Source organism: Cibotium barometz, chromosome 10, assembly GCF_041138505.1.
Source record: "Cibotium barometz isolate CiBa-2024 chromosome 10, ASM4113850v1, whole genome shotgun sequence".
Classification (NCBI taxonomy): domain Eukaryota; kingdom Viridiplantae; phylum Streptophyta; class Polypodiopsida; order Cyatheales; family Cibotiaceae; genus Cibotium; species Cibotium barometz.
The window spans coordinates 11,719,824-11,864,002 of NC_141055.1; the positions used below are offsets into that span (position 1 = coordinate 11,719,824).

Below are 144,179 nucleotides of genomic sequence, written 5' to 3' on the forward strand. Positions count from 1 at the left end.
CATAACTTTGAAAAGTAAAAGCTTTACGTCTAATCTTACTACCCTTCATGGAATCATGAGCATGTAATATGGCCTCAACAGTTCTACGGGTCTAGAGTCTTTTGAAATTGATGAATATGTGCCTCCATTGCTCTTTATTTGGGTTAATCTATCTTCGAGCTCCCTCTTCAACTCCCTCTCAATACCTATTTTTTATAATGTAAGATATTAAGTTGAATAGATAGAAGTTGTGGAATTTCCCCTATGATAGAGAAAATTTTAAGAAAAAATTGAAGATAAATTATATTTTTTACATAGAGAAATAAAGAAAATAAATGGTTTATCTTTCACTCAAATGATAGAAGAAAGAGTTATCGCCCCACCTTGAGTTAATTTACTCGCAAAGAGTTTAGTTTCGCTATTCGTGAAGGTAAGATGGGTGTTGATAACTCTATGTAATTTGATCCGAGTGATAGAAAAGGTCGGAAAAAATTTCAAGGTGCTTACAAAAATATAAGTAATCAGTCTTCAAACTGCCGTAGGCCGAGATGATTTGATAAATTTTCAAAGATGTTTTTTTTCTTATTTGTTGTCAAGACTGCAAAAAATAGCCGCTTGTAGTTTGATCCCAATTTTAAAAGGACACCAACTTTTGGGTTACAAAGTTAATGTAGAAAGACTATTTTTTAATGCCTTCAGAGCTAATAAAATAGTTTAATCACCAATTTATGATTAAGAAAAATGTAATCTCGTCGAGAAAAGCTCATGAACTTGATGCCTTTTTTATCAGGAGATGAAATCTTGATCTCTGCACACAAGGCAGCCATGTTTTTTGCAGATTTGAGACCTCCAAGACATCGTTTAACACCTTGTGTAATCAAATCTTGAAGAGACGCCTTGAAGCAAATTGCATTATGATGAATGATAGGCATCGTTTTCTCATCTTCTTTAAGCCTTTTCAACTACACAGGCCTTTGTATTAAGGTTTCAAGTACTTAGTTTGCCCAAAGGCCCTTGCTTTTCCTTCCTTGTTTGTTCCAAGGCCCTCCGTAAGCCCTCTCCTTTGTTTGTCCAAAGCTCCTCCGTAAGCCCTTCTTTTGGACTTTAGTCTCCTCTTTGCAAGCTTTTTTGAATTTTCTCCTTGATTAATACCTTAAGCCTAATACCTCGTTTTCCCAAAGGCCCTTGTTATTCCTTCCTTTTGTGTTACAAGGCCCTCCGTAAGCCCTCCTTTTCTTTGTCCAAGGCTCCTCCGTAAGCCCTTCTTTTGGACTTTAGTCTCCTATTATCAAGCTTTTTTTAATTTTCTCCTTGATTAATATCTTGTGCCTAACACTATTTGCGCGATCTTGGTACAAGGAGAACTCTCTCCCTGCTCATTTTCCTTTCAAACTAGAATTGAATGATCAGCAAATAAATCAATCATGGCAAAAGCATATAAATGTATGAGAAATGTATGAGAAAAATTAAAACAAGACAAGCATTGGCTCCACTACTCCCCCTCTCGGTGACGTGAGTAGCTCCACTTTTCACACGGGTATTTTTTATATTTCCAAAATAGCCCAAGGAGATTTCCTTACAAAATTAGGCTTGTCTTTTACAAAAATAACCATAAGTCTTGCAACTACTAAGATTACAACCATAAATAAGTACACACGTGTAGAAAATATGCCAAATGCCACCAACGATACAAAATGGATGGCGGACATAATAACAAATATCGGCCTGTGGCCAAATAAATGAAGTAACTCCGCATGATACTACAAATGATAAGTATGCACTGTAGACAACCTTACACCCACGCGCTGTCCTAGTCATCATGCTCACCACCTATTACTCAACAACGTCAATCATTTTAGTTACATATGATCAATTGGACTCCTTACAATTAATCCCAACATGACATCGTATCATAAGACACAAACATAAACACCAATAACACAAGCTCAATATATAATACGGGATCACCTGCAATACCAATAACACTAGCACATATATAACATAAGATCACCCGTGATACCACCAACACTAGCCCGTTAGTAATTAATGATGGAATCACCCATGATACCAACTGATACCATCATTTCAGGCGTCCCCAATCTATTAATATAAGTCTCTAACTAATATTTAGAGACTTGTTTTTTTTAATTCTCTTTTAGTAAATTACTTCAAAGAAATTTCTACCAGTGAAATGCTCTCAACACAAAATACTGATTGAAAAAAAAAAACAAGTGACATAAAAGTTTAAAAAACAGTCTTACATAGGCATCAATTAGACAATATTTAGAGACTTGTTTTTTTTAATTGTCTTTAAGTAAATTACTTCACATAAATTTCTACTAGTCAACACAAGATACTAATTGAGAAAAAAATTCAAGTGACAAAGATTTTAAAAGCATAGTCTCATACAGGCATCAATGTTAGTAAAAGAAAAAAAACTGAAGTATTATTTTTTACATGAAAAATACCTTAAATAATTTCTGAATCATACAACAAATATACATTCAAGCCATTCGCGTGCATATTCTATCAACTAAATAAAGATACACTTTTTTATACACATCATTTTAAATATACCGTTAATATAATATTTTAATGCTTTTTAATCGTTGACAACCAAGCATTCTCAACCATAGAAATTTAAGTTGGTTTTCCTTTCCTTTTTTTAAAAAAATCTTAATCAACTTTAATACAAAACTAGTGTTACTGTTTAAAACCACAGGTATTATATAATAAATACTAAAAGTAAAGCACTTTATGTAATGTTCTTTACCTACCTACTTTGAAAGAAATCTCAAAGACTTCTTAATAATACTAATAATACTTGATATAGGGTACACATCCGTATAAAATATAGGGTTGAAAACCCCTTTTTAAAATAATTTAAACAAGAACAGATCCTAAATGATTTCTCCTAAAGTGGTTGAAAATTGTACATAGAGTGGTCAAGGATTACACTGCATAAAAGGTACTGATACAAGGGGGTGCATTTTCTTCAATAAATAACTCACACAACATGGACATAATTTGCATGAGTCGTAATTTTGCAGATATTTTGATTATGTTTATAAAAAAAAAAATTGATGATACAAATGAATAAATTGATGATACAAATTGCATGAGCCATAAAAAAATTTGATGCATTCATGCTTAAAACTGATCTGGTAGCAAAAATGATCCCCTTCAGATGGTGAGAGACACTAGAACAGGCCACCACGCATGTTAGATTGCTGTCAGGTGAAGGGCATCATCTTAAGGATCCAGATGATTCAATCTCAATGGGCTAGCATTCCCACTTGAATCCACTCTCTGAGTTTGAGGCTTCTGCCTGGCTTTCCTGCCATGTGGATGATGCTTTCGTTGCAATCTGGCTGTGATACCTACAGTCACCTGAAAGGTTTTGTTTGCCATGGCTCTTTTCAACCATGTCGGGTCTTTATCCTTTTGCTGATGGGAGAACTCCTGTATTATTTGATCATCTATGGGGCAGAATGTGTTTTCGAAGGATTTATAGACAAAAGATGGAACCAGGGCTGCCAGAGTGACTAGGAGGACAGTGAGCCAATATAGAGGTGCTGGTGCACAGGCCTCAATGAACACTCTGTATGCTGTTGTTGAGATTGTAGGACGAATATAGCCATATACCACCAGAAATAAGTACCAAAGAAGAATGCTGCCCCAAATGCAGACATGCTGAACCCATGTGAAGTACTTGGTGAAAAGAGCAAGCTGGCAGTTGACAGTCCACACAACACATGTGTATAATGTAGCTCCTAATATTTCGGCACCTGAGACTTGGCCACCCTTTCGGAATGCCTGTCGCTTCAGGATGTTTATAGTAAAAAAGAAGACCACAATGGAGCTAGCCACTCCATTTGCCATCCATCCAAGAATCCGAACCCACCCAAAGTGCAAGTTCTTTATTCCTTGCTGATATATGTGTGGAAACTGCAGTTTTAAAAATTAAAATTAATTTTTTTTTTTTTAAAGACCCACACTCACACACTTCCAATACCTTTCAAAAACTGCACAGCAACAACAACAAGAGAGCTAGTAATACTTACCTGTAGCTTGAACCGTGAAGCAATGTCCTGCTCAAGCACACCAAATGATATTACTGGAAGGGATGTGAAGAACACGTTGAACAGGGACATGTACCAGTCATTGTATGCTGCTTGCCCTGAAAAAGCTGCATAGGCTTCATAGTAAAAGAGAGTGAAGCCAAAGTGTATGTTTTTGTAGAAGAAATAACAGATCTGACGAAAAACAAGCCTGTGTAAGTGACAGTATAATGGAAAGACAAGGACTCAGTCCACCAAGTCATAGATTATGATAATTGGAAAGGCTTAGCTAGCTGCGAAGTGTGGTGTTGTACCATGTTTGCAATACGTTTGTAGCACCAGCTGCCATGTACAAGCAGTAAGCGCTCCAAGTAGCAAAACTGTGCTATAGAAAAATCACTTGCCATTGTTGCCTGGGACGTATGAAAGCAAAGAGGAGAACCCAACCAAAGTAAGTGTCTAAGAGCATCTTGGATAACAAGGCGAGCAAATACAGCATCTGATAAATCAAGCTTAGTTGCTAAAAAACTTTCATGCCGAAAAGACAAACTTAACTACAGCTATGGAAGGAAGCACAACATGTTAACCATGACAGAGAACAGTTTGAGCAAACCTGCATGCCCTCAACTCCACTAATGCCAACACCAACATGAGCTTCTTGTATCATACCCACATCATTTGCACCATCCCCAATACCCAGTGTAATGGCTCCTGTACTTTTCTTCACCAGCTTGGTTATCTGCAACAAGTCCATGCCATAAGCTGCGTAGAAAATATGGCTCCCAACATTAAGTACATACAACACATTTTACTAGTGCGTTCTTGAACAAGTAAAGACTTGTCAATTGTTTAGAGTGTACGGTGTCAGTGATAGGGACTAAGTTTATAAGTGACTTTTGAAGGCTTGTTTTTGAGAAGTTGGAAGCAACAGTTCCTCATATCATCCTCAATCTGATGGCCATACTGAAAGGGTGAATCAGACTTTGGAGGACATGCTTCATCCATGTCTCCAAAAGACAAAGTTCATGGGAGGATTATCTTCCTAGTTAGAATTTGCATACAACAATACAAGGTTTAGTCCTTTTATGCTTATGTACGGGTTTCAACCTAGATCACCCATTACCGTGGGATTTTTCAAGACTTCAACATGATGCAGCATGTACTTTTCTGCAAGACATGCAAGAAATGTTACAAGTTGCGAAGGAACCTATTAGAAGCGCTCAAGACAGAGAGAGATTTTATTCTAATAGACATCGTTCACCGAGAGAGTTCTTTGAAGGAACAATGGTATACTTGCGAGCTCCAAAATATTCCAAGACTCTACGGACGGGCCGATCTCCGAAATTATCCCCTAGATACTGCGGACCATTTCAGGTTAACCGTTGGATTGGTTCAGTTGCATATGAATTGGACTTGTCTTCTCATGTGAAAGTTCATCTCGTATTTCATGTCAGTACACTTCAGGAAGTACTAGGTAAAGCAGACCAGCGAGTTACCTCTCCAGAAATCATAGATGTCAAGGACATGACATTTGTGCCACACGAACCGGAAAAGGTTCTTGGATTTCGTGAAAGACGATTGCGGCATACGCTACTCATGGAATACAAGATCAAGTGGAAGGATTGTGTTCAGGAGGACGTTACATGGGAGACATTGCCTACCCCTTCAGAGGGATTACCCTGAGTTTTTACTGAGCTTAGGAGTGAGCTCTTAGAGGAAGGGGAGTATGTCATGTGCACATGTGACATGTAAGAGGTCTTCGACCGTCGTAAACACAACCTTAGTCTAACTAAACTGCACTTAATGATGTTTAAGAGATAGACAAATATGTGTCAATGCAATGCAGCTATATTAGATGATGAATGCGGGTACAATGAGATCCAAATAGATCTATGCTGCTGAATATGCGGATATGCTGAAAATACTGTTGTCCCACTATCTTTCCCTTGTCTCCTGGGAAGGAAACGCTGAAGGGATGCTTTGGAACAGATGCGATGCTAATCTGATGATGAAACGCAGATGCTCTCCTGTTACCTGGGAAGGAAACGCTGAGGAGATAGATGCGTTTGCTGAATATGATGGACTGAATGCTGATGCGTTGCTGAATATGCTGCTCCCAAGGCTTCCTGGAGGAGAAACGCTGGAGAACACCTTGCTGAATGCTGCTGAACTGAGATGCGATGATCTATGTGCTGAGATGAGAGGCTGAAAACGCTGCAGTCAGATGATATATCCACTGAATACTGATGCGCCTCTATTTATATGAGTGAGGGCTGCTGGTCGGCCAGATGCAAAAAGCCCACGAATGAATATCTAATGCCAAAAAGGCTGGTCGGCTGATGTAACCATGCTGTCGGCTGATGTAAGCATCCTGTCGGCTACCTCCACAAGCCCCAAATGCTAGTCTATATGCCTAATGTGATGCTACCATGCTGAATCCAACTCATACCATGTGGTACATGCTGAAAACATTCATTTAAATGCCTGAATAATGCCTGATAAATCCTGATGATGCTTATGATGCTAAAATGATGCCATGTCATTGTACACCTGAATGGTGTGCACGTGACATTCCCCGCTGCTAAACTGTTGCTAGGTGGTATACCTGGCAACCTTCGACTCCTCTGGGGATCCTTCTCCTCCGAACCACTGCCCCCTTCTATCTTCTACTGCCGGGACTGAGGTCGTCTGCAGGAGTGAAACCCTTTGAACCAAGACTCTATGTACTGCGGGAACTGAATGGCAAATGCTGCTAAAACTGCTTGGAAATACCTGAGTCACCCCTGACCTGCCTGTGGAAACCTTTCACCTACCATCTCCGTCGTTCCTGAAGCTCTGAACCTCCTGAGGCGATGTTGGAGCAAACTTCCGTATTCTGTGGAAGAGAAACCCCCTGCTGCTGCCAGTTGAAGCCCAAAACTTATGTCCTCCTTTGATGATGGATGTCATTCTTTCCCAGAGAGTTCATGGGTAAACATGTATGCCTTGCAGATGCAAGACTGACTGCTAAGATGTCTGCTATGCAAGCCATGTGCAACCCTATATGCTGTGCAAGAATGCAGATGGATGGGTTACTAATGCATACCTAAGGGAAAATCCCTAAGGGTGGCTTGCAAGATTTTGAGAACTGGGTTTAACTGTGCGGAAGCGATTATCATGATGTCTGACTGAATGATTGATGGAATGAACATGCTCTAAGGCTGGTTACCCTGTAACGCTTTGATACCAATGTGACATGTAAGAGGTCTTCGACCGTCGTAAACACAACCTTAGTCTAACTAAACTGCACTTAATGATGTTTAAGAGATAGACAAATATGTGTCAATGCAATGCAGCTATATTAGATGATGAATGCGGGTACAATGAGATCCAAATAGATCTATGCTGCTGAATATGCGGATATGCTGAAAATACTGTTGTCCCACTATCTTTCCCTTGTCTCCTGGGAAGGAAACGCTGAAGGGATGCTTTGGAACAGATGCGATGCTAATCTGATGATGAAACGCAGATGCTCTCCTGTTACCTGGGAAGGAAACGCTGAGGAGATAGATGCGTTTGCTGAATATGATGGACTGAATGCTGATGCGTTGCTGAATATGCTGCTCCCAAGGCTTCCTGGAGGAGAAACGCTGGAGAACACCTTGCTGAATGCTGCTGAACTGAGATGCGATGATCTATGTGCTGAGATGAGAGGCTGAAAACGCTGCAGTCAGATGATATATCCACTGAATACTGATGCGCCTCTATTTATATGAGTGAGGGCTGCTGGTCGGCCAGATGCAAAAAGCCCACGACTGAATATCTAATGCCAAAAAGGCTGGTCGGCTGATGTAACCATGCTGTCGGCTGATGTAAGCATCCTGTCGGCTACCTCCACAAGCCCCAAATGCTGGTCTATATGGCTAATGTGATGCTACCATGCTGAATCCAACTCATACCATGTGGTACATGCTGAAAACATTCATTTAAATGCCTGAATAATGCCTGATAAATCCTGATGATGCTTATGATGCTAAAATGATGCCATGTCACTGTACACCTGAATGGTGTGCACGTGACAGTCACAGAGTGTATCTACCGTGTGCAACACCCACACAAGACTAGCTTCGAGGCTTGGGGTAGCTTGGAGCTAGGCAGGCAGATTGGCGAGCTGGGCTAGGGATGGATTGACGGGCGGCGTCCATGTGTGAATGCCCGGTGACCGGCCAAGAGCCTATAAAAGGGTGGCCCGGGTCAATCAGTTTGTCAAAGTCTCGCAAGGTTATGCGAGAGCTCTGCGGTCAAGAGCCTGGATCTAGTGTGCAGACGTGCACTTGCTTCATACAACCGAGGCCAGCAGCAGTCTCGAGGCCCGCGAGGGTAGCTCCATGGCACTATGGGACGTCATGGAGTAGAGACTCGTCAGTACGTCTAGCTAGTTAGCTCAGCTCGTGGCTCTGTGGGGACAGTCAAGTCTTATGGGTTTTGCCCACGGCTGTCATGGTTGGGTGGTGAGTCAGGCCTACACCCCCCCTTCACGGCTTAAGGCCCTGTTTTGCAGGTTTCAGGTCTTGTTTCAGGATTGCTCTACGAGGGGACCCTTGGGGATTTGACACATTGCTTGTTTCTATGGAGATGTCTAGTTGGGGTCAAGGTGGTTCCAAACGTAGTGAATGATACCTTTAGTATGTTTGGAAAACGTGCTGAAAAGATTCCAAACGTAGTAAACGTTGCCCCCGATATATATGTATACAAAATTTATAGTTTACTTATAAACTTTTGAAATATGAAGTTTGAAGATTCATCAATGAACATTAAAGCACTTACTAATACTATACAAACTTTAATTTCAATTTTGCACAACTTACAAGTCACCAAATGCAAATATCAAATAAAATAATTAAACAACGAACATAAATGAAAGTGAGATGGATCATGGATAAATCATAAATCCGAAATCATAAGACTGTAGACATATGTCATACATGATACTATAATGAATATGATCTCAATTCTGATTCCTAGAGGCTAGGCACCTGAGCCCCTCAAACTAAGAGGCTGGGCCTGACAAACAAAGCAAAGTCTAGAGAAGTCACCCAAAAAAAAAAAACTAGTAACTATAAACTATAATAGCAGCTAGCTACTCATCTAAACCAGATGATGACTCTGAAGAACATCTCCATCCGTCAACATGTTGCCATCCGAGTCATAGTCAGGCTCTTTGACCATCGGCACTGTAGGAATGGCGTCACTCGTATCTATGGGCCCCTCATCTAAGGGATCATCATCATCATCATCATGTGCAAGAGACTCGTGCTGCTGAGCTATCTGAGCACGGCCTCGCCCTCGACCTCACCCACCACGACGGCCCTAACCACCTGGACTGCTAGTAGAAGCTCCATGAGCATCAGCATCTACAATACTCATAGCTCGTAATCGAGCGCGTGTAACCCTGCGATCTATGCTCTCAAGCTCTCTGTGGAGCTCTCGGTATATCTCCTCCTGCTCGTCTCGCAACCGGTCCTCCTGAAGCTGAGCCTCCACATCACTAGTATGAGCGACGAGCCTATCGAAGATAAAGGAATCCACCTGCCACATGTGACATGGCACATAACACGTATCAAGACTCAATACTCAATGCTGACATTCATTAGGACTCAAGATTCAATGCTCATGACTCGTGAGGTTACACATATGAAGTTTAATAATAAACATTTCGAGTTGGCAAGTAATTTATCTCGTTCGCACCAGTGGCTGTCTTGAGTGTGCACAGAAGACGGAGGTTGGATCGACAAAACACCAACCTCTCTAATTGCTGAGTGCTCAAGCAATTACGGATCTTGGTGTGCACAAGAGAGTATGCACTCCAATTCCGTTCGCATGCACCAGCAGAGCAACTCTGCACATGCCACATAGCACTGGCAAATGTCAAAAGACAAGATTACACATTGGCTGCATTATACAAACTAAGAACTTTAAATTTACAAACTTGAGATAGCAATCTAAAGGCCACTTTTTGGACAGTTTTGGCCTGGTTTCCATGGATATCCCACCACGAAAGTGGTTTCGCCTGCCCTTGAACTGCTAAGGCACTCAACTTGCCAAAGGCAACTCCCACCCGATTGCGGTAGACAACCAACTCCTCATCGAAGGTCACCATGTCATCGTAGCTAAGCACTTGAGACACACAAGCATCCTTGAGCAAATTGAGTTGTGTGTCTGTTTGGAGCTCGACCTTGTTGAACATCGGATGGAGTAATGCTGCAATCCCATGAATGGGACGACGCATGAAAGTCCATCGCGATTCAACAATGGCCATCACATCGCTGCGTCTGACATTCCAAATTTCAAAATACATATCCAATAGTAAGTACATCATATAGCCATGTCCCATAGGCCACCTAGCACTAATCGGTGGCCTTGCCATCGATGATGACACGGCCATCGCGATAGAATGCTCTCTTGCCCTCTTTTCAGGCCTGTAGGACTCTCGGCATGCATGTTTTCCTGTGTTCTATCTGCATCCTTGTAAGGTCGCCATCCAAATAGATGGGATCTCCCTGTAATCCTCGTAGAATCACCCTCTTTCTCATGAAGGTGACCCTCTCCGTCTCTCCTGCAAACTGTAGGATGAGGGCTTGCTTGCGTGTTGAGTCTTTCCCGGCTCTCCATGCTTTGGTGAAGAGGAGAGGGTCCTCTTCCCTATAGCCGAGCTTCATGCATAGAAGCTGTCCATCTTTCTCGGGAGTGGAGTCGGGTGTCTCGGCTATACCTGTGACTCGAATGTTGAGGCGGCGGGCATGCCTCCTCTTCTCCTCCTCAATGGTGGTGTGAATGATTTGGTGTTCTTCCCTTTGAGTCTCCTCTCTCACTTCTTTACGAATGTTCTTCTTCACCACCTCAACCCATCCTGACTGCTTGGCTTCGAGTTTTCCCTCCATGTCCTTTGTGATCTCCTTGGAGATCTCTTCTTTGATGGCCGCCGTGAGTGTTGTCATTGATCTCCCCTTCTTCCTTCTCGATGTTCTTGACGGCTACCAGTTCCACTTTCAATGCACTCACCTCCTCCTTGAGTGCTGTGTTCTCTTGTTCAAGGTCCGTAACCCGTGCTTCGAGGGCCATGATGTGCCGGTGTAGTTTGTTCTCCACCTCATTGAGATTGGAATCGGATGTCTTCTTGTTCTCCTTAATTAGTGCCTTCATTGCCGTCTCGAGGGCCTCGAGCTTCTCTTGGAAACTCGGAGCCATTCCTCGAGCTTACTCTGCAGCACTTCCCACAGGCAGGGAGGAGAGAGAGAGAGAGAGAGAGAGTTATGATGCTGCCTTGGGGGCCTGAGGAAGGGTGGGTGGGGAAAGGGAGACGGAGGGCCTAGCAGAAATGCAGACGGGCCAGCATAGCGAGCCAGCCCAGGCGGGAGAGAGGCAGAGAGAGAGAGAGAGAGAGAGAGAGAGAGAGAGAGAGAGAGAGAGAGAGAGAGAGGCGGGCGAACAGCAAAGAGAGAGAGAGAGAGAGAGAGAGGCGAGCCAGCGAACAGAGAGAGGCAGGCGAACAGCGAAGAGAGAGAGAGAGAGAGAGAGAGAGAGAGAGAGAGAGAGAGAGAGGCGAGCCAGCCCATGCGAACAGCGAACACCGAACAGAGAAGCGACGGGCGAACAGCGAAGAGAGAGAGAGGGCGGCGAACAACGAAGCGAAGAGAGAGAGAGAGGCGGGACAAGGCAGCGCGAGCAGAGGAGCACGGGCAGGTGGATATGAACAGGGAGAGGCCACCAGCGCGTAGCGCGAGCAGGCCAGCACAACGGGCAGGGTGCACAGTGTGAGCACAGCAGAGATCCGTGCCAGGTACAGCACAGCGTGGACAGGAGAGAGAGAGAGAGAGAGAGAGAGAGAGAGAGAGAGAGAGAGAGAGAGAGAGAGAGAGAGAGAGAGAGAGAGCTGTATTAACGTCTACTAGAGGCCGAACTCGACCTATGAGACAAATCAATGTACAACTGTCAATGTCTTCTGGATGTCCAGAAAAAAAAAGGGCAAAATGAACATGAAATAAACTATGAAAGTACTGAGCTAGTGGGGGGGTGTGGTGGATGGAGCACTACTGCTAGAGGCTCAATATGCAACCTATATGCGTAGGGTATACAAGAATGCAATGCAAATCTGTCTAGATCCAACCAATACCATAATGGGGGTGTAATATGTGATACGTAGGCCATGGCGAGGCAAAAATACCTCAGAGCATGATCTCCGGGTGTGAGTGTAAGTGAGCTAGCCGCTCCTGGATATGGTGCTGATGTCAAGCCCGTATCTCTGTGATCTCCCTCTGATGTAGTCTGGGAGTTTGGTAGCCTGGTGCTCTCGGTCTCCGTCTGGCTCGGAGGTCCGCAATGCGCTGAAGTGGAACCCCCCCCCCCTGTGTCAGGGTAGGCACTACGATAGATCTCTGGAAGAAATCAGTGAGCTGGAGCTGTCGCCCACCTCTCCCTGTGGTATAATTCCGTAGCGGTGTCTCTCTGTGGCGCTGTGTCTCTAGCAAGAACTGGCCACACATGTGAGCCATGCTTTTTGCTTCAGATGCACGCATGTGAGGTAAGATTTTGTTGCTTTTTTGATCCAAATATCATCTTCTTATAAGCGCTTTTTTGTGCTTTTCTTTGGTCGTTCATGCAACACAAGAACAAAACAGCATGTTGGTGTTGCTTGTGCTTTTTCTGCTTTTCTCTATGCACAAAACCCGCATATGCATCACTGCATTAAAAGTGCAGGTTGTCTAGCCATGTACGACTTATGATCAAACATGAGGGGGCAAAGTTTGCCTACATTATAAAGTGATGGTCCGTTTGTAGTAAATATCATGGGTTGGATGCCATGGTGAGGTTTGGTCCACTTTTTGGTCCTTGATGCGATCCCAAGTAAGTGGTTGTGTAGCACATAAGCGTATTACAGCATTACAGCAAAAGTTTTGACTGGAAACCTTTATTTGCATTCCCATGACCATTTGGCGGGAAGAACTTCTAAAGGATGAGGGATTCGAGTTTTTGACATGGCATTTCCGTCATCGTACTTTCTGCCTCACGTATTAGGCCGAGCGTACTTGAAGGCATGCATAAAGCTTATTGTAGACTTCAATGATTGAGGATATGTATCTCGTAGCATTGATGGGGCAATGGATTTGAACATGCTCTCTTCTGGTGGTGTGCTTCTTCTATGCGTTATCTGGTTGTGCCCTTCGTGGCCAGTAATGAAAAGCACAAAGGAAATTTAAAGGTTGGATAGCCTCATCGCTCACGATTGGTTATTGTGCTGGTCACTAATGCTAATAGGACGTTGGCCATACATAGATACAGTGTCCTGGCTGCCCATTACCCTAGGTATTCAAGAAGATTGTCGTTTACTCAGCACGATACCAATGGGCTTGATTGGGTGGCCGTGCCCAAGGCCATGTGACTTTTATTAAGGACTTGCCTGCTTACGCCTGTTCTGAAAATTTTTATTTTTATTTTTTTTAAAAGCGACCTTCAGAGTCTAAGAAAGCAAGACATGAATTGAAAGCATGATTTCCTCCCATTTTCCACATATCCGTTCCTTGCTAGCACCATTCACATTAGGATTTGTACAATCTTTTGTCTCGCGGGAGAGGAGGTCACATGGATATTCGATTTGTTAAACATTTTGCACAGCCAATTCCCAAAGGAAAGGGATAGCCTTGTAGGAACAACCCAATTTGTTGATTGCTAGACAACACTTATGGTTGAGTGGTGGTTATTCAGCAGTAGCAAGCGTTTCCTTAGTGCTTATCCATTTATCTTTTTTTGTGTCCTTCATTGGACAAGGAGATGCAATGGATGCCCATAGAGACACTCATGTATCACTAGTCTCGGAAGGATGCCTGGTAGTTTATCGTGCTAGGAGACACCAATGGGTAGAGCATGGGCTTCTTATCCCCAAGCGTTGAGGGTTATTTTTTGAATGGGTGAAGACTAAGCAAGAGTACTTTCAGGGACTCTAGCTTGCTCGACATATGATAATGCAAAGAATGTAACATCTTTGCTCTCTCTCTCAGAGGTGATAATGGGTGATATAGTTTGAGGATCAGAGGTGCTTGGGCATATACTTGATGGAGCTCAGACGACACAGGGATGTGGTGTTGAGGCAGCATGCTGAGAGACAGCCCCGGCTCCGACAGGACCACAACGGAATCCACTGCCCACAATAGTCCCTCTACTACGACATCAGAGCCCACCACCCATACCCACGCTCCAACTCCACGCCCCAGAGGAGTTCTTAGTGAGAGAGCTCGATCCATTCTATGAGCCAGACGTTCCCGACCCACAGCATCAAGACCCTCCACCACACAGAGACAGATTCGTGAGGTTCTCCGCCGACATGTCACGCTCCCATCACAGAGGCCTGACATTCACTCCACCATCGGATCGGTTCTGGCCGAGGCGGGTGTCGTCATTAGCTGATCACAACATATCTCACTCTACACAAGATCATCTGCTGATCACATGTACTGTTAGATGTTTTCATTTTACTTTTTCTTTCAATTTTCCACGGCTCAGTATATCCATGTACCATTGTATTACTTTTGGTCTCATAGGCCCTTGGGGTCTTCCGTAGACGTTAATATAACTCTCTCTCTCTCTCTCTCTCTCTCTCTCTCTCTCTCTCTCTCTCTCTCTCTAAATTTTTTGTTTTTTAGGAGTGCGTTGCGTATCACAGTATCTCTGACATAGTCAAGAGATTTGGCAATGGCTTATCGCTTATCACATCTGCTAAGTAGTGGAACAAAGAGATCATGAGTTTAGACCTTTGACACCTTTTTTGAACCTATCCACGTCCTAGCTTTACATGCCAAAAGTGGAAGTTACTTGGCAACCACAGAAGCAAGGGTTAGTGACCCATGTTGTAAGTGCAATCATTTGTGATTTGCACATTTCCACAACCTTCTATGAGATAGCAGTCACAATTCTAGAAATTGCATGTATGCCATTGGCCACAATAGAGATCGTTTCCAATCTTTTTACTTGTTATCACTCCAAGTGATGAGTAAGAGGTCTAGTTTGAAGGAGGTAGTATGGTACATGACAAATTGACCGTAACAACTAGTGTGTATCTTGAGGCGAGCCTTATACCTTGGGTGGCTTGGGAAGGAACCCAAATGCATTAAGTCACTTATGGTGTAACACAAGGACATGTGAAAGTGACAAAATTAATGAACTACTTGTAACAAACCCACTTAATCAACAATCACAAATAATGAAACAAAGTAGGATTCAGAGATAAGAGAAATGCAACCTCACTGAGAGGGAAACACGCCCCTCCCCCTTTGCAGGAATTTTTTAATCAAACCACACGCACAAAGTGCTTGAACCTTTCCAATAGATGAGAGTTCAAAAGATGCTCACAGCCGGGTACATCTAATAAAGTGGGCTGAAATCTGAAAATTCTGATTTTTAGGGTTTGGAAACCCTAACCCTAATTTGTGCACAGTCCGGGCAGCAAGCTATCTTTTTTTTTTCCGAGAAAAGATCCTTTCATTAGTTATATAAAAACGCCCGTAGGGCTACAAAAGATCTCTCCTGCTCATAAGAGAAACAGAGCAGTGAATACAGCAAGGCAGCCCAGGAGACTCTCCCTAGGTGCCGCAAAATACAAGCATCAGTACAAAGGACTGAGAGGCTAAATCATACAATAGGGGGGGGGGAAAGCCAAACAGGTGGCCCGTAGTGCCAACGGGGGGATCCCGTGTGTAAGGTGTAGAAGGGGCCGCTGCGCCAGGTGGTGTGAAAGGCCTGGCGCCGCAAGATCGCCTCATCCGCCGAGTCGCCCCGGATGCGGTCATACTATCCTCGCAGGGTGTGGATCAACTCCTGCCAAATCCCCCGTACAGTCTTTGCTGGTGGCTCCAGTCTCCCCTCAAAGGCCGTGAAACACCGGGCCCTCCAGGTGAACCAGATGGTGGGCAACAAGCTATCTTCTCTGTCCACACCTTGGTTTCACCAAATATGGTGCAATTTGGGCAAGACAGCCACAGTAAAACGTCGTTGACAATGTGTAGCAAGTGTATTCTCTAGTAGTAAGCAGCCTTGAAATTGATGAGAAGTGCTTGAAAACAGGGAGTGCTCCAATTTATAGGCTTGAGGCGCTAATGCTCTAGAATGGAAAGAGTAAGCTCCAAATGACAAGTGGCTACTTTAATTTGTTTTCCAAGAATTGAGAAAGCACAAGCTTTATGTGAATGGCAAGAAGAGTGAGTTCTTCCTATCAGAAATTCACTATTTGTGCCATATTGTGTCCAAAGATGGGATTCGAATGGATCCAAACAAGGTCAAGGCTATTATGGAATGGCTAGAGTTGACCAGTGTGCATGAAGTTAGAAGATTTTTTGGGACTATGCTCTTATTACAATAGGTTCATCAAGTGGTTTGCAGTGATTGTTGGACCATTGCAAGATCTGACAAAGAAAGCAGTGGAGTTTAGGTGGGCCAACATGGAGAAAGAAGCTTTTGAGGCTTTGAAGTTTTAAGCCATTATAGCACCGTTATTGATTGTTCCAAATTTGTCAAAGCTGTTTATTGTAGAGTGTGATGCTTTAGGAGATTGTATTGTAATCTTAAACCCAGAAGGACATGTAGTTGCTTATGAAAGAAGAAGATTACAAAATTCGAAAAAGAATGCTCCCACCTATGAAAAGGAGTTTATGGGCGTCTTCCATGCTTTGAAGATTTGGAAGCATTACCTCTTGGGTGGTGAGTTTATCATCAAAACAGACCATCAAAGCCTCAAGTATTTTCTATCTCAGCTTAAGATCTCTGAAAAGCATCTCAGATGGGCCGACATTTGGCACAATTTCATTTTCTGATTATGCACACACTTGGGAAAGAAAATAAGGCAACTAATGCCTTGGTAAGAAGACCCCAGATTCATGCTATCTCCATAATCTATCATACAGATTTCACTGTTATGAGGGATATGTATGCTTTTGGTGAAGATTTTCAGCTTATGTGGGACAAATTGCATCATGGTGATGTAGTGACTTCTTATGCCATCAAGGATGGATTTCTGTTAATGGAGGAGAGGTTATGTGTGACAAAGGATTCCACGTCTAAAGTGATGGAGGAATGTCATGCTTCTCCTTACATGGCTCATCGTGGTATTTAAGCCATAACTCAGGCCTTGGAGATGTATTTCTTTTGGCCAAGTATGAGAAGAGATCTTGAGCAGTATAGTAGGGAATGCTTGATCTATCAAAGGGTCAAGTTTGATCAACAAAAACCAATTGGACTTCTGCAACCACTGCCAATTCCCAACCAGCCTTGGGAAAGTATTGCTATGGATTTCGTTTTTGATTTACCAAAGCCAACCAATGGAAATGATGGAATATGGACCATCATTGATAGTTTCAGCAAGCAGGCCCATTTTATTCAAGTGAAGAAAACTATCAAGGCAAAGGATATGGCTAAGCTGTTCACCTAGCAAATCTTTAAGCATCATGGATTTCCACAATCCATTGTGGGAGAGAAATTCGAGAACAGTCTTTTCTGGAGGGCTCTCTTTGATAACATGGGTACGAAGCTGAACAAAGTGAGATAGCAAATCTCACCATCTTGGATATGTTGAAGTGTTATTGCTATGAAGCCAAAGTACAATGTGAGAAGTACTTACCATTGGTAGAATATGCTTACAATAACACAATACACACTTCTACAGGTAAAGATCCATTTGAGATCATTTATGGCAAGCCACTCTTGCTACATGTACTTAGCCCAAAGAAGAAATATTCCGTGCCACTGAGTTCATGCAAGATATGGATACAGCTTTTGTTTGGGTCAGCAGAGCAATGCAAAGGTCTCAAGCCAAACAAAAGAAAGTAGGTGATAAGCATAGAAGAACTCTTACTTTTGAGGAAAGAGATTGGGTTTGGTTAAAGCTTGATAAAACTAGACTCAGGAAATCCAAAGAAAAAGAGCACCAAATTCTTAAATTAGCCGCTAGAAACTATGGACCTTTTCAAGTCAACAAAAAGATTAGTGATGTTTGTTATAGGTTGCAACTTCCAGATCATTGGAAGGTTCATAATGCCTTCCATGCTAACCTTTTAAAACCCTATGTAGGACCATCTCCAGAGGAGCTTGTTATTGGATGAATAGGAAGAGATATTGCAACCAGAACATAGTTATCTTCCACATGGTTAGGAAGAAAGAAAGGAACATCGCCAGAAAGTTCCTCTTGAAGGTCCAAAAAAATACTCAAAGCTTACGAAGAAGCTATCAGGTCAGAAGCACGTCATTCATTGTCTTGAGGCCAAGAAAGATTCAAAGGGGGAGGGATATAAGGAGCCTCCTACTTTGTTCTTCAAATCGATCATTGTCTTGCTCAAAACTGTTCCATATGTGAGTTGGTAATTACTAGATAGCTCATGGAGCATGAATTGTGATTTGTGTGTCTTTTGAGTAGCTAATTAAGCTATAATGCTCATTTCTATTTACGGGTGGCCATTGGCCAGAATGCCCAAAGTTTTCAATCGGGTGGTCATTGACTAGATGCCCAGATGATTGGATTTAGCACTTGGGTGGTCAAATTGACCAGAATGCCCAGATGAGTGATGAGTGGTTTTGAAGGCGAAACCAGATGCTCAAATCATTTGAGCAAAGCATGAATAGGTGAATCTTTACAACGAAGCCTTCTTGCACCCAAAGCATGCAACTTCTAGATTTTAGGAGAGTTGCTATTTTTGGACAACTTGAATGGATATTCAGTTCGCGTCATTACGTCCGCAAGCTAAACAAATGAGGGCACTTTTTTTTTTCAAGAAAGAGACTTCTATTGAGTACGAAAAAGGCATACAACAATCACGGCTTTAAGCTAGAAAAGAATAGAAGCACCCAAAGATGTAAGGTTATTTCAACCACTCAGGATTATCATGATGCCATGAGAGACCTGTGGGACTAGAGGAAAAGAAAATGTCATGGTCCCACTCCCTCATAAATATAACGCGCTTTGTGTGCGTAGAACGAGAGGACCCCTAAATACGAGCCCAAGTAGCCATTAGAGTATGGATGATATCACCCCATATAGTACTAATGCACTGAGACCCAAAAATATGGACACCCTCAATAGCCTCTGTTCATCTGGCTCTCTAGATCTACCATGCTGTAATACTGGCAACAATCTCCCAACTGGTGTCAATCCTCTGTCGGGGGGGTGTATAATCAGAGTGAGGGACATCCTGCAAATAAACCATGCTGGGCAATACCTCTACGAATGAAAATAGCAGAGTCTGTATCACTGCAAAAAGATGCAGACCGGATTGGGAGAGCCAAGTAACTGCCCCCCAAGTCACACATGCATGGTGCAGCCACTCAATTTGCCCATAAGTTGGGCTATAGAAACCCAAATCTGTTGTGCAATGTTGCATTCCCATAAACAATGTTGTACAGTCTCAGAATCTGCCGCACATCTAGGGCAGGTAGGTGCTACACCGAAAACCGATCCCCACTAATTGGTGGGGAGACCACCATGTAAAAATAACCAAAAGAAATGAGAGATCTGGCTCCTTCTGTAGGAAAGCCAAAGCCTATGCCAATATCTGCGTTGTATCATTGGAGAGATATCATAACTCTCCCAATGAGGCCTCAGAGTAGGGATCCTATGCATCTGTCGAGTGAGGAGAAGCCTGGCATTCCGGACCGTGAAACTGAAAAATGGAAGGCTTTTCAATGGATCGAAAGCATCAATCCACTCCCACTCTCGTGGATCCCACTGAAGACATCTGATAGGGCTACCACCATATAGCCACAAACACCAAGAGCCATGAGTCACTATCTGAGGAGAAGGGTCAATGAATCAATGCTTCCATGAACGACCAACAATCCTCAATGGACTAAGCCTAGTATCTGGGATGATCCCCTCCATGCTACATCTCCTCAATCTCCCTCCAGGTATGATAGAGTAGATGATGCAATCTGTAGCCTCCTGGCCTATGACCTTCAGAGGTATGCCTATCCTCGAAAAGACTCCCAGCCAACTCGGATGATAGTCTCCATGAAAGGTCCTAGAGAGCCACTCATGCGGAATAGCTACATCAATCTGATCAATACGTATGCGAGAGCCCCTAAGATACTGAATGGATGCAACTCTTTGATCCTCCGGAAGACTCTTAAAGGTCTTCCAAGCAAGAAGTGTGTATGCATAGCTCTCCCATCCTGACCACTGCTTGTAACGAGATGCATCAAGGGGCTGACCGGCCTCATCCTTAATGAACTCGTTCCACATAATAGTTTGTTGGTCAGCCTCATCCAAAGACCTAGGAAGCCTTTGTCTCAAAAATGGTCTCATGCTTCTCCATGCTCTGACAATGGCTGCAATAAGAGGGGAAGATGGTGCCCTAATATCAGCCTCTGTGAATAAAAACCGTGTGCCGGGCAGCCAGTCTCTCCCAACACAGGGTGTACATCTGGAAATCTAAGACAAGAAAAAATCCTTCCAAGGCTGCTTAGTGCCTGGTAGAAAACCTCTGACCACAAGTTTGCAGAGCAACGCCCTGCACTGAACATCTAGATCAATAATATTCAGTCCCCTCTCTCGTCTGGGCTGAAAAACTGTGGGCCAAGCTACCCTAGCACGAGTGTCTCTGGTGCCATCCAAACCCAACCAAAGAAAATTGCAGATCAATCTCCGCAATTGACCAATGCACGTACGAGAGAAGCACCAACAAGAGGCAATAAACCAAGCCGAGGCAAGCAAAGCTCTAGAGGCTAAATCTAATGTCTTGGAGCTCCAATGAAGAAGCGTCTTCCTGATGCTCATAAGTACCTGAGCAAACTGCTCTGTAGGAGAAATATCAACCCCAACCTGGCATCCCAAATATCTAGTAGTGCATCCTCTATTGATCCCAATAAAACCAAGCTTTGCACCCCAAGCAACTCTCAGTGAGTCACTAATCCAAAAACCAACAGATTTGTGCCAATTAATGAGTGCCCCTGTTGCCAAACAAAACTCTTCCAGTGCTACACGGAAGGAACTTAAGCATATGTGTGAGGCCTCCAAGAATATGGCTATGTCATCAACTAACTCAGAGTCAACCAGCTCCTCTTGACTACGAAGAGGCAACCTCAATCCAGAAATACAAGTAGTGGAGCGAAGGAAGATGCTCATGGCCTCTGCAACTATGATACATAATAATGGGGCTAAAGGGCAACCTTGCCGTACTGAGTGAGACATTTGAAACCGCTCTCCTTTATCACCACAAGCGAGCACACTACTGTGGGCATCACGATACATGCATGAAACTCCCTTGATCCATCTCTAAGAGAAACCCATATGGCTAAGAGTACCCTCAAGGAAGTCCCAGACACGGCCTCCCAAAATGAGAAAATGTTATCAAAGATGCTCCTTCCATGTAAGAATCCATTCTGAGTATCATGAATGACATCCTGCAAAATTGGCTGCAATCTGATGCTCATTGCCTTAGCAAGAATCTTATATGCAGTCCCAAGTAAGGTGATAGGTCTCCACTGGCCAATCAAAGTCTTATTCCCACTCTTAGGGATAAGATAGATAAGCCCCTTAGTGAGAGAAGAAGGCATAGAGCCTGTGTCCCACATCTCCTAGAGAGCCGATGTGATCTCAACCCCAATCTCATCCCAAAAAAATAGGGGAGAGGCCATCCTCCCTTGGACACTTACCATGAGGTAAGGCACGAAGAGCATGACTAAACTCCTACATAGAAAAAGGGGCATCTAGAACGGCACGCATCTCCTCAGTGATCAAATGTGGCAGTGCATTCCAAACCTTCCTATGTGCCCTGTGTCTGAAATCAGAGTGTGGCTCAGCACTGAGAAGCTGGCGATAGAAATCAGCATAGTTGTTTCTCGTACGCGTACGAACATGTTCATACGGTACGGTACGAGTGGTACGATACCGTACGATATCGTACGGTACGAAGTTTTTTTTCCAAAAAACCATTTTTCCTTGAAAAAAAATTTCCAAATGCTTTAAAAAAATATAGAAACCTTGCTTTACGAAGATCCCAAATGCTCGCAATACTTTGCAACTTTTGTGTCTACTCAGTATGGGGTTGTTGAGAGACCTAAAAAATCTGGCGAGGTAGACTGGTAGTGTACACTTGATTGGTAGGATGAGAGAATCTTGCTACATCACTTGGGGATCCCTGGTATAGGTAGGCTAGACAATTAGATTCTCAAGTTATGTACGAGGGAGAAGATTTGGACATGGCCATTTTGATCTAGAGAGGAGTCCCTAACATTATCACCCTAGATGCACTCCTCGTATTTGTGCAAGGACGGTCCCTTAGTCACAAACGCTACACTGGGAGACCTTTGGTATTGCATTACCCATCCAAGTTCTTTTTTGGAGACAATCGGGAGATCCAACCGGAAGAGACACATATCCATGTTCTGGTTCCTCAAGCACTGTAGACTCCTCCCCTCCCAACCTTCCCTCACATTCAAGCTTGAAGCTCCATAGGTTGTAAGTGTAAAAAATAAAAACTGTATTTTATCGTACGGTATCCGAAAATTTCATATCGTACCAAAAATTCCCGTACGGTATCGTATCGTACGGTATCGTATTTTCGTACCGTGACAACCATGGAAATCAGTGGCAATCTGTCTAACATAAGAGGATTTGAGTGAAGAGTGCCATGTGAATCTTGCACAACTGCTTGACACTATCTTTGGCACGAGATGCACCGTGAGTAGCAAAGAAACGTTTGTTGCATCTGTCACCCATATGGGTCCAAAGGGATTCATGGGCATGGTAACGGTACTCTACACGCTTCTAAGAGAGTGATGAAGTTATGCCCTAATAGTACATAAAGAATCTGCAACCCATTGAGCATGAGGATGTTTCTCGTGCTCCAGCCAGTCTACATCTAATAGCCCTTTCTAAATCCAAGACCTCTTGCCACTTAGACAAGGCACATGTGTGATAAAAGTCACTAATATCACAAAGAGCAGAGGCCAAGCTTTGCGAAGCCTATGAGAAATCACGAGATCTCCAAATATTAAGAATACGACGTGATGGCTCTACATTTGAAAACAAATGATCACGGATGCGTACATGGGGTGTTGATCCATGGTGACTCGGATCTCTAATGCATAAAGCCACTAGGCAATGATCCGATTTAGAGTTGTCTCTAGCAATAAAAGTATTCCGCCCTCTGTCGGCACCCAATCATCCACATAAAATCTGTCTAACCGTGCATAAATACATCCTGCATCCCTTCTCCTGTTAGACCATGAATAAAGAAGAGTGGATGGTCTCCTCAAAATGTCATCCTCATGCCAACAATCTCTGCCATGAATGGAGAGTATAAACCTCTCCCAAGACGCGCTTTCAAGAGGATGCACAGCCCTCATGTCCACCTCTTTTATCCACTAGCATCTCACCATGTTAAAATCCCCACCAATAATCCAATGGTCGGCAAGAAGCATCAACGTAGTGAGAGATTTCCAGTAGACAATCCTCTGACCTCTATGGTTATGAGCATGGAGGTTGAGAATACCAATGCATGTAGTACCCTGCATAAGGAGGATCCACTGCGCTCTCGCACGCAAAATGACACCATGTCCAATGATGCAAGGAAAGATCAAAGCTGAAACAGAGATACAGACACGACCTTTGGCACCAATAGCTGGTGACCAAAAGGTGTATCCCGAGAGAAGCTTGCCTCATCTCCCACACTGGGTAGCATCGAGTTTATGCTCTTGCAAGAGCAATACATCCATAGGTCCACCTGTAACTGCACAATGAAGCTGAGTTTGACAATTTGTTTCTGCCGACGCGAAAAAAAGCCTCCCCAAGACCCTAAATATTCCAAGAGACAATCCTCATAAGGACTCAGAATAGGAACGACCAGATCTCCTGGTCGACGAAGGACCCCCTTTAGAGACGGAAGTACGTCTCACATAGGTAAGGGAGGGAAAATCTGACGATGTAAATCTTACCTCTCGTTCCCACTCTGGGAAAAAGCTAGGGCTGGTCCTAAAAACTGGAGAGGTACCATGACAATGCTATTGCACAACATCATCCTCAAGGGTACAATCATCCTGTAACTGTACTGCAGCATTCTCCTGTGAGGGATCCAAATTCTGTGTCTGCAGAGCCTCATCCTCCAAAGAAGGATCAACATCCTGTGAGGCAAGAGCTGCATAAGGGTTGGGGTGCTCCACTAGGGGTGCGGGTGAAGGGGCAGGTACGGGGGCCCGAGGGTGCTTGCCATCCCTAACCACAACCCAACGCTGTGTGGTCTGATGTGGCATAGGATCAACTAGAGTCTGGGCAACTGCAGAAGGCATCTGATGGGTAGGACCACGCCGCCTCCTAGCATGGCCCCTCGATCTGGGACAATCTCTAGCGATGTGGCCCTGTCAAAACGACAAATCCGACATTGGTGAGGTCTGCTAGCAATCTCCATCCTTTGGGGGAAATGAGAGCCGTCAGGTCTCTGAAGCATAATATGGTCGTCAGTAATCAAAGCATCAGGAACAAGCACAAGGACCCGGGCCGGGGTACATCATTAGAAGTGGCGGTAACATCCGCAAAAGCTGAGGCGGGAGAGCCCGGAAGGGCCGATACCTCTAGAACCTGGCCAAAGGATTCCCCTATGGAAGCTAAAAGCTTCCAATAGGACCGAGGAAGAGAAAGGAACCGTAGTGAGACTGGGGTAAGGCGTTGATCCTCTGCCACTGGATCAAAGCCCACTTGGTACTGAAAAAAGGAAATCTTCCTAGGACCAAGAGGGAAGGGGTTGCAAGCCAAAACCTGAGAAGTAGTCCTATCACTTGAGATAAGTGGCATCTAGAATGGGACAAGTGGCCTTACACTTGTCAATTTAGCCATATCCAAATGCTTTTTATGCTCTTCCTGATCATTAGAATGTACTAAGATATCATCAAAGAAAGTACCTGTGCATTTTTGATGGGCTCTAAAGATTCTATCCATCCTCTTATTAAATGTGGCAAGGGCACTAGTGAGACCAAAGGGTAACGCAAGAAATTCATATAGCCCAAAGGTAGTCCTGAACGCTGTTTTGTGCACGTCCTCTGGAGCAATCATTATTTGATGATAGCCACTCTTCAAGTCTATACTGCTCAACACTTTGGATCCATCCAACTTGTCTAGGATATCATCAGTCATAGGTATGGGAAACCTATTCTTTATAGTAATCTTGTTGAGGGCTCTATAATCCACGCACATGCGCCAAGACCCATCCTTCTTCTGGACTAACAATATTGAAGAGCAAAAGGGTGAAGAACTAGGCCTAATCAAACCCTTTTCCAATAACTCATTTACCTGCTTCATAATCTCCTCCTTCTTGGCTACGCTTACGCAGTAAGTTGGCAGTTTGGGAGCGAACTCCTAGGAATGAGGTCAATCTAATGATCTTTTGGCCTCTCAGGTGCTAGTTTATTTGGTAAAGAATCTACAAAACAATCTTCATACCTCTTTAAGAAATCAATCGTCCTCCGTATCCAAACTAGAGAGGGACTCTTTAGGCTCAAACTCTTTATTTTAGAGTCTTTTACAAAAAGCAAATACGAGGAAACAGACAATTTCATTGCTTCAGAACCTTGTACATGGGAATAGAGTTTCCTTCAACTCCCACATCAAAAGATACATTCTTGCTTCGGTCCCAATCAATGGCTAGATCCACTCTCCTATGCCAAGGCATACCAAGTACAATGAATGGGAGAGTTAATTAGGGTTAGAGTTCATGTGGGAGACATACACACAGAGAAGAAGAGAGAGAGAGAGAGAGAGTTGTGGGGATAAGTCAACTCATGATATGAGTGTGTGACTCCCCTATCACACATGTATATTGCACTAGTACACATAGTGCACTTAGTACATTAAATGTACTAAGTGTACTATGTACTATAACTTATGGGCTTGTACACACTATAAGGGTGGGCATAATGGCTTTACCCCAACAACCTCCCACTTAAAGGCAAAGTGCCCTTAAATGAAGGAAAAGAAAAAATCAGCATGTACATGATAATATACAAGGCCATATCAAGGCTGAAACTGGCCTCATCCAATGCCCATCAAGTGTCTGCAACGAGCAAACCGCTCTGGAGGCAAACTCTTTGTCAACAGATCAGCCGGGTTGTCATCCGTATGAATCTTAACAAGCTGAATTTGCTTGTTCTCTATCACCTCTCTGATGAAGTGATACTTCACATCCACATGCTTCGTCTTTGCATGAAAGACAGGGTTCTTTGCCAACTGGATGGCACTCTGACTGTCACAATGCAACAATGGAATATCCCCTGTATAACCCAAATCAACCACTAACCGAGATAGCCATAATGCCTCCTTGCAAGCCTCTGTGGCTGCAATATATCGGCCTCTGTAGTAGATAAGGCAGTGCACTTCTGCATCCTGGATATCCATGACACAGCACCTCCTGTGAATGTAAACACATAACCGGTAGTAGACTTCCGGTTATCTGGATGACCGGCATAATCCGAATCCGTGTAACCATGCACTAATGCATCCTATTTGCCAAAGCATATGCACATATCCTGTGTGCCCTTAAGGTATCTCATGACACCTTTCACTGCTTCCCAATGCTTCTTGCCAGGGTTGGCCATGTATCTAGAAACCACTCCCACTGCAAATGCAATGTCCGGCCTAGTAGCAACCATGGCATACATGAGACTGCCACAAGCTGAAGCATACGGAATCTTGGCCATATCAGCCCTGCCACTATCTGACTGTGGACTATCCATAGCACTGAGTTTCACATATGGAGGCAAAGGAGTACTAGTTTTCTTCCCCCCATCCATATTGAACCTCTCCAAAACTTTGCCAATGTATTCCTTTTGAGACAAATACAACACATGCTGATTTCTGTCCCGAAGTATCCGCATACCCAAAATGTGATTTGCATCACCCAAATCCTTCATATCAAAGGTTTGATGCAGCCTCTTCTTCAAGGCATCCATCTCTTTACGAGATTTCCCGGCAATCAACATATCAATAGACTGCCATCCAAAGCTTTCTTGATGTACAAGCAGTGATCTATGTCACTTCTCCTGAAATTCTGGGATTTCATGAATGTATCAAATTTATGATACCATTCCCTTGGTGCCTGTTTGAGCCCATAAAGACTCTTTTTCAGCTTGCATACAAGCTTCTCCTTTCCACTTACTGCATAACCCTCTGGCTGTTGCATATATATCTCCTCATGGAGATCACCGTGAAGAAAAGCAGTCTTCACATCCATCTGAATCAAATCCAGATCATCATGTGCAACCAAAGCTAACACAGCTCTAGGTGTGGTCATTTTGACCACTGGAGAGAAGATCTCATCAAAGTCCACACCATATTCCTGCTTGAAGCCCTTAGCCACTAACCTGGCTTTGTATCTTGGCTTTGCATCAGGTGCACCTTTGAGCCTGTAAACCCACTTACACGGCAAAACCTTCTTGCCTGTAGGCAAATGCACCGACTTCCATGTTCCATTTTTGTGCAGAGAATCCATCTCTGACTTCATGGCACGCTCCCAAAGAGCCTTGTCTGCCCTCTGTAAAGCCTCCTTATAACATGAGGGCTCCCCACAGTCAGTGAGCATCAAGTAGTCAACCCCTGGAACAAACCTGTCAGGGGCTCTGGAGGGTCTTGTGGACCTCGGTACCCAATGACCATCATTTGCAGGTTGCTGTCCAGCCTGCATATCACCTATTGGTGGCTCCTGTTCCATGCCATAAGGCTGAAAAATCATGCCCGGTATCTCCTCTAACTGTGCCATATCCATAGGGATATCTTCTGCCATCTCTGGCTGTCCATTTGGACCATTTTCAGCACCATTTAAGGGCTGGTTTTGCTGCTGTAATGGCTGATTTACAGCCCTTGGTTGTTGTCCATGATGTCCATCATCATCAAAGATGACTCTGCCAGGCTCCTGTTGCCTTGCAGGCTCCTTATACATGCATGTTTCATCAAAAATGACATCATTGCTGCGTATAATCTTTCTATTCACTGGATCACAAAGTCTATACCCCATTTCACCTTTGTCACCATATCCTAGGAATATGCATTTGTGAGACTTAGGATCAAGTTTGGTGCGCATTTCCCTGCGTATGTGCACGTACGCAATGCAACCAAACACTCTCAAGTGCTTGTATGACGGAGGCTTCCCTGTCCATACTTCCTCTGGCACTTTCCCACCAAGCCTCGTGTTAAGTGACCTGTTTATAAGATGAACGACTGTCATAACAGCTTTAGCCCAAAAACCATGAGGTAATGCAGCATGTGACAACATAGAACGGACCTTCTCCTGAATGGTCCTATTCATCCTCTCTGCTGTCCCGTTTTGTGGAGGATCATAAGGAGTAGAGAGCTCCCTCTTGATGCCTTTAGCATCACAAAAGTCCTGAAACTGTTTGGACATATACTCTCCACCATTGTCAGAACGCAAAGCCTTCAGTGTTTTGCCAGTTTGATTCTCAACATGAGCAACAAACTTCTAAAACACTGAGAATGTATCACTCTTCAAACGAAGAGGATAAACCCACACCTTGCGTGTGGCATCATCTATAAAAGACAAAATATTTTGCCCCTCCCAAAGAAAGCTGAGGCATCTCACATACATCTGTATGCACAAGCTCTAACTGAGCATCTTTCTGTCCAAGAGCTTTCTTGTGGGGGCACTAGAGTTGCCTGCCATATATACAATGCTCACAAAACTGAAAACTTGAAAACTTTAGAGAAGGCAAGTAACCCAAACGAGACAATTGCTCCATTCCCTTGACACTCATGTGTCCCAACCGGCTATGCCACATAGAGATTTCCGGCAGCTCGGTTGCATTTACATTAGCATGGTGACAAACACCTGCATGCATGAAGTAAAGAGTGTCCACCTTAGAGCCTCTGGCAACAACCAGTGAGCCCTTACTAATTTTCCACTTTCCACGACCAAATGTGGTAACATAATCAGCATCATCAAGCTGTCCAGTAGAAAGCAGGTTCTTCTTGATCTCAAACACATGCCTGACATCATGGAGCATAAGCTGTGAGCCATCTGAAAACATAAGCCTCACATCACCTCTGCCAAGAATCTTGCATGCATGGTTGTCACCCAAATAAACTACTCCTTCATTGCCAGCAGTATACCTGACAAACAAGTCTCTGCAACCTGTGACATGAAAGGAGGCACCTGAATCAATGATCCATGAGTGCATACCATGACCATCTCCTATAAGAAGTGAATGGGCATCAAGTGAAGACGTGAATAGGACCTCATCCTCACTGTCACCTGCATGTGACACATTGATTTCTTCAATCTTGACTCCACTTTTGCCCTTTGGCTTTACATCTTTGGCTTCATCTTTGTCTTTGTCTTTGCCTTTTCCCTTTTCCTTTTGATCATTTTTCCATTTGTAGCATTGCTTTTTGATGTGTCCCTTCTTGCACAATAATGGCATTCCAAGTCCTTTTTGGAGCGGGACTTGCTCCTTCCCCATTCTTGGCTTTTACCCCTTTGCTGGGATCTCCCACGTGCATTCATTGCATTGGACTTTCCAACAGAGTTGTTTTTCCTGTTCATCTCTTCTTGAAGAAGAGCACCCTCAACATCTGCATATGACAGCATAGCATTCGAATTGCTAGTGGCTGTCCTGAATGTGTCCCAACTCTCTGGCAAAGTGCATAAGAGAAAAGTGGCTTTGAACTCATCGTCCATTGCCAGCTTTTGATTAATGACCTGGCTGACAATACCATTAAACTCATTTAGATGGGCTGCCATAGACGCCCCTTCCTTCATTTGAAGACCTATGAGTTTCTTCAACCAATACACTTTGCTTGAGGCACTTTGCTGGGCATACAAGTCCTGCAATCTCTGCCACATTCCCCAAGCTGTCTTCTCTTCACGAATGCTGAAAAGTAAAGTGTCTGACACAGACAACATGATGGTGGATCTTGCTAGCTCATCCATATCTTCCCACTCTTCAGCAGTAAGAGAAGCGGGCTTTACACCCCTTTCTTTGATAGGCTTGTGCTGCTTCTTTTGGAGCAACACATTATAGCACTGGGTTTGCCAAATATCATAATTATGTGAGCCTTCAAGCTTCTTGATGTGAAGCAATGAAGAGCTCTCACCAGTGGTTGCCATAGCAATATGCAACCTGTCAATGCCTGACTCCTTGCAAAATGTGCAAACACTGCACCAAAAGCACACAAAGTGCTCACAGTTGTTCTCCCAAAGTTTATCTCCCACTGCGGAAGCACAAATGCAACTCTACTCCCACTGTATGTGATGAAATCACCAAAATCTGGTTGCTGCAGATTTAGGACAGCACCTTAAATGTGCTCTGTTCCCCTTCCAAAGTACTGTACAACAGTACCAAATGCTCACCAATGATGTACCAAATCTGTACCGACAAGTACAGCAGCTGAAAATGAGATTTTTGCTCACTCAAATCAATGTGTAGCCATGCCAAAACTTGTACAAAGCTGTACCAAATTTGTACCAGCAAGTACAGCAACAATAAATGCTCTCCTGGCTGTCCAAATGAGTGAAATCAGACTTTTACAGTCCCCACCACTGCATACAACAGTCCCGAACAGAAATTGGGCAAAAGCCCCTTGACTGCAAGTGGATTTCTGAGGATTCAAGGCATAAAAGTCTTGCCTGCTGCTTTGCCAAGCTCAACAAGCATAAAATCTTGAAAAGCCCCTTGATTTAAGATCAATTTCTGATCATACATGGTACATTAACGCACATGAAGGCATCCAGAGTCTTCACGATGCTTCCCCCTGGCCACATATACATCCAATACATGAAAGCCCCTTGATTTACAGGCACTTTGAGTGCTTGTCAGGCATCAACACGTTGCCCAAAGCATCAAATGCAAGTGCCTGCATGCAAATCAATCCAATCGGCACAAAAGCCCTTTGATCTACACTGCAATTTGCTGCAATTTTGCCCGAATGTGCGATTTCTCACATCATACAGCATGTATGAATGCTTAATTGCACAATTACATCAAAAGCCCCAAATTTTGACATCCGATTTCTTGCAAATTGATCCTGATTGTGACCAATGTCACCCAATTTTGCTAATTTTGCTCAAAAATTGAGCAATTTGGCACCTGTACATGCTCAATTGATAATTGTACCTGCTCAATTGCAAATCCCAAAAAAAAAAATTGAAGCATGTACCTCTGAAAATTTGTTTTGCAGGAAAGGGGGGGACGTCGAATTTCCTCTGATGAGGTGCTGCTGCATACTACTGTTGTAGTCGGGCAGGTGCAGGCGTACAAGGCTTCTCCTAGCATAAGGACTCTTTCCGAATCTCCACACCAGGGCTGATGTCAACAGCCCTCCAACAACAGCTCGCACTGCTGAGACTTTTGCTGCTTGCCTGACAAGCTTCAACTGAGGTCCATAGACGGGATCAGAGTGGATGAATTCTTCAACATCGGCGTCCGGCCAACGCTTCAAGGGCTTGTCTCTGCCACCATCGGCGATGCTGGCGAGCTTGTAGAAGAGGGCGAAGCGCTCCCTCCACGCCGCCTTGTCAATCGCGCCACCATCGAAACTCCTCAGCGGGGACAGACGCACACACCGCAGAGACAACGATCTTGGGAACCGAGGGACGGAGACGTCGACTCAATGCTTGGCGATTCACTGTCTTTGACTGCAGCAAGCCTGCTCCGCCTCGTAGACGTGTTCGCTCGCTGCTGAGCGGTTTTACGCCTTCGCCTAGTAGCGCTACACGCTTTGTGGCCAGGCGTCTACACGATTCCCTACGATGTCCACCTGTCGTGCGCTGTTGTGCGCTTGGTGTTGCTTCTGCTGCTGCGGGCGCTGCTGCTGCTGCAGGCGCCTGGTTGGCAGGTACAGTAGCGCTTTAGGCTTGTACATCAGCAGAGATGCACAAAGAATGCGAGCAGAGTGTGCTGCACCGGAAAATGGCAAGCTCTAGGGCAAAGGGAGAGGATCAAGACAGCAACCTAAGCTCTGATACCAGTTGAATGGGAGAGTTAATTAGGGTTAGAGTTCATGTGGGAGACATACACACAGAGAAGAAGAGAGAGAGAGAGAGAGAGAGAGAGTTGTGGGGATAAGTCAACTCATGATATGAGTGTGTGACTCCCCTATCACACATGTATATTGCACTAGTACACACAGTGCACTTAGTACATTAAATGTACTAAGTGTACTATGTACTATAACTTATGGGCTTGTACACACTAGAAGGGTGGGCATAATGCCTTTACCCCAACAGTACAACATCACAATGGCTTACATTTCCCATAACAAAATTCTCATGAGCCACATACTCCCCTATCTCAATCTTAAGTTTCCGGAGGATTGGGGTGATATGAGATTGCATCACTTCAAAGGAAACACTTGACGTTTTCGGAGTGCCAAACCTCTCCTTAGGCAGTTTGAGAGCTTTAATGATCCGAGGACGGATATAAGTGTGAGTAGCACCAGTATCGAAGTGGATAAGAACAGGCTGATTGGCAACCTTGCCCCAAGCCATAAACAGCTTCCTCTTCTCTGAAGGAGTATCATCCAGTTGTTGCAAGAGTTCTTCAAGGAGAGCATTCACCTCATGTGATTTTTGCAACCGATTCTCCTTCTTTGGCTTGTTGGGGAGCACTGTCCAACCATATGTTCTTTTTTCTCCATAGTTGAAGGATTTTACTTCTTTGGTATACTCTGCCAGCTGGTGATACGTCAGCTTCCTTTTGGATGGCACAGATGGTTTACTTCCACTCTTGTTGCTCTGACTTCTTTTGGTCAAACACCTTGGCCTTCTTCTTTTGGGACTCGTCTTTGTAAGACTTCCCAATTGTCAAAGGCATATACAATCCTTTTGCTTCTATGGATTCATCTTGAGCTTCTTCCAAGGTGTCCAGTTTTGTCATCTTGACCGCCCGTCAAAGTGTTGGATGTAAGCCATGGATAAACTTCATCATCTCCATATTTGAGGGAATTTCATTGAGAGATGTAAATTTGAGAGAGATTGCAACAAACTTACTGATATAAGTTTCAACATTCTCCCCTTGGTTCTGCTCCCATTCCTACTGCACATCAACTTCAAATGATGAAGGTAAAAACTTCTTATTGAACGTCTCCTTGAAGTCCTTCCATCTTTTCTCTTCATGGACAATCTTGAGCCACCAATTCAGGGCAACATCATTCAAGTGCATTCTTGCCATCCTGATCTTGGGCTTTTCTGACTAATCTTCACTACCAAAAGCAACATCGAATTGCCCAGTGAAAGAAACAGCTTTTTGAGAATCTCTCTTCCCATAAAAAGCATCAAACTCGATGCTCTTTTCTCTGGGCTTGAACTCCCGCTTGGCAGCTACTTGTGAAGTTACTTCATGAACCATTACTCCTTTCGCCATAACAGTCTTTGGTGAATCAGTCACCATGGACATTTTTGGTTCTTTGGCTTTCTCCTTGTCCTTATGAGGATTTTCATGACGAGATGAGGCAACTTGGATATGGTGGGACTTTGACGTTACACCTTGACTACCTCCTCTGATGATGGTTGGTGAGGTAAATTTCATGGTCTTTGACTTTTCTGAAGTAGAGACTCCTTTCATACTGAGGTAGGCTTTCGCTGCAACACCATTCAATCGCAGCAGCCTTCTTATTAAGAAAGTCATCAGAGACTTTAGCTTTAGCTCTACCTTTAGCTCTTCTCTCCATCAAAGCTTAAATCTTTGGATCTGCCTCGGGCTCTTTATACCTTTGAATCTTCTCATAGTCTGAAAAAGACACCGTCAAAGAACGTCGAGAACCTCCACATTGTTGATGAATATTCTCCTCTCCTTCTCCTGACATGGTGAATGTAATCTGTGGGCTAGCCAAAAACTCTATCACCCAAGTTCTCACAAGAGAAGATCTAGCTCTGATACCATGTAACGCCACAGGGACACGTGAAAGTGACAAAATTGATGAACTACTTGTAACAAACCCACTTAATCAACAATTACAAATAATGAAAGAAAGCAGGATTCACAGAAAAGAGAAACGAGACCTCACTAGGAGGGAAACATGCCCCTTGCCCTTTGTAGGAATTTATTGAATCAAACCACGGGAAAAAAGTGCCTCAACCTTTACAATAGATGAGAGCTGAAAAGATGCTCACAGCCGGGTAAATCCAATAAAGTACGCTGAAATCTGAAAATTCTGATTTTTAGGGTTTGGAAACCATAACCCTAATTTCTCCACAGTCCAAGCAGTAGGCTATCTTCTCTGTCCACACCTTGGTTTCACCAAATATGGTGCAATCTTGCCAAGAAAACCGTTGTAGACCATTGTTGACAATGTGTACCAAGTGTATTCTCTAATAAGCAGCCTTGAAATTGATGAGAAGTGCTTGAAAAATGAAGAGGGAGTGCTCCAATTCATAGGTTTGAGGCTTCAATGCTCTAGAATGGAAAGAGTAAGCTCCAAATGACAAGTGGTTACTTTAAATGACAAGTGTTAGCTAAATTAACAAGTGTAAGGCCACTTGTCCCATTCTAGATGCCACTTGTCCTCATTTGAGAGGTGCTTCTTCCATAACCTTCTATGCTAAAAATATCTCGACTAGTAAAGATTTTGTCAAAGATGCTAGCAAGTGCCTCCATTCGTTCAGCTTGCGGACGTAATGACGTGAATGGAATATCCACTCAAGTTTGTCCAAAAATAGCAACTCTCCTAAAATCTAGGAGTTGCATGCTCTTTCTTCAAATGATTTGAGGATCTCGTTTCGGCTTTAAAACCACTCATCAATCATCTGGGTGTTCTGGTCAATTTGACCACTCAAGTGCTAAATCCAATCATCTGGGGATCTAATCTATGACTACCCGACTCAAAACTTTGGGCGTTTTCACCAATGGCCACCGTAAATAGAAATGAGCATTCTAGCTTAATTAACTACTCAAAAGATACACAAATCACAATTCATGCTCCATGAACTATCTAGTAATTACCAACTCACATATAGAACACTTTTGAGCAAGACAATGATCAATATGAAGAACAAAGTAGGAGGCTAGTTACATATGGAGGCCTATTGCCCTGGGTTGATATGAAAACCTATGTTTAAATATAAATATTAATAAGTGTACTTTCACTTTTTATTATCAGTCCCAAGCCTATATAAGTCAGTTATTGGCTAATAAGTACACGTCCCTCATTGGGGGATCAAGACCTTGAGCCCCAGCCACACCTCGAAGGGGTGGGGTACGGTGGTATGGGATGTTGTCGCTAGCTGATAAGCGAGGTTGTGGGGATGATATAGCATCATAGCTTGGGGTTGCTCCGTGTATGGTTGGAAGGTAAGCCACCAGTACCATCCTCGAAAACTCTCAAAAAGTGCTCTCTGTAGAAATGGAGTTTCCCACGTGCGCCTCATGTGAAGTCATGTCACGTCGAGGCATGATAATGTGGTTAATCTCTTCCATGGAGAGATCCAAAAAGGCGAGTCGAGGTTGTACTGGACGGAGGGACAAGAAAGGCGGTTCATTTGAAGGCTATGGCACTCAAACCAGCCAGCCACTCGTGAGTACCAAAATATCCCTCTCGTGCAAGCTGCATGGACACCTCAAGAGCCAATCCTAGGAGGCAATCTGCATCCAATGTATACACATGGTAGATGTAGGTGATATACTGAAAGAGTGCATCTAAAACCAGGAAGATGGTCCAAACTCAGCCGGAATGATCTTATGCGGCACAGATGGCGGCTGACTCCTAATCATGCATGAGAACATCATAACCTGCAATCTCCCTACTCCTCCAGTCATTCACTCCTAGATCTGGTCCCCCGAAAGAGGTACCGTACAACTCTGCATGTCACACCAAAGTGTCAAATAGCCAACACTTGGTGTGGGGCTCCAAGAAATGGGCCTAAAAGCATCATCTCCAGCACATTAGGGTGGCATATCATCTAAATAGGTGAGCCTCAGGTGGAAAGGACTGATTATCTCAAGCCTCACCCTCAGCATGGAGTATTAAAAGCCATAATCTTGGTTTTTCCAAGATTAACCGTGAGGTCTGTCACAAAAGGTGAGCCTCAGGTGGAAAGGACTGATTATCTCAAGCCTCACCCTCAGCATGGAGTATTAAAAGCCATAATCTTGGTTTTTCCAAGATTAACCGTGAGGTCTGTCACAAAACCCTCTATAATGCATCCAAGTGTCTCCATAGTCCCTATGCAAAATCATAGATCGAGGCTATATCACCAGTATAAAGCAATATGGGCACCACTACTTGAGCCAGATGTGAGCTTGTTTCCCTAAACCTGTCCACATGACGAATCTTATCTATATAAAGCTTGAATAATGTAGGAGAAAGAGAGCAGCCCTGTTCGACCCCAATATTGCTGATGAAATCCCCAAAGAGCCCTCTTAGTAATCGGACCCTGCCAAGCCTCATATAAGGCCATCAGCCCCCCATATTAATTGCAATGGGAACTGAAGCTCCCATAAGCAGGCTAGAAGCCAAGATCAATGTCGGAATCAAAGGCCTTCCCCGAAAATCCAAAAAACAACATACGCCTTTTGCTTCCATGCCCTCGCCTCCTCAATAATGGCTCAAAGGTTTAAAATGTGATCCACAGTAGAACAATTCCACCTGAAGCCCGCTTGGCATGTGGCTCTCTGTCCCTATCTCTCTGATGAGATATGCCATGGACATTATTGTATCACTTTGGTCTCATAGGCCCATTGGGTCTTTAGTAGACACTTAATATATCTTTCTTTCTTTTCTTTCTTTCTGCCAAGAAGCTAATCTCAGCCTCCAACACTGCCCCATATATCCTCGCCATTGTGTGGCCTATCATGATGGTCCTGTAGTTATTAGGGTTTGTGGGTCTCCTACCTTATGGATGGGAACGATGGGGTTGGTGGTCCAGGAAGGGCAGAAGCCTTCAGAAGACAAGGCTAAATTAAAGAGTTCTGCAACAAGGGGGGCCAGGACTGGAGGGCACTATGAGCCGGATGGGATTCCCCATGGAGTGGATTCGTAGAGTCTCAGGACTTTACTCAGCCTCACACAGCCAGGTTCTCATTCAGTGAGCCCATGGCGACAGATTCCCCCTCTCCCGCTCGGTTAGACAGGGCTGTCCTTTGGCACCTTACCTCTTCCTATTCGTCGCAGAGGCCATGAGTAGTTTTCTATCCGCTCACGAGACCGGACTTCAGGGATTGCGTCTTCCCCTCCGCACACAAGCGGAGCTACTCGACTCAGAGTTTCCAGATGACACAGAAGCTTTCCTTGCAGGAGATGTGGGGAATCTACAGAGATTTGTGGAGGCGATCGAGGTTTTCTACCGCGCATCAGGAGCACAGATCAACTGTGCACAAGTCGTGTGGTTTTTGGATAGGATCGGCACCCGCCCCGACTTGGCGACCAGCTGAGGATTTTCACTGGATCTCGAGGGGCACTCCAGTTTGATATCTTGGTTGCCAGGTTGGCATTGATACCTCTCCCGAGCAGCAGCTCACCCCGCTTCTTCTGAGTATTCGGAAGAAGCTTTTATATTGGAGCTCGGCGAGGCTCTCCCTAGCAGGCAAAGTGGCGGTGGCGAGCCAGGTACTTCTAGCCACCATGTGGTACATCACTTCATGCTGGGCCTTTTCTCGGGCATGCATTGGCCAGGTACAGCGATTGATCCAGAACTTCTTGTGGGCGAGAAGTGATGGGAGGCCAGCCAGGGCCAAGGTGGCATGGCGAGTGATCATTCAGCCACGTAGCAGAGGGGAGGTTGGCTTCATCGATCTTGCTATTCAGAGCCATGCCCTGCTGGGCAAGCTAATTGTCAGATGACTCCTTCCCAGTGGTGAGCCCTAGAAGGATTTCTTATTGGCCCGGATTTCAGCCCGCACTTCGAGCCTTGGGCCCGTGGCCGCAAAGTACCCAATGGATCTTCACAAAGATGCGAGCCCGTGGTTTTAGCCCAGCTTTTGAGGACAAATTTGCAGCCAGTTTGCTTCGGGCTTGGGATCATCTCAGGCTAGCCCTCAAACAGATAGTTCCAGTTGCCTCAAAGGAGCGGCTCCGGCAGCCTTTGGTCTGGAACCCCTTGATCTGTTTACCGAATGTTAGGGGCCCGACCGCATGTATCTTGGGGAGCCTTGAGCACAGGACCAGCCAGGTCTCTTGGAGATTGGATTGCACACAGGCAGTTACCCCTGGAGAGCAAGAGCGAGGCTTGACAGGGATCCGGGGTCGAGATAGGCTCAGCATCGACATTGACTCAGCTATCCCTCAGGAGTGGCTATTGCCTATTCCAGACCCGTCCCCCCAGTGTGGTTAGGAGTGTTTACCAGACACAATATCCTCGTGGCGGTCCACGGAGCAGATGAGGACAGTGGTATGCTCATTTTTTCTATTGGATCCTAGAGCAAACTAGAGAGATCAAAGCTTCCCTTGGAGGATTTCAGAGGCTACACCTTGCAGCATGTTTCGATTTGTGCTTAGTAATTCAAATATATCCCAATCACCCACCTCATACTTCCCATCCAGATTAATGGACCACCTGATCTATTGCTTATTTAATGTCTTGACCAACAACAAAATTTTTGTGTTCTCCTGACTGACAGGATGATATGCAGAGAACAGCAAGCTAGTCTTGTATCAAATGTATAAGACAATGAAGGACAAGAAGTTCAATATATACTTTCACTTACTTAGTCCTATCCCAGTTACCCAGTTATCAACATGAAGTACAATATTGGACTCCCTGGTAAAGAGTTCTTACTGTTCTACAAGAACTTAGCGTATATGTAATGACCACAGCAATCAAGGCCACTCACCATGGCCTTCTGTTTTGGAGATACCCTGCAGCATATGACAGAGCTACATTTGATGGCTAATCCCATCAGATCGCCTTCAAGATCATTCCCCAAAGCAAAATTCAGTGCCTTGCCATCAATGATCAATGCAAAATCTGCATCATTGTCTTCCTCGTCGTCAAGCTGTTGCTTCCAAAAAATGATTTGTTGTTTTGTGTTCTCTTGGGAGACCTTCACAGCCACCAAAGCATTGGTTGTTACAATTTCCCGTCCATTAACATGAGACCTAGCACAGGCATTGAAATGTCATGGTTATATGACCTTACCTTGCTGATAAGTGCCTTGTCACCAGAGGCCTCTGCCTTGTTCACCTCATCATTGTCCAATGAGATTATCATCTGGGTCATATCTTGGCGCAGTAGGCTGCATGCAAATCTGTCAGATCCAAAAGTAATCTGTTAGCATACGGTTTTGCACCTGCAACACAACCCAGATTTGCAGTTGTAAGGCCCTTCCTGGTACTTCAAGAATCAGCACAAACCCAATATTGATGGCTGTCTCCAACTTGTCCCCTGTCAAGACCCAAATTTTGATTCCAGCTTGAGCGAGCTTGTCTATACATTGTGGAACCTGTTAGAAAGTACAACGGATTGTATGGAATAGAGCTTATCACTGTATTTTAAAATTATATTTATATAGTGAATGTTAACATTTTGTTCATTATATACCCCTTTCTGCAACTTGTCTTCCACAGCTGTTGCTCCGACCAATATCAGATCCCTCTCTATCAGTTCAGATGCTTCATCTAGCTTTATATCTCTGTCTACACCCACATAAGTTTTTGCTTTCATGAATTCAATACTCCAAGACTCATACTCTGAAGCATCTAGTTTCCGGTATGCAAGAGCCAAAGTCCTAAGTCCAGCATCAGCATAATGGGCAAGATGTGCTCTTGTAGCTTCCTCATATTTCCTCCCATCCTTCCCTAGCCTTTCAAATATTACACTGAAATGATATCGAGATACTCTATTAAAAAATAAGCGGAAAATATCCATGAGAAACACACATGTATGCAAAACTAGAAGTTGACAATTGCTTGTAGAAGTTATATACCGATGGAAACTCCAGTTTATTTCCCAAACTTAACAAAAACCAAAATGCGATCTTGACTCCTGACAGTCTACTCACACAGCTTCAAGTCATCAACTCCATCATGCATAGCATAGACTACGTACTATGACATCCCCACTAACATCATCATCGCCCAAGAGTAGTGCAGGTTCGTGCATACAACAGATATGTCCATCTTAGCGGAAAAAACTATTTTCCTACTAGCAGAAAAAAAGTGCTGCTCAAGAGCAGACTACAACTCTTATGGCTGGCCACTCTCATAGGAAGGCTACATTGTGAGGATGTGGGGACGGGGGAAGAGCTACATTGGGGGCATGTAATGCCAAACTAACCCAAAGTGAGGAAGGGGCATGAGCTTAAGTGCAGAGGAAAGTAGCACTGCTACATCCTGTCCAAGTCACATATTGAATGCTCTCAACGTCCCACAAAACGTGTGTATAAATGATCTCCATCCATGCCCTATATGCCAGGCGGAAACACTGCTGGTAGCTCCCACCTTTGATCCACTCGGGTCTCTGGGGTCTAGGGAGCTGCCAGGGCCACAAAGGCAGGGATAGCAGTGATGCAAAAGTGGGTAAGCTGGAGTGTTAGACCCTCGCTGTCCTCAAAGAGGTGTGCCGGGCTATCCTCCAGGCCCAAGCAATGGTTCCCAATGTGATGCTCTACGGATGCTGAGCTCGGAGATGAACAAGCAAAGAATCCTCCACCAAACATGCTTCGCCTTTGGACAATCCCAAAGACAACAACGCCCTGGAAAAATCTTCACAGATAAACCAGCATAATGAACTTTTATCACTTCTCCGGTGGTGAAGGGTAGATTCAGCCATGACCGAGGCTAGCACTAAGGAGAACACAAACACACACACTGACTGATCAAGCAATTTCACTACTCTGGATAGAAAGAAGTAGCATAAACCAGCTCGACGCAACTTGATGAAGACTTCAAAGAAATCTGCATGTCCACTAATATGGCCAAAAAAAAAAAGTAAAAACTGACCTTTGTTAACATCAATAAAGTTCAAAAACTGAGTCCTTATCTTTCCCATTCCATGTCAATGGTCTATATGATCTAACAATAGCATGCACAGAATTTCAGATGCAAAATTGGTAATCAGGAGCTAGACGCACTTCACGAGTTCTTCTACTAGAAGTTCATAATGCATGTTTAGAGGCATCTTGCACGTGTTAGTCTCTTTGATGCTTTACTTCACATATAGCCGATAGCTTGTTCCATAGATCAAAATTTTTTTGTTAAGTTCGGGAGACTTATTTGATTGTACCAATTAAAAATGTTGTAAATCAAGACATCCCATGAGAGCCAAGAGCTATGGGGGATGGAAGGTCTCCATGGTGCGTGCAAAAAGAGAGAGAGAGAGAGAGAACAAGGCTCTTAGAGAGTATTTGCACAACTCAATGACAGCTTGATTAGATGTATTGAGCTTACACCAAGGACATGCTTTTGTAGGCTGTAAGCCTTATCTTTTGACTCAAGGGAATCACACACACACACATACTAGACAAGTGACGCATGGCGCACTTATCGTATCCACACGGAAGGGTGGGTTCACACACACTTAACCATTTTAGGGGTTGTTCACACACAAACACAAGTGGGTACACAAAGAGGGGTACACGTACACGATCGTCGATGGGTACACACACACAGGCTTTGAAATACCCAACAAACCCCCTTCGGAGCGATGGTGGAGTGACATGAGACAACCTCCAATAGCCACAATGATTTGGGCTCAATAGTGAACTCTAATGCTCCATCTAGTGGTTTAGAGGCCAGTGAGCTTGGCACAAAAGGCTCAGAGGCTCAACGAGCATGGCTCAAAGGCTTAACAAGCATGGCTCAAAGGCTTAACAAGCATGGACGCACAAAGAATCAGAGGTCTAGGGAACAAGTGCCAAAGAGCTTGACCACTCATGACTTACATTAGTCTCTCAGAAAATCAAACACCCCCCTTCCCCCCCAATCAAAACAGGGGGAGATTGGAATAGTGGAGCCTTTTATAACAAACACATAAAACTTACATACATAACGAAAACTTATTACAAATGAATTTCAGGGGACGACCCGAGCAAAGGACCCAAGACTAAACACACATAAAAAAACATAAATATAGGAAAATTTATAAATCTCCCAAGCTAGGTGATGTTCCCCGCAAAGTTGTTGCACACATGTGTGCACACTCCTACTCTTCAATGATGTTGTCGATGATGCCCTTAGTAAGAGTGCCTCGGAAAATATTGTCATTATAGTCCATGGGAACAGCTCCTTAAGACGTTTAGCCCATCGCTCTCAAAACCCAATTTGTGGGTTAAAACAGCTTCAAATTGTGAGGCAAATTATGGATTATACAAAAGCCCAAATTGTTTTGGGCAATTTAGGGGCCATAGACCGCCAGGCGACTCCACCGGCCGAGGTCATACAGGCCCTCTTGGTGGACATCATTCACACCTTGAGAGGACAATGGGGGAAACTTCAGGGCGACTCGGATCGCATGAGAGATCGCCGCAAGGCGTTCCTCCGCACTTGGCAGCCTGGCCCTTTCCTCATCGCGAGGGGCGAGGATGTCACCTGGCACTACAGGCCTCCAGCCCCCCCCAGAGAGCGGCCAGCCACGGGGGTGGAGCTCCGGTGTTCACTGTGTTTATTATCCCTCCTTGTGAGGTGAGCTTTGTAGCCTTATGGCGTTTTCTCATTAACTAATAGAAGGATCGTTTTTTCAACAAAAAAAAAATTTTGATGTTAATTGAAAAGCCCCAAAATTGAAGATGTTTGCGACTTCAATTTGATGCTAATGGTTCAATTTTACAAAAAATCCCAAATAATATAGATGTAGGCACCTTTAATTAGCCGATTTTCACCTGATTATGGAAAACCCTTGATTTTAAATCCTGGTGAGGTGGCTTCTACAGGGAACAGAGACCAAATTTCAGAGATGGCAACAGCATAGGTGGGTGGCGAAGAAACGCACCAAAGGCGAGGAGACGTTCCACCAAAGCATGGTCAATAGGTGCGAAGTCGGTGGGCGAGAGGGCAAAGGACTGGGCTGAGGTGGCGCCCAGCTGAGATAGCTGATGACGGAGCAGCTACCTGGCATCCAGCACAGTGCTGTCACTAGGCAAGAGCTGCACAAGAGATACGACACTAAGCAAAGCAAGGCCAGCGGTTGAGCGTTGGTGGGAACAGCGGCCAGCAGGAATCACAAAAGGCAGCACTGTCAAGAGTGGGCCAAGCTAGAGGCGGCGGGCTGAGGCTGAGTGAAGTGTAGGCAGTCAACGATGCTACAGCTGATACTTGTAGGTGGCTGCTGTTGACACTGGCGAAGTACTAAAGATCCCGCAGCAGTAGCGTCAATGGGTGTAGATTCGCTTAGGCGAGCAGCGCACAGAGGAGGTGAAGATGAGTCTGGGCAATGAACTGCATCACAACTCAGGATGGCTCAAGAAACCCTAGAAGGCTAATCCTAAAAACCCTAAACCAGCTCTGATACCATGTTGTAAATCAAGACATCTCAGGAGAGCCAAGAGCTATGGGGGATCAAAGATCTCCACGGTGTGTGCAAAAAGAGAAAAGAAAGAAAGAAAGAAAGAAAGATATATTAAGTGTTTACTAAAGACCCAATGGGCCTATGAGACCAAAGTGATACAAAACTGTCCATGGCATATCTCATCGTGGAACAGAAATAAAATAGAAACGAAACAAAGCTATCTCACTCGGGTCATACAAAACTATCCATGGATTCTCATCAAGGAATACCAGGAACATGGAGCATGAGAGAAGCATCACCACCCAATAGATGGTATACAACTCTCCAAAATATCAAGCATGGGGCTAGTGAGTATGGCCAAAAGGTCTCCCTCAGCTACATCACATGGAAAGGCAGCTCAACGGCGGTGGAGCATGTCCTGGATCTGGAGGATTGTGACTGATGTCCGGGGGCCCGGGACGTCCGGCACACCGGAATGCGGAGGCCCGGTCCAAGGTAACTCCTCTCAGGCGAGGTGGGTCCCGAGCAACCCAAGGTGGTGGTAATGGTTGGTGGTGAGGGAGGGGTCGGGGTGGCTGGGGCCGAAGCTCTGTCAAGAAAGTGTCGCTTTGTCTAGGGCCCAAGCAAGAAGAGCCCTACACAACGTTGGTCTAGGAAAATGATCCAAGAGAGGACCAAATCCCAACTCCTCTCCTCCTTGGGTCTGCGTATGAGCTCCCCGGCTTTGAAGACGCACTCAGCTCTACCCGTCTCCACTCTGAGGCGGTGGAATGAAGCCATATCTGGCCAATCGCAATCCGCATGGCATGAGACATGTGAACACTCAGGTAGCCTGGCTGCTGGGGATGAATCCATCCTCAATAGTGAGGGTGAGGAAGCGATCTCTGTAGAAGACTGAAGTATATCCTCGTTGAGAGCTCCGAAGGTGTGATCCATGTGCAGTGGGTGTAGAGGCCAGAAGATCTAACCGGATAACCCAATTGGTGTCCTCATGAGAGAGCTGGAGAAAAGGGGAGTCCAAGCTGTAGTAAAGGGGTGGGAGGCGGTCCATGTGGAGCCCATATGCTAAGACCAAGCAAAAACTAAGGCATGCCATACTCCAGGGTGGCCCTCAAGTGCTAGCTGTCTTGAGGACTCCAGGGCAAGCCGCACAACACAATAGCATTGGCAGGCACAAGGAGTCCCAACGACTTTTATTGCGGATTTCTGGCAAAGACTCTGGTGTAGCCGTCCCCGAAAGATCTTCTTTCTCAGGCTATTAGCCCATCGGAGCTTAGCTATGGACACGTGACTCGCAACGACCGTAGGTAAACCAACGAGCTATTGTTTGCTACGGCAGCCTTGAGGAGAGCCAAAGACATTGCTTGAGGGACTATCCCAAGGCACAACAGGTTTGGCAACACACCTTTTGCCTATTCACCTCTGATCCAAGCACTACCCGTACCATCACATGGGGGCTATAGCTTGGGTCTCACTCACATGCGCATCTTTGTATGACAGTTGTAGAGCAGCATCTCCAATATGGCCCTAGACTCCAGAGTCATGTACTAGATCGTGATGGGAGATCAGCAGCAGCATAGCAGCTTGGCACATCTGGCAAGCGATGTAGCCACACACACCCCCAATGGGTTTGTTCCTGGACCAGAGTTTCTACTCATGCCATGGACATGGCAAATTGCAGATAGTCTTGCCAAGGGCCCCTGTGGGCATGCACTAGTGGTATGGGATATACCTAGATGAATCCATGAACATGCCCACATTCACCTTATAAGAAAGTGCAATTTATAACCTCATGGTAGTCATCCACAAGACAACAAACCATCAACTCCATCATGCATAGTATGGACTAGATACTATGACATCCCCACTAGCATCATCAATGCCCAATAGTGGGTGTAGAACTTGGTATCAATATATGCTCCCACACACACACACACATAAGAGCATACATTCATACAAAGGTCTGTGTACTGAGTTTCTGTCAAAGCTCCGGTAATGCAAGGCAAACTCAGCCATAATGAAGCCTGGCACTAAGGACCATAACGAATAGAAAGAATTAACAAAAAGGTAATTGATAAGGCATATACACCACTAAAGGTAGAAAGAATTAACACAATATTAACACTAGTGATATGGGACGCCAGTGCTGACTGGCAATAGTGCTCGGACAATGCATGAATCTGCTCAACTGGGAAACAGCATACTGTATGTCCAAACGAGTAGAGCATAAGTAGATAAGGCATCCCACAGCTTGCTGATAGGTGGCAACATCAAAAGGCTCACCAGCATGCTCAAGTGACAGTTTTAGACCTGGTTCAAAAGGAGTAGAAACAGGTTTACAATCTGTCATGTGAAAACGCTCAAGGAGCTGTTCAACATATCTGCACTGAGATAACATGATACCACCCTCAAAAGGTATAAACTGTATGCCCAAATAGTAATGTAAATGCCCCATGTCTGTGACATCAAATGCATGCTGCAAATCAACTTTAAAAGCTGAAATATCACCCTCTTCAGGGCCAGTGACGAGCATGTCATCCACATAAAGAATAAGGATGAGAACATTGTTCCCAATGTGGCGTACATAAAGTGTACTCTCAGCTGAACTATTCTGAAACCCTTTGGCAATCAAGTATGTATGAATTTTGTGGTACCAAGCACGAGGGGCTTGTTTAAGACCATACAGTGCTTTATGTAAACGGCATACTTTATTTTCTGCACCTTCTTGAACAAAGCCAGGAGGTTGAGACACGTAAACTTCCTCCTGCAAATCGCCATTCAAAAAAGTAGTTTTAACATCCAACTGATGTACATGCCACTGCTTGTGGGCAGCCAATGCAATAACAGTACGTATGGTAGTCTTACGTGAAGTGGGAGCTGTGATATGCAGCGGAAGTCTTTGTATTGGAAGATCCTGTCACACAAATGCTCACACCGTCTTCTGTATCCTGAGTTTCGTGAGTTTAGCAATCCATTTCAATACTTCAAACTTTAAAGAGATGAGAGAGAGAGATATGAGAACTGTACACCAGATTGGGTCCCAAATTACCCACTGAAGGTGTGATATGCAGCGGAAGTCTTTGTATTGGTTGATCCTATCACACAATATGCTCACACCGTCTTCTGTATCCTGAGTTTCGTGAGTTTAGCAATCCATTTCATTTACTTCAAACTTTAAAGAGATGAGAGAGAGATATAAACACTGTACACCAGATTGGGTCCCGAATCACCCACTGAAGGGCCCCCTATCCCGATAACGAGATAGTATTTGCTTTATTACTTTAGAGAGAATGACTTTGGACTGTAGATAAGCCAAACGCAAGATCTCGGAGGATCGGAGAGCGGCTGATCTGTACACTGCTGTAGAAACACCTCAATGACTTGATCTTGAGCCTATGCACTCCTCCCAAGGGCATGAGGAAGGGATGCACACCTGAGGCTCAAAGAAGAAGAAGGTGGACTGTTCTACACACTGTTAGAATGCTGAAAACACATATGAATGCTGAGTTACCTTCACCAGATGACTGCTGAATGCGTTGATGATGCAGAGAATGCTGGACACTGATGCAAACAACTGTTTCAGGGCTGGAAACTGTTGTAAACTGTTGCTTCAAGGCTGGATTCTGCTGTAGACAGAAACGCATGTGTGTAGGAGTGTTGATGGACTGAAACGCAGCAGCAACAACAGATGATTGCAGGGCTGGAAACTGTACGGCTGGAGCAAACGCAGATGGACTGCTTGTACGGCTGCACCAAAACGCAGATATGCAGGCTGAATGCTGCTGGTTTTCAGGCGTGGAACTGAGCTGAAGATGTATGCTGAATCTAGGGCATGAACTGATGCTGAGGACAAGCACCTAGGGCTGGGCTGAAGCTATGGATCTCAAGGGGCTGGAGAAGAAAGCTTATGGGCACTAGGGCTGGATTAGTCTTGGGCTGAAAGCAAGAGAGAGGAGAGCTCTTAGCACAATGAAGACTGAATGAGCAAAAGAGGCTCTAGGCAAGCCTATTTATACTAACTGGAGGTTGGTCATTTAATAAAGTTAATATTTATAAATGCCCAATAATGCAAATAATGATAAATAAATACTAATAAATATGGGAAAAATACCAGATAAATCCCAGTAAATTCCCTAAGGCTTTGGGGATGTTCTAAATGATGCACAGGCATATGTATGCATATTATGCAAGATGCAGAGTGCTTTCTGATGCAAACCCTAAGGCTTCTACTGACTCTACATGCATGAATGATTCTCTCCAAGTGGGTTAAGGGACTTGACTGACTGACTGACCCACTAAGGCTGAGGAATGACCTACGTAGCTCGTGCCTGACTTATCCTGGACTGAGGATGTACAATGGGGTCACGGCGTACGACAAATATCATCCTATTGGGTTCTACAACTGTACAACTGCTGCACTTCTGATGATGAGCCATCTTGTCACCATGCACTAAGTGCAGAGTGCATGTGACAGAAGGGCCCCCTATCCCGATAACGAGATAGTATTTGCTTTATTTCTTTAGAGAGAATGATTGTGGACTGTAGATAAGCCAAACGCAAGATCTCGGAGGATCGGAGAGTGGCTGATCTGTACACTGCTGTAGAAACACCTCGATGACCTGATCTCGAGCCTATGCACTCTTCCCAAGGGCATGAGGAAGGGCTGCACACCTGAGGCTGAGAGAAGAAGAAGGTGGACTGTTCTACACTATGTTAGAATGCTGAAAACACTTATGAATGCTGTGTTACCGTCACCAGATGACTGCTGCATGTATGGATGATGCACAGAAGGCTGGACACTGCTGTAAACTGTGGATTCAGGGCTGGAAACTGCTGTGGACAGAAACGCAGGTCTGTAGGGAAGCTGCTGAACTGAAACGCAGAGGTTCTGGGGTTGCTGGACAGAAACGCAGAGGGTACTGCTGCTGCTGGACAGAATCTGCAGGGGTACTGATGCTGCTGGATAAAAACGCAGGTCTGCTGGGCTGTTTGCTGGCGTTGAACTGAGGCTTGACAGTGTGCTAAAACAGGGCTGATTTGATGCTGAATCAGGGCTGCTTTGATGCTGAAGACAGGCTGATTGGAGGCTGATAGCACGCACCTAGGGCTGTATGAAGCAAGGGTTCTCAAGGCTAGAGAAGCAAGCTCATGAGCGCCAAGGGCTGGATTAGTCTAGGGCTGAAGGCAAGGATGCTCCTAGGGCTGAGGAGAAGAGCTCTTAGCACAATGAAGACTGAATGAGAAAACAAGATCTATGCAAGCCTATTTATACTAACTGGAGGTTGGTCATTTAATAAAGTTTATATTTATAAATGCCCAATAATGCAAATAATGCTAAATAAATACTAATAAATATGGAAAAAATACCAGATAAATCCCAGTAAATTCCCTAAGGCTTCGGGGATGTTCTAAATGATGCACAGGCATATGAATGCATATTATGCAGGATGCAGAGTGCTTTCTGATGCAAACCCTAAGGCTTCTATTGACTCTACATGCATGAATGATTCTCTCCAAGTGGGTTAAGGGACTTGACTGACTGACTGACCCATTAAGGCTGAGGAATGACCTACGTAGCTCGTGCCTGACTTATCCTCGACTGAGGATGTACAATGGGGTCACGGCGTACGACAATTATCATCCTATTGGGTTCTAAAACTGTACAATTGTTGCACTTCTGATAAGAGCCATCTTGTCACCATGCACTGAGTACAGAGTGCATGTGACAGGAGCAAAGGTCTCCTCATAGTCAATTCCCTCACGTTGGGCATACCCTTTGGCGACCAAGCGAGCCTTATGGCGATCAACTGAACCATCAGGCTTACGCTTAAGTTTGAAAACCCATTTTGTGCCAATAGCACGCTTGCCCGGGGGCAAGTCACATAACTCCCAAGTACCGTTTTTGTCAATGGAGTCTAACTCCGAACGCATGGCTACCACCCAATGGTCATCCTCCAATGCATCAACATGAGAAATGGGTTCCTCATTACAAGCGGTGGCAACAAGAGCTGTATACACATAATGTGAAGATGCATGGCGAGAAGCAGCACGTGTACGACCTGGCATAAATGTAGACTGTTTGCTATCACGCAAAGCGTCAACCAGCCATCTAGGAACAATTTTTGACTTCCTAGTATCTGTATCTTCCTCTGCCAATGCATCACCCAAGGTATCTTGATGAATTTGAGGCATTTCAGTATCAATTTGGGGCAAGTTCAGCTGCTGATTTTTCTGGTTTTCAGCAGGCATAGGTGGCTGTAAATGAGCTGAAACTAGCTCTACATTGTCCACATTTGAATCGAATAAAGGCAACAAAGTATCAAAGACACCTTCCGGCCCAATAGACGGCTGTTTGGTACATGAGAAAAGGTTGAGATGCATATTCGTCAAAGATAACATCTCTTGACACAATGATCTTGCCTGTATCAGGCACATAGAGTCTGTATCCTTTACTCTCAGTACTATAACCAATGAAAATGCATTTGATTGCCTTTGCAACAAGCTTATGCCTTTGTTGTGTGGGCACATGCATATATGCCAAACACCCAAAGACTCTCATATGAGTCACCACTGGAATCCTGCCATTCCATGCTTCATAGGCAGTCTTAGATTTCAAGGCTTTAATGGGGCAATGGTTAAGCACATAATTGGCACACATAACCGCCTCAAGCCAAAACTTACTGGGCAGATTCTTGCTTTTGAGCATGCAACGTGCCATCTCCATGAGTGTACGATTACGTCTCTCTGCAACTCCATTTTGCTGAGGAGTATAGGGGGTAGTACACTGATGAGAAATACCATGTAACTGCATGTAAGCTGTGAACTCATTTGACAAATATTCCCCCCCTCGATCTGTACGCAATGTGACAAGCTTGTGTCCACAAGCATTTTCAGCCATGGGACGGAAGTCTCTGAAAGCTGCAAAGGCACCTGACTTCATTTTTAAACTATACACCCAACAAAACCGAGTGTAGTCATCAATGAACGTGAACAATGTTGGGTAGGAGGGAAGCTAGCCTGCACACACATACACATGCACACAACCTCAAGCACAGAGAAACGTGAGAGTGCTGGAAAAGATGTACTCTATATTATTATGAAAGTCCAATGTGAGTACATAAAGTAGCCTAGGACAAGGTGCCCAACACACATAAGTGTGTTCACACGGGAAAAAAACCTGTGTCCATTCACAAGGAAAAAGTGCCCGTGTGTAAGCTGTGTTCACACCTGAACTAGCTGGGAGTGGTCATGACCAACACAAGTAACATAACCAAAGGGTGTCTATTTGATTATCGAACATATTCTATCATTACACAATCTACAAAAGTCTTCAACTTTTTACTGTAATATGCAGCGGAAGTCTTTGTATTGGAAGATCCTGTCACACAAATGCTCACACCATCTTCTGTATCTTTCGTGAGTTTAGCAACCCACTTTAATACTTCAAACTTTAAAGAGATGAGAGAGAGAGATATGAGAACTGTACACCAGATTGGATCCCAAATTACCCACTGAAGGGCCCCCTATCCCGTTACCAAGATAGTATTTGCTTTATTACTTTAGAGAGAATGACAATGGACTGTAGATAAGCCAAACACAAGATCTCGGAGGATCGGAAGCCTAGCTGAACTGTACACGGCTGTAGAAACACCTCGATAAACTGATCTCGAGCCTATGCACTCTTCCCAAGGCATGAGGAAGGGCTGCACACCTGAGGCTGAGAAAGGACTGCGGTGGACTGTTCTAAGCTATGTAAATATGCTATAAATGCTTATGAATGATATGTTACCTTCACCAGATGACTGTTGCATGTATGGATGATCCACAGAAGGTAGAACACTGTTGTAGAACTGATGCTGGACTGAAACGCAGACTGTAGGGCTGAAACGCACTACTATATGGCTGTAGATCTACAAACGCAGGACTGGAGGGGACTGAACAGCTGCTGGCCAAGGTAGATGCATACACGCAGATGTAAACTGCTGTCCTAGGGCCTGGCAGAAGGCTGTATGCAGGCGCCTAAGAGCTGAGCAGATAGCTGGACCTGAACTGCTGCGTTTTGGCAAAGATGGCTGCGTTAAGGTACAATAGTTGCGCCTACTGACTGTGGGGCTACTGTATGCTGAATAGACTATAAGAAGGGGCTGCATTAAGCTGCAAGGAAGGCTGAGAGCACAAACACAAGCTCCAAAGGCAGGGACCAGTCTTGGCTGAAGGCAGGGAGTGCTCCTAGTGCTGAGGAGGAAGGCGCCTAGCTCACTAAAGACTGAATGAATGTCTAAGCCCTATACGAGCCTATTTATACTAACTAGTGGCTGGTCAAGTTGGCTGGTCATTTATTTAATAAAGTTTATGTTTATAAATGATAATAAATGCTAAATAAATACCATAAAATATGGAAAAAATACCAAATAAATCCTAGTAAATTCCCTAAGGCTTTTGGGATGTACTAAATGATGCACAGGCATATGAATGCATATTATGCAAGATGCAGAGTGCTTTCTGATACAAACCCTAAGGCTTCTACTGACTCTACATGCATGAATGATTCTCTTCAAGTGGGTTAAGGGACTTGACTGACTGACTGACCCGCTAAGGCTGAGGAATGACCTACGTAGCTCGCGCTTGACTTATCCTGGGACTTATCCTGGACTGAGGATGTACAATGGAGTCACAGTGTACGACAAATATCATCCTACTAGGTTCTAATAATGTACAAATGTTGCACTGCTAATGATGAGCCAGTTTGTCACCATGCACTGAGTGCAGACTGCATGTGGCATTGACGAAGATTCTAAGTTGATTAATAAATTATGAAGAGCTCTTTTTGACAACTCCATACAAATTTATGCTTTTTATCTTCCTACCTATAGAACACTTGTGTCTATGTGCTAGGGTTTTCAGAGAAAGAAGAGTACTACGGAGGCTCACACAAGAATACAACTGAATCTCTAGAACAATGGTTATGGCTGAGTGAAAACATGAACTACTATGATTCCCCCTGTTGAGGTTGAGCTCAATCTTGACACACACTTAAACTATTAATGCTGGTAAACAAAGTGAATTGGCACAACGCAATGTTGAAACTTGAAATGGCACTGCAATAGGGCCGGAAAGAACCGACCCCCCTTGTAATATGATTTGTATTATCAAGGAATTTTAGATACAAGCTCCATGGGCAATGCTTGCCAAATTTCCAACAACATTCATGCATATGAAAACAATTTCAAACATGTTGTGTCACTATAGAGGTTGAATACACAACTTCAATCGTCGCGGAGGACCTCACTCCCCAATCCCTAGTATCTTGCCACAAGCAGCTATGCTCAACTGGCATCAATACACATCCAAGTGTGTGCCAAGCCAAAGCCCGAGACATAGGAGACCTCAATGGCCAAGAACACGGATGTAGAGTAGGTTAAGTGAATACAAGAAACTCTTATCCAAGAATTGGTTGCCATTTGCAATCACCTTCCAGCTTGAGGTTTCGCTTCTGGGTTGTAGACAAGTGGTAGGAGTGACTCTAAACTCTTTGTTTAAGCTTACTAGGATTATGGTTCAATTTGCTATTTTGCAGGTCCAATATGCCTGGACAACTTGTAAGTGAGTTTGGGAATCCACTTCATTAATGAGTGGCCGGACATTTACCCTTCCGGTATCACACGTACTCCGCACTAGAGTGCTATGTGACACACTGGCTCCACATCAATGCAACATTTTTACAATAGGATTACCTCTTTAGGAACATTTTGTCATATGCCGTGGCCCCATTGTGAGCCTATCATGTGCACAGTGGGTATCTACCGTGTACTATACGCATGCAAGACTAGTTTCGAGGCTTGGGGAAGCTTGGAACTAGGCAGGCTGATAATTGATTGACGAGCTGAGTTAGGGAAATACTAACGGGCGGGCACCCAAGTATAGACGGGCAGGCACCCAAGTGTGGACGCTCGATGACCGGCCAAGAGCCTATAAAAGGATGGCCAAGGTTAGTTATTGAATATAGAGAGTCTCGCGAGTTTGTGAGAGCTCTATGGTCTTGGAGCCTGGATCTAGTGCAGACGTGCACCTGCTTTATGCAACCGAGGCCGGCAGCAATCTCGAGGCCCGCGAGGGCAGCTTCGCGGCGGTATGGGACGTCGCGAGGAGGAGATTGGTCGGTACGTCATCCTAGTTAGCTCAGCTCGTGGCTCGGTGGGGACAGCCAAGACTGTGGGCTTGCCACGGCTGTCATGGTTGGGAGGTGAGTCAAGCCTGCACCCCCTTGCTTGTTTGTTGTTCGCTTGTTTGCAGGATTCGAGTTCGAACCAAGATCGATCACGAGGGGATCCGTGGGGATTTGACAGTGGTATCAGAGCATACCTCGTGAACGAGCAAGTCGGTAGGTAGAGAAGAAGAGGTCGAAGAACGGTATGTGTTAAAAAAACTTGCTGTTTTTTCTGTACATACTGCAGTTTTCAGATTTTGTATGTGTTTTTTCTTCATCAAAGACACCCATGTGGATGGGAGATGGTAGTGTAATAGGGTTGATTGCTTTGCAAAGAAGAGGCCTTGTGTGCAGGCATAACTTGCAGGGAGAGAAACAGAAAAACGAAAAAGCAAGTTTGCTTTTCGTTGATTGAACGCATGAGAGAGAGAGAGCGAAAGAAGTGCTGGCGAGTGGGTTGCTGGCCGAGTTGTGTTGACGTGGCAAGCGGGCAGGTACCTTGCAGGCGGGCGGTTGCGTAGCCAGGCGGCCAAGCAGCGCCTACGCCAGGCCAGGCCAGGCTTGCGTAGCCAGCCCAGGCCCAGTACTGCCGACGCCCAAACCACGTGGCTGTGTGGCCAGGCCTGCGCAGCCAGCCCAGGCGGCGCCTAGGCCAAGCGAGCGCCCACCCAGTCCACGCACGTGCGAGTTGACGCAAGACAAGCACAAGCTGGCGCGCAGTCTGGCGAAGGTGCTGGCGATGGCGGCCACTTCAGGTGACGTCAGCATCCGCCGGGAAGAAAGCATGCGCCGGCAGCTTCAGTCGCCTGCAACCAGCCGCGGGTTAATTCTGGAGGAGAAGAAAAAAAAACAAGGAAAGCTTACGTTTACGTTTTTAGCTTTTGTTTTTTTAAGAGTTTAAATTTTTTTTTAAGTTTAAAAGACCCTCCTCCAAAGTTTAAAGGTGTTTATTTTTTTAAGAAAAAAGAATATATATATCCATATATATATATATATATATATATATATATATTCAAAAAAAAAAAAGCTAAAGTAAAAGCTAAGCCTAGCTTTTCGAGATTTTTGGCTTTTGGGAAACCTTTATAAACCCCTCTAGTGGGCTTCTTGCCACACATCTCTCGAGTTCTCAAGTTCTCAAGTTTTCGAGTTCTCAAGTTCTCAAGTTTTCAAGCTCTCAAGCTCTCGAGTTCACTCGCACTTTCATTGTGCAAAGATCGAATTTTCTCTCCGCGTACCCTCTTCACGATGTCGACCCAAGAATCAGAGTTGGAGCCCCTCGTGGAACGCGAAGGCTTGCCGGCTACGGAAGGCACTGATGCCGATCTTTTTGACGAGTTTGTGTCAAAATCTGATTTCCAAGAGTTCAAAGTAGCTCTCGAAGCTTCTTCGACGGAACGTCAGGCACAAATCGCAGCCTAGATGCAAGCTTTGCAGAACTCCATCGCTCTATTGACCACTACCCTCTCTACTTTCTCGGGAATGGATACCTTGGCTTCAGCTTGCTTGGAACTAGGCAGGCTGATTGACGAGCTGAGTTAGGGAAATACTAACAGGCGGGCACCCAAGTATGGACAGGCGGGCGGCCAAGTGTGGACGCCCGATGACCGGCCAAGAGCCTATAAAAGGGTGGCCAAGGTTAGTTATTGGATATAGAGAGTCTCGCGAGTTTGTGAGAGCTCTATGGTCTTGGAGCCTGGATCTAGTGCAAACGTGCACCTGCTTTATGCAGCCGAGGCTGGCAGCAATCTCGAGGCCCGCGAGGGCAGCTTCGCGGCGGTATGGGACGTCGCGAGGAGGAGATTGGTCGGTACGTCATCCTAGTTAGCTCAGCTCGTGGCTCGGTGGGGACAGCCAAGACTGTGGGCTTGCCACGACTGTCATGGTTGGGAGGTGAGTCAAGCCTGCACCCCCTTGCTTGTTTGTTGTTCGTTTGTTTGCAGGATTCGAGTTCGAACCAAGATCAATCACGAGGGGATCCGTGGGGATTTGACAGAGCCCCAATCCAAGACATGTCAAGCACGAGCTACATAAGTCAGCCTCCAAAGCCATAGAGCATTTGCGTGTGTCAGTCCTCTTACCCACTTGGAGAATTCATCAGATATGTAGAGGTCAATCCTAGCATTAGGTACTACATTACCAAGCATTATAGGGGCATATGCACATGGGCCAGCCAATGAGGCACCCCACTATGGGGGCTGCCTTGCATATGGGTCTAAGGACCCTATGCCACCTCTCCTAGGCATGTCGGCCAGCATAGCCAGCCTAGCTAGCCTATTCAGCAATGGCGGCCACTGTCTAAGCACCATGGATGGCATGGGCAGCCAGTCAGCAGCCACAAAAGCATCCAGCATCCAGTCGGCCAGCATAAAATGCTTACAAGCAACAATCAGCCAGCATAAAAGACAAGGCACATACAACATGCGCAGCATTTAATGCTATAAAATAGCATTTTTTTGTCCAATTAACAGGCCCACAGCAGCAGTAGAAAACCAACCAGCAGCAAAATTCAGATATAAGCAAGCGCTTATTTCACAGCAAAATTCATATATAAGCAAGTGCTTATTTCACAGCATAAATCATTCAACCCAAATCAGTTCCCAAGCATTCCAAGAGAAGTTATGTGCACCTATAGCCTTTGGCCCTTGCGCATACATTAAGCATTCAACACTTTACTATGCTAGTCCCAATGCCTCCGCGAAGATCATCTTCAGCATTCAGCCAGCATATGTGCATCCCTCAGTTCTGGGTTTGCATAGTGGTCATTGAAGAGTTATTCAAGGGAGCTTGGACAGCATATGGTTCAGCCTCGTTCAGTCTACTTCATCCTTGCATTGGGCAGTCTTCAGTCATCTTTCATACTCATTGTACAAAGTTCTCCAGAGAAATACAAGCAAATACTCCTGCTTGCCGTGGGTTGGAGGAGGGGGGGGGCAGGGGGCGGGGGGCGGGGGGGAGTGCTTTCAATGGGTAATTGGGACCCAATCTGGTGTCAACTCTTTACCTTCTCTTCTCTTCTCTTCTCTCTTAAAGTAAAGTGGAATTGCATAAACTCACAAGTCTAAAGAAGGCTTTGTTGCATGTTACGACGGTCAACCTATTGCATGCTCAATGTTGCATAGAAACGCGTTTCGTACAGGTTTGAAACGTTTCGTCTTGTAAGAAACGCGTTTTTTATTCATCCTAAATATTTTAATACCCTACAGTCCATCACATCACATCGTTTCGTACCTTTTCCGTGCGTGTTTCCCAATGGTGGCCGCCTATACTTTTTCGTCGTTTTGTGTACCAGCTCGCCATCGAATCAACGCCCGTGTCAGCCCCGCTGCTCCCAAGTTACCAAGTTGGTGGGACTGGGAGGTGATATACAACTTATGAGAAAGGTGGATTGCCAAGGACGATAATGTCAAACAAGGATCCCAAGTTTACTTCAAATTTTTGGAGAGCATTATTCGACAACTTTGGGACCAAGTTACATCTATCCAGTGCATTCCATCTGCAGACAGTTGGCCAGACAAAAATCTATAATCAGTTGGCATTTGATGTTTGCAACTCATATTGCCATGACAGGCAGTCAAAGTGGGAGCATTACCTTCCTTTGGTTTAGGCCATCCTAGACAACACTCATTCATCTAGCATTGGTCGACTCTATATGAGGCAGCATTTGGCTGCCGTTTCTCATCACTTCTTACAAGAATGGTGTCACCTTCCTTGGAGGCCAACAGGACCACCGAAACTTTTTCAGAGATCATTGATCCGTCAAGGAACACCTTACCAAAGCATAGGAAGCATACACCAGGCAAGCCAACAAGTCAAGACAAGCTGTCAACTATAAAGAAGGGGACTGGATATATCTTCGGATAATGACGCAGAGATTGAAGCAAGTGGGCAAACATTGTCCCAAACTCTCCTTTCGCAGCTTCGGACACTTTCCTATCATCAAAAAGATCCATGACGTCTCCATGAAGTTTAAGCTTCCAAATAGTTGGACTATGCACAATGCTTTCCATGTTTCTTGGTTGAAGCCCTATATTGGTCCAGCCTTGCAGGATATTGCAAATGAGCAACAACCGAACGTGGTAGACGAAGCCGAAGTTATTTAGCTTGAACAGATTCTCCTCCAGAGATGGAAGCACGAATCCAGTCGAAGAGAAAGATAGTTCTACACGAAGTTCAAGGACCGTGGTACCCATGAAACCGTATGGCTTGACGAAGAGTTCTTTCCAGAGTATCCCCAACTTCTAGCGGACTACTTGAAAGCCATGAACCAGCTACCAAGGAAGGCAGTCGATAGCCACAAAAGCATCCAACACCCAGTCCACCAGCCTAGAAAGGCTACAAGTAGTAGCAACAGTCAACCAGCATAAAATGCTTACAAGTAGCACTCAATCAGCACTACAGGCAACAAGCATAAAGAACAAGGCACATACAACATGCGTAACATTTAAAGCTGTTAAATAGCATTTTATTTGTCCAATAAACAGGCCGACAACAGTAGTAGAAAATTGACCAGCAGCAGCAGAATTCATATATAAGCAAGCGCTTATTTCACAGCACAAGTCATTCGACCCAAATCAATTCCCAAGCATTCCAAGAGAAGTTATGTGTGCCTAGAGCCTCCAGCCCTTGCGCATACATTCAGATTTCAGCACTTTACTATGCTACGGTCCCAAAAGGCCTCCGTGAAGATCCTCTTCATCATTCAGCCAACATATGTGCATCCCTTAGTTCTGGGTTTGCATAATGGTCATTGAAGAGTTATTCAAGGGAGCTTGGACAGCATATGGTGCAGCTTGCGTTCGGTCTACTTGGTCCTTGCATTGGGCAGTCCTCAATCATCTTTCATACTCAATTGTACAAAGTTCTCCAAAGAAATACAAGCAAATACTCCTGCTTGCACGGGAAAGAGGGAAGGGGGGGGAGGGGGGGGGGGGTGGGGGGGCTTTCAGTGCTAATTAGTGTCGACTCTTTATCTTCTCTTCTCTCTCAAAGTAAAATGAAATTGCATAAACTCACAAGTTTAAAGAAGGTTTTGTTGCGCGTTACGACGATCAACCTATTGCATGCTACATCCGGGCAGCCACACTATTGACCAAGCACCCTCCCCACTTACGAGAGAGGTGTGGCATGTGTTGAGATGGACCAATGGCCTTCCCCTATGCATATGGAAACCTTATCTTCCTCTCCCTCCTCCCTCTTGAATGGGGCACCAACTTCAAGGAAGGGATTATTGAAGGGTTTTCTCTTAAAAACAGTCCATACACTCTCTTTCCTGGTTGGGGCAGCACGTCGCAGCCTATATGGTTGTTTTCTTCTAGAGGAGCGGTGTACCTAGCAGCTTGTTCTGTTGCTTTTGCGAGAAGAGTTGTCCTCGAACAACCTCAGAAACTGAAGCAACCGCCACTAAAGCTAAAGATTCTCCACTTGATCAAATGGCAACTTTGTAGACTCTCCCTCAAAGACCTAGTTGAAAACTTCCTTTGTTTGCACTTGTGACCTCATGCAATTAAGCACCATGGGTGTGTATTCAATCCGAGAAATGAAAAAAATCTTAGACTCGCACACATGCATCTCCTTCACACTCCTCCGTTCTAAAGAAGCTTCCTCCTCAGATTGCGGTACTGAAGAGGCCACCTCCTTGAATTGCTCCTCCACATGCATCTCCTTCACACTCCTCCGGTGTCTAAAGAAGCTTCCTCCTCAGATTGCGGTACTGAAGAAGCCTCCTCCTTGAATTGCTCCTCCAAGGTCCTCAGACAATCCTTCCCAATGTGCTCGGTGGAGTCACACTTGAAATATTGATTGGCTAGTCACTTGATTCGAAACTCCTCTTGTGAGTCATGTCCGCAACTCTCTCTCGCAATCCTCCGTGGCCTAAATAGCTCCATCTTTAGAACTCTCCTTGCCCTTTTGTTGCTGGACTTTCTGCAAAATTCCAGACTTTGAAATATCCCACATCTCAGCAAGACGAACTGCATCCGAAAGATCATGGGACCGATGTGCGCGAGAATCTGCATGCAAGGATGTTTCAAACCATCCACAAAGCACTCAACTTGCTCCCACCTTTGGACATTCCTCTCGGGAGCACGAGTAGAAGCTTCCAAAAATGTGTCACGTAGTTGGTTACCTGCTCACCCTGCTTTTGGGCACAGCGCTCCCATTGACGCTTTAGCTCACAGTAATAGTCCATAGGAATAAACTACTTCGAGACTGCCTTGCGAACGGCAATCATCCCAACAGGTTACGGAGTGGTTCTTACTTCTTCCCAACACAAGAGGGTGGCACCTATCAAAGCCGTACATACCAAATAGAGCTGAAAAAACATCGAAACCACATGTTGTCGCCAATGTGGCAGCCATCTAGTGGATCCAACTTCAATCTTCTTGTTGAACTTGGGAGGCTTTAGAAGCTTCAATAACGGAGTTCGTTCCTCACAAGAGCCGATGAGGACGAACGGGAACTATCCGGTGAATCTAGTGGAGAGGGACTCCATGCAAGAGACGTTGGTGATGCGAACAACTCTCTCGTGCTGACTACACACAAGTGTAGAATGATGACTACCTAACTAGGAACGAAGCTCGTCCAATACATATTTACATGCATCCAAACAAATCCTCCTCCATAAAGTTTAGCCACTTCATCCTCGAAATTGTCATGCCCCTGATAAGAAGCACGAGCCTCGGTAGACACCAAATCCAAAACAATAGGCACTCAGGCTGCCAACTCTATCCGATCTAGTCGGTTAGACATGGATTCCGTGCTTGCTTGAGACCCTAAAGTAAATCTACAAGCTCTACAAGATCCATAACAAGTCACCCGAAACCAAGTATAAAGATTAATGGCGAAGGATGAGAGCCTTTCACACTAAGAAAGGGTGGGTGGGATAATTGGACTGGCCCGACACTACAAATACTTGAAAGAACCCAAATAATTACTTTTTCCAAACTCGGATTTGTGCCACTCCTGGAGCAACGGAAGAACACACAGCACACACGAGTCCGTATTATGTACAAGAAAGAAATAAGTGAATCTCTAGTACAAAGGATATGGCTGAGTGAAAACGTGAATTGTAGCACTGTGACCTATTGCACACTCCTGACTAGCACGTCGCCTGCACAGTAATGCTTTGTTAAGTCCAACGCTGAGGAAAGTAGATGATTATGACCATTTTCCTACCTGTGTATATATATGTAGCAATGCTACTGGTCGGTTTGTTTTCCTGTTAGAGGCCAGGTCGACCTACCACATCATCACTTGCAACGTAGCACCTACGCCTGCCCACTGGCCTATCTTATGTGTACCACAGGTGAGGTGTGTTACACTACCATTCTCACATCCATGGTCAAGGTAAGGTGACCAATGGGAGTTTGAGCACATGCTGGAATAATATATATATTATCAAATCATAGTTGGGAACCTAGCAACATCTCATAAAGGTTGTTCAAAAGATTACTTCCATTCATCTACAAGGAAGACCCCTTTGAGACTCTGTAGGAAAGCATGTTGTTTCATCTATTTTGCAATCATAAGATTTTTGCTCCCGATCAGTTCATGTACGATTGTGTTGAGAGCTTATGAAAAAGTTAGAGACGACATATCCACATATGGTAAAGTGGATGTATGTCATGTGGGATGTAAGGAGAGGGTGAGAAAATGCATTATATTGTTGAGAATAGGTTGATCTACATCCATTACTTAGTGTGCATCAATGGGTTTAATACATTTATGCTAAGAGTATGGGCTAAGGTGTAAACCATGGGTTAGCTTGTAACCCATGGTTATTGACTAGCATTCAAGGCACCACCTCTAGGTGGCATGAGAGGGGCAAGTGGCTGTGATCTAGGCGCCTCCCTTCTCTGGGCCTATAAAAGCATGGTCTCTACACCTTCTCTAGAGTGTGAGAGATCTAGTATTCTTGTATGCACTTTGTGTTTAATCCAATCTTAGTGTTACTTTGTGAACCTTGGCTCTTGTCACCATTTTGGCTTCCTATTGAGTACTCTTTTATTTCCATGTGTTAGCTACATGACATGTGTTAAGTCTCTATCATTGCTACTTAATGAGTGTTCCTTAGCTTAATAATCATTTGTTGATGTATGAGTTAGTGTTGCCACAAGCTATCACTACATCTATTGGTGATTAACTTGCTAACTAAGTGAATCTAACATTTGGTATCAAAGCCCTTTCCATGGGATCCTTCTCCTTTCATATGTTGAGAGAGGGCATGAGTCGCTTTGTGAGTAATTGATTTAGTATTGTCCTTTTAAATTCTAAGTGTGTGTTAATCTTTGATTAACCATATCCCTCATTTTCATTCCACTTTAGTGGCACTTGTGAGGTTGAAAATTGGTGAGTCCAAAACCCTAGATTGGGTGGCACAAGTTAGGGTTTAGAGAGAGCACCTTTGTGAGTGTGGGATTCTTGCCTGAGTGGTGAGAAATCTTGGTTGCAAGCTTTGTGAAATTACTAATTTTAGTTATCTTCTTGAATGGCACAAGAGAAAGGTGAACTAGTTCATGCTGTGTGAAAGAGAGAATCCTTGTGGGAGAGAATTACTCTTTGTGAAGATCATTCTTTGTGAGCCTTTGTGATCAAGTGTCTCCTATAAAATCACATCCTGCTAGTAACAAGCAAAGAGAGAAGCTTTATTACAATTTTAGCTCTATGTGAAGAGAGTGACTGCTAGCTCTATGTGAAGTTGCTTTTGACTAGGTATTCAGCTTAGTGGCAGGCTTATCATTAACTTGGTGAGCAGCAGAAGATAATATATCTATAGTTAACTCTAGCACTGCGAGCATCAAGGAGAAGTCAGCATCTGGCATCTCTGTGGTGCAAACTACAGCAGCTTACAGGTCTCTGATTACTGTAGCAAACTGCATCAGCTTGCGGGTCTCTAATTACTGTAGCAAACTGCAGCAGCTTGCGGGTCTCTGATTACTGTACTCATTATGGTATAGTGGGAAGTGTGGGAAGAGAAGACCAAGGCTGTGTGCAGAGCTAAAGTCAAGGACTGAGCTGAGAAAACCTCTGTGAGGCGAGACTGTATCACTTCACTGCCGACATCTCGGTGGACTGCCCTCACCAAGGTGACTGCTATGCCAACTGGGGTCTGGGCCGAGTTTGAGTAGCGGCCAAGATAAAGCACACGGCATGAATGTTCATCCACGTGGCCTCACCAACCTTCTGCGAATATTATAGTCTAACAAGAGGTGGCTCACATGCTCTTGAATTAACACTTGATTAATGTGATAATTTCTATGCTAAGTGATCTAGGACCCTGCATGAGAAGCATTCTTCACTTAGTGGTGTGAAAAACAATTAGAAACATTGTGGCTTTGTGAGAAATTATCTTTTGTAAGTCTTATCACTATAAAGGACTTATTGCCATTGTGTATGTCATGCCTAGTTCTTGTGAGTAAAGCAACATTAAGCCACAAAAGATAAAACAAAAAATCCAAAAAGTTAAAACCAAAAAATCAAGCAAACCTCACTACTATTACTTAGCATAGAGTATGGGTTTTCATCTTTTCTACGCGAAAATATGCATTTGTATGGAGAAGGTGCTTAGTAAAACTGAGTGAAAACATCTTTGTACTTACCCTCCAACTATAAAGGGTGTTTTAACTAGAGAGGGACTTTGTGGTAAAATGTCAAGTCACCAGGATCGGTTCTTTGATAGAAATAACCATTTTGATGGCACAAAATATCACACTTGGGCCATCAAAATGTAAATGGCCTTAATAGATAAAGATCTATGGGGTCTTGCAAGTGGGACTGAAAGGAAACCCACATCAAGAAATCCGGAGGCAGTTCAAAAATGGAAAGAAAATGATTCAAAGGCCTTATCATTTATTATAAGTGGTCTTAGTGATAATCAAATACATCAGGTCAGTTCAACATCTAGTGCTCATAAAGGTTGGTTTCGACTAAAAGCTATTTTTGGTCAGACCAAATGCAACAACACGACTGTTTCTCAGAAAGCGTCTCTATAGGTTAGAGAAAGCTGAAAAGACATCTGTCACCCATTGCCACTCATATGAATGATCTTAGATGTCTCATCGACCAGCTCTCTGGAGTAGGTGTTACAATCTCAGAAGAAGAAGCCGTTTTTGTGCTTCTATGCAATATGTCTCCAACTTTTGAACAGTGTGTTTCAGTCATTTCAAATCAACCTAACCTCACACTTGTCTCAGCAACATCTTCTTTAATCTTAGAAGAAACAAGAATGGAGGCAAGTTCATCTTCAACTGCACCTCATCTATTTGGCAACCAGACTTTGATTACACACCAAGATAAAAAGAAGGCTCCAAGAATCTACAGTAGAAAAAAGGGACATATGATCAAAGATTGCAGAAAAAGAAAAAAGATGAAGAGAAAGGAAACTCCACCGACAAAGATAAAGACAACGGCAAAAGCAAAGGAATATCTAAGGTGGAAGCTAATATTGTTGATTCGAATTGGTCCTTTTAGTTTCTTTGTGAAGAATTTTCTTTGTAGTACTAAGTGTCTATGTGATTCCTTGATCTACACACCCTGCATGGTATGTATGTAGATTCCTTGATCTACACACCCTGCATAGTATGTATGTAGATTAAGAGAGGGTGTTGACAATCGGTTGATCTACATCCATTACTTAGTTTGCATCAATGGGTTTAATACCTTTATGCTAAGGGCATGGGCTAAGGTGTAAACCATGGATTAGCTTGTAACCCATGGTTATTGACTAGCATTCAAGGCACCGCCTCTAGGAGGCATGAGAGGGGCAAGTGGGCAAGTGGGTGTGATCTAGGCGCCTCCTTTCTCTGGGCCTATAAAAGCATGGTCTCTACACCTTCTCTAGAGTGTGAGAGCTCTAGCATTCTTGTATGCACTTTGTGTTTAATCCAATCTTAGTGTTACTTGTGAACCTTGGCTCTTGTCACCATTTTGGCTTCCTATTGAGTACTCTTTCATTTCCATGTGTTAAGTAGCTACATGACATGTGTTCAGTCTCTATCATTGCTACTTAATGAGTGTTCTTTAGCTTAATCATTTGGTGATGTATAACTTAGTGTTGTCACGAGCTATTGGTGATTAGCTTGCTAACTAAGTGAATCTAACATATATACACATAAGCACATTGATACTTACATAAAAGCAAACAATAAAGACAAAACTGTATAAGTAAATAAACACAATCTCCCGTATTTCATGTACTAATAGAATATGTGCACTTACACATGTTAATGCATATAGACACATACAAGGGTGGGATTGTGCCAAGTTTCCAGAGAGTTGGACAGGCAAGATTGCAGACGTGGCCAACATTGGCCCTTTGCTGCTGGACAGGGAATTTGTAACCAGCCTTAGTACACGTAGTACAGCTTCTGAAGGCTTTAATAATTTTGAACTTTTGATTCAATTAGCATAAAGATCCACTCAAGTTACCTGTCAGCACCCTTGCAAAAAAGAAAGATTTTATCCTCTTCATCCTTAACCACAACTGACATGCGCTTTCTAGCACTGCTGAACTCCAAAAGTTGAAGTATTTTATACTCCCTGCATTAAATATAAATAAAAACCATCATATAAGCAAAACAGAAGTCCTGCAACTTCATACATAGACTTATTAAGTGCATAATCACTACCAGAAAATGGAAGGCCCCAATGTAGAGGGTTCCTAGCTGCAATGGGCCTTAGGAAAGTAAGATGCAGCTTACCTTGTCGCCATCTCACCAGATGCAAGATCAGGTTCTTTCACTGACACACTTGACTGTGTACGCTTGTTGAACTCAAAGCCCAATTCTCGAGCAGCCACCACAAAAGCTCCTTCATCTGGAGACTCCGCCTCATAACTAATCTGTCCAGTTTCTTCATCTTCCTCTGGAATAGCTGTATGGCATATTGCTAAAATATGGAAAAAGAGATGAATGTCAGATGCATTCTCTTCTTGTATCCAGTCGTTGTTCATTAATCGATCATCCTTGAAGTTAAATCCTTTGACACGAGGCTTTTCAGGAGGAGCATCCTCCTCAATCTCACTGTTGGTAGTTTGCTCAATGGATTCCTGTGGAGTAATACTCTTCCCTTTCCTTTGAACAGCAGCAATTTCTACCTCTGTCACACCGTGACCATAAGAAACACCGGCTATAGAGCACTTGACAAATTCCATCTGGTTGCATGTCAAGGTTCCAGTCTTGTCAGATAAGATGGTGTCTACTTGACCTAATTCCTCATTCAAATTCGACGTCCGTGCACGCGCAGGTGTATCTGTCTCTTCATAGTACATTTTGACATCTTGGTTTATAAACATTGCCTGTGCAACCTTGACTATCTCTATAGAGACATACAAAGAAATGGGTATGAGGTAGCCATACAGAATAAGGGCAGTAACAAGATGTAACAGAGCTGCAATAACAGGTTCCCTTGGATTGAAAAAAGCATTTGAATCATCTGGCCTCAAATACCACCATCGAGGCGTTCGCTTCCATGTAATGAAACCAAAAACTACTGAGCCAATTGCAGAAATAAGGAACAAAATGCTGAAGAGAAAGTAAATAATAATATCCATTCGTTTCTCAATGCCACTTCTCTTTGATGGTGGGGGGGTGGCGTTTTGCATTACTTTGGTATCGTGACCACTGAAGACCACAGCTCCATAGATGTACTCTGTGTTCCTTAGCTTTGAATCCCGCAAGAGAATCTGTTGTGGCCCTAGGGGATGAGGTTCTTCACTAGCAATTTCAAGATTTCCAATGAAGCTGTATAGCTGTGGGTTAGGATCTTCACACACAACATCTGCATGGAATGATTCAAACTTTTTATCTTCATCTACATCTATTGTGCACTCTAATGATCTCTTCACCTTCAAGTTGGTTTCGCCATCAAGGTTCATGGTTTCTACATAACAAATCCCATCTTCAAAGCTGGAAGATAGTAGTAAAAGGTCAGCTGGAAAAAAGTTGCCCTCCTCAACTTTCACAATATCTCCGACCCTCAACTTTTTCCATTCTGTAGGAGCAAACTTTCCACCCCCTTGGTGTACAAGTACCTTTCGGTTATTGACCTCTTTGTCCTGCACATTCATGTAAAAGAGAGAATCGCAAACGCTCTCCCAGTTAAATGGCCCATCCACCAGTTGAAATAACAAACTAAAACCAGCAGAAGACAACAAAATACAATACCGACTACTGAGGTAGTCTTTCCATACATCCTTGCTTATAAAAGGTGACGGAAGGTAAGTCTTATCTTTATAGAAATCAAAAGTAGAGCTTCAGACGAAATTCACATTGAAAACAAGAAGGTAAAAGTAATAATATGCAACCATCCCATTGACTGCTTGAATAGAGAAGAAAACTGCACAAATAGAAAAGATCATTCTTGCACAAAATGTCAACGACAGCATTGGGGAAGGGGAGAGAGGGATTTGGGGAAAAAAAAAGGGAAGGGGGAAGGGTGCCTCTTTGGGCAAATGGTATTGCTTGTGTTTAGTCATGGAAGGTTAAGTGTAATTCTTTACCCCTGCACAAGCAAACCATGGCAACTTCATGCAGATGCCCCTTGCAAACCCTAGATCTCATAGTCGTACATTCAAACCTTGAGCTCTCAAACATGCACGACCGCCCACAAGATGGCAAACACTTGACAAAAATAGATTGAACCTAGCATGGCATGAGTTACAATAAGCACCCAACCTTAATAACCTTTGGGGAACTTAGCTGTGACCAGATGAGTCAACACACTAATCTCTTGCCCACATTAATTGGTCCCCCATGCGTACGCATCAATAGGATCTCTCTAGCAGCCAGCTTGGCTTGGCCTACAAACCCTGCGGTCCTTCGGATACTTGCCTCACATTGGCATTCACACTCGCTACTTGCAAATGTTGATGCGCACTCTCATGTCGCGACTCAGCATGGTACCGGATCTCCTTCAGACAACTTCTCCGGCCGCCAGCTCTAAGGGGTCATGACCTTCTCACCCGCTTAACTTAGATTCATCATCCATGATGATAAACTTTCGGTAACACGCCTCAAATGCAACTCAAATTACCAAGTAGCATTGGACAAAGAATCATCTCTCCAAACTATTAAAACCTCCTGAAGAGTTCAATTTCTTAATCACTCCTCTCATCTATAAGGTCTATGATTAGCTTGTGAGCACGCACCTTAAAAGCAATCACTCCATCAACCAAATTTGAAGATATCGTTTTCACTTGGTGGCATGAACCACCGGTGGGTGGACACAAGATTCTTGTATACCACATCTCCAAGTCATTTTAACATCCTCCATAGTTCCAATATCTTGGTGCTAACTCGGCATTCTTGCCAACACACTAAATTTTTTATTTTGAGAGTACACGTAAAAATACTCTCTCCCCCTCTTTAAAAGAACGAAACGTGCATTTGCGATTAGCAAATGTGATAGTTCTATCTATAGCTGAACAAATGTGCAGACGAGCACTATCCAACATTTGCTACCATTAGGAAAGAAACTCCGCCACATTAAGTGTTTCCTTAGGTAACCCTATGGTAGTTGGCAAAATTAAATGTACACCGTAATTTAATTCAAATGGTGAAAAGTTTGTAGACAAATGTTTGCATGAGATGTAAGTAAACTCCAATAGAGGCAAATACTTCTCCCATTCTGCCAATGATCTCCCACCTCTGACATTTGCCTAGAGACCAAGCCTCAAACAACACGTCGAGAGTGGGGACTGTGTTAGTGTTTCTAATCTATCTCTAACAAGGAAGCTCGTATCCAATGGCATATTACAACGTGCAAGATATGGCCCATAGGTAGTGGCACAAAGTAGCTAGAGAGGAAATCACTTCTCATACATGGGAAGGGTTTGTCAGAGCTACTCCGGTCAACAAGCCACCATATCAAATGACCATGGTCAAAGAAGAGGTATCAAGGGTGATTGAAGAGTGCCTCAGCAAAGGACTCATATGATCTAGTTTCTCACCATTTATTCGCCCATTTTCTAGTGAATAAAAAGTACGGTTCGTTCAAAATGTAATTATATGGCATTGAACAAGAATACTATTCAACATTGTTATCCGATGCTGCAAATAGACAAATTATTAGATGCTTTTGAAAAAATTGTTTTTAGTAAACTGATCTTAAAAGTGGTTATCCTGAAATCTGCATGAGAGATTATTCCAAAATTAGCTTTTTTGTCTTGTTTTAATTATGTTGTTTGGATCCACCAATGCTCTCATTATGTTCATGATGTTGATGAACAATGTGTTTATATTGTTTCTTGGCAAATTTTTAGTGAATCTCATTGATGATATTCCTATTATAGTAAAACTCTAGCAAAACATGAATCTCATTTGCCTCCAGTTTTTAGTGTGTGTGAGAACAAACACAACTTGCCAATAAAGATAAACAATTTTTATGCCAAGATGAGTTACTCGAGCATATTACTTTAGTTGATGGAGTTAGAATGGATCCGAAGGAAATAACTATCATTTTAGCATGGCCAGTTCTGCAATATGTAACTGAGCTAATATCTTTCTTAGGATTTGTCTGGATTTTATTTTAAGATCATTATTATGTACTTAGCAATTAGTGTCTCATTGACTGATTTGTTGCAAATTACTGTCGGGAGATCCGCTACATGATGGATAAAATTGTCAGAGAGGCCAAGGGCTATTAGGCCAAAGGCTCGTTGATCCCTTAGATTCCAAGCCTTTTTAGCTGCATCTTCATCTTGAGGCGTCTTATCTTCTCCCTCGATAAAAGGCCAAAGTCCTTCTCTCATGAGGCTGATTTTCAATTTTGTCTACCATGTGTGAAAGTTTTCTTCATCAAACTTCTCAATGAGCAATAGGGAAGCCATTTTAGGCAAAATTACGGGAAGGTCTTGACAACGGATGGAATCCAATGTCAATGTCTAGTCCCTTACGAAGAATGCCTCAAAAATTAGGGTTTTTGACTAATGATGCTATAGAAGGCTATAGCAACACCTTAAGGCAAGGAATGAACCCTCAATTTTGAAAATAGATGAAGTTTTAGGATTAACTACTCTAATTTAGCAAAATTTTACAAAAGAAGAGAAATGCCCAATATTGCTATGTTGAAATGATGACTTAATTTGTACCTTTGTAATCATTTTGTAGAATATAGAGTTGCATGTGCTTGCGTGGACTATTCTTCTTCTCTCTGCAAGTCGGGCTACAGCACAGTAGCAGGTACGGCCGGGGGAAGCCTCACGGGCAGCAACCTGTTGGTGGTGGACAACAGCGCATAGATGATGGGGGCAGCGGCATGTGCATCAGATGGCGAGGGTTGCAACATAATGCAATGGCAAGCAACATTGGGAGGATAGAACCATGCTCTAATACCATGTTGGATATGGTGGAGCTTGAGCTGCAGACCATGGAGGTTGATAAACAAACATGGCTGAAGCTAAAGCATAAACAATGAAAGCTTAAAGAGAGAGAGAGTGTGTTGGGGTAAAGGCATAATGCCCACCCTTATAGTGTGTACAAGCCCATAAGTTATAGTACATAGTACACTTAGTACATTTAATGTACTAAGTGCACTATGTGTACTAGTGCAATATACATGTGTGATAGGGGAGTCACACACTCATATCATGAGTTGACTTATCCCCACAACTCTCTCTCTCTCTCTCCCTTGTTTCTCTGTGTATGTCTCCCACACAACTGGTATCAGAGCTAGAGGGAGGTTTGCCCAGCCAATCAGGCGCATACCCAGAAGCTCCAACTCGTTGAAGAAAGCACGATGACCAGCATCTGTTCAGTGGCGCTAGAGGGAGGTTTGCCCAGCCAATCAGGTGAGCGTTCGTAGAAGGTTGCCCAGGCTGCCTAGCGCAGTTAACCTACAGCAGCTGGGCGTAAGCAGCCCAGCCAGCGTGGGCTGCCCATTCAAACTCCAGCCAGTAGCGTAACGAAGGGCAGGCGTGTCAGGCGCTACCCGAGCCGTCGACTGCAAGCGTGTAGCGCTGGGCGTAGATGCGCTAGGCGAAAGCAGCACTGCGAAGCCGTAAGCGAAGCAACGCACAAGAGGACACGTAGGCCTTTGTCCATACTCTGGCGTAACCAGGCGCATAGCCAGGCGAACACGCGTGTAGCGCTGGGTGTAGACTGGCGCTAGGCGAAGCAGGCAGAAACACAAGCGAAGGTGCGTAAGCGTGGACACGTAACTGTCTGCAAACCAGAACCATGCGCATACCTGGTGGTAGCCTATGCAGGTTCGTTGGCTTCATCGACTAGCCCCTTCTCCTCTACGGCAAGCAAGCTCCACGTCACCTTCTCCTCTACGGCAAAACATCACCAGCAGCTAGGAGAAGCCTTGTACGCCTGCACTTGCCCATTTCTGCACAACAGCAGCAAAAATCATCAACCCCATTTTCCTGCAACAAAAAGAAAAATCAAAAAATTACAAGGTATTTTTCTCAATTTTTTTTTGGGATTTGCAATTGAGCAAGTACAATCAACAATTGAGCGGGTACAGGTGTCAAATTGCTCAATTTTGAGCAAAATTGGCAAAATTGGGTGACATTGGTCACAATCAGGATCAATTTGCAGGAAATTGGATGTCGAAATTTGGGGCTTTTGATGTAATTGTGCAATTAAGCACTCATACATGCTGTATTATGTGAAAAATCGCACATTTGGGCAAAAAAGCAGCAAATTGCAGTGCAAATCAAGGGGCTTTTGTGCCGATTGGATTGATTTGCATGCAGGCAATCGCATTTGATGCTGTGGATAATGTGTTGATGCCTTACAAGCACTCAATGTGCCTGTAAATCAAGGAGCTTTCATGTATTTGATGTATATGTGGCCAGGGGGAAGCATCGTGAACACTCTGGATGCCTTCATGTGCGTCAATGTACCATGTATGATCAGCAATTGATCTTAAATCAAGGGGCTTTTCAAGATTTTATGCTTGTTGAGCTCGGCAAAGCAGCAGGCAAGACATTTATGCCTTGAATCCTCAAAAATCAGCTTGCAGTCAAGGGGCTTTTGCCCAATTTCTGTTCGGGACTCTTGTATGCAGTGTTCGGGACTGTAAAAGTCTGATTTTCACTCATTTGGACAGCCAGGAGAGCATTTATTGCTACTGTACCTGTTGGTACAGATTTGGCACAGCTTTGTGCATGTTTTGGCATGGCTGCACATTGATTTGAGTGAGCAAAAGGTTCACTTACAGCTGCTGTATTTGCCGGTACAGGTTTGGTACATCATTTGTGAGCAATTGGTACTGTTGTACAGTACTTTGGAAGGGCAACAGAGCACATTTAAGGTGCTGTCCTAAATCTGCAGCAACCAGATTTTGGTGATTTCATCACATAAAGTGGGAGAAAAGTTGCATTCTTGCTTCCGCAGTGGGAGATAAAGCTTGGGAGAAAAACTGTGAGCACTTTGTGTGCTTTTGGTGCAATGTTTGCACATTTTTGCAGGGAGTCAGGCATTGACAGGTTGCATATTGCTATGGCAACCACAGGTGAGAGCTCTTCATTGCTTCACATCAAGAAGCTTGAAGGCTCGCATAATTATGATATTTGGCAAACCCAGTGCTACAATGTGTTGCTCCAGAAAAAGCAGCACAAGCCTATCAAAGAAAGGGGTGTAATGCCCGCTTCTCTTACTGCTGAAGAGTGGGAAGATATGGATGAGCTGGCAAGATCTACTATCATGTTGTCTGTGTCAGACTCATTACTTTTCAGCATTCGTGAAGAGAAGACAGCTTGGGGAATGTGGCAGAGATTGCAGGACTTGTATGCCCAACAAAATGCCTCCAGCAAAGTGTTGGTTGAAGAAACTCATAGGTCTTCAGATGAAGGAAGGGGCGTCTATGACAGCCCATCTAAATGAGTTTAATGGTATTGTCAGCCAGGTCATTAATCAAAAGTTGGCAATGGACGATGAGTTCAAAGCCACTTCTCTGTTATGCACTTTGCCAGAGAGTTGGGACACATTCAGTACAGCCACTAGCAATTCGCATGCTATGCTGTCATATGCAGATGTTGAGGGTGCTCTTCTTCAAGAAGAGATGAACAGGAAAAACAACTCTGTTGGAAAGTCCAATGCAATGAATGCACGTGGGAGATCCCAGCAAAGGGGAAAAAGCCAAGAAAGGGGAAGGAGCAAGTCTCGCTCCAAAAAGGATTTGGAATGCCATTATTGTGGCAAAAAGGGACACATTAAAAAGCAATGCTACAAATGGAAAAATGATCAAAAGGAAAAGGGAAAAGGCAAAGACAAAGAGAAAGATGAAGCCAAAGGGCAAAAGTGGAGTCAAGATTGAAGAAATCAATGTGTCACATGCAAGTGGCAGTGAGGATGAGGTCCTATTTACGTCTTCACTTGATGCCCATTCACTTCTTACAGGTGGTCATGGTATGCACTCATGGATCATTGATTCAGGTGCCTCCTTTCATGTCACAGGTTGCAGAGACTTGTTTGTCAGGTATACTGCTGGCAATGAAGGAGTGGTTTATTTGGGTGATAACCATGCATGCAAGATTCTTGGCAGAGGTGATGTGAGGCTTGTGTTTTCAGATGGCTCACAGCTTATGCTCCATGATGTTAGGCATGTGCCTGAGATCAAGAAGAACCTGCTTTCTACTGGACAGCTTGATGATGCTGATTATGTTACCACATTTGGTCGTGGAAAGTGGAAGATTAGTAAGGGCTCACTGGTTGTTGCCAGAGGCTCTAAGGTGGACACTCTTTACTTTATGCATGCAGGTGTTTGTCACCATGCTAATGTAAATGCAACCGAGCTGCCGGAAATTTCTATGTGGCATAGCCGGTTGGGACACATAGAGTGTCAAGGGAATGGAGCAATTGTCTCGTTTGGGTTACTTGCCTTCTCTAAAGTTTTCAAGTTTTCAGTTTTGTGAGCATTGTATATATGGCAGGCAACTGCAGTGCCCCCATAAGAAAGCTCTTGGACAGAAAGATGCTCAGTTAGAGCTTGTGCATACAGATGTATGTGAGATGCCTCAGCTTTCTTTGGGAGGGGCAAAATATTTTGTGTCTTTTATAGATGATGCCACACGCAAGGTGTGGATTTATCCTCTTCGTTTGAAGAGTGATACATTCGCAGTGTTTCAGAAGTTTGTTGCTCATGTTGAGAATCAAACTAGCAAAACACTGAAGGCTTTGCGTTCCGACAATGGTGGAGAGTATATGTCCAAACAGTTTCAGGACTTTTGTGATGCTAAAGGCATCAAGAGGGAGCTCTCTACTCCTTATGATCCTCCACAAAACGGGACAGCAGAGAGGATGAACAGGACCATTCAGGAGAAGGTCCGTTCTATGTTGTCACATGCTGCATTACCTCATGGTTTTTTGGGCTGAAGCTGTTATGACAGCCGTTCACCTTATAAACAGGTCACCTAACACGAGGCTTGGTGGGAAAGTGCCAGAAGAAGTATGGACAGGGAAGCTTCCGTCATACAAGCACTTGAGAGTGTTTGGTTGCGTTGCGTACGTGCACATACGCAGGGAAATGCACACCAAACTTGATCCTAAGTCTCACAAATGCATATTCCTAGGATATGGTGACAGAGGTGAAATGGGGTATAGACTTTGGGATCCCGTGAATAGAAAGATTATACGCAGCAATGATGTCATTTTTTATGAAACATGCATGTATAAGGAGCCTGCAAGGCAACAGGAGCCTGGCAGAGTCATCTTTGATGATGATGGACATCATGGACAACAACCAAGGGCTGTAAATCAGCCATTACAGCAGCAAAACCAACCCTTAAATGGTGCTGAAAATGGTCCAAATGGACAGCCAGAGATGGCAGAAGATATCCCTATGGATATGCCACAGTTAGAGGAAATACCGGGCATGATATTTCAGCCTTATGGCATGGAACAGGAGCCACCAATGGGTGATATGCAGGCTGGACAGCAACCTGGAAATGATGGTCATTGGGTACGGAGGTCCACAAGACCCTCCAGAGCCCCTGACAGGTTTGTTCCAGGGGTTGACTACTTGATGCTTACTGACTGTGGGGAGCCCTCATGTTATAAAGAGGCTTTACAGAGGGCAGACAAAGCTCTATGGGAGCGTGCCATGAAGTCAGAGATGGATTCTCTGCATAAAAATGGAACTTGGAAGTTGGTGCATTTGCGGTTTTGCCATGCAAATGGGTTTACAGGCTCAAAGTTGCACCAGATGCAAAGCCAAGGTACAAAGCCAGGTTAGTGGCTAAGGGCTTCAAGCAGGAATATGGTGTGGACTTTGAGGAGATCTTCTCTCCAGTGGTCAAAATGACCACACTTAGAGTTGTGTTAGCTTTGGTTGCACATGATGATCTCGACTTGATTCAGATGGATGTGAAGACTGCTTTTCTTCACGGTGATCTCCATGAGGAGATATATATGCAGCAGCCAGAGGGTTATGCAGTGAGTGGAAAGGAGAAGCTTGTATGCAAGCTGAAAAAGAGTCTTTATGGACTCAAACAGGCACCAAGGGAATGGTATCATAAATTTGATACATTCATGAAATCCCAGAAATTCAGGAGAAGTGACATAGATCACTGCTTGTACACCAAGAAAGCTTTGGATGGCAGTCTATTGATCCTCATCTTGTATGTTGATGATATGTTGATTGCCGGGAAATCTCGTAAGGAGATGGATGCCTTGAAGCAGAGGCTGCATCAAACCTTTGATATGAAGGATTTGGGTGATGCAAATCACATTTTGGGTATGCGGATACTTCGGGACAGAAATCAGCATGTGTTGTATTTGTCTCAAAAGGAATACATTGGCAAAGTCTTGCAGAGGTTCAATATGGACGGGGGGAAGAAGACTAGTACTCCTTTGCCTCCATATGTGAAACTCAGTGCTATGGACAGCCCACAGTTAGATAGTGGCAGGGCTGATATGGCCAAAATTCCGTATGCTTCAGCTTGTGGCAGTCTCATGTATGCCATGGTTGCTACTAGGCCGGACATTGCATTTGCAGTGGGAGTGGTTTCTAGATACATGGCCAACCCTGGCAAGAAGCATTGGGAAGCAGTGAAAGGTGTCATGAGATACCTGAAGGGCACACAGGATATGTGCATTTGCTTTGGCAAACAGGATGCATTAGTGCATGGTTACACGGATTCGGATTATGCCGGTCATCCAGATAACCGGAAGTCTACTACCGGTTATGTGTTTACATTCACAGGAGGTGCTGTGTCATGGATATCCAGGATGCAGAAGTGCACTGCCTTATCTACTACAGAGGCCGAGTATATTGCAGCCACAGAGGCTTGCAAGGAGGCATTATGGCTATCTCGGTTAGTGGTTGATTTGGGCTATACAGGGGATATTCCATTGTTGCATTGTGATAGTCAGAGTGCCATCCAGTTGGCAAAGAACCCTGTTTTTCATGCAAAGACGAAGCATGTGGATGTGAAGTATCACTTCATCAGAGAGGTGATAGAGAACAAGCAAATTCAGCTTGTTAAGATTCATACGGATGACAACCCGGCTGATCTGTTGACAAAGAGTTTGCCTCCGGAGCGGTTTGCTCATTGCAGACACTTGATGGGCATTGGATGAGGCCAGTTTCAGCCTTGATATGGCCTTGTATATTATCATGTACATGCTGATTTTTTCTTTTCCTTCATTTAAGGGCACTTTGCCTTTAAGTGGGAGGTTGTTGGGGTAAAGGCATAATGCCCACCCTTATAGTGTGTACAAGCCCATAAGTTATAGTACATAGTACACTTAGTACATTTAATGTACTAAGTGCACTATGTGTACTAGTGCAATATACATGTGTGATAGGGGAGTCACACACTCATATCATGAGTTGACTTATCCCCACAACTCTCTCTCTCTCTCTCCCTTGTTTCTCTGTGTATGTCTCCCACACAGAGTGTTGGAATACACTCTAGAGAGAGAGACTTGCACGAGTCAATGATGGATAGTTGTGTGTTTATTTCAATGAAAGTACAAGACCCTTATAGGCCCAATGGTTCTTCTCTTGACATCATTGCTTGACCCCTCTAAAAGATGGTTCACACACACACATACACCCCTCTAAGAGGTGATTCACATGCACACATAAGACCTTGATTCCCAACAGTTTCTCTCATTATCCCACCAACCCTACCCACCCTTTCTCAATGTGAAAGGCTGCAGCCTTCACCATCATTCTTTATCCCTCGTTTCGGGCAACTTGTTATGGATCCCTCACAACTTGCAGATTTACTTCAGGGTCTCAATGCAAGCAAGGAGGCCATGTCTAACCGTCTTGACAAGATAGAATTGGCACCCCAAGCGCTTAGTAATTCCTGATTTGGATTCTACCGAGGCTCGTGCTTTTTAGCAAGGGCATGACAATTACTAGGACGAAGTGGCGAACTTACTCAAGGAGGGTTTTTCACTAATTTGAATGCAAGTAAGAATGTACTAGGGAGCATAGACAAGGAGGATTGAGGTGCACTTCGCTCCCGGTCCAACAGTCATCATTCTACATGTGTGTGTGCCATGGCTAATCTTTAACAGGAACATCATAATCCCTAACTACGACATCAGTCAAACAACATGTGGGACATCAGTATCATCATCATTAGCACCATCAACAACATCAGTATCACCACCATCATCATCATAAGTAGCATCACCATCAGTAGCATCATCAACGAGGGCATGGGAACCCTGTCGACAGCCTCCAATAAGCAATCGGCAGCTGGCAAGAGGCTCAGATAGCAGGCGACCAGGTGCTAAACAATGGCCAGATAGTGTGGGCAAAGCATTAAGTAAGGCATAGCATTTAAGGCATTATGTCATGAATATTCTTGTCCAAAGCTGGCCGATAGCAACATCTGCTAGCCGACCTGCACCTCAGCATAATATATAAGCATAAAGTCATCATTTAGCAAAAGACATCAATCATGTAGAAGGGGCCAAAGGTCACCCCTAGGGGCTGACCAAGGGCCTAAGCCATGTACAAGCATTACAATCACCTTTTTGTACCATATTAAATACAATCTTGATCTTGGTCTTTAGCAAGACTAAAGGTGAGCGTGGGAAGCATGTGAAGATGGCCTTAAGGTTGATTGATGCCCATAATTTGCATCTTCACCCTCGGAAGACGGAGTTTTTATGGTCAAAATTTCTTTTCTAGGACATGTTATCTCTAAGGATGGACTCTTAATGGATCCGGAGAAGATTGAGGTCATTGTTTTGTAGCCCATACCAAAATCAGCGTTTTGTGAAGCATTAAGCCCAAGAGTGTCACCATTTGGGTCCCTCACCCGTCTCGACTAGTGTTTTATACACTAGGTGGTACCAAGGTGTGAACAGGGATTTTTCCACAGAAGAAAGCAGGAACATTAACTGGCAAGATTTTGGCCTGAAAGATGGCATCTGGGCAAAAGTACCTTGGGATTTTCATCATTAAAGAGAGGATGTAGTGTTTTCACACCCTATTAACAAAGGGGTGGACATATTATTACTTTTGGACAGGTCTATGTAGACAAAACAAGGCGCCTAGCTCCACCTTGGGGAGCAAGTTTGGGGAAAAGGTTAAAAGTGGGGTATTTTAAGCAAGCAAGGCCACTTTTGGCAGAAAGGGGATATTCTAAGCAACCAAGGCTGCTTTTGGCAAAAAGGAAAAGCATGGACCATATTTATAGAGCTGGCCGACTCCATCTTAAGGAGATGGCCTGAATCGTAAAGGAACATGAGGAAGGGGCTGTTTTAGAGGCAAGGCGCACATATCTTCAGCAAGAGACCAGCTCCCCCTCTCTCGCCTGCGCTGAAGCTGTCTGTACAGCTGCCGCCGCCAGAAGAAACAGCCGCTCAGTCGCCCAGCTTTCTCTCTGTTCTTCTTCACTCGCCATGTGCAGCAGGTAGAGGCTGTCAGTCTGTCAGATCTGTTATCTCTGGTCATACAGCCCGGGGTAGCATCTAGTTTTTCCTTGTTCTCTCTCCACTACAGCCATACCGCAAGCTTCCTCTTTACTCAGGCCGAACAGAGGGGGCTGCAACTGGCACAGCATACTCTGGTGAGTGAAGCCTCGTGGGAAGGGGAAACCCTAGCGAGCATGTATGGTTTCATGGAAGCGTCGTTGCCTTGGTGAACCATATGGACATGTAAAGCATGTTTGGCTTAGGCATGTGTATGGATCATAGGAGTGGTGCCCTATGCAGTCCAATGGCATGGCAAGATGTTTTGTGGCTATGTATTATGCTTACTTTTCTTTTGCAGGTACTTAAAGCTGCTTATGGAATTTATGGATTTATGGATATTTGGGACACAATTGGCTCTTGTGCCTATGTCTAATTAAGATCAGAGTTATTGACTCGGGATGTGGAAAAAGATACGGTTGGCTCTTGTGCCCGTATCTGACTTTGGATTGTGGATCTAGATTTATGGCTGAAATATTAAGGATTGGCAGTGCATCTGCTATTCTCGAAGGATATCTCATTGGTATCAAGTTTATACAGTTGCGGACAACTGCTTTATAGGACGGAGGGGATCTCACCATTTGGGTCGCTCACCCGTCTCGACCAGTGTTTTATACACTAGGTGGAACCAAGGTGTGAACGGGGATTTTTCCACAAAAAAAAGCAAGAACATTAACCAGCAAGATTTTGGCCTGAAAGATGGCATCAGGGCAAAAGTACCCTAGGATTTTCATCATTATAGAGAGGGGATAGTGTTTTCACACCCTATTAACAAAGGGGAGAACATATTATTACTTTTGGACAAGTCTATGAGGAAAAAACAGGGTGCCTAGCTTCAACTTGGGGAGGTTTGGGGGAAAGGTTAAAAGTGGGGTATTTTAAGCAAGCAAGGCCACTTTTAGCAAAATGGGGATATTCTAAGCAACCAAGGCTACTTTTGGCAAAAAGGAAAAGCATGGACCATATTTATAGAGCTGGCTGACTCCCTTAAGGGGATGGCCTGAATCGTGAAGGAACAAGAGGTAGGGGCTGTTTTAGAGTGTAGGCGCACACATCTTCAGCAAGCGACCAACTCTCCCTCTCTCTCTTGCGCTAAAGCTATCCGTACATCTGCCGCCGCTAGAAGAAACAGCCGCACAGTCACCCAACTTTCTCTCTCTTCTTCTTCGCTGGCTATCTGTATAGCAGGTAGAGGCTGTTGGATCTATTCTCTCTGGTCGTACAGCCTGGGCCAGCATCTGGTTTTCCCTTGTTCTCTCTCCACTATAGCCATACCACAAGCTTCCTCTTTGCTTAGGCCGAACAGAGGGGGCTGCAACTGGCATAGCATACTCTTTCTTCTCTCCCTCTCAACACTGATGGAACAAAGATTCAACCGCTGACTGGGCCTATCCGTACAGTCATACAGGGACGGTGCAGCTCACACATGTGAAGCTTAATCAGTCAGTTTTGAGGGCAATTTTTGTAACATGCAGCGGAAGTATTCGTATTGGAGGATCCTGTCACACAAATGCTCACACCGTCTTCTGTATCCTGAGTTTCACAAGTTTAGCAATCCACTTTAAGACTTCAAACTTTTAAGAGATTTGAGAGAGAGCGAGAGCGAGCGAGAGCGAGAGAGAGCGAGAGCGAGAGAGAGAGAGATGAGAACTGTACACCGTATGGGGTCCCAAATTACCCACTAAAGGCCCACCTATCCCATTACCCAGATAGTATTTGCTTTATTATCTTTGAAGAGACTGACAGTGTGACTGACAATAAGCCAAATGCAAAACCTCTGAAGACCGAGAGTTGGGCTGAACTATACATGACTGTAGAAGCACCAATGATGTCCAATCTCGAGCCTATGCACTCTTCCCAATAAAATGAGGGAGGGATGCAAAGCTGAGGCTGAGAGGGGTAATTTGGGACTGTTCTAGACTGTGTATGAACACTGTAAATGAATATGAATGCTGCGTTTTACCTTCACCAAGTGGCTGGAGCAAAACAATGAATAGATGAATATTGAAAACTATATGGATGCAAAAAACGCAAGGCTGAATGCTGGCTGAATGCTGAAACTGCTGCGTTTTGCTGATGCAAGGGCTGAATGCTCATGCGTTGATGCGCCTAGGGCTGTAGGAGGAAAATGCTAAGGTATGAGGGCTGGAAACTGCAATCGCTTTATGCTCCTTGTGCTAAAGACTCCAAGCGTTGAATGCTCTATGCTGAATATGATGAATGAATGAATGAATACCATGCTGGGCTATTTATATGGGTAAGATGTCCTAGTTGGCTGGCTACAGTGCTAGCCGACTACACATGTTCAAATAAATTATCTAAATGATGTATAAAATGCTGGAATTTGTGGGAAAAATATCAAAAAATTCCTAGTAAATATTCTGATAAATACTAGATGATATCTGGGGTTTCTGCAATGGTCTAGATGCAATGAATGAATGATACGCAATATGCAGAATGCTTTCTAATGCAAACCCTAAGGTTTCTACTGACTCTACATGCATGAATGCATCTCTTCAAGTGGGTTAAGGGACTTGGACTGACTGACTGACTTGCTATGGCTGAGAATGACCTACGTAGCTCGTGCCTGGCTTATCCTGGACTGAGGATTACAATGGGGTCACGATGTATGACAAATATCATCCTAAAAGGAACTAATACTGTACAATGTTGCACTGATGATGATGAGCCAGCTTGTCACCATGCACTATAGTGCAAAGTGCATGTGACATTCCCTCGTGCTTAGCTTGGCGGCAGGTTCATGGCTTCCAAGTAGTCCGCCAACAACTGGGGGTACTCTTGAAAGAATTCCTCATCTAGCCATACGACTTCGTGGGTACCTCGATCTCGAAACTTCGTATAGAACTGACATATCCGTCGACCGGAACCATGCTTCCAATGATGATCTGCTCGGGCTCGATGACTTCGGCTTCATCTACCACGTCTGGCTGTTGTTCATTTGAAACATCAAAAACTTATGGTCCAACATATGGCTTTAGCCAAGAAACATGGAAAACATCATGCATCGTTTGACTGTTAGGCAATGTTAACTTCATGGAGACATCACTTGAACTTTTTAACTATTGGGAAAGGTCCAAAACTACGAAATGAAAGCTTGGGACAACGTTTGTCCACTTGTTTCAATCTTTGTTTCATGATGCGCAGATAGACCCAATCCCCTTCCTTGAAGTGGATATCTCGTCTAGATTTATTTGCCTGTCTGTGAACTGAATAATGGCTAGGCTCAAAATTGAGGGCCAGATTGGGTTGAGTACCAAACTCTACGGAATCGACAGACTGATCTTCTATGTTGGGGTTTTCTTAGGCTTAGATTCTTTATCTTTCTTACCCCCGAAACTAAAGCTATTACTATCGTCCTTCTTAGCATCTTTACAAGATGCATTACCTTTCCTTGGCTGTGCAGCAGATTGCTGCTGCTGCTGCTGGGGTTTGGTACTGGACTGGGATGACTGCTTGGGCTTGCCTCCGTTCATCTTCATTTCTTCATTCTGAGCGCGAGTCAAAGCTTGGTCATATGTATTGGGTTCAAAGCTACAAACTGTGAACCGAATGTTGGGATCCAATCCACGAATGAATTGCTCCATCTTGGCTTGCGCAGATAGCCCTAACTGATGTGCTAAAGTAATAACCTTGCCAAAAAACTCAAGCATTGGGGATCCGTTCTGTCTGAGTCCATAGAACTCATCTGCCAAACCGGTCATGTATTGGGACGGGAGGAATCTAGTCTTCAGGTCATGGATAAATGTATCCCAGCTAAAAGCTGTGACACCTGTGGTCTGGTCTGTATAAAGATTAGACCAATGCTGCCACCAAGTGACTGCCTCACCAGTATGATGGGGAGCCGCTACGTGGACTCTATCTGAGGATCTGTGATCCTAGCTAATGGAAAATCAGCAGTAAATTGATGAATGAACTGATTTACTGCTAAATGATCACACTTACCATCATACTTACTGAAATTTGGTTGACTGCGAATGACGGTAGTTGATGCTGCGGACTGCTGGCTAGTGGCACCTAAGGCGGAGAAAGCTGAGGAGAGGTGCTGGTATCTAAGATGAATGGCCTCCTTTTCCCTTTGGCGCTCGAGTAACATATGTTCTCGATCGAGCTCTCGTTGGTGCTCCCGAGCGGCGAGTTTAGCCTAACGCCGGTCTTCGTCGACCTGCATTGGGCTTACTCATAGTCCCGTCTTTCTACTTTTCTTGTTGTTTTCTTGCTTCTGCTTCTACTTTTTCTTCTCTCCATCTGGCCTCATCTTCTCTTCTTTGTTGTTCCATCTGAAAGAAGAGGAAGATGTAGTCGGGGGCTGCTAGAGGTGGAGGAGGACATGCTGTTGTTGCCTCCAAGAGTTGGAGACGCTCCATGAGCAGCTGGTTCTGAGCTCTAAGAAGAGCTATGGTGTCTGCTGTGGTCGGAAGAGCAAGGTCTCCTTTAGGGGAGACGTCTTCCAGCTGATGGGTACTCTCCTCTATAGACATGATGCTGAAGTTGGTGGTCGGAAGAGCAAGGTCTCCTTTAGGGGAGACGTCTTCCAGCTGATGGGTACTCTCCTTTATAGACATGATGCTGAAGTTGGTGGTCGTGCCGGAACGCAATCTGACCATCCAAGGATGCCCTCACGCTAGGATACGGTGTGTGTGGACAAGCTGAATCTGATACCAATGTAACATGCAACGGAAGTATTCGTATTGGAGGATCTTGTCACACAAATGTTCACACCGTCTTCTGTATCCTGAGTTTCACGAGTTTAGCAATCCACTTTAAGACTTGAAACTTTTAAGAGATTTGAGAGAGAGAGATGAGAACTGTACACCGTATGGGTGTCCCGAATTACCCACTGAAGGGCCCCCTATCCCATTACCGAGATAGTATTTGCTTTATTATCTTTGAAGAGACTGATGGTGTCATTGACGATAAGCCAAACACAAGACCTCTAAAGATTGAGAGTTGGGCTGAACTATACACGACTGTAGAAGCACCAATGATGTCCAATCTCGAGCCTTTGCACTCTTCCCAATGGAATGAGGGAGGGATGTAAAGCTGAGGCTCAGAAAGGGGCTGTTTGGGACTGTTCTAGACTGTGTATGAATACTGTAAATGAATATGAATGCTGCGTTTTACCTTCACCAAGTGGCTCGAGCAAAACGATGAATAGATGAATGCTGAAAATTGTATGGATGCAGAAAACGCAAGGTTGAATGCTGGCTGAATGCTGAAACTGCTGCGTTTTGCTGATGCAGGGGCTGAATAGTCATGCGTTGATGCGCCCAGGGCTGTAGGAGGAAAACGCTGAGGTATGAGGGCTGGAAACTGCAGTCGCTTTATGCTCCTTGTGCTAAAGGCTCCAAGCGTTGAATGCTCTATGCTGAATACGATGAATGAATGAATGAATACCATGCTGGGCTATTTATATGGGTAAGATGTGCTAGTCGGCTGGCTACAGTGCTGGCCAACTGCACATGTCCAAATAAAATATCTAAATGATGTATAAAATGCTGGAATTTGTGGGAAAAATACCAGAAAATTCCTAGTAAATATTCTGATAAATACTAGATGATATCTAGGGTTTCTGCAATGGTCTAGATGCAATGATGAATGATATGCAATATGCAGAATGCTTTCTAATGCAAACCCTAAGGTTTCTACTGACTCTACATGCATGAATGCATCTCTTCAAGTGGGTTAAGGGACTTGGACTGACTGACTGACTTGCTATGGCTGAGAATGACCTACCTAGCTCGTGCCTGACTTATCCTGGACTAAGGATTACAATGGGGTCATGGCGTACGACAAATATCATCCTAAAAGGAACTAATGCTGTACAATGTTGCACTGATGATGATGAGCCAGCTTGTCACCATGCACTACAATGCAAAGTGCATGTGACAGTTTTGAAGCCAATTTTAGAGGGCAGTTTTGAGAGCTATTTTTGGACTGTCTTTGGACAGTTTTTGGGAGATCTTTGCGGATCGCGGACTTGAGTTGCCTTACTGAAATACTGTGGGAAAGATCGTGTGTTTTTCACCCGCACCTTGGTGGTCTTTGTAACAAAAGAAAGTTTTTATCTTAATAAAGAAGTTCCTACGGGGGGCCGGCCGTTCCGGCTCAGTGTGGCGTTTTTTGTATTGTACATGGTTTTTTTCCACTGTGTCTTCATGCTCTATGTTTGGTATCTAAAGTGTTGGTCTATTATTATTGTTCCGAGAGTCCCCTACCGTTGACAGAGAGACCAAATCTCTAATAGATGCTACAAAAGAGGATCGAGTATTTTGTTGGGCTCTGCTTAAGCAGACCTCTTTTGAGAAGCTCAAGGTTATTATGTCATTTGCTCCCTGTACAAGCTAGAGTAGATATTCGCTGCATGGACAAGTTTGGCAAGAGGTCGAAATTCCTCGGAGGCACCAAGTGTGTGGGAGTGTAAGAAAACTCTCCAAAAAAAAAAAGTACAAGCTATGATTATTTCCCCCGAGCGTATGTATGCACTCTTATGAGTGTGTGAAAGTGACCTTATCATGTCACTTCCCTTGTATTTCACTCATCCTCATCAATCTACTTTTGAGTGTTGTGCTTGTCAGAATACGCAGCGGAGATGATGACCAAATCTGGGAACACGAGCAAAAACGCAGGCAAAAAAACAGCACAAGAGAGAGACAAATGTAGGCGTGTAACTCTGCTCTATATACACAAGAAGATCCCGAGGAATGATACAAATGAGGTATGGGGGCTGAGGACCTATATATACCTCCCTAGAGGGCAGTCGGCCAGCATAAAGAAAAGCCCACGACTGATAAAAAGGTCCACGACTGCATAAATGCAGTCGGCCAGCAAACTGGTGCCCACGTGCCCACGACTGATAAACACCCAGTCGGCCAGCACTGTACTGCTCTTGGCACCCTCTGGCAGCCCTCCCAAGCCTCAGAAAAAATGGGAAAAAATAGGGGAAAAATACAGGGAGTGAGAAAAAATGATAAAACACCTAATAAGGGCGGGCACACCCACAACAAAGGCCCTGGTGTATAAATCTAGACAGGAGATGACTTCTAACACCCCCTCTCAGCTCCTGGCTGTGAAACCAACCACTGGGAGCCTGAGCAAATCCTGAGAGAGCGACTTCGTGAAGAGGTCCACTGTACTGTCCTCCGTCGAACAGAACTCCATCAGCAACGATCTGTTCACGAACAAAGTGCCTCTGGATGACCATGGGTTCCTCCAGTGGAAGCCCAAACCTGCAATGTAACCTCCTGCTGCTCCGTAAAACTGCTCCTAGGCCATAAGTAGATCCCCTCATGTCCGAATCTCCTCCCCAAACCGAGTCACTCCAGACGTGGAGTCGGACTCCATCCAACAATCCCCCTCCTGTGTACAAGAGTCCATGATCCTTCGCATGCCGCAGAAACCACAGGAAACGCAATCCTGCCTCCCAAAGAGACATCTGCAACCATGAGCTCAACTGCCTCATCAGGAAGCTCTCGTCCAATCTGGTGTCCATCAACCAGATCCATGAACCATACAGCTTCTGAATCACAGAGACATCACACTGCTCACAAGGATCAACACCTGTTACGGTGCACAAGCAAGTCCTGGAAACCTGATGAAACCTGTCAACCCCCCCCTCTGAATCCGGAACCACAAAGCCTGGAGAAACCACCTCCTTCTGCAAGTAAGCACCTGCTACCTGCCTGGCTTTCCGAAAGCTCCCCGTGGAAAGAACAGCCTCAACAACTGGAAGTTCTCTGTCCCGAACACTACGAGACATCAGAGCATAAGTGACCTGTTCAGCTTCCTCTGACTCACAAACACAAGAACTACCAACATCAGTACTGGAAAGTTCCTGCCAATTGCTGCCATCTACTGGCAAGCTATCCACCACCTGGTCTCAGAAAGCCCGCACCTGCAGCGTATCCACACTTGAGTGGCCATTACCAGACTGCCACTCATCACAATCCTGAGGACCTGGGAGAGAGTGCTGAGAGCCTGTAAACTCCATTCTCCACTCCACCTTCCCAAACCACCTAGCCTGTTGCTTTGTCCCGGAGAGCAACCAAATGCTCATCAAACTCCACCCGTACGCCAGTCTTGCAAACCTGATGCACTGACAACAGATGAAAACCAAGTGCCGGAACATACAACACCTGGGAGGAATGCTTCCCCCCTCTGCCATCGGGAACTATCTCCATCCTGCCCTCACTGTGAACTGGGATAGTGGACGTATCCCCAGTAAGAATATGACCAGAACACCTGCAGAGATCCTGTAAACCGGAACGGGAAGGAGTCATGTGCCTGGAAGCACCACTATCGAGAATCCACTCCCGAGTATCCGTTGCGGAGAGTCCTCCAATCTCCTCCCTACCTGAAGAAAATGAAACATCGGTGTCCATCACCTCCAGGTGCACAAAAGCCGGAGTCTTCATGATTGCTGCTGAGGAGTCTTCACCCTTCTCGGTCTTCCGCTTGGGAGACTGCCTCCAGTATAGTGGCCTTTCTCGCCACAATCATTACAAGTCCTCTCTGCCTTCAGCTTCTCGCGGTCAGCGTCGGACTTCTTCTCAGAAGACTTCTCCGATGAAGCCTTCCCTTTGCCCGAGTTACGGCCTTTCGACCGTTGGCCAGTTAAGGCCTCCGAACCTCCACCCTGAGGAGGGTTCGTGAATCGTTCCTCCTGGTCCAGGACCATGGGCACAAGCTCCTCCCATGTGATGGTGCTGAGCCTGCCACTGGTAATCAACGACGAGTAAAATGCTGAGTACGAAGAGGGCAAGTGTGACAGCAACGTGATGGCCATGTCCTCTGACGATATCTCCGTCCCAGCCTGAAGAACTTCCTGCTGAAGAGCCTGCAGCTTGTTAATATGCTCCCGCATCGTCGACGACTTTGCAGGGCTCATAACCCGCATCTGTACTTCCAAGGAAATCCTCTTCATGGGCGATACCCTGTTGTAAAGTGAGGCCAAATGCTGCCATATACCTCTGGCCAGCGTCATATGCTTTACATGATTGATTACCTGCGGTGTGCAGTTGAGGAAAATAAACGAACGGACCCTGGCGTTGACACGATCCCACATCTGTGTCTGGGCCTCCCGGTCCTTCCGGATCGACGGTAACTCCCCTTCCTCTACTTCCGGCCGTGGAATACCAACAACGACGAAATCGGTGAGGTCGTAAGACTCCAGAACAGATTCCATCATCACCGTCCATATGCCGTAGTTGCTCCCGTCCAACTGACGGTCCACCGGGAACGTGGGGAGTGTCGGGATCTTCACATGTCTCTCGGCCATCTCAAACAGATCTGCCATAGCGGGGATGTACTCTGAAAAGGGTGGGTGGGTGGGAACAAAGAAGAACTAAAAACTGCAAGTGGCTGTCCAGCAAATCAGCCCGCCTTCCTCTTGCTTCTCCTCTTCCCGATCAGCCCAAAACAGTCCACCAATCAGCCACAAAACAGTCCCCCTCTTGCTCACACAAATCCCAAGACCTATCTAGAGCCTAGGGCTCTGATACCATGTCAGAATACGCAGCGGAGATGATGACCAAATCTGGGAACACGAGAGCAAAAACGCAGGCAGAAAAACAGCACAAGAGAGAGACAGATGTAGGCGTGTAACTCTGCTCTATATACACAAGAAGATCCCGAGGAATGATACAAATGAGGTATGGGGGCTGAGGACCTATATAATAATATATACCTCCCTAGAGGGCAGTCGGCCAGCATAAAGAAAAGCCCACGACTGCATAAATGCAGTCGGCCAGCAAACTGGTGCCCACGACTGATGAAAAACAGTCGGCCAGCAGCAAGAGTGCCCACGACTGATAAACACCCAGTCGGCCAGCACTGTACTGCTCTTGGCACCCTCTGGCAGCCCTCCCAAGCCTCAGAAAAAATGGGAAAAATAGGGGAAAAATACGGGGAGTGAGGAAAAATGATAAAACACCTAATAAGGGCGGGCACACCCACAACAAAGGCCCTGGTGTATAAATCTAGACAGGAGATGACTTCTAACATCCATCTATCTCTTCTTGTTTGTTGCATCTATGTGTTGTTAGCACATTCATCCCCAGTTTCTGCTCATGGTTGGATTTCCTTTTTGGTCCCTTTTTGTAGCCCTTGGTTGTGGACTAGCCACCCCTTTTTTCCATATTTTTTCTAGCATTTTTCCCAGGTCGGGTGACTGATGTCCAATGTGGTCTTCCACAAAACTGGTCACATGCCTATGTCTCCAATCCTTGGGCACTCTACCCACGAGAGAAACAACCAAGTTTTCCACAAGCTTTATCACAGGCTTGCCCCCCACATTTGGGCAAACCTGTTAGAAGTCATCTCCTGTCTAGTTTTATACACCACGGCCTTTGTTGTGGGTGTGCCCGCCCTTATGAGGTGTTTTATCATTTTTCCCCACTCTCCATATTTTTCCCCTATTTTTCCTATTTTTCTGTGGCATGGGAGGCAGTCTAGTAGTGGCAGGAGGACCCTGAGCCTGGCCGACTGCATCTGTGACATGGCCGACTGCACTACATGAGTCGTGGGACTCTTCTGCTCTGCTGGCCGACCCATTTTGATGCTGGCCGACTGTGATTAGTCAATCGTGGAGGATTTCTGTGTCCAGTCGGCTGCCCTATAGCAGGCCGACAGCTAATGTGGGGGCATATATATAGGCCCCCAGCCCCCATACCATTTTTGTATCATACTCCGGGATCTTCATACTCCGGGATCTTCTTGTGTATATAGAGCAGAGTTACACGCCTCTATCTCTCTCTCTCTTGTGCTGTATTTTTTTCTGCATGCGTTTTGCTCGTGTTCCCAGATCTGGTCATCATCTCCGCTGCGTATTCTGACATGGTATCAGAGCCCTAGGCTCGTGATAGATCTTGGGAGTTTGTGTGAGCAAGAGGGGGACTGTTGTGTGGCTGATTGGTGGACTGGTTTGGACTGTTCGGGAAGAGGAGAAGCAAGAGGACGGCGGGCTGATTTGTTGGACAGCCACTTGCAAGTATTAGTTCTTCTTTGTTCCCACCCACCCACCCTTTTCAAAGTACATCCCCGCAATGGCAGATCTATTTGAGATGGCCGAGAGACATGTGAAGATCCCGACACTCCCCACGTTCCCGGTGGACCGTCAGTTGGACGGGAGCAACTACGGCATATGGAAGGTTATGATGGAATCTGTTCTGGAGTCTTACGACCTCGCTGGTTTCGTCGTCGTTGGGGTTCCACGGCCAGAAGTAGAGGAAGGGGAGTTACCGTCGATCCGAAAGGACCGGGAGGCTCAGACACAAATGTGGGATCGTGTCGACGCCAGGGTCCGTTCGTTTATCTTTCTCAATTGCACACCGCAGGTAATCAATCATGTAAAGCATATGACGCTGGCCAGAGGTATATGGCAGCATTTGGCCTCTCTTTACAACAGGGTATCACCCATGAAGAGGATTTCCTTGGAAGTACAGATGCGGGTTATGAACCCTGCAAAGTCGTCGACGATGCGGGAGCATATTAACAAGCTGCAGGCTCTTCAGCGAGAAGTTCTTCAGGCTGCGAAGGAGATATCGTCAGAGGACATGGCCATAACGTTGCTGTCGCACTTGCCCTCTCAGTACTCAGCATTTTACTCGTCTTTGATTACCAGTGGCAGGCTCAGCACCATCACGTGGGAGGAGCTTGTGCCCATGGTCTTGGACCAAGAGGAACGATTCACGAACCCCTCCTCAGGGTGGAGGTTCGGAGGCCTTAACTGGCCAACGGTCGAAAGGCCGTAACACGGGCAAAGGGAAGGCTTCGTCGGAGAAGTCTTCTGAGAAGAAGTCCGTTACTGGCCGCGAGAAACTAAAGGCAGAGAGGACCTGTAATGACTGTGGCGAGAAAGGCCACTATTGGAGGCAGTGTCCTAACACTCTCTCCCAGGTCCTCAGGTTTGTGATGAGTGGCAGTCTGGTAATGGCCACTTGTGTGTGGATACGCTGTAGGTGTGCAGGCTTTCCGGGACCAGATGGTGGATAGCTTGCCAGTAGATGGTAGCAGTTGGCAGGAACTCTCCAGTATTGATGTTGGTGGTTCTTGTGTTCGTCAGTCAGAGGAAACTGAACACGTCACTTATGCTCTGATGTCTCGTCGTATTCGGGACAAAGAAGCTCCAGTAGATGAGGATGTTCTTTCCACGGGGACCTTTCAGAAAGCCAGGCAGGTGGCAGTTGATTACTTGCAGAAGGAGGTGCATACTCCAGGCTTTGTGGTTCCGGATTCAGAGGGGGTGGTTGACAGGTTTCAGAAGGCCTTGCGTGGTCTTCATCAGGTTTCCAGGACTTGTTTTTGCACCATAACAGGTGTTGATCCTTGTGAGCAGTGTGATGCCTCTTTGACTCAGAAGCAGAGTGGTTCATTGATCTGGCTGATGGACACCAGATTGGACAGGAGCTTCCTGATGAGGCAGTTGAGCTCATGGTTGCGGATGACTCTTTGGGAGGCAGGATTGTGTTTCCTGTGGTTTCTGCGGCATGCGAAGGATCATGGACTCTTGACACAAGAGGGGGATTGTTGGATGGAGTCCGACTCCACGGTTGGAGTGACTCGGTTTGGGGAGGAGATCCGGACACGAGGAGATCTACTTCAGGCCCAGGAGCAGTTTTACGGAGCAGTAAGAGGCAGTCATCTTTTGCCCTTTCGACCCAGCATCAATTACATTGCCAAGCCATTTACCCTATATTGGGCCATATGGAACAACACTCTTCTCCTTCATCTCCTGTCCAAAACACTCCTGTTGATAGCAAAATCTATCTTCCTTGCTTTCTGCAAACTTCTCTGGCTCAAGCAACCCTGCTATTGGCCAATCTAAATGAGGTGGCTTACCCTGAAACTTCTTCAACCTGAAACCATTGACAGGTTTCTCTACTCTAGTACCAAAAACATCAGCCACAATAAATGTGCCTTGACCCAAATCCTGTACAATCTGATAAGGTCCTTTATACCTCAAAGTCAGCTTTCCTGGATGTGGTCCTAGCCTGGATTTGTACAACATCACCCCAGTCTCCAACTTGAAATACCTTAAACTTCACATTCATGCTTACCCATGCTTGCCTTCTTCTCTGAATCACCTCAGTAATGTAAGCAATGACCAATCTATCTTCTTCCAGCTGCATCAGATATTTACTCCTGTGCTGAACTGACAATTTAGGAGACATCTTCACTGCACTAACTCTCAGACTTGGTACCACAGCTTCAAGTCCATAAACTAATTTAAATGGTGTCATACCTGTTGTGACTTTGAAAGCTGTTATGAAAGACCATAATGCAGAGTCCAACTTCTCATCCCAGTCCTTGTGGTTCTCCTGCACAATCTTCTTCAAAATTCTGACCAAGGTTTTATTAGTGCTTTCAACCTGTCCATTAGCCTGGGGATGATATGCTGTAGACTTCTTATGCATAATCATGTGAGTCTTGGTTAGCTTAGAGATCACCTCATTCAAAAAATGAGTTCCCCTGTCACTCACCAACTCCACAGGGCATCCAAACCTGGTCATAATGTTGTGGTACAAAAACTTGGCCACACTTTGAGCTTTATTGTCCATAAGTGCTACAGCTTCTACCCACTTAGTGCAGTAATCAGTTGCCACTAGAATGTACTTACATCCCCTGCTGGTAGTTGGCTTCACAGGCCCTACAAAATCCAATCCCCACTTCTGAAATGGCTCTAATGGCAGAATAGGATGATCAGACATTCTATCCCGAGAATCACGCTGTCCAAGTTTTTGGCAAATAACACAACTTTTTGCATGCTCATGTGCATCCTTCAACACAGTAGGCCACCATAATCCAGCTTGCAATATCTTCTTACCTGTAATGTCTCCTGAAAAATGTCCTCCTGCTGCACCTGAATGAGCTTCTTGAAGTACAGCCTTCTGTTCAAATTCAAGAACACACCTTCTAATCACCTGATCAATCCCCTTCTTATATATTGCTCCTGCATTGTGCAATCACCAAAAAAGGTATACTTTAAAGAGCAAATTTTTTTCTTTGATCAGCTGAAAAACTTGTTGGCATAGTCCCATCTGTCAAAAATATCAACATCTGATCATACCATGACTCAGATATTGCATTTTGCACCTCAAACAGCTCTGCATCAGGTAAATCATCATTGATACCTTTTGGCTCTTCTCCAGTTTCTAATCTACTCAGGTAATCAGCTATAGCATGCTCCTTGCCTGGTGTGTGGACAATGACAAAATAAAATTCCTGTAACAACAGCATCCATCTGGCTAACCTTCCAGTTAACAATGGCTTCTTAATCAGATACAGCAATGCTTGATGGTCAACATGAAAAATCACCCTGTTGCTCAATAAATAAAGTCTAAATTTGTTCGAAGCATACACCATCCCAAGAGCTTCTCTCTCAGTCACTATATAATTCCTTTCAGCTGCTGTCAAGACTCTACTAGCATAATATACAGGCCTGAACCACCCTCTTACTTTTTCCTGCATAAGAACAGCTCCTATAGCCATATCCGATGCATCAACAAACACATGAAAAGGTAAAGTCCAATCTGGAGGTTGTAATACTGGAGCCACTGATAACATTTTCTTGAACATCTGAAATGACTTCTCCAGAGGTTCAGCCCAAACAAATGGCACATTCTTCTTTGTTAAATGAGAAAGAGGCATACAAACATTAGCCAAATATCTGATGTACCTCGCATGCCATTTTACATGTCCAACAAACCTACTCACTTTCTTCCCATTCTCTAGAACTTTAGCTGCCTTGATAACTTCAATTTTCTTTTCATCCATAGACATCCCCTCTTTGGACACAACATGTCCCAACAAAATTCCACTCCTGACAGCAAAAACACTCTTATAGGGGTTGAGGGACATCCTGAACTTTCTACATCTTTCAAAACATAACTTCAGATGCTGCAAATACAAATACCCTCATAAAATCCTATCCCATTCCGTAATAAAGGCCGTTTTATGCTGATCCTCCTTAGCAACCTTAATCTGATTGTACCCAGAAAAACCATCTAAAAATCTATACAACTCTTGCCCTGCTACTGCATCCAATATTGCATCACATTTCCTGAATTTGAACAGAAGTCTGTACTTCAAGAAGCTCATTCACGTGCAGCAGGAGGACATTTTTCAGGAGACATTACAGGTAAGAAGATATTGCAAGCTAGATTATGGTGGCCTACTGTGTTGAAGGATGCACATGAGCATGCAAAAAGTTGTGTTATTTGCCAAAAACTTGGACAGCGTGATTCTCGGGATAGAATGTCTGATCATCCTATTCTGCCATTAGAGCCATTTCAGAAGTGGGGATTGGATTTTGTAGGGCCTGTGAAGCCAACTACCAACAGGGGATGTAAGTACATTCTAGTGGCAACTAATTACTGCACTAAGTGGGTAGAAGCTGTAGCACTTATGGACAATAAAGCTCAAAGTATGGCCAAGTTTTTGTACCACAACATTATGACCAGGTTTGGATGCCCTGTGGAGTTGGTGAGTGACAGGGGAACTCATTTTTTGAATGAGATGATCTCTGAGCTAACCAAGACTCACATGATCATGCATAAGAAGTCTACAGCATATCATCCCCAAGCTAATGGACAAGCTGAAAGCACTAATAAAACCTTGGTCAAAATTTTGAAGAAGATTGTGCAGGAGAACCACAAGGACTGGGATGAGAAGTTGGACTCTGCATTATGGTCTTTCATAACAGCTTTCAAAGTCACAACAGGTATGACACCATTTAAATTAGTTTATGGACTTGAAGCTGTGGTACCAAGTCTGAGAGTTAGTGCAGCGAAGATGTCTCCTAAATTGTCAGTTCAGCACAGGAGTAAATATCTGATGCAGTTGGAAGAAGATAGATTGGTCAGTGCTTACATTACTGAGGTGATTCAGAGAAGAAGGCAAGCATGGGTAAGCATGAATGTGAAGTTTAAGGTATTTCAAGTTGGAGACCGGGTGATGTTGTACAAATCCAGGCTAGGACCACATCCAGGAAAGCTGACTTTGAGGTATAAAGGACCTTATCAGATTGTGCAGGATTTGGGTCAAGGCACATTTATTGTGGCTGATGTTTTTGGTACTAGAGTAGAGAAACCTGTCAATGGTTTCAAGTTGAAGAAGTTTCAGGGTAAGCCACCTCATTTAGATTGGCCAATAGCAAGGTTGCTTGAGCCAGAGAAGTTTGCAGAAAGCAAGGAAGATAGATTTTGCTATCAACAAGAGTGTTTTGGACAGGAGATGAAGGAGAAGAGTGTTGTTCCATATGGCCCAATATAGGGGAAATGGCTTGGCAATGTAATTGATGCTGGGTCAGATATTTAGTTGAGTCAACTGTGGCAAATCCGAGACAGCAGGTTTCAGAGCTACTGAGTCACTTAGTTGGAGCATGGTTAGTTGGATGTTACCAGGTCGGAGTACAAAAGGTCGGAATTTTTAAAGTGAAAAATTTTCAAACATTTCTTGGTTTGAGCGCTGACTCTCCACTAACTAAAATCATTGTAGCGCGGGTACCATTAGTGCTTTTTGAAAGACGACGTGTGTTGCATGCGCTAATCGAAGGTGCGAGCTATCAAGTCCATCGTTTTTGTGTCTTTTGCATGTTGCCACCAAAGCCTAGCAAGTACTTACCCATTGTACAAACATCCTCAGCCATGGCAAAGGGCAAGCAAATCATCACTATGCAGCCCGGGCCTGAGGAGGATGAGCTGCCAAGAAGATCTCGTCGAAAAGGAGTTGTCCTCAGTGTAGATGTCAGCAGCCCTGAAGTGGAGGAAGAAGGGTCTGCAGACGAGGATGCTGTGACAGAAACACCTCTCAGCGCAGTGAAGATACGACAGTCTCTCATGGATCCCTTTATGGATTTCAAAGTGGAAATTGATTGCAAGGCAGAGGAAAATGCGGTTTGGCTACAGAGGATAGGGTTGAAGGCTTTTGCTTCTCTTCCATGGGGTGAGTACAAATGCTACTATTATGCTAAATCACAGTTAGATATTCTTAGAAAAACCAGAGGCATGATTTCTAGAACTCTCTCTTTAACCCCTGAAGTTGTAGCAGAGGTTTTTAAATTGCTGTCGAAGAAGGAGTTTGGGGCCAGGGAACAAGCTCGCATAAAACTATCTTATCTCCATCGCTCGCTGAAGCTCCGCGCTCCCCCCCCCCCCCCCGCTCGCGCTTCTGTCTGCACTCCCTTCTCCCTGCCCGCCATCGCGTTTTCCCCCCTCCGCCTGCCCTCAGGTTTGCGCCGCCCCCCCCTTCGCCTGGCTTGCCTGCGCTGAAGCACCCCCCCTCCACTGCTCTTCGCCATCGCCCCCCCCCCCTCCCGTAGCTCTTCGCCATCGCGCCCACCCCCCCTCCTCTTCAGCGCCTCGCCCCCCCCCCCCCCCCTTCGCCAGCTCTCGTTCCCCCTCTCTCGCCCTTTTCGTGCTACTTCCCCCCCCCCCCCCCCCCCCCCCCCCCCCGCGTTAACATCATGCCTAAAGCTACTAGGAAGTCTTGGGTCTCCGAATTTCCGAGCCAACTCCCTTCGCCATCCGAGTGCCTCTTCTCTCTGTTTTTCTCCGCCCCCAGGGATTTTTTATTTTTTTTCCCTTTTTACTTTTCGCCTTCCCCCACCCTCGTGTGCAGCTCGGTTCGTGCAGGTTCTCCGTCTCCGCTCCGCCTTCGACACAACTTCAAACTCTGATGGAGGTTCCTCCTGCCCCGCCTCAGAGGGACTCATTCGCAGCCCCCTCGCCCGCCCCTGAGGACACCCCCATCAGGCTTTCTCTTTCGCCGGAAGAGGAAGCAAGCCTCGCCACAGAGGTGGAACGCCTTCAGGCACATTCCACCATCTGCCGTATAGTCCACTCGCCCCAGCAGAGGGGAGATCCGGGATCTTCTCCAGGCCCGCCTTCTTGCAGATGTGGGCAAGATCCTGGACGTACAGCTTCTGGGCCGTGGACATTACCAGATCGAGTTCGAGACCGCCCAGAGCGTGGCCAAGGTCCTTGCCATGAGTCCCCTAGACATCAGGGGTGCTCGGGCTTTTTTCAGACACCTTGGCAGCATGGCTTTGACCCAGCAGCGGCTGAGCAAGGAGAGCGCCTTTTCCATGTTACAGTTTGCTTCCCTGGACTCCGCCGGGAGTATCTTTCGCTCCTCTCTAGGCTAGGAGCATTGGTGGGCTCGGTACTAGAGACTGGCCCCACAGCAACTTCAGTGGTGGCCAGAGCAGCTGGGCTACCTTCGGTCAGAGTGTTGGTGTCTGACATCTCCTCCCTTCCTAAGGTCATTCAGCTACCTAGGATAGGGGGGGGATGGATTGATCAGAGAGTGGAGTTCTCGGGGCTCCCGAACCAGTGCTTCATTTGCACGCAGGTCGGTCATCTGGCCAAGGCCTGCCCTCGCAGGAGACCCCGACCCTCACCACAGCAGCAGGCCCCTGATGGCCCGCCCACAGATGCGGCTCGGCAGGCTGCGTCCGGGACACCTGCTCAGGCCACAGAGACCTCGGCGTGGCAGCTTGGACAGGGACGCCGCCGAGGGAGACAGCCACAGCAGCACGCCCAGAGACCGCTGCAGCAGCAGCCACAGTCTCAGCCTCACTGGGTTCCCGTGAGGAACAGTTTTGCTCCCCTCCAGGAGGAGACCCCTGCGGCGACGACTGAGGACCAGGAGATCCCAGCACCCCCTCCTTCACCCCCCACACCCCCGTCCCCTCCCACCGACTCGCTTCCACCTTCGCCTCCTCCCATCCCCGCTCCGGTTTCGGCAGCGGCTCCCTCTCCACCCCCCTCGCCCCCCCCTCCTCCCCCCCCCCCCCCCCCCCCCCCCCCCCGCCTCACCTTCCCGGGAGGCCCTGGCAGTCCCCTGGCGATCACCTGCAGTCCGGAGGGCGCTGAGCACCGACCTCGCTCGAGCACCACAGAGGAGACCTACCATGCCGATTCGGGCTTCACGGATATCATCTATCCGCAGTCGGCTGAGTCGCCTCGGCATTAGACAGCGCTCGGAGGCTTTTGATTACGCCTTCACACGGCTTTTTGGAGCAGAGGGCCCCCATGAGCCAGCACCCATCCGAGTTCATGTAGTGATACCTCCGGCCCGCGGGGAGGAGGCACTTGATTCAGCGGTGGCCTTCTCGTTCCCTCTATGTGGCCCTTGCGACCGGGAGTGGACTCTAGAGCTCGCTCTTAGCACTTTGAAGACTCAGGCAGTTGAGTTTTCTCATCATGTGAGCGATCTGGAGGTGACAGATGTGATAGGCCGACTCTGGGAGTTGGCTCATTTTTTCTTGGATCCCGGGAGTGTGGATGCCTCAGGGATTCGTCATTTGGTCATTCGCATAATGGCAGACCTTGCACGCGACCCTGGATATGTATGTATACACGAGGTTGCTCCGTCAGAGCGGGAGGCAGTCGCCATGGGCCACAGCCACTGGCGCCTGATCCGTGATTCTTGCAGTACATCGGGTGGGCAGATTCGCAGCCGCTGCAAATGCAAATCCTTCGTTCCAAAAACTGAAAAATCATCCACAAATACCCTCATAAAATCCTCTAAGTAAGGTTCAAATGTTTTGTAGGCTGTGTAGTTAAAGGATGGTGGTCCATTCTTGAGCCCAAAACTCATGACTGTATATACAAAAGCTCCCCATTCCGTAATAAAGACTGTTTTATGCTGATCCTCCTCAGCAACCTTAATTCTGATTGTGCCCAGAAAAACCATCTAAAAAGCTATACAACTCTTGCCCTGCTACTACATCCAATATTGCATCACAAAATGGCATTGGGAATGGATCAGTAATGGTGGCTGCATTTAGCTTCCTGTAGTCAACACACTCTTAACTTGCCATTTTTCTTAGGCACCACAATGATAGGAGATAACCATGTCACCTCATTGACAGGTTTGATAAATCCTACAGCCAACAACTTATCAATCTCCACCTTAACCTATTGAGCAAAGTTTGGATTCATCCTGTACCTCTGCTGCACAATCGGAACTGCATCCTCTTTAAGATTGATGTGATGCTGGTGCAGATCTGGATCAATACCTTTTACATCAACATAATCCCATGCAAATACATTCTTATACTCCAGCAATAGCTGAAATAGATCATTCAAGAACTGTCCTTCCACATGAATGCTCACCTTTACCATCTTTGGATCCTCATTTGTGCCCAAATTAAGCTCCTTCAACTCATCCTATTTCACCCTCTTGGAACCTCCAGATCTCTTGTTGTATATCTTTTCTGCCATATCCCTTGCTTCCCTCTCTTCTTGAGCTAGGGCTTCTTTTGAGCTAGAGGCTTCATTCTGATCTACAATCTGTATCAATTCAGATCCTTCTATTACCTGTCCAGGAACTAGATCAGAGCTTGTTTTCACTGACTCATCATCCTTATGCAAGATCCCTTCAACATCAACTTCAAAGACAGGCACAATTGATGGGTTGGCCTTCAAAAATGCTTCCTCCTCATCATCTTCAACTTACTCTGCCAAATTAATGGTTTGGGCATACAATGGTCTCTCTTTGAAAGGAATGTTCCTCCTGCCCAGCATAGGTATAGTTACCACCTGTTTACCATTTTTTAGAACAACCTTATTTTCACCCCAATCCTGCTTAACTTTAGCCAGTCTGAACCAAGGTCTTCCCAATAACATCTCATAAGAAGCATCTCCCTGCTCCATTTTCAAAACCACAAAGTTCACCAGAAAATGCATACCTGCAATCTGAATGGACTACTGCCTCAGAATCCCTAAAGGTTGAACCCTTCTCTGATCTACCATCTTAACCTGAAAAGGTGCTGGGTCCAACTTTCCCAACTACATTTTCTGATAGACTGACTCAGCTAATATGTTAACTCCAGATCCTCCATCAAGCAACACTTCTTCAAATAAGCTGCCCTGAAAAGTTACCTTTATGACAAGAACTACAAAATCAACATCTGCTGGATCAATCTTATGCACTGCTGCCTCAGCTGTTTGGTTCATCTGAACTTCATATTCCTTACCTGGCAGCTTATTCAACAACCTCTCCTTGAATGCTAGTACAATACATAACATTTGATCTAAGGACAACTACAATGGAAAGTTAATCAATACCTCAAACCAATCCTTTTAATCTCCTTTCACTTTAGGCTTGACTTCCACATGCTCCTTCTGCTTACCAATCTGATTGTCTGTATTCATCTCATCCAAAATCTGATTTCTATGTTCATGCTTGACCTGTTTTTGTACCTGATCCCTAATTCCTTTCTGCTCTTTCCGATCAATTGGTCCTTTACCTTTAGACTTGGTAACAGCCATCACATCAACATCCTGATTTTCATAACATTGGTTGCAATCACATGCCCACTCATCACAGTGTTCCTTGATAAGCTGCTCCTGATTTGATTCATGCACCTCTATCGGTTCTTGTTGCTGTGTCGTGTCAATTATTATCACATTTGCTTGAGCCTGTGGCTGATTCTGTTGCTGCTGCTTGCTGCTGAGGCCTTGCTTGCTGCTGAGGCCTTGCTTGCTGGTCATCCTGATTGTACTGTACCACTGGCATCCCTCTTTCTTCTCTAAGTTTCAACCATAATGCACAATTCAAGCCTACCCAATGATCTGGTGCACCACAATACACACATGGCATTACTCCAAACGGTCTTCTCTGATTATTTTCCTGACACAAGGTGGTCTTGGAGATCTGGGAGGTCTCTGGAATGGTGGTCTTCCTCTAAATGGAGCTACTTGATTAGCTTCCACATTATTTCTTCCTCTACCTCCATTGGGAGTTGGCCTAGCCCTATTATTAGGGTTATACCAGCACTGAGCAGTGCTATGGCCTTCTCTTTCACAAATCTGACAAAACTGCTTCTCTTTTGGTGCTACAACAGAATATCCAATTTTCTTTAACTGACTTACCAAATCCTCCTCATTATCCTTCTTCTTCTTACCACTATGCTTCTTCTTCTTCTTTCCTTTACTTCCCTCATCATCACTAGCTGATGAAACTTCTGATTCACTTTCTTGCTCAGACTCAGACTCTGCTTCTGACCCTTCTTCTGAATCAGAGCTATCCCTGCTTTCACTACTGGTCTTGGTCATGCCAAGCCTCTTCTCAACTCTAGCTGCAGCAGAACTAGATTATTGATTCCACCTGCAATGTCAATGCTTGCCACAGCATTCTTCAAACCTTTCCTTAAACCCTTCAAGAAGTATCCTGCTAACATTTCATCTGTGGGTCTTTCATTGCCCTGCAATCTATCAACCAAAATTCTAAATTTTTTAGCATAATCTTCCACTAACATATTCCCCTGCTTGATGTCCCTGATTTTCTTCAAGACATCTGTTGGAGTCTTCTCTTTTCTGAATCTTTGTAAAAATGCTACTCTCAGTGCAGCATATGTTGCAAAATGTGCAATACCATATTGGCTAAACCAACTCATGGCTTTTCCTTCCAATGTTGCTGCAAATTGCTGTAATTTAATACAGCCTAATACCCACTTGCTTGCCACTTGGTCTCAAACTGAGCCACATGACAATCAGCATCTTCTTTCGACCTTCCTCTGAATTGTGCTGCTTTGACCTAAGGGTTGGGAGGTTGTTGAGCCATTGGGATAGTCTGAGGTACTCTCCTAGGTCTTTGCCTGGCAGATACCTGTAGTGGGTCAAATAGGAGTCTTCTTCTACTTCTTGCAGGTCCTCCTGTCAAAGAGTAAAGCTCCCACCAATTGCCTCACATGCCTTCCCTCTGTTGCTCCTGAAAACTCTCCCCCTTGGCCTGACAGTTGCTCTTCAGGGATAGGTTGCTCAACCTCTTCATCTATGGCTTGTTCATAATTAAAAGGATCAATGTTGCCTGCTTGGGCTTGGGCTCTGGTGTAATACACTCTGGATACTCTTCTTGGACGCTCTGACATGCATCATCCCTCAACAGACACAACCAACACAGCCAACAGTGCTGACACAGTAAACTCAGCAGGCACAGCAGGATCGCCAAATGTGTTGGGGTTCATCAACACATGATAGACTCACTCTGAAACACCATTACTCACAATGAATCAACATAGAAAGCACTTCAGACATGGCAGCACTTGAGTAAAAGACAACTTCAGATTGAACAGAATAATGCACAGAGGTAGATCCGGCATAGCAGAAAACATAACTGAACTTGCTTCATTGAGTAAATACATCAGCATCAGAACACGACTACATCACCCTAACTCTGCCCCACCAGGCGCATTCTAACCTCTTGAAGTAACAAGACAAAAGTAGTTGTAACTGCCCAAAACAATGTTCTTGGCATAAACATCCGACTCGGCCACATCAAACCTAGCAAAACCCGACTTAGCATAATCCGACTAAGCATTACAATATCCAGTTCAACACAAAGCAATGGCCTTAGCAGTCAAGTGTGGGTGTGTGGGTGCGAGCAGAGGAGCAAATGGGTGAATGGAGAAATAGATGGTGGTGGCCACGCAAGGCGATGGCAGCTCGAAGGCGACAGTCTATGGGAACGAGGCAAACTACATATGAATCTATGGAGGAGAAGGCATAAGTGAGCACAAGCAGAAACACCGGCATTGGTGATTGCCTGAGCACTCGCACCACCCGGAAAAGCCGGGAAAACAAGCGGTGCCGCCATGACCAGGGTGGCCATTGTGCGCCCAACACTAGCGCCAGTCGAAAATGGCAGTGGTGACCGGCTTTGGAGCGGCGGTGGATGGCTTTGGGCACAATGCCGCTCCACACTCACGGCAAGAAGGCGAACCTACTCTGGTACCATTTGTGGGACCTATGGAGAATGATGGATCTCCATGGTGTATGTGCAAAAGAGAGAGGGAGTGTGTGATGTAACAAACTAAATGCTGATGATTGTGCATTACAATGTAATGCTTGTATTGATTCTTATGTTGTTCACAAGGTACAATGCTTTTATAGGCAGAATGCCTTATCTTTCTCAACCCTCTACTCATCACTGGGGCAGTGACACTTGGTTATATACCAATGATATCCCTGCTTACACACACAAATACTTAAGTGGCTATAGCACACATTCACCTTTAAGAGGTGTTCACACACATACACTCATAGGGAGTGTTCACATACTGAAGCTCCAAATATCCAACACCACACACTTTGTGCTGCACACCGACTTGGTGGGTGATCCTTTTTATCGTGTCCACACTCATTAATAAAAGAGACCAACTTATTGAAGTGTTCAGCCAGCTACCAATGAGGTACTGCAAACTTCAGAGCAGGCTTCTATACACAAGTACAACATTGACACTGGCAAGTAAGGTGCTTATCTCTTTCAACAAGCATTGCTAAATGCCAAAAATAGATGCTTCTCTAAAGCATAAAGAAGCTACTGGGTAGTCCACCTACAGCTATAAGGAAGATACACAAGCATGCATGTACAGTTCCCACCATTGACCCAAAAAGAACCAACATTTCTTCCATATCAACAAAACCAAATAATTCACCACCACCTAGAGGAGACACATTACAAACTCTGGCATCAAAGCTTTGCAGAAACATCCACTTGAAAAGCATACCCAAACCATGGCAACCTAATACCTTACAAACTTTACATGGAAGTAAGCCAGCATACAAAAGCTTTCCAAGTGGACTTGCCTGCAAGAATCGATGCCAATCTTCAAGAGCCTCCTTTGCCATACTCACTCCAACAACGAAGACGAGGGGTGCAATCAGACTCGAGGCTGAGAAGGGAGAAAGCGGAGTCAAGGAAAGTGCAGCTGCAAACAGGAAATAGATGTTGGCCACGCGCCGGAACTGCTCAAAGAGAGCCTTGGGGAAGAAGGTCACCAGGTTGTATTTGGTGGTGGCCACCCAGTTGGAAGGGTACTGCACATGATGTTCATCTGACCTGTTGATTAGCACAACTCTGGAGAAGCCCTCACGTCCTATGGATGAAGAAGCTTCATGCTCTCCATGTAAATGCCTGGCACATGAGAATGTGTAAAGATTGCTCCATCTCATTCTCCTCCGCCTTGATTCTGCCATGTCTTTTGGTTGCAAACTCAGTTTGTCTGTGCCCTTAGTAGAGCTTGGCTACCGCAACCTTGTTTGCTGCACACAAGAAAACCCTAGCTTTCCTGCTGTAAAACCAAATGCGGATTTTCTTACAGCTATGATGCCAGAGAAGCGGTTCCGTGATGACTCCCTTCAATTTTTAAAGGAAGCAAAATGGGCAGCTTCTATGCGGGAAGCATTTGTCCACGGAAATGTGAGGGAAACACACAGAAAGAGAAAGAACTTTTTTAATTACAAAGCTTGTGTCGCCATAGCCAGAAACCTTCGGTCATGAGGGGGAATCTGAGCAATGCGTGAGGACAAGGTATAAAAACTGTGGTAAAAGCTTGAGACGACATTACTGCGGTGGTGGGCAGTGGGAACTTGCAGGCCACAGCTGCCTAGATGGCAGGCCCGGGGTCCGGAAGGGGCTGCCATTCTTCAGTGATTCATGACAGGATCCAAACTGGAATAGTGAGACTTGTGAGCATGCTGTGTTCAAACGAGATGCCGGCACGTGCGACACTTTTGTCTTGACTACCAAGGTACGTTGATTTTTTCCCATTGCTGTGAGACTTGGAATTTCTCTTCTAGAAAGCAATGCCTTTTGACTTCTTTATTGAGAAGAAACCTACACGCACTATTTCACCAACTTATTTAGGCACAAGCGGCCACTATCATGTTAGAGAGAAAAGAGGATCATGGAGCACAAATTCTTCTCCTTACTTACAACCTTATATAGCACATCTAAATTGTCCATGGCTATCATGTTAGAGAGAGGAGAGAATCGTGGGGCACAAATTCTTTGCATTACGAATAGACAACAACCCAGCTTGTTTAGCATATTGCTCTACCTTTATCGAAATCTTTTATATCAATGCTTCAAATTTTGTCAATGGTATCCTAATTTTTTTCACGACGTATTATGGTAGACTGCCTCATGTGCCTACATGTAATCCTGCAACTTTTATCATTTAATCATATCACATAATCTTGGCAAATGTTTAAGAAAGTTGTTCAAGGGTGGAAGAAATTGTTAGGGCTTAAAGATGATGTTCTCTTGCCATCTTATTAGAAAAAAGTATTGTGATTTAGTGTCTTTACAATTATCATTTGAAACAGACAAATTGCACAAAAAATATGACATCAAGATGGAGCATGTCGAGCATTCTAAATGCTTTGTCTTATCCACATTCTAGTTTTCACATCTTCACATCCTAATGTTCATTTTGTAAAAAGGCCTTATTATGGTCCAAAATGATGAAGCATTAGGACGATCATAAGCGCCATTCTTGTAATGTTTCACCACATAATTTCTTCTCTTGCTTACAACCTTATATAGCACCTCTAAATTATCCATGGCTATAATGTTAGAGAGAAGAGAGGATCATGGAGCACAAATTCATTGCTAGCTAATTCTTAAAGGCTATAAGCATGTTGCTCTTTTTACCGAAATATACACCAATGAAAAGCAACCCAAAAAAAAAGCACACACACACATGGTAATGAATGTTTTATGAGTGAAGGAGATAGTTCCAAAAAGACTATAGTGATGCCTTGCACAAATACATGTAGATTAGAGAGTGGAAGGTTTAAGATTACTCTATTTTGGAGACTGTGTCAATAAATACCTTCTAAAATGTCCTATGAATTCCAAACATTACCTCTATCTCAAGCCTTTGCAACCTAAAGTTGATACTTTTCTTTTGTATGGCATTGACAAATTGTTACGCCTATAAGGCTATAAAGTTCTATGTGGGATAGACATTAAGGCCCCACTCGAATGTCTTCTATGTGGGATAGACATTGAGGCCCACTCGAATGTCTTCTCTAACATGATTACGTCAATACTTTCTGCGTTTTTGCCCTAGGATAGTTCCTTGAATTGATTACATTTCAAAATAACATGTGGGCAATACTTTAAAAAAATCTAAACACCTTGACATTTGTGATGGTCATCAATACGCATTAATAAGTGGCACCTACAATTCAATTTGAAATAAAAGTTGTTGATACAATTATGTTGAAAAGCTATACAATAAAAGCTATTGAAAAGCTATGTAATTATGTTATACCTACGATAATTATGTTGAAAAGCTATACAATAAAAGCTATTGAAAAGTTGTGCAATTATGTTGTGCCTAAAATTATCACACTAAGCTTATCCTTTACTTCATCAACTCGAACTAATTATGACACACCTTAATAAGTAGCTTTTAGGTGATAGTTTCTCTAAATGCTTATACAGCCCCTCTAAATGCTTTTGTAGCCCCTCCATAGAAGATGAAATCAATATGCTCTCTATGTGGTACATGCTTGAATATGCTAAGTCCAACTTTATAATGTATCATGATAAAACTATGAGTAAATATGATCCCATTAGACTCGTATCCCATATTTTCCACTCTCATATATAGTGTGAAATGTGAAAAGTGCATGCTCTTGTCTTTCCAAGCTATTCTTGCTTACACTATGTTCAGACTTCTTTGTATAATTAAGAATAAGCAATTGCACACCAAACATTTAATCTTTCAAGGCTCTCTCTCTCTCTCTCTCTCTCTCTCTCTCTCTCTCTCTCTCTCTCTCTCTCTCTCTCTCTCTCTCTCAGTGAATGAGATTTTTCATGTGATAACATTTTTCTAATGAAAGCCATGGTTTTGCATGACTAATTTGTGTGTGCACAAAATCTATGTATGTGCCCCATGTATAGTTTAGAATGAAAGGGGAAAAAATCATGTAAGCATGAAGCAAGGACATTCTAATGATCTTTTGAAAAAATTGATTGTCTTTTTGTTTGAAAGTTATGATCTCTTTAACTTTGCCAATAGATAATTGGCCCCTTTGTGTGATTCTCACACAAAATGAGGCAAGGAAAGTACCAAAAGTTAACCTTACAAGAGTACTAAGAAATGCAATGTTGAACATATAAATATGTGACAAAGGGAACATACATTGAAGAGTGACCATTAAGTTCAAAATGCATTTATGGAATCTATACAATTAAGTTGTGGCTAGATTGAGCATCAAAAACATAATGGCATTACACACAAAGAATGTAGCTAAATTGTTTTGTGATTATTATAATTTTCCCTTTTTGTAGGAAGAAGTGGGGAAAGGAGGTGTTTGTTTTCTTTTTTTTGTAGGAAGAAGCGGGGAAGGGAGGTGTGGGGGGGAGGGGATAGATTTTTTCATAGAAAGAAGTGGGGAAGGGAGGTGTGGGGGGAGGGGATATATTTTTGTACATTCAAAGCATGCCTTAAAAAGGCTGTACAAATTCTATCAAGAGTACACATGGGTTAAGCATATTTTTTATCATAAAAAGAGTAGCATATGTGTGTCTACTCCAATAAAAGAGATGTAGGACAATAACACCCCCACACACTCACACCTATCTCCCAAAAAAAGAGATTAAACATTAAAAATCATTATATACACACAAAAAATTGCACATCTTTTCATTGCATATGTTTAAGATTTATCGTACACATACTTCCACCATGCATGTACTTAGAATACTTTTTCCCCAATGCATGTGTAAACTAGAAAAAGTCCCCATTTTCCCTCTATAGTATAAACTTTTGCTTGCAACTTGATATAATATTTTCTTATTTCATGTAGAGCTTTCTTAAGTAGAATTCTATTTTACGTAAGAGTTCTTTGAAGGGTTGGTAAAGTTTTTTTTTTTGTTTTTTAAAGATGGTGTTATTGTGTATTTCGAGCTATCATGTCTAATTCATTTATATGTTGTTACTAAAGTGTGTTTAAGTGTTGGAGCTACTTGTGGGTTTTGGCCTTTCTCAACAATTTTAAGTTTAGATCATTCTTCAAGCTACAACTAAAAGGTCTAAGTTTCTTTATGGATTAAAACTCAAGATAGTAGAGAAAGTACTTAAGGATGATTAGCTCTTCTCGTATTAATGTTAAGGTCATTTTATTTGTGATGATTCTTTCATTGCATACTACAAGTAAATAAGGAGTATCAAAAACCAATTAACTTTTTTAGAAAGGAAGATATTCTAAAAATAAAGGGAAAAGGACTTGAATGAGAAAAACAAAGAAGCAAGCTTAAAAATTGTTTTAAAAACATGCACACACACACACATGCAAGTGCATGTGTGTGTATGCATGGGATACATGTGCATGCGTGTGTACACATGTAAGAGAGAGAGAGAGAAAGAGAGAGAGAGAGAGAGAGAGAGAGAGAGAGAGAGAGAGAGAGAGAGAGAGAGAGAGATACTAATATTTATAAGGGGCAAAAGGTCCATGAGACTAGTGATGATATAATATGTGAAAGTATCGCGGTGGGCTAAGCATTGGGCATCATCAAAATCCTTTAAAAAAACATAAAATTAATGAAGATTTACAAAATATTTGCATTATAAATAGTGATGGCTGCCCCCTTAAATTGGCATATATCAAAGCATGATGGGGTTACATAGACACACACCTCTACTCTATCACTCTAGAAAGAGGGCTAAATGCCTCTCTGATTAGATGGTGAAAATAGCATATAATCTAATTGATGCATGGCATTAAAGAGTGTTATACTCCTTGGCCTCAACTTGACGTCCACAATTTATTTTTGACATAGTGTCTCTAGTTGTATCCATTTCCTCTATTCAATTCTTGAATTGATAATGCATAGGGTTGTCCAAGATATTAAAAAAGTTGCTGTACCATTGTCTCATATGTCTCATATGTTGTTTATAAGACATCAATACCACACTCTCTTGATGTGGGTGTATGTGTGTGATGGAGGGAGGGAAGGACTCATGTTTATGCTTAAAATATATATACTAACTTATTTCAAGAATTTTGATGAATTTTTAGAGTCCTAAACACCTTAATATTGCTTGAAAAAGGTAGTTTAATTTCCTTCTTTTGTGAGAGCACCATGTACTTGATCAAGGTCTCCTTCTTCACTTTTTGGTTTTATCCCATTATCACACTTCATACATGGTAAAGTTTTGTAAAAAACCTTTGATTGGAATGAAATCTACCCACATGTTGCTTTTATACTCACGAACTTAGAAATTTGGACTTTGACTTTTCTATGGATTCACATGTGAATAGGCTCTTAAGAGCAGATGCAAGTTGTAGAACCAAGTAGCTTAAAAACAATAATTGTTGAAAAATGACCCCACATGTTGCTTTTATACTCACATACTTAGAAATTTGGACTTTGACTTTTCTCTGGATTGAATAGGCTCTTAAGAGCAGCACTCTTGCATTGCACAACCAAGTAGCTATAAAAAAAAAATTTGTTGAAAAATGACACCTATAGATATGGGTTCCAAGAAAACAAAAGTGTGGGGAGAGTACGGAAATTTCTAGGAGTGTAAGTACCCTTTCCATTGATTAACAACCCATGACTCAAACAGAAGTAAGAAGAAGATAATCTTGGAAGTTTAAAAACTTCCCCTTGAGCATACGTTGATGAAGAGTAATATTTTTCGATGATGTTTCCATGCTAATGCCAATGCAAATTTTGTTTTGTAGAAGCCAATGATGCCTTAATGCAAATGCTTGGGCCTTCAATGGTACTATAGAAGCTCTAATTTGATGTAGGAGGCTTGATTTTGAAAAGAAAAAACCTAAATTTATGCGGATGCAAATGCTTTAATTTAATTCTTTTCTCTATATTTCAAAAAATCCCTTTGTCCCCTTGCACATAATGTTTCAATTTGACATTTTGCATACAAAAGATGGTGTGGAGGGTTGATTTATAGGCTAGTCAAATGCCTCCACCTCTTTTGCATAAACGCTGTTGTGGGCTGAATCAAACCTGATTTGGGCTAGATATGTCCCCCTTATGTTGAGCATTTTGATGCACTAAAGATGGGTTACATTTTTACTCTATTGGATGCCTTAATGATGCATTAGCTTCTATTGTAGATAGTTGCAAGGAGAACCCCCCCTTTAGCCTTGCATTTGGGACTGTATGCTACAACTATGACCTGGCCACACTTTGACGGTGCATTCTCTACTCTACATGCTACCCTACATTGTGTAGGAATGATGATGGATGATTTCCAGCTATGTGGAAAGCATGCGTTTCTCATGGAGAGGTACATGGTGCAATGCACAATCTTTAGAAAAGAAATCACAGCGTTGACTAACAAAATGAATAGCTTTATATGGAAAAAAATGTAACATAGTAGCACAATGATGATGGTGGTAGCCTGAATAAGAAATGATGAGAGGAGATGTAAGTGCTTGAGGTGGCTCTAATACCATGCTAGCATTCACGGTGCCAGGATGGAGCATGCGCAAAGAAGGATTAGGGTTTGCTAAATGGCTATGGTGGATGGAGGATAGCCATGGTAAGTGTGTGTGTGTGTGTGTCTGTGTGTGGAGAGAGAGAGAGAGAGATGTGAGAAAGATTACAGAACTCAAATAATACTCCAAGTTATTAGAGCCACCTAAGTACATGCTTTTATAGGCATTAAACCTCATCTTTTGACCAAAACCAAATAAGGGTTGTTCACACACCCAAAGGGGGTGTTCACACCAACTAGCTCCGAAATACCCAACATCTTTATCACTGCTTTCCATCTCTTTGTCATGATCCGAAGGTGATGATTTAGCTATGATGGTTGTGTACACCAAAGTGGAAAGTTTATACACAAATTGTTTTCTACTTGGGTAAGGGTAAAATGTGTGTATGGGATGGCTTTAGGCTAAAAACCAGAGTGATATATATAATGCAAGTAGAAGAGAAGTGCACATGCTAAGGTTATCTACCCTAGTAGGCTACATATAGTGTTTTTAAGCAATAAACTTGATTAGTAGCCAATTTAGAAAATAGATTTTGGCAGGTTTACATCGGCTTTAGTTGATTCAAATGAGTGCTAATTGATAAGAGAGGTGGGATGGGCTTGATTCAAGCAAAAGAACATAAAAAGAGGTGGGATGGGCTTGAAGGGTGAATGGTGGTTCTCCTTCAAATGATTTTGCTGCAACTTGGTGTGAGGTATCGATGTAAGAGTTTGCTTTATAAGAGTGGATGGTGGTTCTCCTTCAAATGATTTTGCTGCACCTTGGTATTATGACTCACCCAAACCCCCTTTGAAACATATCTAACAAGAAGATTAACTGGCTAATCGCAACTATCGTGGGGATCTTTCCATTGGCCGAGCTCGTAACCTTTGAGGCCCCTAAGCTCCATAACTTCTTGAGAAGAAATTCCACTACGTCTCCTGCGAGCGTTGTCACACCGCACGCCGACATTGCACTACGTGTATTTGTCCCTCCTCTCACCTCACTTCACTCACACACACTCACTAGCATAGATTAGAGAGAGATTAGCAAGAGGATTAGCAAGACTCTATTGCACAATGGGAGAGTTCTTTGTATTATGAGAGATTTTCACTTATATACATGGCCAGAAGTGTTTTTAGTTTCTTTTCTTTTCTTTTCTTTTTTCTAAAAAAAATTACCACCTTGCGAGCAACAGGTTCTTGTGGCTACTCTCCTTTTTGATAGAATAGGTTCTTATGTCTGCTGCGTAGCTTCTACACTTATGCTTCTTATTTAGAGGGGTGAAAAGAGCATTGTGAGTTTGTTCTTGATGTGCTCATAAGGTTGCATCACAAACGTGGGGATGGATTCTTGAATTTGTGGCTTAAGTTTTGTCGAGGTGGTAGGGACAGATTCTAGTTGGTTGCCATTGGTGTTGACTAAACGTGCAAGCTCTTGTGTATGTGTTGGTAGGGGTTGAGTGGCTTGCTTGGGCCTCCATTCTTGTCGAACTTTAGGTGAAGTTTTTGGAATTGAAGTCGGTGGTGGTGAGGCTTTCTTTACTTTGTTCGATCTTAGCAACCATATTATGGGATTTCCATCATAATATCCTTATTCTTGAAGCATTTGCACATGCACCTATCTTTGATGAACATTATGAATTGGTGGCTGATGCTTTTGGTGCTGAGATTTCTTTCTTTGTTCGGGCTCACGTGACTTTTTGCTGCACTTGGGAATCCAAGTGCAGCAAAAAGTATTACCTTGGTAGTACCCTTGAGCTTTGGTATTACCTTGGTAGTACCCTTGAGCTTGCAACAGTAATCTTTTTGGTACTACCAAGGTAATACCAAATCCAAGCTTTGGTATTACCTTGGTAGTACCCTTGTAATCTTTTTGGTAGTACCTTGGTAGTACCCTTGAGCTTGCAGTAATCTTTTTGGTACTACCCACACTTGTTGAGTGTGGTTAGAGTTCTTTGAGAAACTCGTATAGGCTTTTGTGGACGACGTTGTGGAGTACTTTTATTCTTTTTTGTCCTTTGAGTTTTACATTGAGGAAGAGGCTTTGATGATCAAGGCACCCAAATTGGATTGGTTCCTTCATAGTAGCCTTGAGCTGCAAGTAGCTACTTCTCCACCCACATTCTGATACCATTAAGATACCTTGATTTTGTCTATCGTGATGGAGTTTTAGTTTTGGTTGAAGCTGAAGGTTTGGGGTTGTCCTTGATGTTGGTTGGCGCTGAGGATGCGGGTTTGAGACTCATGGACTTTTTTTCCGATGAGGCTTAAGTCTCTTATGGAGTGGTGGCTGCTATGCTGATGTTGAGGATTTTGAGCATGCATTCTTCTCCTTTGGTGAGATTGGGCAATGAAGAGGTGTTGGCTCCAGGGCTTTTCCCTTGAGTATTTTGTCAGAGTAAGAGTGGAATGCTTGAGGAACTTCTTGGAGAGGTTTTGACATTAGAAATAGAAGCTCTTTCTCTTTTTGTTGAAGATAAAGTCAAAGGAGTAGATGGTAAATCGGAGTTAGGTGTTAATGTAGAAGTTATGTTTTCATATAGAGGGACTTCCGAGGAAGTGGCTTGTAGATTTTTGCATTCAGCATCATAGAAATCCCTTAGGGTTGGATCCTCTTTGTTGCAGTATGGTATTATCAAGTTTGTGACCTTCATGTGATGATCCTATCGTTAGCAAAGCACAATGGTGCTTGGGTAGAAATAGTCCATTTATGCCCCAAGATCAAATCTGCTTCCAACACATACTCAACCACAAAAAACTTGCAAGTAAGGGGGTTAGATTCTATATACATTGTTTGTTCAAAGTACTCCAAACATGGCATATTCATGTCTTTTGTGAATGGAATTTTCTCTAGATGAGAGTTTAGTGTTGGTTGATTTAACAAATCCCATGACTCGAGGGTCATGAGATTGTGCTCTCGTATAGATAAACGCTATGCTTAGAGTGTGTTGATTTTATTGTAAAGTCCAAATTCAACCTTAATTCTTGGAGAATTTTGAGTAAGATATGTTGGGAGTTTCAACTCCTCCAAGGTCTCTTTCTCCTATAGCAGCAATTTCACAATGCCTACATGAGTATTCAAGGTGACTATTTGCATGGATTCATCAATCGAATACCACAAGTCACGTACCCAAGTTCCACCAAGGATGACATCATATTCAAGGTAATATGGGGTTGCATGGAATCTAAATTCCAGATTTCCATCGATTGTTTGAGTAGCATAGTTAAAGCAACCTAGAACTTCAATGTTTTGTCCATTGACACCTCCTCTTGCAAGACCGTTGTTTTTAGGGATGATTTTATGTTGTCCTAATGACACCCAAGTGTCTATTGTTACAAGGTTATGGCTTGCTCGAGGGCTAATCAATGTGCACTTGCGCTCAACGCTATTTCCCACCACAGGAAAATCTAACCAAACCATGATAGAATCCTCAAGCAAAACCATGGAAGTTTTAGTTTTAGTTTTAGCTTCAATTCCCATTTCGGTTTCATATTCCCATTCACTTTCGTCCTCTTCTTAGCTCTCAGCTTTTTCAAGAGTGCCCAATGTGTACAATGGTACCTTGGGTCCAGTGAACACTTGAATTGAGTTCTATTTGGAAACTTGCAAATCCTTATAGTCATGTTCTATGTAGCTCTTGAGATCGTGGTACAATTCATAATTAGCCTTTAAAGGTGCAAGGGTTGACGCTATGCTAGCTTCACCACACAAGAGAAGAGCACTCCTCTAAATAAGGATTTGAGAGATTGCTTTAATTTCATAAGGGATTCATTGAATTCCTCACACGTGCTTTTTCAATTTCATCATTCTTGCAATCTTCCTTTGATGACTCCTCTTGGTGTGATGAGTTCATTTATGTAGGGAGTGCATCTTCCTCTTGAAAGGGGAAGCGATACTTCTCTAGTTTTTTTATTTTGGTTGCTTTTCAGGTTTGACACAATGAGGTTCAATCACAACCGGTGATCTTGTATGACACTCAACAATGCTAAGCATGCTCTCCTGAGCTTGCTTTTTTTGTTTCGCATATGTCATGCGATCATGATTGTTAATTCGGGGTGGCTGGGCGAGTTCTAGTTTCTTTATTGTATTGGGAGGTGCATGAAGTGATGAATCAGATATTGTTTTGTCTTCGCTAAGTGACGTACTAGAACTTGTTTCATCTTTCGACTTTATTTCGATTGTCAGGTTTACATTATGTTTGCTCCCCATGGACGAGAATGAACTTTCTTTTGAGCTTTTGTATTATGTGTTGCACAAATGTGGGTTTTGTGGTTTGAGGAGTTGCCTTTGAGGTGGATGCATTCGCATCATGTGTAGCTTTTGGCCCTTTTGGGGCTAGGTTCTCCACAAGCTCCTTTCTTTTGTCCACTATTTCAACCTTGGTTTCTACAGTTTGTTGGCCCTTGTTTTTCTTGGGTTTAGAAGTTTTTGTATCCTCTTTTGGTTTCTGTTTTAAAACATCAAGGGTACCATGAACAATTTCCCATTTTACACTCAAGATGTTAAGAGTTGTACTTTGTGAGACAAGTTGCATTGAAGTAAATCACCTTAGGCAATCTTGGAATATGTGATCGATGCCACGTCGTTTACATATGGGTTGTAAAGTTTCAGTGACTATGGGCATGGAAGTATTCCAAATTGTGCATTCTACCACTTTGTGCGGTCCACAACAATGGAAACACTAAAGTGCTTAACTACTTCCTAAAGGAGTTTATATCCTTTGAACTGTGTTTGTTTGAGGCACGGGAGGTCAAGATTTTGAGGTAATTATGGGTGAATAGGGACAGTGGGGTGTGTTGTGACCAAAGGTTTTGCAATGTATGCAGTACAGAAAGATATGCCTAGGGTACGCACTTTGGGGATTGGGATGGACGTAGTGATGTCAATGAGTGAACACAAGGCATTTCGCTCATTGATGGCGATGAACACAAGGCATTTCGTTCATCACTTTGAGAGGCATTAAGGATGTTTTGTTTTGAGGGAGTTCATCCTCTCTTGGAGATTCCGATTTAAAGATTTTAAGCAAGGTTGTGTAGAATTCAGGGAATGTTAATTTTGAGATTAATTTTTCTTTAGCCATTGCTTCACTTGGTTTAGATGAGGAACATCTCATCTCATATCGTGATTGTCCTCCATTATGTTCTCATCTAAACGTATTGATTCTTTACAACATTGATCGAATCTTTCTGTATTGGATACAATGATCAAGTTGTGTAAGCTATTATTCTTTATGCCCATCATGAAACATCTCTTCAATTGAGCATTGTTTAGTTTCTCCCATGTATCACATCATGAGTCCAAGATGATCAAGTTGTTATTCTTTATGCCCATCATGAAATATCTCTTCAATTAAGCATTGTTTAGTTTCTCCCATGGCTCACATCATGAGTCCAAGATGATTAAGTTGTTATTCTTTATGCCCATCATGAAACATCTCTTCAATTGAGCATTGTTTAGTTTCTCCCATGGCTCACATCATGAGTTCAAGATGATCAAGTTGTTATTCTTTATGCCCATCATGAAACATCTCTTCAATTGAGCATTGTTTAGTTTCTCCCATGGCTCACATCATGAGTCCAAGATGATCAAGTTGTTATTCTTTATGCCCATCATGAAATATCTCTTCAATTGAGCATTGTTTAGTTTCTCCCATGGCTCACATCATGAGTCCAAGATGATTAAGTTGTTATTCTTTATGCCCATCATGAAATATCTCTTCAATTGAGCATTGTTTAGTTTCTTCCATGGCTCACATCACGAGTCCAAGATTTTTATCTGAAGGATAAAATATTTAATGGCTTCATTTTGCTCATTTTGTTTTTGCTCAATTGAATATAGTTCTCTTGCTACACTCCCCTTGTATTGAAAAGCCGTGGATAAAGGCTATTTTCAAGGTCTTGAAATTTGCCTTAATCACAGGCATCAATGTGATAAACCATTGACTAGCCTTTTCCACTAAGCAAAGGTTCAACGCATGTACCTTGGTGGGATAGTTTGAATTTCCAAAGGCTTCACATCTCTATTCAAACAATTGAATGAATTGAATAGGATCGGTCATTCCATCATCCTTACCCATGATTTTGGAAATCTGTATACCGTGTTTTTGAATGAGTCACTGAGGCTGTGTGTGGGTGTTAATGTGGTTAGGACCTCATGTAGTCCTTGGGCAACCCCTCTTCCTAGATTAGTCAATATATCCAAGCTTTGGGCATTTAGGGATTGCATAGGGTTGGTACCTAGCCCTTTTAAAGGTTTAGGACTTGTGGTAGTGCTAGGCAAGGGACCAAATCCCAGAGGAATTGATGTGACAGGGGGTGTAAAACCCGATGACATGCTTGTTGTCGGCATGGTAAATGGTATTAGGAGGTGCATTCGGGGCATGGATCTCAATGGCTTGAAGATTCCAGCCATTGGGTTCAATTTGGGTGTGGGCCCACGTAATTCCTCTATCATTGCCATATCTTGACGTTGCGAGTTTCTCCTTAATGAGCAAGCACACACGTTTTTTTTTTTGGTTTTTAAGTTTTCTTATAGCTTGTTTACAAGCTCAGGAGGCCTGGCACACCTTTCTTTGGGTCAAATGAGGGTTCGTTTGCCTTAATTTGTTTAGGTGCTAAGCACATGTGAATGATCGCTTAGAGATATTTTTTGAAAAAAGTGCGTGCTACTGGTGTCTCATATGGTAGACGAGGTCTCAAAAGCACGTGTATGCCCTTAGGATGAACTTTTCTGAAAAAAGTGCATGCTAGTAGCATCCCAGATGGAAGAGAATGTCTCAAAACCTATTTTCCATCATTATCTCAAGATGAAATTATTTTTCGAAAAGATTTTTCCAATTTCGCAGCTCATTTTTTAATGTGTTCCAAAAGGAATTAGAAAAAACCTTGTATGAGAGAGTTGTAGTATTTTTGGAGTACTATAACTTTGTCTCTCTACTTTTTCATGATTTTGTCGTTTATGTTGGAATTAGGGTTGTAGGAAAGCACACAAAGCTTGGAGAAGAAGAAGCAAGAATGCACACAACACAAAATGTATTAGATTGTGTCAATGTACAAAAGATAAGATAGCCCTAGAAAGATGGGCGTATATACAAGCCGGGGGAAAAAACCTCCTAAAGAGGGAAAAAGTGCCCCGGCGGTCCTAAGTGTGTTCACACACATCACTGCCTATATATATATGGCAACAAATCCCCCCTGGGAGTGATGGTGTGAACGAGAGCTGGCACTCATGTATAGGGAAGTGCCATGCCCTAAGTAGATCAGTCCACAAAGGGGAGCAAGCCCAAAGCTTTGCGAAAAGCTTCTAACTTCTCACGAGGAAGTGCCTTTGTGAAAAGATCGGCGAGGTTGTCCTGTGTTGGCACACAGGCCAAGTTGATCTCTCCTGCTGAGAGTCTCTCCCTGACATAGTGATAATGCACCCCTCAATGTGCTTTGTGCGAGCATGAAAAACTGGGTTTCTCGTAACTGCCAATGCGCTCTGACTGTCAGTGTAGATAGAGGTGGCAGACTCCTGTCCAACACCCAAGTCAGCCATAAGCTGTTTGAGCCGCCACACACACTCAATCGTAGCTGTGAAAGCTGCCCTCCTGTACTTAGCTTCACAACTAGAAGTGGCCACAGTAGGTTGCTTCTTGCTCAACCAAGATATGCATGAGCTACCGAGCATGAAACAAAAACCACTTGTGGACACTCTTGTGTCATAGCAACCAGCCCAATCTAGAGTCCGAAAAAGCATGTAAATCTGGCGGCAACTATCCCCCCTTGGGATAAAACAACCCAAAATGTATGGTGCCACTCAAGTAGCGAAAGATGCGTTTAACTGCCTTCCAATGCTGAGACCCTGGGCTATACATAAACCTGCTCACCTGTGAGACTACAAACTGAATGTCCGGCCTCGTAATGCATACATAAATGAGGCAACCAACAGCTGTCTGATAGAGTGTAACATCAAAGTGATCTCTAGCATCATGAAGACTCAACTTCAAACCTGTCTCCATTGGAGTAGCAATAGGCTTGCAGTCTTCAAGGCCAAATCTCCGCAACAATGTCTCAATATACTTTGTCTGACACAAAGCAATACCTCCATCACACTGTTTAAAGTGTATCCCCAAATAATGATGCAAATGCCCCAAATCTGACATCTCAAAAGAGGCATTCAAATCAGCCTTAAAATCAGCAATATGACTCTCATTTGGTCCTGTGAGCAGCATGTCATCGATATAGAGAGCAACGATTAGATGTACAACATCCACATGTTTAACATACAAAGTGCTTTCTGTTGGACTATTCTGAAAATCATGTGCAGTCAAATATGCATGTATCTTTTCATACCAAGCTCGTGAAGCTTGCTTTAAACCATATAAAGCTTTTTTTAACCTACACACTTTGTTTTCCTGCCCTCTTTGAACAAAACCACGAGGCTATGATACATACACCTCCTCATGCAAATCTCCATTCAAGAACGTAGTCCTTATGTCCAACTGATGTACATTCCAACCATTATGAGCTACCAATGCACAAATGCTACGAATGGTAGTCATACGACAAGTGGGAGCAAAGGTCTCATCAAAATCAATGCCCTTTTCTTGAGCATAACCCTTTGAAACAAGTCTAGCCTTATAGGGATCAACACTGCCATCTGGCTTTCGTTTCAACTTAAAAACCCACTTACATCCAATCACCTTTTTACAAATAGGCAAATCACAGAAAGACCATGTACCATTCTTCATTATAGCATCATATTCAGTTTGCATTGCAACCAACCAATTTTTTGATTTTTGTACCTCATCAAATAAAAGAGGTTCTTCCTCTTTACACATACTAGACACAGCCAAAGCATAACAATCTGATGCATAAGAGGCATGTTGAAAACTTGAACGAGTATGACTAGACATAGGTGCATCAATTTTACTATCATGCAAGGTTTGGACTAGCCATTTAGGCATACCTCTAGCCTGCTCATTTTCAGTTCTATCCTCATAAATTACATCCTGTAAATCTGCATCAGAAATAGGCTGATCTATGATGTCGTTTGAAATCTGCATAGGCTGAATGTTTGCCACATTAGGACTTACATTTGAATTCCCACGTGTAAAGAGAGGCAACAACGTATCAAATACATCCCGTGAGCTCACACCTGTCTCTTTGGTACATGATAACAAAGGCTGCATAGCATCTTTCACAAAAACAACATCTCGACTAATCAAGATACGCTTTGATTGCGGATGATACAATCTGTAACCCTTGCTCTCAGCACTGTAACCAACAAAAATGCATTTGACAACCTTATCATCCAATTTTCTACATTGTTGCATAGGCACTAAAGCATAGGCCAAGCAACCAAAGACACGTAAGTGACCAATAGAAGGCTTCCTGCCATGCCAAGCTTCGTATGGAGTAACAGATTGCAAGGCCTTAGTGGGACACCTGTTGAGTACATATGCAGCACACATGATAGCCTCAATCCAAAACGCATGTGGCAAAGCTTGGCTCTTGACCATACATCGTGCCATCTCCATAAGTGACCTGTTTTTCCTCTCAGCAACACCATTTTACTGAGGGGTATACAGCACTGTACATTGGTGTTTTATCCCACGACTAGCCAGAAATGCATCAAACTCTTTAGACATGTACTCCCCCCCTCGATCAGAACGGAGGGTGCCCACAGTACAATTGGATACATTTTCAACCATAAGCAAAAACTGTTTGAAGCACAAAAACACTTCGGACTTTGCCTTCAGTGGATATACCCATGCATGCCTTGAGTAATCATCAATGAAAGTCACGAAGTACAAGTGTTTACCAAATGACAGAGTTTGCATAGGCCCACATACATCACTATGTACAAGTTGCAATTTGCGAGTGGCTCGCACAGAACCATCCTTTGGAAACGCAGAACGCTGCATTTTACCCAAAATACAGCCTTCACAAACATGTTTCAATGGTGCCTCCCAAGAGGGGGCAATGAAGCAACCATATCAAATTTCTGCAAACTAGCAAAGTTCAGATGACCGAAACGAGCATGTCATAGTTTTGCATATGAAACTGCCTTTTCATCAGAAACTGCATTTGCTGAATCTTCCACCTCAGTTCACTCACACACACTCACTAGCATGGATTAGAGAGAGATTAGCAAGAGCAAGACCCTATTGCACAATGGGAGAGTTCTTTGTATTACAAGAGATTTTCACTTATATACATGGCCATAAGTGTTCACACTCACTTAAACTGTGGGGCCGGCTGCGCACTTTAGGCTCATAAGAGGCCTAATGCTATTACAATGACTACTCTCATAATATATCCATGAAGTACATCACTTGGGACTTCATCCTAACTTGCTAGCACATGTTCTTGAAACGGAAATTGCCCATAAGTATTCCATCGGACCAACGAGCACCCGTCCAAGTTGTAGATTTGGACACCGTTGCTTCATATCTTGAATGTATAACCTTTTGGTGTATCCACCTTGACTCCTTGATGTAAGATAATGGCAATAGCTCTTGTTAAACCCTATAAATGGGTTAACACTTGGTGTGAGGTATTGATGTAAGAGTTTACTTCATAAGGGTGGATGGTGGTTCTCCTACAAATGCTTTTCCTTCACCTTTGTGTGAGGTATGGATGTAAGAGTTTGCCTCATAAGTTGCTTTGATATTGAAGGCTAGTCCTATATAGATTTTTGAGGTACTATACCTTGTGGAGCAATAGGTCCTTATGTTTTTGTTATGGTCCTTTTTTGTGTTTTATCCTAGGGCTAAGAGCCTTTACCATTTTGATTAAGGCAAGTGCTTGTGTGGAGCTCTCATGAGCTCTCATACGGTTATTGTCATTAGTTGAGCTTTCTACTTTAGCTAATGGAGATCCTTTTAAATCTTTGGCAGCAACAATCACCTTTGAAAATTCAACGCTTTTCTTGGGTAACCAACATGAAGGTTACCTTGAAAAAATCCTTGACTGCTGTAAAACCCCTAACCTTCTATCTATGATAGCGGAATCACACTACGGTAGAGAGACTCACTCGATTGATTTCCATTCTTGCAATCGAGCTGAACGTCTCTTCAAAGTCAATGCCATAAGTCTACGCATAGCCTTTGGCCACCAATCTTTCCTTATATATGCTCACTGAACCATCATCGTTATGCTTGACTTTATACACCCACTTACATCTAACTGCCTTCTTTTCCTTAGGCAAAGGCACTAACTCCCATGTTGTAGTCAAATCCAATGTTGCCATCTCCTCACTCATGGCATCTTCCCATTTCTTATTTCTAAGTGCCTGCTCAAAACAAGTGGGCTCCAATTCCTCTATTGCCTTAACCATGTAAGCATAATGATGGGCTATATATCCATCATATCTCAACTTGTCAACATGGTACTTAACCCTCGTAGACCTACATACACCTGGATCACTACCAGGTGTTCTCAAAACATCTCTTGTTCTCATTAGGAGTAACCACAGATGGGATGCCAAGCTCCTCATCAAGGCTCTGCTCAGAGTCGCTAGAGTCACCATCCACGTATGAGTGACCTGTTGACGGATCATGCACAAAAGGTTGATCTACCTTTTCCTTCCCTCTGCATGATACATATGTACCTACATCTGTCCTCAACATGCCTGACCATGGGCTAACATTGGATCCACTGCTAGAGGACTCTCTAGGTCCACTAAGCACATGTGATTGCTACTCTACATGTGGTGTAGCATCAACACTTCTTACATCTTCATCTTCTATTTCCTTCACCTCCTGGTGCATACCAGCTAATCATCTCATCAAAGACATCTCTGCTTACTCGCATCTCACGAGTGGTAGGGTTGTAACATCTATAACCTTTTTTTCCATAGCATAACCAATAAAGATGCATTTCTCTGCCTTTGGATCCAACTTTGTTCTCACTTCCTCAGGAACATGCACATATGAAACACACCCAAACACTTTCTAGTGAGATACATCCGGTCTTATGCCTGTAAACTTTTGTTCAGGCGTCATACCACGAACAGCTGCAATGGGTGTCATGTTTATAATGTACATAGCAGTTGCTTCTGTCAAAAAATATTGTGGCATATTCTTTTCAGCCACCATCAAGGCACGTGTCACTTCTACAATGTGCCTGTTTTTTCTTTCTACAACACATTTCTGTTGCGAGTGTACCTGTATGTAAACTCTCTTAATTCCCTGCTTCCTTATTAGGAAATCGCTAAACTCATTGGAGAAATATTCTCCCCCACCATCTAATCTCAGGCATTTTATTTGCATGCCTTTTTCCTTCTCGACCAAGGCTTTAAATCTCTGAAAGTGAGAAAACACCTCGCTTTTCTCCTTCATGAAGTAAACCCAAACTTTCCTAGTGTGGTCATCAATGAATGTAACATAATACCTACAACCTGCAATTATTACAATCTTGGTTGGTCTCCATACATCTGAATGTATGACATCTAATGGCCTTGCCATTGACATGCTTTTTATGTGGGAAAGCATGTTTGGTCTTCTTACCAAGCTGGCATGCTTCACATACTTTGTGCATGCATACCATTAACCTTAAACTTTGGTAAACTTGCAACAATAATATTTTGGGCCTGCATAGACTTCAGTTGCTATACATTCACATGACCAATGCTCTTGTGCCATATGTCAATACCTGCAGTGGCCTGTTTCATGTGCAAACATGGTTGCTTTTACTTCAAGCATGTTCACGTCGTCCAAAGTAAACATCATGCCATTTATGTTACCCTTTGCAACAACTAAGCGACACTGATTTTTGAAGTCTTCCACAAAACATCATTGAGGATTAAACCTCACTTGCAGATCCTGCTCAATCATCTGTCCAACAAAAACCAAGTTCTTTATAATATTTGGAACATGAAGTATATCTGCCAAGTACTTCATTTTTCCATCCTACATAGACAATGGCACTTTAGCAACATGCGCAATGGGATGCGTAGTATCATCACTTGTTTCTACATAACCTGGTATTTTCATTTTCAGCATGTCTCTAAACCATTTAGCATGACTGGTCATATGGTTAGAGGCACGAGAATCCACATATCATATATCTATGTATAAGACATTCTCATCGAGCACGAATTCGGCACAGCAGAATGTGTATACCCCGGTCTTCCTATGGAGTGAATCCCATAGGGAAGACACGGTACAAACACCGGTCCTTCCATGGAGTGAAAATCCAATGGACAAGACACTGTCCTCGTCATACACGGGTGAAAATCCAATGGACAAAACACTGTCCTCATTGTACACGGGTGGCATGATACAGGCTCCCATCCATATGGCATGATCCTGGTCACACAGGTGGCACAAAACTGGTTCCCGTCCATGTGACACAAAGTGACTAGCCCTTTCACATGAGACACCGACCTGGCCTCATGTGAACATGGCACAATAATGGCAAGGAGCTCCCAAGGTTGTGCCATTACAAATGATTCGTGCTCTACCTTCTGATGCTAATAAGGGGATTGGTTATACTGAACTTGATACCACATGGGATGACTCAAGCATCACAAGCATCAATGGCGGTGATGAGGAGTATAAAATAGAGATCGAAAGTGACACCAACTCCTTCCTTACCCCATAAGTAAAACAGAGCTAACAACATCAAAAGAAACTGTAGGGAGTAGGTCTGAATCTGATATAGATTCCCAATCTTAAGAAAGGGATAAAGTTCTCCAAAATTCGATGCACATTGCAAGCTTATTAACAACTAGGTAGAGGAAATTTTACAAAACATTATGTATTACAACCCTCCTTCCACTGACTTGATAGCCAAAATTGGTGTCACAGATGAACCAAAGCTTAATCATTATACGAGGTAGAAGAAGAACAAAGAATCGGTCTAGAAAGAGATTGAAGCAGAAGTTATAGCCAAGATATCTAAAGAAAATCAAGAGCCAACACCTAACTTACACCCTACCCCAGAGCATTATAAATCTTTCACAATTGGGGACCACAAGTTAGTGTTTGATAATGCCACATGCAAACTAACAAGTGATGCAAAAGGAGTTTATGTTGGTCTTACTGAAGTAAAAGAAGTAGAATTGGTTGAACGTGGATAAGACCCTAAGCTAGTCTTTATGACAAAAGACCTTGCTCCAAATCAAGAAGCTGAACTTATTGACCTCCTCAAGGAATATAAGGATTTCTTCTCATGTACTTACCATGATATGAAGGGAGTACCTGGTGAGGTTGTGTAGCACATAATCCCCATGGTACCAAATGCTAAACGTGTCCATCACAGCTACCTTATCCAATGAATCCACAGTATGCTAACATTATTCAAGAAGAGATAGACAAGCTCATCAACTCTGGATTCATCTATGAGATTGAACATTTGGACTTGGTGTCAGCCTTGTGGTTGTGCCAAAAAAGATTGGGAAAATACGAGTATGTGTCGATCTCAAAAAGATTAATGTAGTAACAAGACGAGATCATTATCCCTTGCCATATTCAGAACAAGCACTCAAATGAATAGCTGGCAAGGAAGCATACAACTTCTTAGATGTGTATTCAGGATATAACCAAATTTCCATTGCTTTGAAGGATTAAGTGAAAACTTCTTTTGTTATAGAACATGGAGTTTATGCTTATAGAGTTATGCCATTTGGCTTCACAAATGTACCGACGACCACATTCCAATGGCTTATGAACACTGCCTTTAAATATTTTCTAAGGACGTTTCTTGAAGCTTAACAAATGCACTGGCAACATTCCAATGGCTTATGAACACTGCCTTAAAAGATTTTCTAAGGATATTTTTTGAAGCTTTCTTAGATGATTTGTGCATTCATTCGTTCATGGAAAGAACATTTATCATGCTTACAAAAGGTATTTGAATGATTCAATCTCTAAACCCATTCAAATATCCATTCTAGGTTAAACACAGAGTCACCTTAGGACTTATAGTATCCAAAAATGGGATTTTCAGATGAGGGTAAAATCAAAAGTATCATGGAATTATCCCCACCAATAAAACATAAGGAATTCCAAAGGTTTATGGGACATGTAGGCTACTATAGGCGATTCATCCTCTTCTATGCTGAGATTGTATGTCCCTTTGTATGTCCCTTGTACAAGCTTCTCATTATATTTGAGTGGACAGAAGAATGCCAACAAGACTATGACACATTGAAGCAAGCTTTGGCTAGTGCTCCCATACTACAACAAGTGCCAAACTGGGATGGTATCTTCCATATTGATGCTTCTAACTTTGCAATTGGATGTGTCCTAGCCCAACCAAATGAACACAAACTAGACTACCCTATAAGTTTTACGAGTTGACAGTTATGTGAGGCTGAGATGAATTATCCCACCACAAAGCGTGAAGGTTTAGGAATGGTATATGCTGTGAAGAAATTTTGACTTTACCTTCTAGCTAATAAATTTGTTTTCTATGTTGATCTCATCAATCCTTGCTATACCTTGTCAATAAACCTTGCTCCATGGGGAGAATCACTAGGTGGTTGTTAATTTTTCTCAAATTTGATTTCATAGTGGTGTATGATCCGGCAAGAAACGTATCATGGCTGATCACTTATCTTGTGTACCTAATGGTGAAGCACCAACTCGAATAGATGATGATCTGGCAAGAAACATATCATGGCTGATCACCTATCTCGTGTACCTAATGGTGAAGCACCAACTCGAATAGATGATGATCTACCAGATGTTACACTATTTAAAGTTGAGGCTATACCATAGTGGAGTGAGAAAATTGTTAACTTTCTAGCTAATGGTTTTCTAGAGGTAAAGAAGTTGCGAATAACCATCCCCTAATCTTTTATATATTTGAGCACCATCTCCCTTGAAGTGAGCACCCATTTGGCATACTTTCCCACTTCTTCTAGTAGGTGCCTACTTTTGGCCTTTACATGGGCTGGCCATTCCACATATTCTTCCATCCTTTGGGCTCCCTTTAATCCTTTGAACCATAATATACAACTTATGCAACTCTTACAAATTTTTGAGGGTCACATACCACTCCTCCTTTCTCCAAACATTTACCCCGCATCACTTGCTATTATTTGAACATTCTCCCTCAAGTGATGAACTACTACCACTTTACATACATTAGACCTACACTCTTTGTCATTTTCTCGAGTAGTCTGTCATAGGTTCCTCATAGGCTACAATATTGGCTTAGCGCCTATAATTTTACATAAGGGTAGGAATACGGTGAGTAGATATAAAGATAAGGTGAGAGGGGATCCCTCTTCCATCAACTAGAAGAGTCTTTCTAATGATTGGCCTCCTTCCTAGGAAGCCCCTTCATTTGTTTCGTTTTTCATCATGATGTTTGCTTGATTGTTTTTGGAGTCTTCTTCTTATCCAACAATCTCTCTCTATGTGACCTGGATTGCTACAAAAGTTGCACTTCACTCTTGGTCCTTTTGTGAAGAAAGTGTTCTCTTCATATATTGTGATGAGGATCCCCCCACTTTGACTTTGAGTCTCTTTATTTCTTTAATCAAGGCTCATTCAATGGAGGTGAAGGTTGGATTGGGTAGATTCTTCAAGGTATCCACCAATGGGCTAATGCTTCCAAGGTCATACTCTTGAGAAAGAGTGCTATAGCATCATCCTCTTCCATTGGAGACCTAACACATGTAAGTTATTACATAACACTTTTCATTTTATTTAGATGTGCTTGGAGTGACTCACTCTCTTTGATGTCCAACCCAAAAAAAAACTTAATTTTTAGACTTATTTTGAAGGTTCTTTTGTTTGGCAATAGTTTCTCTAGTTCATCTAGCCCTAATGCAATGATTTCTAGAGCTCTCTCATCTCTTCTAAACCAAAATATTTTATCTTCCCCTTCTAAATTGGGACATTTATCCCTTCCACTTACTATCCAAATCCTATCTATCATGACAATAAACGTAAGTTTTACTTGCTGTGTAAGGAAACCTTCACCATTAAATTTATCTACTATGAGTGGATTTAACTATGGTTTTCTTATGGGTGGGGATAGGAAGTTCTTTGCAATGGGGTTACCCAAAGCTAGTGTCTAGTCCATTACAAAAGTGGAGATATTCATTTGATGTAATTAATACTTTCTAAATTCAAAAAATTTAAAACTAGAAAATACTTTGATTTGGGAGAGTGATTTAGAGTACTAAATCAAGGGGAAAGTTAATTTTGATGATGCACAAGTGTCTAGAAACACCCTAATGGTAAAGTAAAATCCTCAATGGCTCTGAAAATTGACTGTAATTAGTATTAATTATCCTATTGATAGAGGTAATTTTTTGCTAACAAAGTAGAGAATGATTTGTCAATTAAAGCTTCAATGATTGTTGTTTGTGCTCAATAAATACATGTATACATCCTCTATAGCATATGTGTTTAACCCATGAAGCAAATGATTGCAAGTATGATGCAAAATTTTGAGATTTGTTTCCTTCTAGGTTGAAATTTTGCTGCCAACTACTGACGTTTTTGAGCTCTTGATTTGATGTGAGTGATGGCCTCCGTTGACGTGTTGCAGCTCCTTGAGATGTTGTACCAGCTTCAAGCTATGCCTACTTGAAGAGAATGAACCAAAAAACTTTGATTCTTAATGATTTTGGAGCTTGGAAAAATAGGGAAATTTTGCTTAAGAAAACTATTAATTTTGCTAATGTAACCTATCGTCTGAAGCAAGATGATATTGCAAGGGGTTTAGCTCAAAGGCTCATATTTTTTATCCATTAGATAGAGTGCCTTTTTATAGGCTTAAGTGTTGGAATTAGGGTTGCAGGAATGCACACACAACTTCAAGAAGATGAGGAAGCTTGAGCACAACACAGTAGTGTATTATGAGTGCCAAAAATGAAAGATAACAAGCCCTAGAAGATAATGGGCGTATATACAATGCACGGGGGAAAAAACCTCCTAGTGAGGGAAAAAGTGCCCCGGCGGTCCTAAGTGTGTTCACACACATCACTACTATAATATGGTAACAAATCCCCCCTGGAGTGATGCGGTGAACAAGAGCTAGCACTCATGTATAGGGAAGTGTCTAGCTATGTGGACGAATCCACAAAAGGGAGTAAGCCCAAAGCTTTGCGAAAAGCTTCGAACTTCTCACGAGGCAGAGCCTTTGTGAAAAGGTCTGCAAGGTTATCCTGTGTTGGCACATAAGCCAAACTGATCTCTCCTGCAGAGAGTCTCTCCCTGACATAATGATAGTGCACCTCAATGTGCTTCGTACGAGCATGGAACACTGGGTTCCGCGCAACTGCCAATGCGCTCTGACTGTCAGTGAAGATGGTGGTGGCAGATGGCTGCCCAACACCCAAATCAGCCATAAGGCGTCTGAGCCACACACACTCAACCGTAGCTGTGAAAGCTGCCCTGTACTCAGCTTCACAACTAGAAGTGGCCACAGTAGGCTGCTTCTTGCTCAACCATGATATGCATGAGCTTCCAAGCATGAAGCAAAAACCACTCGTGGACACGCGTGTGTCATAACAACCAGCCCAGTCAGAATCTGAAAAAACATGTAAATCTGGCGGCAATGATCCCCCCTTGGGATAAAACAACCCAAGATGCCGAGTACCACTCAAATAGCGAAAGATACGCTTCACTGCCTGCCAATGCTTAATGCCTGGGCTATGCATAAATCTGCTCACCTGTGAGACTGCAAACTGAATGTCTGGCCTCGTAATGCATACATAAATGAGGCAACCAACAGCTGTCTGATAGAGTGTGACATCAAAGTGATCTCCAGCATCATGAAGACTCAACTTCAAACCTGTATCCATTGGAGTAGCAATAGGCTTGCAGTCTTCAAGGCCAAATCTCCGCAACAATGTTTCAATATACTTTGTCTGACACAAAGCAATACCTCCATCACACTGCTTAAATTGTATCCCCAAATAATGATGCAAATGCCCCAAATCTGACATCTCAAAAGAGGCATTCAAATCAGCCTTAAAATCAGCAATATGACTCTCATTTGGTCCTGTGAGCAGCATGTCATCGACATAGAGAGCAATGATTAGATGTACACCATCCACACGTTTAACATACAAAGTGCTTTCTGTTGGACTATTCTGAAACCCATGTGCAGTCAAATATGCATGTATTTTTTCATACCAAGCTCGTGGAGCTTGCTTTAAACCATATAAAGCCTTTTTTAACCTACACACTTTGTTTTCCTGCCCTCTTTGAACAAAACCACGAGGCTGCGATACATACACCTCCTCATGCAAATCTCCATTTAAGAACGCAGTCTTTATGTCCAGCTGATATACATTCCAACCATTATGAGCTGCTAATGCACAGATGCTACGAACAGTGGTCATACGACATGTGGGAGCAAAAGTCTCATCAAAATCAATGCCCTTCTCTTGAGCATAACCTTTTGCAACAAGCCTAGCCTTATGGCGATCCACTGTGCCATCAGGCTTACGCTTCAATTTGTATACCCACTTAGTGCCAATGGCCTTCTTGCCAGGGGGCAAGTCACATAATGACCATGTACTATTCTTCATAATAGCATCGTATTCTGCTTGCATAGCAGCCATCCAATTTTCTGAACTTTGTGCCTCATCAAATGAAACAGGCTCACTTTCATCGCACATACTAGAAACAGCCAATGCATAACAATCTGACGCATAAGAGGCACCATGAGAGCCAGAACGAGTGCGACTAGACAAAGGGGCATCCAACTTGCTGTCACGCAAAGTCTGCACCAGCCATCTAGGCATGTTCCTAGAGCCCTCAATCTCTTGTCTCTCATCCTCAAGTGCATCATGCACATCTGCATCAGATATAGGCTGATCTGTGCCATCATTTAAAACCTGCATAGGCTGAAAAATTGCCTCATGAGGTATTGCACTTGACTGTGCACCACTGAAAAGAGGCAACAATGTATCATAGACATCACGTGAGCTGATATCTGTCTCCTTAGTACATGAAACCAAGGGCTGAACTGCATCTTCCACAAATACAACATCATGGCTAACCAAAATGCGCTTTGTCTGTGGATGATACAAACGATAGCCTTTGCTCTCAGCACTATATCCAACGAAAATACATTTGACAGCTTTGTCATCCAATTTTCTGCGATGTTGCACAGGCACTAATGCATATGCCAGGCAACCAAAAACACGTAAATGGCCAACAGATGGCTTGCGGCTATGCCAAGCCTCATATGGAGTGACAACCTGTAATGCTTTGGTGGGACACCTGTTTAGTACATAAGTGGCACACATGACAGCCTCAAGCCAAAAACCATGTGGTAGACTTTGACTCTTAACCATACATCTTGCCATTTCCATGAGAGACCTGTTTTTTCTCTCAGCCACACCATTTTGCTGTGGTGTATACGGCACTGTACATTGGTGTTTTATCCCACGCTCAGCCAGAAATGCATTAAATTCTGAAGACATATACTCCCCCCCTCGATCTGAACGGAGGGTGCCCATCTTACTTTCTGACACATTTTCAGCCATAACCAAAAACTGTTTGAAGCACAAAAACACTTCGGACTTTGCCTTCAAAGGATATACCCATGCATGCCTGGTAAAATCATCAATGAAAGTCACGAAGTAAAGGTAGTTTCCAAATGATGGAGTTTGCATGGGACCACAAACATCACTGTGAACAAGCTGCAATCTGCGTTCAGCTCTCACTGATCCATCTTTGGGAAAGGAAGCACGCTGCATTTTACCCAATATGCAGCCCTCACAAACATGCTTGACAGGTGCCTCAAGCTTAGGCAAAGAAGACACCATTTCAGATTTCTGGAGGCGCAGCAAACTTGCAAAATTCAGATGACCAAAACGTGCATGCCACAGTTTTGCATTTGAAATAGCCTGTGTATCCATAATAGCACATGCTGAATCCTCTACACATTTGCCATCCATATTGAGCTTATACAGCCCTCGACATAGTGAACCAGATGCTACAATGATGTCACGACAAGAGAGATCATGAACAGTACATCTGTCATCCACAAATTTTACAACCAAACCTGTTTTGGCAAATGCGGAGACTGACAGCAGATTCTTTTTGATCCCTGGCACATACAATGCATCAAAAAGTGTAAAGGTGTTGCAATTTGCAACATTCAGCACAATCTGTCCAACTCCTTTAACGGGATAAGAGGAGTTATTGGCACAAGTGACAGTATTCCCTGCGGGAGCAGACTCAAGGAAAGTGAATAAACTGCGCTGCGAGGTGATATGCTTAGTGGCACCACTGTCAAAGTACCATACATCTGAATCTACTGCAGACATACATGTGTCATGCAAAGATGGGTCATAACTGCACTGCGCATTGAATGCCCATTCTGTATCTTGAACAACATTAGCAGATTCATTGTTAGAAGGAGAGGCATCTGCAACAGCCATACCAGCCTCTTTCTTCTTAGCCTCTTTCTCGCAGCCAGCTTAGGACACGCTTTGATGACATGATCATTTCCCTTACAGTACTTGCAAAATGTCTTCTGTTTGTCACCCTTCTTCTCATCTTTGTCTTCCTTCTTTGGTTGCGCAGCATTTGCAGATTTCTGCTTACTAGAAGAAAAGCCAGCTTTACCTTTCCCGCTTCTCTGACTAGCAACGAAAGCTTGATCTGCGACACGCATAATATTCCTGTTTTGCCTTGACTGGTCTTCTTGCAGCAAAACAGAAACTAACTCCTCAAATGATAAGGCATTGGGATTGCCTTTCATCATCAAGCGAAGAGTGGAAGCAAAACCCTGATAAGAATCTGGTAGACCATTCAAAACAGTCTGCACAAGTGAACTGTCTGACAGGATTTCATCTGCAGAAATGAGCTGCTCTTTGAAATCCTTGATCTTTGTCAAAAAGCTATCCATAGAATCACCTTCGTTCATATGCTCACTCTCCAACTGTTTTCGGAGGTAAGCAACACGAGCCTCATTTCTTGCCTGATACAATGTGGCAAGTACATCCCAAGCATCCTTAGAAGTCCTGCAGGAGCGAATATGTGGGATAATGGTACGTTTGACAGACAGCGCAATCAAGGCATGAGCCTGCGCATCTCTACCATCCCAACGAATCTGCTCTGCTGAAAGTGGTGGTTCTCGAACAGCTGCTACAGCACTTGTGCCTGCACCATCATCAACAGTACCTGTTTCTGATGTGTTTGCAGCATTCCCAGCCACAATAGGACGTGCATCAATACCCTGCACAATGTTCCATAACCCCTTTGCTACCAATACATGTCGCATCATATATGCCCACAATGGATAGTTGGTGCCATCCAACTTATCCTCAGCAGCCAACATGCGGAATACATCATTGTTGTCAGCCATGGCCAATGACTGTACTACTAGATGTAAATGCTGTCTGTAAGAGGTAAACCTGTATAAAATCGACCTGTGCTATGTAGCACAGCCCAAAACAGACGAATGGGCACCTGTCCTGCAGATTTTAATCTTGACAGAAAATCTGCACAGTAGGACGATTTTGCCTGCGCAGTACTTGGAATGCAAAAACGGAGGGCGAAATGACTTCAGATCAAAATTCTGAAACGAACGAGCCCTACGGGCTCGCCCACGGCATATACTAACCTGCAGACGCTCGTGAAACCTCGTCGCAATCGGAGGAGATGAAGCGGCAGGTGCCGGTGATGCTGCCCGGGAGGAGGAAGCCTGCTCTGATACCAATTGTTGGAATTAGGGTTGCAGGAATGCACACACAACTTCAAGAAGATGAGGAAGCTTGAGCACAACACAGTAGTGTATTATGAGTGCCAAAAATGAAAGATAACAAGCCCTAGAAGATAATGGGCGTATATACAATGCACGGGGGAAAAAACCTCCTAGCGAGGGAAAAAGTGCCCCGGCGGTCCTAAGTGTGTTCACACACATCACTACTATAATATGGTAACATTAAGTACATCTCCACCATTAGCCATTAAACATGGCCCATAAGCTTGATTAATAATCCCCTAATATTTTTTAGATTTGAGCCTTTTCTACTTCTTGTAGGTGCCTACTTTTGGCCTCCACATGGGCTAGCTAGCCATTCCATATATTCTTCATCCTTTGGGCTCCCTTTGACCCTTTGAACCATAGTCTATGACTTATGCAGCTACTTTAAATTCTTAAAGGTCACATAACACTCCCCCCCTCCTCTAAATATTTACCCCACATCACTTGCTATTTCAACAAAAACTAGTGCCAAGTGGAGTTCGGTAAACTAGCTTGACACACTTCGGAAAAAAGAGAGAGAGACGATACGTGAGTATAACAATCGGGCCAAGTATCTCTACATAATAGGTGTAAACCTGAGAAGAGACCTAGCTAAAACCCATTTAATCTCTCTTTTCTTTTAGAAGATTTATAAAATGAAAGATTGCATGATATGCTTCATGCTGGAAGGCACAATACCTTCAATGAATGTGCAATAGATGCCATTGATTATGATGACAATTTCATGGGACCTCTCAAGGAAATTCATATCTCAAAGACTTCTTTCAAAATAGGTTCTAGAAGTGACATATCAAAGGGGAAAAAAGCTAAAGAGAAGAAAGAATACCTTGGCCTTATTAGCTGATTGATGAGGCAATTGAATGACGAGTTTAAAATCACTAGTATAAAGAGATGGGTAATCCCCATCTCTATCCAAGAGATATGGTTTAGTGCACATATTGTAGAGACAATCATATGATAATAAGGTGTTCACACCTAAAACCAAGGCCCAATCTATGGTGTGGCTATTGTGCTTGAATGCACAATCATGACACTAACCATTTCTGATAGGTTCGACCTAGCTCTAAAGGTAAATGAGGCAACTGGAGCACCACCTTTTCCTGCTCCTCATAGGCCACTTGCTTTGCTAGCACCAATAATTGTGACTTTGAATCCAGCTATGAACAAGAGGAGGAATGAGGCCAATTGAAATGCCTTCACCTATATATATCCACTCCAATGTGCCCCACCAATAATCAATCCTACCCATTAAGTATAAGAAAAAGAGTAGGGAATTTCTGAGGCCTTTGTGCTAAAATATGAGTTTCATGATGACACTTGATTATTTTGTCACATTGCCTAGCTACACACAGTGGTTGCTTCTGAGATAATACGCTTCTTTGATGAATATTGCAACATCGACCTGAGGTAAGGACATAGACTCATTGACTAGGAAATCTCCGCTCCTATTATGCACGTGGAGGGCCTCACATAAAGGTAGAGTGCCCAAATAGAGCTTCCTAGGATGTGTGGTCATTCCTACTCCCTTAGAAAGATTAGTGTTTGGGGTGCAATATTGAGCATCTGCATAAAGATTTCCCTTGAAGGCCACATCAATCTATAAGTGGAGGACTGTATGGACCAACTTTGGCTTTGAACATGTTTGGTGTCTTGCATAGCCAGAAAACTGAGTCATGTTCTTACTCTCGACAATGTAATAATGTCGAGCTCTAAACATAACATGTTGGGTGTCTTGCATAACCAAAAAATTGACAGTAGTGTTCTTACTCTCATCAATGCAGTAATGTCGAGATCTTAGACTAAAGATGCACATTTGAAGGGGGGATAAAATCTCTAATGTTCTTTAAGCAAAGAGATGAGAGCAGACTCATTATTGGTGAGGAAAAGGACAAAACAAAGATTAAAGATATGTTTAAAACCTCATCCATAGGATCATTGTCTTCCATTCTAGTCGATAAAACCTTGCGTGCTACACTTGTATAGCTATTGAAGGAAGTCTAGAAGCAAATCCTGAGTAGCTAGCTCAATACCAAACCCAATGGAGAAAAAAGAGCATCTTAATGCATCTCAAGATATGGTAAGATAGATGCAGAAAGAAGTGGAGAGTGTGTATGGACCAATAACAACTTCAAATCCTTGCTCTCTTGCACCACTTTACACTATTCATGAATCAAAAAATGAACTTCTATTTGTACCCGATTTAGAGAAGGAATCTATTGACATTGTTGAAGTGAAAAGAATGGGAGTCAAAGACTCTCCTAGGAAGGATGCCATAGTTGAGAATTCTCTTAATGAACCTAAGGAACCAAATCCTCTGGTGGAACTTAAATCTCTATATTTTGACTTTTTACAAAGCTCAGCAGATCCAACCTTCTGTAACATGTGGCAAATTTTAACTCTCATATCTCCTCCAAGGTCTAAAGCTCCATCATTCATCGATGCTACATCATCACATTAGAATTAATCCCATGAAAATCCCACAAAGAGAAAAATGCATGATTTCTCTAAATACAATACCTAGAGTCCTCATGCCATCATAATGCCTAAAACTTACGATCAACACAGAAAGCCCTGAATAACATTCTAAGTACAAAGATTCAAAGAGGTACATAGATAAACACAAATTAATACGGAAGCATATAGAGAGAAATGATTCCCAACTGGTAACTCAAGCAAAATCATGTGGTCACTAACCCCTTTAGACATAGAGGCCATAAATATAACACCCAACAAGTTTAAACTAGTCAAGGCCAACCATTCCAAAAAAGTGGGTTCCCACATGCAGCAAACTAACTATACAACACCGATTCTAGAAAAACCTTGTCAAATGGTGGGAAAATTAAAAAGCATCAATCTAAGAACAAAGGTAAGGAGTTGATAAAAAAAGAGCTATCCACAGAAGCGGTGCAAATCATTGAATATCTTATCAAGGATTCAGAGCTACCTTTCCTTGAATAGCCATATCTTTTGATGGAGTGTCCAATTTTTGTAAAGTGGGTCACAATTGGAAATCTTGTTTTCTTTAGATCACTTTTGACTACTTCATATCAGAGCTACCAATCTCAAGGCAAGATAGGAGTTTACAAGCAAGTTTGTGCCTCTACTCAGAGGGTATCAGTTTTCCTCACTTGGTAAAAAGGGTTCTTCTGGTGCCCAATTGCAGGCCAACTTTTGCATAGTGTTTTATTTCCCTATGGGCCACAAGAATTCCAAATTTGACACCCATCGGGACAATCAGGGCATATAGCCACCCTTATAGGGTAGCAAGAGGGAAAAGGTTCAAAAACTAGGTCAAAATCTCTCTAGTTTTATATACCTAGAAGAAAAAAGGGCTTTTGGAGGTTAGTTGGCCCCATGCACATGCATATACATATGTCTTCTTATGGCCCAAGAGTACACTCATATCGGCTCATTGTGACCAACTTAGGGAGGCATGTCAACTAGGCTTCAACGAGCACTCTTCGGACACCAACTACATAAGACGTAAGCTCAATGTTTTTGTTTTCCACGCCTGGTTAAATGAAGGGACATATGGCCTTAGTTAGTTGCTCAACTAGACACGTGTGCAGACAATTTCCTGGACTAGCTCTACCAGTCAAATCCTAGATCATCCTTGCCAAGTCTAACATGTTTCGAGGCCTATCCTACAGGCCATAGCATAAATCTGGCACAGTGGCACAAGCTCTCTATAATTTTCCACACTTGGTTAAAAGAAGGCTTTATAAGGGCCACAATTGGACATGGCTAGGTGTGCATCCCACTACTCGAAAAAATAATGTTTTTTAACCCTTGAAATTAAAGGTAATGTTTAGGTTTAACCGAGATTTAGACTTGAAAATGAGTAAAAATCATACAAATGCCGGGATTTATAGCTAAAATTACAAATTTCACCCCTTAAAATTAAAGGCAATGTCAAATTCCAACCAAGATTTTTGAATTTTAGCCAGGAAAAATACACTACAAACCGGGTTATGTGAGCACTAATGTATCCTAACAACTACTTGCACTTTCCATCTACCAAGTTTCAAATCAATCAGGCATTCTAGGGCACATGTTGTATGAATAAATCCCAACACAAGCATCCAAAATGAAGGGACAAATGGGCTTAGTTAGTTGCTCAACCAAACACGTGTGCAGAAAACTATCTGGACTAGCTCTACCAGTCAATCATCCTTACCAAGTCTAACATGTTTCCAGGCCACCTGGAAAAAATATGGCACAGTGGCACAAGCTCTCTATAATTTTCCACACTTGGTTAAAAGAATGCCTTACAAGGGCCAAAATCGAACATGGCTAGGTGTGTATCCTAATAACTACTTTTCACTTGCCATATACCAAGTTTCAAATCAATCAGGCATTCTGGAGCATGTACTAGTAAGGCCCACAGTGCAAGCATCCAAAATAAGCCTGATGCTTTTGATTTCCATGCCTACCTAAATGAAGCAACAAATGGCCTTTATTAGCTGCTCAACCAAACATGTGAGCAAACAATTTCCCAGACTAGCTCTACAGTCAAATTCTAGATCATCCTTGCCAAGTCTAACATGTTTCCATGCCTATCCCCCCTAGAAGCCACCCGGCAAAAATATGGCACAGTGGCAAAAATCTCAAGCCCTCTATAATTTTGCACACTTGGTTAAAAGAAGGTCTTACAGGGGCCACATTCGAATGTGGCTAGGTGTGTCCTAAGAACTACTTGCACTTGCCCCATACCAAGTTTCAAATCCGTCAAGCATTTTAGGGCACATCTTGTACTAATAAGGCTTAGTGCAGGCATCCAAAATATGGGCTCAAATTATCAGCTTTTTGCGACTAGAAATTGTGAGGCTTAGCCACATCAGATTCAGATGGCATCTTGTATCAATGAGTAGGGAGGTTTCATGTATCTTATAGATGAGGTTTCCTTGAAAGCTATAAAATCATGTACTCCTTAGCTCATTTTAAGAGCTTGATAATACAGTTTGTGTGGATTAACTAATCAAATTGGTGTGGTTTTTATGCTGAGATTAGAGCCTTGCTTAATATAATTACTATGTCAAATTAGGTATGACTAGAGCATAATCATTTTGACAATGGCCTTCTTCACTAGCTCTATAAACCTCCCTAGCTTCCTCATTTTCAAGTTGGTATCAAAGCCCCCTAGGTCTGGTTAATAGTAAGTGATTAGGAGGCTTGTTGCTTTGATTGAATGGCTTTTTAATACAATTGAAGTTCTTTAATGAATTGTAGTGATAAAACACATAAATTTCCATTTATGCTTAAATTAAATGTTTTTTTAAAGCATGTCTCTCTCCCTCCCAAAGAATGGTCATTCCTATGACCTATTCTATATTTAAATGAAGCTTCTCATGAAGCAATTCTCTAATCTAAAAGTAATTTCTCTGCTTGTCTCAAATTAAGGTCAAATAAGTGGCTTTTTAATGCTTTTATGCTATTTAATTCATGGAAAAATTAGGAAACAAGTCCATAATTGGATATTGATCCAATTAATGGTTATTCTATCATATGATATTACTAAATTTTATGTTTTCAAAATTATTGAGAATTATCAGTAATAGCAGCGAAGCTATGGTAAAATTTCTGAAAAATTAACACATAAATCATTTTCATTCATAATATGAAAAGAGGACTTCCTACCAGTATAGGTGATGCATCTCACTAAATTTGTGCTTTCTCATTTTCTTTGTTGGAGCAATTAGTGTTATCTTAGTTTTTTCTCTTTGTGTTTGGAGAGAGAGTGAGAGAAGGAAGAAATATTCTCTATTGTGGCAACCCAAAGAGAGATATCTTTGTAGAGAGAAGAGAGAGAACCTTTTGGTACTATACAGAGCAACTTCCAACCATCGCTTTGATTTGTGTATAAGGTGACCAACAAGAAAACCGCCAGTAGAGGCAATTATCAAGTCGGCCGCTTGTTATTATAATTCCTTAAGAACATAAGCAAAGGTGTTTCTCTCTCTACTAATCACTTCTTTGAAGAAAAGAAGGCATCTCACTCCATCAAGATCTGTGGGTAGCAGTAATGACCTACATAACTTAGACTTGAAGATAAGGTTGAAATTTGTGTGGTGAACATGAACTTTAGTAAGGTGTTGTTCACATGGGTTTGTATGAGATTGCAATTTGTGCATGCTCACTTTAGTTGGGCTTCTGCAAAAAGATGGATGACTTTGGCATTGGCTTTCACGACTCATTTAAATCCATGAGATTGACATCCAATTCTTCATTGGCATTTTCTTTTTAAAAACCTTAGTAACCTTTGTAAATCATAGTGGCCAAATGAGCATGTGGGGTATGTGTGTGTGTGTGTGTGTAGAGATCCATTGGCCTCTTATGTCTGCCATGAACATCGTAACCACCATCAGTGTGATGCACAACATGACTATTATGTCGAGGGCATATAGGGACTAACCACCTAAGCACTAGCACTCTGTCATTTAGCATGGAGACTTTAGGTTAGAGACACATCACCATCTCGGAGTGAGGATGAACAATCATCTTAGAAACCTTCCAGAGTATTATCTTATGCATGGGTCATTGCTTTATAACCCTTGAAAAAAAAGAATGAGATCTAACACCATAGGATCACCAAATCAAGGGGGGGGATGTTGAAATATTGATCTTAGATTGTGAGTTTGGATGAGGGGAAGCATAAACCTTGTGCATAGGGTCATTTCTTGTAGCTAAAATATTAGCATAAGATCATGTGTACCTACCCTAGGATCACCGGATCAAGGGATGATGTGATGTTGGATCTTAGGATTGATGGATTGAGCATAAACCTTAGTGTGTGTGTGTATTTGTCTAGTAGGAAGGTCTGTTTGGATGGTTATATCTTCAAAGATTATGTGCACAATATAAAAGTGCATAGTAAAGTCAAAGGGCTCATTGATGTGGCCACATGGAAATTTCTCACGGTACATGTCTATAATGGGGAGTCACATGGTTTGTCCCAGTGCCAATCACATGGTTTGTGCCAATCACATGATTTCTGGTTGGTGGCACATTTATGGCACACATGCCTTGCACTAGGGTGTATGTATTTTATGGATGAGGACTCCTTGAAAGCTATAAAATCATGTACTCTTTTGCTCATTTTAAGAGCTATATAATACAATTGTGTGGTGAACATGAACTTTAGTAAGGTGTTGTTCACATAGTAATATTTTACTCCTAGCTGGGTGTGCTTCCAAAATGTGGTAAGCAAATGGTTTGGTAGATTTTTTTAGTCCTAAATCTTTTGGGCACCTGGAGTTGTGCTTTTTGAGATAATGTGTTTGTGATGTTTGTTGACTTTTTTATCTTTCTAACCTTCATCATCATAGCTAAGTTGTTTTTAGAGTATAGGACTAGTTTTCAACAATTTTGTTATCAAAAACACACTTGCTAGAATTCTGAGAGTAATTATCTTGAACAAGGTAGATGTTTTGATCGTTAAATACAAAAGAATCCTCTCATATACTCCTTGCATGTGCACATGTTTATTACCAATATTAGTTGCTAGTGCAGTTAATCATTCTAGTTGCTAGTGAATACAGAAGAATCCTCTTATAGACTCCTTGCACATACAAATCTTTACCAATATTAGTTTCTAGTGCATTTGATAATTCTAACTCTGCTACACTTATTAACTGCATGTGTGCATCCGTGGGAAAAAAGAAGAAGAAAAAGACTATACACAAGGTATGGAAGGAAGGTGGCACAAGTCTCCCCTTAAATTTTTAAATATAGGAGAACAGAGCAAGTGCTTTTTTTAATTCATTAGTAAGCAAAGCTGCACTTTTTTTTAAGCCATCAAGCATGGATGTGCTTTCTTTTTACCAATCGACGTAATTGCAAGCAAGACTATGCTTAGCAGCAAAGGAGCGTTTTTGAACATCCACGTGAACAATGCCATCATGTGGCTTGCTCTCGCTGTAAGCTTTTGAACATCCTTCCTACACTACAGTAATGATGGGTTAATAAGGAAAGATAAGTTACATGTTTGACCTTTGACTTTGTGGATTTGGGGTGTGCCAAAAAATGTAAAGGATGGCTCAATCTGGAGCCTAAAAGGATTACTATTTCCACTCCAAAGCTTTCATCCTTTGACATCCATGAACCATGGTACTAAAGGTGCACATCCTATGAGGGAGAGTGCCCACGGTCAATGGGAGGTGTGAACTCAAGCATCAAATGTAAACTATTGGGAGCAGGGACTTGGGACCTCTACTTTTGAAGAGAAGGATTTCAAATACTTGCTACTCTTGTGGAGCCTAAGAATGATAGTGATGGAAACACATTCCCATGTGGCCCTCTACTCTTGAAGGATTTCAAATACTTCAAGAAATGCCTACTATTGAAGGATTTCCCATGTGTCCCTCTACTCTTCAAAGAGAAGAATTTCAAATACTTACTACTTTCCTGGAGCCTAAGTATGCTAGTGATGGAAATGTATTCCCATGTGGAGACCTCTCATTATCCTCATCATCAAGATTAGATGATGATGCCAAGTGTTTAACCCATCTTGTTGGGTTGGCTTCTTCCTCCACACTAGTGTTTATGCACTCTTAGAATTGGTTTTAGTTGGGAGTTGGTTCTAAATGCCTTTACTACCCTTTCCTTTGTATTCGGAGGTGTTTGCAATGGTGACCAACTGGGTGGAGTTTGGGCACCCATACTGTTGTATTACCTTGGTAGTAACCTTGTGCCATGAGCAAGTCCTTTCGGACCCATTGCTTAAGAATGCTTTGTGGAGAAGCTGTAAGCTTCTTCACCAGCCACTCTCTCCAAAACATGTTCCGTATAGGGAAATGGATAATGGTCTTTTCTAGTAGCTGCGTTGACCTTTTTAAGATCGACACATACCCTAAGTTTTCCATTCTTTTTTGGCACTATTATGATTGGTGACAGCCAATCCGTATGTTCTATCTCATAGATGAAATCTGTAGCAATGAGTTTATTGATTTCCTCCTTTACAATTGCCGCATATTTATGATTCATATGGTATGGTTTTTGCCTGGTTGGTCTTGATCCTTCCATGATTGGGATTGTATGTTGCACCACCTTAGGTGGTACACCCTTCATCTCCTTGTAGTTCCAAGAGGGGAAACAATCCTTAAACTCCTTAAGGAGAGTAACGAGCTCTTTTTCTTCAACCGAAGTTAAGTCCTTAAGGATATAAACAGGTTTGGCCTCCTCTCTTGGTCTCACAATATTCACTTCCTTGACTTTAGTTGTGGGCCATCGTATGATGTGGACAGCCCATCTTCCTTAACTCTTTTTTCCGTTAGTCGGACCACTTTTCGTTCATTAACTGTGTAGGTTTTGAAATGGTTTGGCACTGAAAGCAAGTCTGGAATTGGAATTAATTAAAAATAGGTATAAAGGACCTTAGCCTAAGTTTCAAAAATTTTTAGATTATGGTCTAATTAAGGTTCATATGGACCAATAAGATTAATCCAAATGTAGGGAGGAGATAAATTGAAGAATAAAAGAAAAACCCCCCAAAAATGAGTAAATGCTCACATAAGATGAAGAGTGGACTAAGGACCAAAGAAAAGAATTAAAAAACTAAATTTTGACACCTCAGTGTGGGGATCTCCCCTCATGAAGTAGGCACCTTTTTCTCATCATTACCCCCAATTTTTAATCAATAAAATGAGATATTTTCATCTCTCATCTCTCCCATTTCAAAACTAGATCCAAAAAGTAAGTTGAACTGACCCAAAAATGGTCAAAAATTGACCAAACTAATATGGAAAATTCTTGAATCAGTTTGCTTGGTTAGAGGCTCACTTTTTCTTATAAATAGAAGCCTCCCCCTTTGTAAAAGCTTAATGGTGTTTATGCACTGTTACTCTGCTCCTGTCCTGAGCTATTTACATTGAGTTTTTTAATAATTCAATTGTTTTTGGCCTAATCCTCTCCAAAGTGTAAGCTAATTTTCTTACTTGTTTAATGAAGAATCTATGGTTTTCTTAATTTTTATGTTTTGCAGACGTTGAATTAAATTCAAATGCTATGCCTTTGATAAAAAGGCCACCCCCTTCTCCTCTTTACATTCCAACCTTTCTCAATCTTAGAAAGATTAACTAAAGGATTAATTAAACTCTTTTTATTGTTTACTCTCTTGAATTTAGAAAATTATGTAGATTAGAGCTCTATAAATCTAATTTGGGTTAATTTAAGTTAAATAAAGAATGATAAAAATGAGAAATGGTCAGCCATACAAAGGAGGTTATGGCAAAATTTTCCAAAATTTTGTGGAAAAGAAAGTTTGTTTTTATGTTATTTTATTCCAAAAGAGTAATTCCCACCATTTTTGCATCTAAAAGAAATATTCTAATTACTCCATGTACATATTCACCTATGAATATGCATGGATGTCACTGATATTAATTATTAAATTTGATTTTTATGCTTAGAAAGATGCATAAAGGAATTTTTTTATTACAAAAGTGTTATTCTCATTAAATTTGATTTTTATGCATGGAAAGATGCATAAAGGAATTTTTTAATTACAAAAGTGTTATTCTCATTAAATTTAATTTTTATGCATGGAAAGATGCATAAATAAATTTCTTTTATTACAAAAGTGTTATTCTCATTAAATTTGATTTTTATGCATGGAAAGATGCATAAAGGAATTTCTTTCATTACAAAAGTGTTATTCTCATTAAATTTGGTTTTTATGCAGGGAAAGATGCATAAAGGAAATTTTTTAATTACAAAAGTGTTATTCTCATTAAATTTGATTTTTATGCATGGAAAGATGCATAAAGTAAATTTTTTTATTACAAAAGTGTTATTCTCATTAAATTTGATTTTTATGCATGGAAAGATGCATAAAGGAATTTTTTTAATTACAAAATTGTTATACTCATTAAATTTGATTTTTATGCATGGAAAGATACATAAAGGAATTTTTTTAATTACAAAAGTGTTATTCTCATTAAATTTGATTTTTGTGCATGGAAAGATGCATAAAGGAAATTTTTTTATTACAAAAATGTTATTCTCATTAAATTTGATTTTTATGCTTAGAAAGATGCATAAAGGAAATTTTTTATTATAAAAGTATTATTTTTATAAAAAATAAATTTTATGCATAAATAGATGCATAAAGAAATTCTTTTTATTTTAAAAGTGTTATTCTTATTAAATTTGATTTTACGCATAAATAGATGCATTAAAGGAGTTTTTTTATAAAAGAGTTATTCCCACTGAAGTTGATTTTTATGCATAAAGATTTTTATATCAAAATTAGAATTCTCTTAAATTCTATGTTTAAATTCTATGAGTATTTGATAAATGAATAATTAAATACTCTAAGAGAGAAATTTCTATCGTTTTATATTCACATGGATTGTAAAAAGAGAATTCAAGAAATCTATCGAGATCAAAATATTCAGATAAATGATAATCTATTCCTCATTGAAATTCGTAACTAATTTTAAAAATCAGTTAAGTGAATATTCAAAGAAAGAAATTCAGTTAAGTGAATATTCAAAGAAAGAAATCAGTTAAGTGAATATTCAAAGAAAGAAATTCAGTAAAATAAAATAGTAACTGAATTATCAATCCTTTTCGAGAAAGATAGATCAGGAAAAATCTTATCTGACTCGAACCTTGAATCAGAGTATGACCAAGACCAAACTCTTTTGTCAGTTTTGAGGAAAGAAGGTGTGACCAGTTTAGAAAAATACACTCAAAACTCCCGCCAAATCTGAAACTAAG

General features: G+C 43.2%; 1 protein-coding gene and 1 pseudogene across 4 annotated transcripts; both read right to left on the reverse strand.

Annotated features, from left to right (window-relative positions):
* Nucleotides 1-3,021: 3,021 nt before the first annotated feature.
* LOC147634556 (putative phospholipid-transporting ATPase 9) lies at nucleotides 3,022-104,064 on the reverse strand. Of its 4 annotated transcripts, XM_086803657.1 has the most exons (12): nucleotides 103,315-104,025; nucleotides 103,123-103,208; nucleotides 65,327-66,681; nucleotides 65,055-65,165; nucleotides 39,521-39,797; nucleotides 39,334-39,422; nucleotides 39,119-39,227; nucleotides 38,814-39,023; nucleotides 4,654-4,779; nucleotides 4,355-4,453; nucleotides 4,044-4,235; nucleotides 3,022-3,927 (listed from the first exon to the last, which is right to left on the reverse strand). In XM_086803657.1, the coding sequence occupies exons 2-12, from the start codon at nucleotides 103,162-103,164 to the stop codon at nucleotides 3,232-3,234; spliced, it is 3,306 nt and encodes a 1,101-aa protein (XP_086659783.1). In that variant the 5' UTR covers nucleotides 103,165-103,208; nucleotides 103,315-104,025; the 3' UTR covers nucleotides 3,022-3,231. The 4 variants fall into 4 exon arrangements, 3 of the variants coding, with proteins under 3 accessions (XP_086659783.1, XP_086659781.1, XP_086659784.1); XR_015266763.1 differs by having other exon boundaries at nucleotides 4,044-4,168; nucleotides 103,123-104,064; XM_086803655.1 differs by having other exon boundaries at nucleotides 103,123-104,064.
* LOC147634557 (uncharacterized) lies at nucleotides 70,897-99,386 on the reverse strand (annotated as a pseudogene).
* Nucleotides 104,065-144,179: the final 40,115 nt, after the last annotated feature.

Coding starts and splice junctions, on each gene's coding strand:
- LOC147634556 (XM_086803655.1), bottom strand. CDS start 103,512: ATGGCAGAATCAAGGCGGAGGAGAATGAGATGGAGCAATCTTTACACA. Junction 65,166..65,326: donor TCTGGTGAGATGGCGACAAG/GTAAGCTGCATC, acceptor TATTTAATGCAG/GGAGTATAAAATACTTCAAC. Junction 3,928..4,043: donor CTTCACGGTTCAAGCTACAG/GTAAGTATTACT, acceptor TTAAAACTGCAG/TTTCCACACATATATCAGCA.